The 144,179-nt window shown below is 39.3% G+C and overlaps 1 protein-coding gene across 6 annotated transcripts; it reads right to left on the bottom strand.

Annotated features, from left to right (window-relative positions):
* Positions 1-58,904: 58,904 nt before the first annotated feature.
* LRIG3 (leucine rich repeats and immunoglobulin like domains 3) lies at positions 58,905-109,783 on the bottom strand. 6 transcript variants are annotated; one of them, XM_036298173.1, is made up of 19 exons: positions 109,311-109,525; positions 103,268-103,339; positions 102,981-103,055; positions 80,057-80,188; positions 79,351-79,494; positions 78,178-78,321; positions 77,737-77,880; positions 77,173-77,316; positions 76,171-76,251; positions 74,974-75,045; positions 72,357-72,428; positions 71,678-71,841; positions 69,244-69,564; positions 67,844-68,125; positions 66,218-66,670; positions 65,287-65,445; positions 63,565-63,708; positions 63,185-63,460; positions 58,908-61,875 (listed from the first exon to the last, which is right to left on the bottom strand). In XM_036298173.1, the coding sequence occupies exons 1-19, from the start codon at positions 109,523-109,525 to the stop codon at positions 61,631-61,633; spliced, it is 3,339 nt and encodes a 1,112-aa protein (XP_036154066.1). In that variant the 3' UTR covers positions 58,908-61,630. The 6 variants fall into 6 exon arrangements, 5 of the variants coding, with proteins under 5 accessions (XP_036154070.1, XP_036154069.1, XP_036154066.1 ...); XM_036298176.1 differs by lacking the exon at positions 65,287-65,445 and having other exon boundaries at positions 58,906-61,875; positions 109,311-109,780; XM_036298175.1 differs by lacking the exon at positions 72,357-72,428 and having other exon boundaries at positions 109,311-109,779.
* Between the last annotated feature and the right edge of the window lie 34,396 nt (positions 109,784-144,179).

Here is a 144,179-nt window from a genome sequence, read left to right as displayed (position 1 = left end):
ATTAGCATATTGAAGAAAAGCCAATGTTTCTTAGAAATATAAATGATGAGGACTCTCAAGTCTTTGAACAGTTTCAGAAATTTTGAATAATTGATATGAAACATCCTACACAAGGAAGTACCTGGTTGACAAAGACTAGCAGCATGAATTTAGAGGAACATAGAGCCTATGGATTATGCAGGCAGGATAAAATATAATGTAGAATGCATTCCTTGAGTTGCATCTGGTTCAGAGCTTCAACAATGCTTAGGCTAATGCCAAAACCACCTGGTTGAGATTTTTTGTTGTGATAAAAAGATAGTTTATTGTGACTAACATTTATTAAATGCTCATTATGTGTCATCCAGAGTATCAAGAGCTTGGCAAGCACCATCTCTTATAATCCTCACAATAACCTTAAGTGATCAGTAGGGCTATTATCTTCATTTTATGAAGAATAAAATTAAGGCATAGAGAAATTAAATAGTTTGCCTACAATGCTAATAAGTTTGGAGCCAGCACTTGAACCCAAGTAGTTTAAGTTATAGATAGAGAAAAAGGTATTTATGTTTAGCTGCATGAAAAAATAACATAAAATTCTTACTCCTTCTGTTGTTTTTAATTAAATATTTTTAAAAGTAACACATCAAGAATATGAATTTATCACTACAGACATATAAACAAGGTGGAAACCCTAACTATCAGTTGCTATCAAGATAAACTTTCTCCCCCCGAGGAAGCTGTCCTTTAACACAGCACAGCCCTGCATGTGCTATTGTGCAGCACACTGAATGTGGACCTTGAACACTGGCTGAAGAAACTGAATGGGGAAAAGGAAACAATAAGGAATCCCTTCCTTATCACTGCAGAAGGCCAGAATATAAGGTGATTACATTATACAACACAAATATGAACAGAGGGAAAGTAGGATTTGTCTAGTAATTTAGTGAATTTGTAAACTGCAAACACTTGCACTGTATTAGTGTCACACCTCTTTAGCAAGCTTCATTTGATTTTTCTTCCCACCCTATTCCCTTTTGTGTGCCATAATTTTCTGAAAAACATTGGACTAAAATCGAGCAATAATGCAGAGACTTCAGAAACAAAAATACAATTTTCTCATATCAGAACAAAGCGTGTGATTTTACCTAGAAATTTAAAATACTAAAATACTCTCCAGATCTGGGGCGGGTATAGGGGTGGACTAGAAGGGGTCATTGGGGGGTAAAGGGGACATATGTAATACTTTCAACAATAAAGATCTAAAAAATAAAATAATAAAAATAAAATACTAAAATAAAAAAGCTATTATAGAACTTAAAAAAAACACAAGTAAAAGCTTTCTCTTTAAAAGTGAGATGTTAATGATAAAATATATTTTTGAAGAACTATTTTCAAGTACTAATACATGATCATTGGAATGTTTTCTAGGAAAATATTCACATAAGGGTCTCTTTGTCACTGACAAAACAAATAATAATTAACATCATTACTTGTCTATTTGAATTTTCTCCAAAGCTGTTGTACTGAACTTCTTAAGTAATCCACCATATTTATACTATCTTTCCTAAAATATCTAGCCAATTGCCTCTAATTTTTACCTTATTCTTCAAGACAAAGACTTGGTATTTTAGTTTCTTGAAAATATACACACTTATGGAAAGGCATTAGTTGGAAGATTTTGTTTTGTTGTTCACTACTTCTCTTAACTAGTGAATCTTAATTATTAAGGTCGACAAACTGGGTAGTTCATCAGAGGCATACCATCTGTATCTGTGTTTATATATAACAAGGAACTGGAAATTATCTCAGTAAAGAAATAATTCTAAAATGGTTTTAACATATGCATCTCTTACCATTTTCAGGAAGCCATGGCTTCGGAGTAATGGGAATATCAACAGAAAAAAGGACCAACCATTTTCAGGATAAAGCTTACCTTTCTATAGTGACAGGATCAAATCACTAAGTTATAGAAACTTCACTCCCTTACTCAAATTGACTTAAACAACTTAATTAAGTTTATCAATCTTGGGTTCTTCAGAGATATCACTGAATTCATGAAAAATAGCATGAAGTTAGGCATATGCAATACTTGCAAAGTTGTTACCTCATAGAGAGGTCTCTCAGTCTAAGACTGAGAAACCACACCTACTTGCTGTTCTTTACACACTATATCTTTGGACTTTGCTATGTGCACTATAATTATGTAATTACCAGACTAAAGGATTTATCCCTCTGATGGCTTCTTTCATCTTATGGGTTTAAGATCCCCATGCATGCTTCAATATTGCTACGTGTGCTATGATATTTGAGCTTCTCTCTGCTCTCATGGCCAAGACAGAGCCTTTGTGGATGTTTTTCTTAGTATCTACTGTAAAATTGAATGGTGGCATAGTATTCACTTATTTCTCAGTATATTCATTTGTATAGTGATTTTTTACCTATAATATTCAGCAACTCAAATTTTCTATTTGTTATTGCCAGTACATTGTTAATACTCTTTTTATTTATGACGAAAAAATACATTTGACTGATTGACAGTGGGACATTTTCCCCTCATTAGTGAGCTTTAACTTCTTATTAGAAGGCTTAATATCTTGGCTCTTTCAAAGTGCTTGGTAGTCATCATCCTAGTTTAGGCTTATTGGGGGTGAGGGCGTTAAATAAGGTATACTTCATTACAAACTTCAGCCCCAATGTCTATCTCTCTAAACTTCAAGAAAATTTCAACTAATATGTCCAATATTTAAACCCAACCTTATCTTTTGGCTTTTTTAAAACTTTGTTGTTCAAATCAATATTTGCTCAAGTCCATAGAAATTCCATTCAACTTATTTTTCTTGGCCAAATATGTCAGCAGTTTTTCATTTTGTTCTTCAATTGTTCCCCAACCTTGAAAGTCTTAGAGACAATGAGAGCTGCCAACACTAGTTATTGATACCCCAAGAGACTTAAAGTCCCTCACACAAATGAAAGTCCAGGTATTCAGCCACTCTTGACACCTTATTTACATATCAATATAGAAACTCCATATTTTACACTGAACAGCCAGGGGCTACATTTACAAATACAATACTCAAACAGCAAGATGATGTTTGAGGATTTGATCAGCTAACCAGTTCTTTAGTCCATAGCTTGTCATAGCCTGTCAAATAATCTCAAGGCAAATATTTATCCCAAATTGAGTATTTAGTCTTTTCATAGTGTCTATAGCCAGAATGTTTAAATTAAATTGACTCTAAAATCCTATGACAGTGCATTAATAAAGATAGATTAACTGATACAACACACAATCCCCGAATGTCAGTAACTCAGCACCATGCAAAGAAAAAGACCCAGGTTCTTATCCTCTTAAGATTTCTTTTTTTTTCTGGGTCCACAAACTCCTTTCTATTTAGCTGGAAGATAGAGAAAAAGCACAAGATTTATGCATGGGAGCATTTGAAAGTCCAGACCCGGGAGTGGGTTACATCACTTCTGCACACATTCTGGAATTGGTCTCCATGCATCTCCTAACTGCAAGGCAACTGAAATGGTCTGGCTGTGTCCCCAGGAAGAAAGGAAACCAATTTGGCAAATGTTGGGCACTGTCCGCCACAAATGATTCCATATAAGCGTGGCTGTTCCTTATATATTCTTTGTTCACACTATTGGAATGGTAGTGTAAATAATGATAGTGGAAATAACCAGTGTCAAATAAATCTATGAAAATTTCAGGTTGAAATACAAGGAAAAATCAACTTGCACTTCTAGTACAGAGGGATAGTAATGTTATGATCTGGGAACCACACTTTGAAAAGCCTTATTTAAAGGAACCATTAATCGGTTAGATTGGCATCACGGAATCTATTAGAGTAAAATACAAGTGTGGAACTTCAGGTTTGTGTCATTCAGTTTCAGTCTGTCCTTAAATATACCACCTCTTTTCAGCACTTATATCACAAGAACAGGGAAGTAAAAGGAAGTGAAAATGAAGCTCACTAGTCTACTATGTCTCTATTTTCTAGATCTAGTAGGTACAGAAGATGAATTTTTGCTGGCTAAATTAAAATGGGCAACTTATTTGTATTTTTTTTTTCTTCTCTGAACAGCTTAATTATGGTGACTGTAGGATAGGATTGTGCTGCTTCCCTCAAAACTTCTTACCTACAACAAATGTCATTTTCAGAATTGTCAAGGAAAAACCCCCACATTTTTAGTATTTTGTTTAATTCAGTGTTAAAGATCCAAATAAGTAGTTTGGACCAGCACTCACATTTAAGTTTCCACCTTAGTCCTTTGAGAATTGCCTATTTATAGTATTGAAGAGAACACACCGGAGTATGCACATCTAGTAGTAATACTGCATAAAGTGTTTTTGAAAGGATTACAATAAGTCTATCCAGTGGATCTCTCAGTGAAATGTAAATTTTTCTCTAAATATAAAAGGATTTCTTGCAAATACTCATCTTGCAATAAAAGTCAGAAAGCAAATAGATTCTTAGTTGGGCAGAAATAAAGATGCTTACCACCAAGATGGGAAAATGGGATTTAAAAGGATAGGGGAGAAAATGTGTCCAGGCCCACCCACTGTGAGAAGAGTTTCAGCTGGATCCAATAGCAGGAGTCTAAAACCAACATGACAAGAAACAGAAAAAGGAATGAAAACTTGGACTGCCTTCCTGCCCACACACATGCAACTGCAATGGAAAAAATCAGCAAACTAATTGGCATCTGATAGTTTGCATATTAAGAAAATCAGAAAATACTTTCTTGCTTATATTTGGTTTAAATACTGCTTTCTAAGCCCACAATACAGAATTATAAAGATATTAGTCAAAAGAATTTGGACTATTTATATTCATGCAGAAATGCTAGCAAGCATGGAAATAAATGAAAGGAGTAAATAAACATCAATGAGAAGGTTACTTTTTGCCATCTTAATAAAAATGATGTGTACTGAATTAGAAATTTAAAAATTACAATGCAAAAAAATATTTCTTAATCATTAAGACCTGTCATAGAATTTAAAAATCTACTTTAACAAAAAAGCACCAGATTTATTGACTTATCTGTAATAATAAATCTCATATATTTAAACACTGGTAACTGATGACTATAATGATTAATAATGTAATGGAATCTATTGTATTAAACTGTAAATATAGTCTGATTTGCTTTGAATTTCTTCCCCAAAATAGTATTGGATTTTTCACCTAGCAGAAGCTCAATACATAGTTGTTACAATCAATAATAATAATCCTAAGTCTAATAATGGTGACTGTGCCTCAGATCAATTCAAATGGCTCAAAAATGGTTTTTAAGCCAATTCATTATTTGGAGGCCTATGTGTACCAAGATATTATATCTAAAAGTTATTAAATGTATTTAAATTATATTGTCAAAACATGTCAAAAGTTCTGTTTTAAAAATAGTTTTAAATTTCAACATGTATTTGTCTTAGGAACAAAGAAGCAAATACAAATACAAACACCCATCAGAAAGGATATATGCACCCCTATGTTCATAGCAGCAAAATTTACAACAGCCAAGATTTGGAAACAGCCTAAGTGCCCACCAGCAGGTGAATGGATTAAAAAGCTGTGGTACATCTATACAATGGAATACTACACAGATGTAAAAAAGAAAGAACTCTTACCATTTGCAACAGCATGGATGGAACTGGAGAGCATTAAGCTAAGTGAGTAAGCCAGTCAGAGAAAGATAAGTATCACATGATCTCAGTCATATGTGGAATCTAATGAACAACATAAAAAAATAGACCCAGAGACATGGAGACAGATCAGACTGTCAAACCTCAGAGGGAATGCAGGGGATGGTAGAGGGGGGGAAAGCTTCGGGGGGAGGGAGGTTGGAGAGGGCAATGGGGGGGGGGAATAAGGGACATAGGTAATACTCTCAACAATTAAGATTTATTTTAAAAAATATTTGGTATGCTAATATAGTGTTTTATATTGAGCTCTCGAAGTAAAACTCTAAAACTAATTTGTTTTAGATAAAAACCTCTGGAAAAGAAAAAGAATGCCATCTCAAGAACTGATGGTGAATGGCAATGGAAATGGTCGAGTAAGGCTCTCCAGAAATCCCCTCTTCCATAAAAGCAATAAGTTACAGTGGCAAAAAAAAAATGGTTTAAATTAATGTTTTAAGAACTCTGGAAATTAACCAGAGACTTACAACAATTTGGGGGTCATTTAAGAAAAATGGTTAAATCTCAGTAAGGACAGGAAATTTTGTGGCATTCACCTTGTCCTAGTTCCACCCACCTTCCCCAGTTCTGTCAATCTGAAAACCCAACAACCCTGCAATTATGGTGAAAGCCAGCAGCCTAGCAGACACTAGAGAGGAAAAAAGTGTTGGAATTCCTCCAAGGCCTCCTTCCCAGATAACTGTCATTGTTTGGCCTTTCTGGCAGTTCTCTGGAAAATCCCTCTCACAAAGCTTGTCTTTATTTGCCTTGACTCAGAGTTCTTTCAGTGTGAACAGCCTTTTCTCCAGGGCATCTGTCAAAACTAATCAGTGACAGTTGTATAATGTCACAACTACTTGAAGTGGCGATAACAGTTAGTGCAAACAAGTGGAACAAAACACTTAAACAGTATACCTGGAGAATGAATGTCCAGAGAAGGTTTTGAAAAGTTCTGACTTTTCAAAGACTCCACGGAGCAATGGGTATGAGTTGAGCTCTGTGCAAGTCCAGGAAAAACCTGAGAATGCCCTAACATCACACCTCTGACTGACTTAGAGGCTCTGTGAAATCAGGAAGTGGAGACTAAGACAGAAATGTAAACTGTTTGCCTGAGCATATGAGGCATGTCTTCAAACACTCACTGAGTCCGTAATCAAAGGCTGAGAGACTTACTGGTTTTAGGGATTTAAAAAAATCTTGCCCTAGCCAGTTTGGCTCAGTAGATAGAGTGTTGGCCCTTGGATTGAAGGGTCTTGGGTTCATTTCCAGTCAAGGGCACGTAACTTGGTTGCAGGCTCAATCCCCAGGTCCATCCCCAGGTGGCATGTTTGGCAGGCAAGCAACAGATGTGTCTCTCTCCCATCAATGTTTCTCTCTCTGGCTCTTCCCCTCCCTTCCATTATCTCTAAAACTCAATGGGAAAACATCCTTGGGTGAGGATTAACAGTGACAAAAATAAAATCTCAGTTCAATCATTAGCTGACCACTAAGATAATTAAGCAATGACGCCAGTGACTACACACAACAAACAATGCAGACATTACAGAATTAGTTTAGGAAATGAATTAAACAAACAGGAAAAAAAACAACAATAGATGCTGGGAAGGAGAAAGAATTTGATTTCCAGAGTTGCCATGTTATATCATTAAAATACCCTGTTTCAAAAATAATTACAAGACATTTAAAGTAACAAGAAAGTATGGCTGTATACACAGGGAGGAAAAAGAAGTAAACAGAAATTGTATGTGGATAATCCTAATGCTGGATTTAGGATTAGGATAGACAAAAATGAATTTTTGTCTAGCCTAAAATAAACTATTTTAAATATATTCAAAGAACAATGTAAAAGAATAATATTGCATCAAATAGAAAATATAAGTATAGATATAGAAATGAGTTATAAAAACAAAAGAGAAATTCTGAGGTGCAATGTACAAAGACTAAAATAAAATATTCAGTAGAGAAGCTGAACAGAAGATTCAGTTGGCAGAAGAATCAGTGGACTTGAAAATATGTCAATGGAGATTATCTAACGCAGCGGTTCTCAACCTGTGGGTCACGACCCCACACACGTCCAAGCAGCTCACAGAGTCCCAAACAAGATGAACTTCAAAAGACTGACACCAAGATACATTATAATTAAATTGGCAAACACCAACAACAAAGTAAGAATCTTAAAGGCTGCCAGAGAGAGAGACAGAAAGTTACCTACAAAGGATCCCCCATCAGAATAGCGACTGATTTCTCAACAGAAACACATCAGACTAGAAGGCAATGGAATGAAATATACACAGTCATGAAAAGGAAGGATCTGAATCCAAGAATACTGTACCCAACAAGGCTATCAATCAAAATTGAAGGTGAAATCAGGAGCTTCACAGACAAAAAAGCACTAAGGGAGTTTATTACCACCAAACATGCAATGCAAGAAATGCTAAAGGGTCTGCTGTAAAAAGAAGAAATAGGAAGGGAAGAAGGAACACAGGCATAAAGAATAAAAAGGGTGACAAACGAGTACCTATCAATAATAACTTTAAATGTAAATGGATTAAATGCCCTAATAAAAAAAATATAGGGTAGCTGAGTGGATAAGAAACAAGACCCATATATCTGCTGTCTATCAGAAAACCCACCTCAGAACAAAGGACTCACACAGACTGATGGTGAAGGGATGGAAAAAGGTTTTTCAGGCGAATGGAAATGAAAAAAAAAGCTGGGGTAGCAATTCTTATATATGACAAATTAGACCTCAAAGTGAAGGCCATAACAAGAAATAAGGAAGGCCACTGCATAATACTAAAGGGGACAATTTAACAAGAAGATATAACTCTGGTAAACATATATGCACCTAATACAGAAGCACCCAAATACATAAAAACACTTCTGGAGGATATAAAGGGTGAGATTGACAGCAATACATAGCAGGGGACTTTAATACCCCACTAACACCAATGGACAAATCCTCCAAACAAAAAATCATCAAAGAAACATCAATCCTAAATGACTTACTAGATCACATGGAATTAAGTGACATCTTCAGAACCAAAGCCACAGAATATACATTCTTCTCAAGTGCACATGGGTCATTTTCAAAGATAGAACACATATTGGGATACAGGCAAAGTCTCTTCAAATTCAAGAAGATAGAAATCGTATCAAGCATCTTCTCAGATCACAATGGCATAAAACTAGAAATCAACGACAACAAAAACAATCAAAAAAATCGAACACCTAGAGGCTAAATTGCATGCTATTAAACAATGATTGGGTTACCAAAGAGATCAATGAAGAAATAAAAAGTACCATGGCAAAAAATTACAATGAAAACACAACAATCCAAAATCTATGGGACACAGTGAAAGCAGTCTTGAGAAGGAAGTTCATAGCTCTACAGGCCTACCTGAAAAAAAAACAAGAAAAAATGGTAATAAATTATCTAACCCTACAACTCAAAGAGTTAGAAAGAGAGAAACAAGAAAAGCCCAGCATAAGCAGAAGGAAGGAAATAGTAAAGATCAGAGCAAAGATAAACAACATAGAGACCAAAAAAAACCCCAAACAAACAAACAAAACAAAACAAAAAAAACACAATACAAAAGATCAACAAAACGAAGAGCTGGTTCTTTGAAAGGATAGACAAGATTGATGAACCTCTAGCCAGGCATACCAAGAAGCAAAGAGAGAGGACACAAACAAACAAAATCAAAAATGAAAGAGGTTAAGTAACAACTGATCCCACAGAAATACAAACAATTATGAAAAAAATACTATGAACAACTCTATTCCAACAAAATGGACAGCCTAGGTGAAGTGGACATATTCTTAGAAAAATACAACTCCCAAAACTCAACCAAGAAGACTCAAAAAACCTGAATAGGATGATAACTACTGAAAAAATTGAAGCAGTGATCAACAATCTTCCAGCAAACAAAAGCCCTGGTCTGGATGGCTTTACAAGGGAGTTCTACCAAGCATTCAAAGAAGATCTAATACCTATCCTCCTCAGACTATTCCAAAAAATTCAAGAGGAAGGAACATTTCCAAGCTCTTTCTACGAAGCCAACATTACCCTAATCCCTAAACCAGATAAAGACACCACAAAAAAATAGAACTACAGGCCAATATCCTTCATGAACATAGATGCGAAAATCCTCAACAAATCTAGCAAATCGGATTCAGCATTACATTAGAAAGATCATACACCATGACCAAGTAGGGTTTATTCTGGGGATGCAAGGATGGTAAAATGTCTGCAAATCAATAAATGTGATACATCACATAAACAAACTGAGAGACAAAAATCACATAATCATATCAATCAATGCAGAAAAAACATTTGACAAAATCCAACACCCTTTCTTGATAAAAATTCTCACCAAAGTGGGACTAGAGGGATCATACCTCAAGATAATAAAAGCCTTATATGACAACCCTACAGCCAACATCATACTCAATGGGCAAAAACTAAACTCATTTTCCCTAAGAACAGAAACAAGACAGGGATGCCCACTTTCACCACTCCTGTTCTATATAGTATTGGAAGTGCTAGCCATAGCGATCAGACAAGAAGAAGAAATAAAAGGCATCCAAATTGGAAAAGAAGAAGTAAAACTGTTCTAATAAATGAATTTGGCAATGCATCAGGATACAAAATTAACACCCAGAAATCTATGGCTTTTTTATACACCAATAATGAAATCACAGAAAGAGAAACAAACAAACAAAAAAATCCAATTTACCATTACACCACAAAAATTAAAATACCTAGGAATAAACTTAACTAAGGACGTACAAGATCTGTACTCAGAAAACAGCAGGACATTGAAAAAAGAGATAGAGGAAGACATAAACAAATGGAAGAACATATCATGTTCATGGATTGGTAGAATCAACATCATTAAAATGTCCATACTACCTAAAGCAATCTACAGATTCAATGCAATCCCCATTAAAATGCCAATGACATATTTCAACGATCTAGAACAAACTCTCCAAAAATTCATCTGGAATAAAAAAAGACCCCGAATAGCCACAGCAATCTGAGAAAGAAGAACAAAGTTGGAGGGATCACAACACCAGATATCAAGCAATATTACCAAGCCACGGTTCTCAAAACTTCCTTGTACTGGCACAAGAACAGACATATAGACCAATGGAACAGAACAGAGAACCCAGAAATCGACCCAAGCCATTTTGTTCAGTTAATATTTGACAAAGGAGGCAAGGCATACAATGGAGTCAAAACAGTCTCTTTAATAAATGGTGCTGGGAAATTTGGACAGATACATGCAAAAAAATGAAACTAGATCACCAACTTACACCATACACAAAAACAAACTCAAAATGGCTAAAGGACTTGAATGTAAGACAGAAAACCATAAAAATCCAACAAGACTCCATAGGCAGCAAAATAGCAGACATATGTTGTAACAATATCTTTATAGACACAGATCCTAGGGTAATGGAGACTAAGGAGAAAAAAAATAAATGGGACTACATCAAAATAAAAAGCTTCTGCACAGCAAAAGAAACCATCAACAAAACAACAAGAAAGCCACTGCGTGGGAGAACATATTTGCCAATGATATTTCCGATAAGAGTTTAATCTCCAAAATTTACAGAGAACTCATACAACTTAACAAAAGGAAGATAAATGATCCAATAAAAAATGGGCAAAGGATCTAAATAGACACTTTTCAAAAGAGGACATGCAGAAGGCCCAGAGACATATGAAAACATGCTCAGAGTCACTAGTATCTGAGAGATGCAAATCAAAACAACAATGAGGTACCATCACACACCTGTCAGAATGACTATTATCAACAAATCAACAAATGACAAGTCATGGCAAAGATGCAGAGAAAAAGGAACCCTTGTACACTGCTGGTGGGAATGCAGACTGGTGCAGCCACTGTGGAAGACAGTATGGAGCTTCTTCAAAAAGTTAAAAATGGAACTCCCATTTGACCCAGTAATCCCACTTCTAGGAATATATCCCAAGAAATCAGAAACACCAATCAGAAAGGATATATGCACCCCTATGTTCATAGAAGCACAATTTGCAATAGCTAAGATTTGGAAACAGCCTAAGTGCCCACCAACAGATGAGTGGATTAGAAAACTGTGGTACATTTACACAATGGAATACTATGCCGCTATAAAAAAGAAGGAACGTGTATCATTTGCAACAGCATGGATAGAACTGGAGAGCATTATGCTAAGCGTAATAAGTCAGTCAGAGAAAGATAAAAATCATATGATCTCACTCATATGTGGGATATAATGATCAATATAATTTAATGAACAAGAATAGATCCAGAGACAAATGGTAAGGGGAGGGGGTTAGAGAGCAACCAAAGGAATTGTATGTGTGCATATTAGCATAACCAATGAACACAGGCACTGGGGGGAGGGTCAATTGAGAAAAAAGAATAAATATGTAAATTTTAGACAATTAAAAAAAAAAGGAAAAAAGAGAAATATTGAATGGCATTCTTAGGCTAAAATGAAATGAATCCAGACAGTAACTCAAATTCAGTTAAGAGATATACAGAGATAAATAGAAAAAATAGTATAAATGTGTTTCTTTTTATTATACATTTTTCTTATCTGATTTAAAAGACAACTGTATTTATTTATTTATTTATTTATTTTTTAAATATATTTTATTGATTTTTCACAGAAAGGAAGGGAGAGAGATAGAGAGTCAGAAACATCGATGAGAGAGAAACATCGATCAGCCGCCTCCTGCACATCTCCCACTGGCGATGTGCCCGCAATCCAGATACATGCCCTTGACCGGAATCGAACCTGGGACCCTTCAGTCCGCAGTCCGACGCTCTATCCACTGAACCAAACTGGTTTTGGCAAAAGACAACTGTATTTAAATCTGTATTGATGGTCATAAAGTGTCTAAATATGTAATTTTACAACAATAATAGCACAAAGGAGAGAGGAAGGAATGGAATTATATAGAAATAAAGTTTGTGTAAACTGCTGAAATAAAATTGGTATAAATGTGAACTAGATGTTAATAGTGATCCTCAGGATAACAACTAAGAAAAACATTAAAAAACATATATAGTAAACAAAACTAGGAGGGAATTAAAATAGTACACTACAAGATATCTATTTAGCACAAAATAAATCAGTAATAGAAGAATCGAGAAGCAAAAATGACATAAGACATATAGAAAACAAATAGAAAAATACAATACGTAAATTCTTCCTTATCAATAATTACATTAAATGCAAATAGATTAAACATTCCATTCAAAAGGCGGAATTGTCTGACTACAATATACACAAAATTTATACATGAATTTTCACAGCAAAATTATTTTAATAGAGAAAACATTCCAAATTCCTCTCAAATGATGAGTACTTTTTAAATGTATATCACACAATGAAATATTAGTAAGCCAAAAAAATAGAATAAGCACTGAAATATTCTACAATATGAATGTACCTTGAAACATTATGCTAAATGAAAGAAGACGGACATAAAATAAATGTCACATGTATGATTCCATTTATATGAAATATCCAGGATAGGCAAATAAGACACATAGTAAAGGGTGTCCCAAAATTCACGCAAGAAGTAATTTTGATAGAAAACACAGGTTTATAATTAAAAATTGTAAATATTTTATTGATTCATAAAGTATACAGTATAGGGTTATGTATGGAATAGCATATTGGGTAAATGGCCTCCACGGCTTTGCTGGCACATACACACTCTTTTGTTGAAATTTTCCATGACCGTTTTGCATAAATGTGGCTGAATTTCAATGAGGCTCATTTTCATCTTGATGGCTTGGTGAATCGACAAAATTGTCGCATTTGGGGTTCAGAAAATCCATGAGTGATTGTTGATAAACAAATGCATCCACAACGTGTCACTGTTTGGTGCGGATTTTGGGCTGGAGGCATCATCGGACCATTCTTCTTCGAAAATGCGGCTGCTCAGGCAAAAACAGTTATGGTGCTCGCAATCGCGACATGAATCAAATCAACAAAAAATTTACAATTTTTAATTATAAACCTGTGTTTTCTATGAAAATTACTTCTTGCGTGTATTTTGGGACACCCTTTAGTTACTAAAGGCCAGAGGAAGGGAAAAATGGGGAGTGATGGTTAGCAGGTATGGGGTTCCTTTTGTGGGTGATGGAAATGTTCTGAAATTTCAAAATGGTGATGGCTGAACAACTTTGTAAGTCTACTAAAATCCACTAAGTTGTACACTTTAGAAGGCTGAATTTTATTCTGTATAAATTCTACCTCAATAAGAAAAGTATAAATGCTGGTTTGCATAAAACCTTATGTTGCCATAATTTAGTTGAGATATAGCTAATAAATTTTATTTTATATAATTTTCATAGAAGACATATTTCTTATGATTGGTTTTTTGCTTTTGATAAGAAAACATATTTAATGTAATCTTGACATTATATGTAATACAATCATTTCATTATGTGAGATAAGGAAACCTCTATAGACTATCTGAAACAGACAAAATTGAAATTATAAGAAATATAAAGCAAAATGTTTATAGATATGAGTGATGTTTGGGGATAGGATTCTCTATGTGTGTGTGTGTGTGTGTGTGTGTGTGTGTGTGTGTGTGTGTGTGTGTGTAAAAATTATGAATAAAGGATAGCTTTCTCATTAATTTGAAGGATGTGTGCAACCAGAGATTTATGAGCAGCACGGTAACTGGTGGATTAGTTCCAAAGTGGAAGATTCTTTGGTACTTTTTTTTAAAAAAAGATCTGTGATTAATCAGTTTCCCATCATGTACCACATTCATAGGGGTCCATGAGCTCATGAAAAAATAAATGGTAAAGAGAGTAACTGCTAAAATTTTATATTGAATTATTTAGTTGTATTAGGAAAGTATTTTTTCATTTTGCTTTAATGATTTCTCCTAGATAATACAATGATTAATATATTCACAGCAATTACTTCTATACTTTTTCCACCCACACAATACCCATTTTTTAAAATCAGATAACTTGAGTTAATAAAAGATTTTTTTAAATTAACCAGTCTTTATATGCAGCATCAAATATAAATAAAGAAATATGACTCATTTTATAGTTATTTTAGTTCTAAAAATGATACTGTCTAGTTAATGCAAAATGTCCATGTTGTCACAAAGATTTCTCAATAATTTATTATTGACTATTTTAATAATTTTTTTCTTATTAGGTATAATTATAGTTATGCTCCAGTCTTAATTAATTTATTCTTACTTATTCACGTTAAAATTTTGGTACTAAGCTGTTTGGGATTCTAATATTTATTGTGAAGAAATTTTTTTTTAGTTTTTGTATCTGTTGGAGAAGGTATTCAAGAGGAATTGACCCTCAAATTGGACTCAAGCAATTGGAGGCCTTTCACCACATTATCTGTCCTTGGAATGTACGTGTGCTCTGTCCACCATTCCCACAGAGGGAGCTGTTGAAAGGCACGGCCTTGAGAGAATAAGGTGTTGTTGAGACTATCTGGATGGTATACAGGACTAAACTCAGTTAAGACCTTTTATAAATTTTTAGATTCTGGTGAGCCAATTCAAAGATCTATTACTCTATAATTTCAAATGTTGCTGAGGGGGTCAAACAACAGAAAAGCAAAAACGCCCACTGGCTTCGTTGTAGGAGCCACATAGATGAAGTGGGAGAGGAGCACAGATTGGAATGAGATGAGGAGTGAGTGGCAGGTAAGTGCATCAGTGAATGCAGGCTACTTGTTCAAGGCTGTGTAAAGGAGGGGAAAATACAGCAACAATAAAAAGGGAAGTAGAGTCCAAAGATGGTGCTTTTATTTTAATATGAAAGTAGATTACATATGTTTAAATGCTTGTGGGAAGGGTGCGGTTGAACGAAATTAAAAGAACAAGAAAGGAAAACAGTGAATAGTGTGAGGCTCTAGAGAAACTGTGGGGGATGTGGGAGCTGTAAAAGATGGAGGGCTATTTCCAGAACTATAATAAGAGATGAGAGGTAAGAGTTCAGGAAGGTTTATAGATTTGCTGGCAGAAAAGTGAAGCCTTTTCCAGTCTGCTGGTTTTATTTTCTCTGTGAACTAGAAGAGGTTATGTATGTATGTGCTTGTATGTGAATGTGTGCATGGAATGACACTGAAGAGAATGCACAGGTAAAGCAGTTGTTCGTAAGTCTTCAAGTAAGCTGGGACAGGAGGCAATGAATAAAATTTTTCACTGACATAGCCTAATCCTTCACAGACAGACAATTCCAGGATAGACTATGAAGTTGGAATATGGACCATGCCATTCTCATGTCCAACCTTCTCTCCTTCCGTTCTTTTGTGCATTTCCAGATCCTTCAATCATAATGAACGGAATGTAATAAAGGGGGCCCACCCATGTGCTGGAGACTTGAGTGGTCGTGCCACTCAGGAGTGTTTGCATTTAAAAAGATGTCCACAGAGGCTTGTGCTCTTTGCCTAATCCAAGACAGTGAAGTGAGAATACAAACATATAGTTCTCAGGTCATCGCAGAGTTTGGGTAGATGTCTCTACCACTTGCAGGCTATGCAATTTATCTGAGCCTCAACTTTCTCAGGTGTAAATGTGAATAATAATACTTAATTTCAAAGGTTTGATAGAGACTTGACATGTTCTACATCAAGTTCCTGATACTCAGCTGCTCTTAAATGCTCAGGAAAAACAGTAGTAGCTACCACTGCCACCAGTGTCACTATGATCAATGCAGTTATTATTCAAGTTGTATTTCTAATCATCAAAGAAACTTTTTATTTGAAATAATGCTACATAAAATCATAACCTATTGGGAAAGGAATCAGTCTGTGTAGCTGTTAAATATTTCTGAGTGCCTGTGTGCCTCCCCAAACTCACAGTCAATTCAAGAGGGCAAGAATGCAAATAGTCACAGTACAGTGTCCCAAGCATGACACCAGGGGAAAAAAACAATGTTGAGGGGGCACAGAGGAGGGAAAAGTTAATGTGCAGGAGAATTGGAAGCGATGTCACAAAGATGGAAAGGTTAAGATGTGTTTTGAAGGATGAGTAAGAGTTTGCTAGATAGAAAGTAGATAATTACAGACACTGGAAACAACATGGTCAAAGGGCCACTGATCAAGAAAAAACAAAACAAAACACTTATTATGCAGTTTCAGGATTTCTGTGACTCCAACCTAGGAGTTTTTGCCTGAGAAATAGCTCCACAATGAGAGGAATTACATTATGTCAAAAGTAAGTGGCAAATGCCTATTACCTTGAAACAAAGTACAAGGATATGAAGAAACACATGCAAGTCCAATTTTGACTTAACGAGGTATTAACAGGCAAACAAGTTCCCCTCATTCTTATACTTTTATTATAGTAAAGAAGCTGATAGTCCAGTCCACATGGAGAACATAAAAGCCAAAGACAGTTGCCTCCCAATATTTCCTCTTCTCATACAGTAACAAAATCCCTAATTTTTAGTTGATTATATCATCACCTGAACACAGATTTTATTTCTCAGTCTTCTCTGCTGTGGATAATAATACTTAATTTTGAAGGTTTTATGGAGATTTGACATGTTATGTATGTATCACCTGAACACCATTTTATTTCTCAGTCTTCCTCTGCTATTCATTGTTGTAAAATGTCTAAGTTCTGGCCAATAACAAGTGCAGGAAAGTGGTGTGGCAACTTCTGGGATGTTTTCTTAAAAGGAAGGTGCATCCCTTCTTCTGATCCTTTCTTTTTCTTTTCCCTTTTTCTTTTTTATTTATTGCTGGGGCGGGGGGAGAGAGGAGAGAAAGAGTGGGAGACATAGGGAGAAAGAGAGAGAGAGAGAGAGAGAGAGAGAGAGAGAGAGAGAGAGAGAGAGAGAGAGTTATTTTTCCACTTAGTTATGCGTTCATTGGATTCATTGACTGATTCTGATATGTGCCCTGACCTGAGATTAAACCCACAACCTTGGCATATCATGACAATGCTTTCACCAACTGAGCTACCTAGAGATTCTGTGATTGGGGCTTGCTCTTGGAAGAAAAAAAATATAAGATGAAAGAGGCAAGTAAATAACTTGGCATGAGACATGCTTGCTGATCTGTGTCTTAGTTCCTAGATTTTCTTGCTTGTTTCTGAGATAGTTATAGGCCAAATTCCTATTTTGTCCAGGTGATTGAATTTTCTGCTTTTCACCCCGAAGTGTATCTGTAACCCTGCTCTGCGTGGCCAGACACCTGGGGCCTGACATGTTTGGACCCTTTGCTGTCCAACAGTGTCTTCTTTCCATTCTCCTTGGACGACCCTGCCACTTTTAGTCTTAACTGCAGAGTCCTGTCCTCTTTCTTTTGCTCTCTGGAAAAGCCAGGCTCTGGTTTGGAACTTTTGTTCTAATCCCATACTTAGCCTGGCTTTTGAATCTGAATAGATTTTTATTGCCTCTTGACCTTATTTGCAGACCCAAATTTTAGACACTTAGGACTGAGAACACTGAATTTGGTAGATCGTTTGATTCTATACTAAAAGTACAGTTATCTTTGGCACTGTTAGTTGCCACAATGCATCCATTGGTGGGATGCATTCAGTCATTTCTAAAGCAAATATTCATTAAGCACTAGCCATGTGCCAGGCAGTGTGCTGTGTGCTGAGGTAAGACCATGAGTAAGTTTGTTCCTGCCCTTACAGAATAGTTACAATAGTAAACAGTAGTTACAATAGTAAGCAGTATTTTCAATGGCAAATATGTGTTTGAGAATAAACAGAAGTTATCAAACTGTGAGGAGAGGATAGAATAAGGAAGTCATCAACTGTCTGCTGTGAGTGGAGCTGGAGCTGAGTTTCAAAAAGTATATGGTTCACCAGGTAGACAAGGGGAGGGAGGGTATTAGGACCAGAGAGCAGAATTCTCAAAGGCACAGAGCATAGCTGAGAGCTCAGGACAGGACAAAGAGAACAGTCAGAGCCCATATGGAAGAGGAGTTTAGGGTTACATCAGGAAATGCCTCATATGCCATGCAAAGGAGTTTGGACTTTGAAGGGATTTGGGCAAGCCAATAAAATGATGAGATTGGCCAGGTTTACCCACTCCTTTAGGCTTCTGCACATCAACCTGCCACCAGGCTAGCGAAGACAGAGAAGTGATTAATGAGCTCTGTGACCACCCAGAAAGCATTCCTGGCAGCTGCAGGCCCCAAGATGCATCTTGGAATCTGCTTCTCTGGCAACATTTAGGTCAGAAATAAGTGTATTTTTGAGAGTTCTGCTGCTGCCTTAGTCACATCTCTTTTTATCTGCCCTGTCACTGTAGTAGAGCTAGTCGCTTCTTCTTCCTACTGATTATTTTCAGAAGTAGAAGTAAAGATTAATTGATACAAAGAAGGTTTGTATTTCCTCAGTTTTGAGGTGGACTGAGATTTTGCACAAAAAAAAAAAAAAAAAAAAAAAGAATTCAAAAGCACACACAATCCCCCTTGGCAAAAATTGCAAGAAGGTACTATTCCCTGTGAACTAGCAATACTTTATTAAGATGGAAAATGACAATGTGTACTTGAGAATGGCATGCTGACGGGCCTTCAGATCCCTTCTGCCGAGGGCTCACTTTCTGATGATGCCAGCAAGGGACACCCCTAGGGAGGTCCTGGAATTACCCTCCCTGCCTGCAAACCTTAGGGTTGCTGGATAAAGCCAACCACAGTTGCTAAGTCCTACAGGTTTATTTCCATGAGTATTTAACCTCATGTGTCATTGTGCCTCTTCTGGCAGCACTGAAATACATAGTCCCAAGGGTTTATCAGGACAGTGGTTTTAATATAGAATCGTTTGGAACACATGGAAATAGCCAAGTCTGACTTTTGGAAATTGGAGAAATGGTATGGTTCTGAAACATCAGGTAACTGGACCATACTCTGCTCATTTGGCGATTTCTAATCTAGATTAAGGCAGCTGCTCCATGTTGCCATCTTTTCAAGTATGAGCACAGCATTTCCCTCACATTTTAGGCTCATTGAAATTCCCAATACCTCCCCTCAGGCCAAAGAAAAGAGTACACGCAAGAAAATAATGTGCCAGGTTCAAGGTACGCATTTTTGCTCGATGCAGCCATACCAAGAATTGAGTATCGAGACAAGGGTTAGCTCCCTGGATTTTAAAAAAATAAATGCAGAGGTAGTTACAAGAGGAAATGAAATGTTGGCCAGCAGAAGCAGCAGGGAAGATTTCACATTGGGTAGTAACTATTTCTGAGCCATTTTGGATGTCTTCTTGCACCAGTAATTGAAAATTAAATATGCCCATATAAAGGAGAGGCACCTGCTTTCAGCTTTATGTCCTATTATTTCTGCTTCTATCCTTTGATGTCTGATTTCCATGTGCTTGGAATAATTCATGAGAATTGCTTTAAAATTTCAGAGGAAAACATAATGGGTAAGAGCTGGCACTGTCCGCTATAAACCTGGCATCATAAAAAAGCGGTGATTTTTAGTCAGAAGTCTGAGCACAGGACCCCAATTCCATTTCTGTGTATCTTTGGACAATTCATGTGCTCTGTACAATGATATAGCAGGGTATTTGATAATCAGTAAGGACTCTGCTAAATTTAATGTTCTATGATTATTTATTATATTTTAGATCAGATGAACTTTTTTTTTTTAAGGCAGACATGAAGGGCACTGCCATTAATAGCTTTGGAGATATGTGGAATTACACATGAAAAAGTGGAGTTGCTCTTTCCCTACACCCTGGGCTGGAATAAGCAAGCATGCACTTAAAAATGAAACATTGGAACATAGTGAAGCTAGTATGCAGGACTAGAAAAGAAACTGAGCCACAGATTTGTGGGCATCGTAGGTTCTGATGCAATCTGTACCTTATGATTCCTGTGTATCTGGCGCTTGCAGAGGGAGATTATGACTCACAAGGGAGACCCTTTCCTCCACCCCACAGACCTCAATCTCACTAATACTCCAAGTCAGTGGGTACCCACTTTGTCTGCCTTGGAGAGCCAAGCCATTTGCAGGCTGGGAAGATAAAGGTTTCTAAAATGGGCTTGTGTAATGAGAGAAAAATATATCCACTATCTAAGGTGCCGGGACATGGGGTTTCAAGGAGGTCCAAGGATAGGTTGTTCTAAGTGAATTTCCTCTCATTTTATTTTTATTACATTGAAAATTACCCTTGAGGGCGGGGAAAAAAAAAAAAAGACACATATGTAATACCCTTTGTAATACTTTAAGCAATTAAAAAAAATAAATTAAAAAAAAAAAGAAAATTACCCTTGAGATGATTTCTTGTCAAATTAATAAGGTATAATTATTAAAGTATTTATTAAGGCAGCTGGACAGTGGCTGAGGTGCTATTGTAGACAGTTTAATGACAGATGCTTATTATTGTTGCCATGTTATGATGTCTAGAATAATTTTTCTTCAATAAATATTAGGAAAAATATATCTTACCATGACTACTATAAATATCTCATTACAGATTGCTCATATGAGGCACAGCTCAAGTTAGAAAATGTCTAAGAAAAAATGGTACAATGAAAAGTACAGATCATTTGGTTTTACACTCATTGCCAAACAGTGCTTTTTGAGGAGTAGTGCTCTCGCCAAAAGAAGCATAACTCCATTAAGCATGTTTCCAATGTATATTAATCAATGTGGGTTTCAGGAGAAAAATGCCCAACTTGAAAATGTTGGGATATTATACTTTTCTTTCCCATTTACAACCATCAGAAACTTAACAACTAGTTCAAGCACAAAAAGGAAATTACTACCAATATTAGATTATCTCACTAACTTAAAGGAAAAAAATTACCTGGGCCCCAGAAAACTAGAATAAGAGACATCAACTCTATTTGAGCTCTTTTTTTTTTCTTACTGTGCTCACTCTGTCCATTTAACTTCATTCTACTGTCTCTGCAGACCAGCTTCCATCAGCTTTCTGGTCTATGTTCTACGTGATGGAAAATATTGTCCCAAACATATTTTTCATAATATGAATAAGTTCAGCAACCTAGAAAAGATCTGATTTCTCTGTGTAGTACCAGTTCCCAAATTCCAAGACAGAGATCCAGTTGATCCAGCGTGGGGTAGGTGTGTATGCATAGACAATTGTGACCAGGATTAACATTGTAGGAACATAGCTATTTCTGAAGCCACTAGTGGATGAAAGGGATAATGTAAGCTTTTAGAAAGGGATAATGTACTGATATTACTGCATAGAAATGTGCTATACACCCTTGCCATGCATAGTATTCTTCCCTATTTACACCTCCAAAAATGTTCTGCTTAAAATTCTCTGTAACTTTCTCAGGTGAAAACCCAAACATAGGATTTTGGCTCCAAATCATACTTCCCCTGCATTCTGATATAATGACCTGCGTTATGATTCTCTGTGGCCAGGTGTTTTGAGTGCTGCTCAGTTCTATTCAGTCTCAAGCACTTATTTATACAGGTCCTCACAACATGTAACATATTCAATAAACAATGATGGGAAAGTAACAATAAAAGTTATATTTGGTAAAAAGAATGAAAACATTGCATTGTAAATTGGTCACTGATTCAGAGCATATCTGGATAGAAAGGGATATGAGGTAAATTATATGATGAGCAAATAAATATCTTGGCACTCAATTTAACGCTCTTCTTTGGAAGTGAATTCTTTAATTATTCCACCCAGTGATTGGGAGGGTTTCCTATAAGTGTTCTTCAGGAGTTACATTTGAGGTTGGCTAAATCGCCTCTGTGATTCACTTATTAGTGTCTGTATTGGGTCTTGCCTTTCAGAAACTGGATTTTTCTGGAAACACAGCTTGGTCAATTTCATTTGAGAGAATTCTATTTTCAAATAACCAATGAAAAAAATATTGTTTCATTGTACTCTTTGAATCTCTAGCCTGAACTGGGTCTTGTTTTAATGGATTCTGCTTTATAGCATCAGGCTTTAAGATTTATCCCAGCCTTTTTTCAGTTTAAGGATCTTTTTCATGCATGGAAAACAATGGTTTGGGACAATAAAGTTTATGCCTTATTCTCTAATGAGCCTCCTAAACCCAGGGTGTATTCTAGCTCTAGCCGAATGTCCTTTCAAAGAGAGGGATCCTCAATGTGTCAACTCCTGCAGTATTGGTGTTTTGGAAGGGCACCTTAAGTTTTCTGGGACCTCCCAGATAATTTCTTTCTGATTTCTATAATTCAACTTATTTGTTTTAATTATAGAATAGAATGCAACTGAGGATTTGGTTCCTGCAATTCAGGAAGGTAGAAGGGTATCTGACCCCAAGCTGGTCAAAGGCAGGGGTCACAAATACATACTATCAGCCTTGAACTGCTCTCAGTTGAGCCACTTTGAATTGCACATTATTTCTTCTGTGAAAAACCCTTGATGAAGCCTGAAACAAAGTAGCCAACATACTAAAATATTCTGACACTTACCACCAACCCCCCTAAAAGTCCTAAATACAAGCTATAAAAAAAAAGAAAGAAAATATGGGGTAGATAACCAACTGCTGTGCTACCATAGCTATATCAATTCTCCTCTTGGACCTAGATAAGGGATTCCCACTATCCTCACCTTACCTTTATTCAGCCAATGTCTGCACTTAACAATTCTTTCTTGGGTAAACAAGTGATGTACATCTACACAATGGAAAACTACTCAACAATTTTTTTAAAAGCACCTGAATAGCGATTTGACTCAATGCTGCAAAAGTATGAATGTGAAAATCATTATGTGAATAGAAGATAGAAGACATGGAAATGCATACTGCATGATTTCATTTATATTAATTACAAGTGGAGGCAAAACTCATCTATGGTCATGCCAGTCTGAAGGTGATAACCTCGGAGTGGGGGGTGGAGAACTTCCTGCAAGGACATAAGCAAAAATCCTGAGGTGGTAAAAGGGTTAAATGTCATGTTTTGGGTAGTTGTTACATAGATGCTTACAAACATGAAAGCTGATCAAACTAAACACTTAGGACCTGTGAATTTGTAAAAATGTAAATCATACCTCAATTTTTTTAAAAAAGCAACTGACTGTTTCATTAATGGTAACAGAAATCTTAAGTTAGCTTCAGAAAACAACAAAAAGAATTGATTATAGGAATTTGAGAGCATTTCAAGGAAGTTAAGAGGAATGTAGTTGAGCGTAATGAATGAATTGGAACAAGGAGTTGGAATGCTCTCAGACTCTCAGTCTCCCACTAAAGCTAACTTTTAAAAAAATTAAATTTATTGTGGTGACATTAGATAATAGGATCCTATAGGTTTCACATGCACATTTCTATGATACAAGGTCTGCATTTTACACTGTGTGCCCACCACCCAAAGTCAAATCATCTTCCATCACCATATATTAGGTCCCCTTCACCCTCCACCCTCACCACCCTGCTTCTTCATTTTCCTTTTTTCTCTCTACCTCCCTCTACTCCTCAGAACTAACTAGGAAAACAAAGACAGCAGCAGTTCCTAAGTGTTACCTGTTACAGGATCATTAAACCCTTCATCCATTCAGCAATTATATTTGGATATTGATGGACATGATATATCCAGTACTCTTACAGGCCTTGGGGTTATAGCAGTGAACTTGTCAGACAAAAGTGCATTCTAATTGAGGGGAAAGGATGTAAGAAATGGGCGAACGCACCATAATGATATAATTTCAGGTAATAATAAGGATACTAAAGAAAAGGAAAGGGTAGTGTAAGTCAAATGACTTGGGTTGGTTGCTGTTTTAGATACAGTTGTGAAGGAAGGCTGAAAATTGTGTGATGAAGAGGAGACTGTCATGGGAAAATTGGAGGACATTTATTTCAATTTTTAGGAGGAGCAAATGGCAAGTCTTTGAGACTAAAAAACACATACCATATTTTAGAAATAGAAGGATTAGTGAGACAATGAGGGGGAGAGTGATAAAAACTGAGGTCAAGAAGATAGGCAGAAGCTGTCCTAGAGAATCGTGCAGACACAGGTAAAGAATTCGCTTCTATTTTAAGAACAATGCAAAATCACTGCATGATTTTAATCAGGGGACAAATAGCTCCTGATTACATTTTTAAACATAAGATAATGGACTCTCATTAGGTAGTTCTGATATCTTTTTTCTTAAATTATTGGTTTTAAGTTCCTAATTATAGACCCAAATTCACCCAGAGAAAAGGTTAATTTTTTCCAGGCTGTGTCAGGTGTCCATCCCTTAGCTCAATGGCTGCGGCTAATGAATAGAATCATGTTACAGAATCATGGTAGTGCCTATGGAACTATATGTTTAGAAAAGGGAAATTTTTAGAAAAGGGTGATAGACACACTGTCCTGTAAGTGCTCACTCTGCATCCCAATGTGAAAACTGAAGTTCTCTGTGAGTGTTTTGTTGTACTGCCAAGGAGAGATGTGACACAAATTGGACAGGCTTCAAGGAATCCATGCTTTGGAAATAGGAGAAGGGGTTTGTGCCTTGGTTTGTGGTTTGTGCCTGTGTCTACATCATCCACTCCAGCCATGTGGCTACTTCACTTAATATCTTAAAGGAATTGGCAGATGTGCCATTTTCCTTCCGTCTGAATTGGATGGAATTACTGATGTCGCCAAATGCAGATAGCTCCCAGCTTTCTTCCTTCCCAGTTTACTGGAGGGCATGGGATCAGGTCTGTGTTGTTAACTGCGGCAGCCACCATAAATGGCATGCATAGGTGCTCGTTATGTTTTGTTGAATATGTAAATTATGATACCATCAAAAATTCATTGCTCAATTTTATTTTATGTCTGCTCTGGAAACTGCAAGGAAATTGATGTCTCTGGATTGTTACAAAGAAAAATATAGTGTCTTTGATTGGAAGGAAAACATTGGGACATTATGGTTTGAAATGTTTGGCAGCACATCTGGGTTTTTTGTTGGCTGAAGATAGAAGCTCTACACATCATCATGGGTCATTGAAGTAATTATCTTTCCTATTCCCTGCTATATCTCTACAGCCTAATAGAGATCCTGATACATAGCTGGTGCCTAAGAAGCATTTGCTAAATTGCTCATTACAAATACATCAAAATGTTCTGACATCAAAGATTTTTGCCAATTACCTTGAAATAATCCTCATCCACTGCTGTGATGTTGTCACCTTCATGGAAAATAGAATTTCTTCAAGAAGTTTATAAGAAGTTGGAAACAACATGAATTTCTTTTTTTTTTTACTATGTGCAAAAATCTATGACTTTCCAGAGGACAAGTCTCAAGGGCCTTAATTGAACCTGAGGAAAAAGTCTCACTTTTAGTGAGCATTAAGGAAAGACCAGGCTAAGTTTGACCAGGAGGGGCTCATTACAGACCTGGATTGTTCGGCGGATAATTTTAGCCATGCTAACTCCGTAGCTTTCTGTTTCAGTGCCCTGCAGTAACTAACACGCTGTTACTGCCATCTCCTTCAACCAAACTGTTCCAGTAGAAAATGAAGGCAGAGTGCTATGTGAGCTGCCTAATACCAGAATGAATGCTCCAGTAAAGTGTACGTGCCAAAGCAGCAAAATAAATCGCCAAATTTTCCGTGTATTAGTCTGACACATTTCAAGCAAGGTGATCGAGAGCTTCCAAAGGATTCTCAGTGAGCCTCTGACTCTAGAATGTTAAGAACCACGGTTACCCCAGCATTCAATATACAGATGGCACCACACAAAGTTAAAAAATACTCTGTTACAGCTTCTGTGGCTAATGTTTATTTTCCTGTCCTCTGAGGGTCTTTACATGAGGGTGAAGGAGGAAGAAAAATAGGCTTTGGGCCAGGTATCCTGCCAGAGCTTCACATACATTAGCGTGTGTGTGTGTGTGTGTGTGTGTGTGTGTGTGTGTGTGTACTCAGTGCCTGTCATGGCCCAGTTTTGAGGTCCTGGCTAGAGGTTGGTCAGTTCCCCTTCTTGAGCAGCTGATTAAGTCCACACCTCAACCACTCCCCTTAAGCTCTCATACTCCAGGCCACTGTGCATCAGCCCTAATCACCCAGGGGCCAGATATCACACAGCAAAGAGACAGACAGACCCTAGGAGCTGGCACCTGAAAAATCATTCAAATTGGCCAGTCTACAGAAAGGCGATGGAACCTAACTGTCCCCCCACCTGGCTTCCCATAAAAGAGCTGCCCTGTACCGGGGACAACCCCCTCCCCCCCCGCCTCCGCCCCGCCACACACACACACACACACACACACACCATTTCCTGGAGCTCTGAGGAACCAGGAGTGGCACTTCCCACCTAGCCAATGTCATCAAGCTGTGCCCCACCATCAAGGGCCTTTAAGTCTTTTTTAAAAAATTTCTTTATTGATTAAGTTATTACATATGTGTCCTTATCCCCACATTACCCCCTATCCCCTCCACTCATGCCCTCATCCCCCTGTTGTCTGTGTCCATTGGTTAGGCCTATATGCATATAAGCCTTACCCCCACCCTCCCCTATCTTCCCTCTGAGGTTTGACGGTCTGATCAATGCTTCTCTGTCTCTGAATCTGTTTTTGTTTATCAGTTTATGTTGTTCATTATATTCCATAAATGAGTGAGTCTTAAACAACACCTTCAGGATAACCCTGTAAAATCAAGTTATGGTTTCTGTTTTGCATATGAGGAAAGGGCCTCAGAGAAGTTAGTGAAATGGCCTAAATTTAGCAATCTGTTATTGGTAGAGCAGGTACCACAATCCATATCCATCTGTTACAACTCTGAATCTAGCCTGGAGAATGAGTTTTAAATTTACAAATTCAAGTAACCCCTAAAGAGTCTCAGTGGCTCTCAACCTTCTGGCCCTTTAAATACAATTCCTCATGTTGTGACCAAACTATAAAATTATTTTCATTGCTACTTCATAACTGTAATTTTGCTACTGTTATGAATCGTAATGTAAATATCTGATATGCAGGATGGTCTTAGGCGACCCCTGTGAAAGGGTCGTTCAAACGCCAAAGGGTTCGCGACCCACAGGTTGAGAACCGCTGGTCTATCTATTCAATGATGGTCCCAGATTCCTTAGATTTTTAACCACAAACAACAGAGATAGAGAGAAAAAGACTGCAGAATAGTTGGTTAAGAAAAAGTGACTAAAATATGTAAATATCAATAATCACAAGTAATAATGAATCTTTGTTAGCAATGAAATAAGCTTACTTCCATCATTTTAATATTTATCATTAAATAACTTTTAATTTATCTTTATGAAATCAAAAACAAAGAAATAAAAAATATGAAAAAGGTTTAACTAAAAGCAATCATCCCAGCCAGGCAGAGGTGGGCTGGAGCCAGCACTTAAGGGCTTACAACCTATTGTTAAATATTTAGGAAGTTTGCAAGCCAGTTACACAGTTGGAGACTTGTCACTGGCCATGGTGAAAGTACTTACACCATGAAATTTGGCAAACATTACAAACCAGGGCTTTCTTTCTAAAGAAATATATACTAGTAAGCATACCACTGCCACCATGTACATATTGGCAGAAAAAGGAAAAATTGGCACCTGACAAATGGAGTTGGCTAAATAAATAAACATTTTAATTAGAGTACTTCCTACAAAAGAGATATTACAGCCTTAAAATGACAGTGAAGAGAAAGATTAATAGGGGGGAATGTACAAAATATATATTCCGAATTTTAAACTGCAGTTTGAAAAGTAGAAGTATTATATAACCTTTTCTTATAGAATCCCTTTTTGTCAAAAAAAATAAGATGCAGGAAAAAAGACTGGAAGGATAGATAAGTAAATCTTAAAAGTAGTTATATTTAACGGACGGAATAATGAGTGATTTTTGTTGTTTCTCTAGAGTATTTTTTCTAAATATTCTTCATTTGACTTGAATTACTTTTGCAAAACACCTGAAATTCCCTCTAAAAGTAGAAAGGTCTTGATAGCTATGAACTTGGTCCCACTGTTGAGCATGGAGACCCCCCAGAGCAGTCAAACACATCCAGCCACGCAGGTGAAGGGAAGGGTGTTGCCATGGAGTAGACTCAGAGCAGACTTGAACCCAGAACACCCAAGTCCGAGTCTCAGCATGGCTCCTTATTAGTTGGGGAACATTAGACAAGACTTAAACTTCCCCGCGGAGCCAGCAGGGCCATACTTGCCCTGACCAACCTGCAGGTCGCCGTGAGGACGAAGTAACGTAAAGAATGAGAAACTGTGAGCACAAACCAAAGAGGTCTAATTTGGAGGCACTTTAAAGGGTCCCTTGTGTGATTTTAGACTCATTCATCTCTTAGCTGCGTGTCTTCCAAGTTCCAGCGCTCCAATTAGAAAACCTCCCCTTTTGTCCCATCACCTTCATTGCTTAATTACCTATCACCATAATGAGCTCTCTTCTGCTGTCCTGCATTCCTCATTTTGTTGTGCTACTCACCACCTCCTGTAATTTTACATTTTTGAAGTGTTCTGTTAAAAACTTACCTTTAAAATTTTATTTTAAAACATCATATCCACATGGTGGTAAATCTGAATTGTGAGAAATGGACTTCCACTATGTGTTACAAAGTAGGAAGGAGGGATTAATTATTTAATTTAACACCAACGAATTACTATGTAAGGTGAGCATAAATGTACCGGCCTAAGGACGGAGAGCAATGGGCACGGACAGCGAGACTTTGGGAAATCACTGACCTTTTGTGCTTTAACTCCATTGCCTGCAAAATGGAAAACTTTAATCTTAACAGGAAAAACATATTATGCAAGAGAAGTGCTTCAAGAGAAAACACTCTGGCCAGCATGCGATTTACCATAAGGCGCATTCATGTATTGCCGTGATTGTAATTCACACTTTAAGTTGTAATGAATTTCTCATTTAATGTCTAAGTTTCTCACGATAGACAGTAAGCTTTCTGAGATGGAGCCTGGAGCACTCTCTGGCACGTAATTCAGTTTGTGGCACCTAGTAGCCACTCAATAAATACTTAGCAACTCAGAATGGGTTTATAGAAATATAGAAGTTGGACTACCCAAAGGAGAGTATTTTTGTTTATGCCACTAAGGTTAGTTATGTCTTTCATGGCATGGAGGATATACCATCTACTTCCTTTCAAAGAGGGAAGAGATGAGGTTTGACCTGGAACAGGAGGAATTAATGGACACAAGACAGGCCAGATCAATATGCCAAGTCGGCATTGATTGGTTTTCAAATAGAAGCAGCCGTATCCAGCCGGGAGAGAAATGAGCGCTTCATCTGTGGTAGCCTGTACCTCCAGAATCCCTCGCCACTGCCTTCCTTCCACATCACATCCCTGACTGCTCTGCCTCACTCTGCCACCACCAGCCATCCCTCCAGACTCTGAAAGGTCATAACGAAAAATCTTTGTTCTACGGCCTTCCTCCTGCTTCTCTATCCTTGCCCCTCCCAAGTAATTTTACTGGAAACCATTTTATCTGAAAGTATTTTTCCATTTCAACTTAGGAGATTTGGTTTCTTACCTAAGGTGTTTGCTTAGCAAGAACAGTCTGCGTGCACGTATGTTAATGACTAAATCACTTTCTTATGAAGTTATGTCCATCTGTCGCATAAGAAGAATAGTACTCTTTAGAGAGCGCTAAAAAACTAGGGGGAGGGGAGGGAACCGGAGCAGCGATTTAAAAGAGGTAAATGCTGCCAGTGAGTCTAAGTGATAAAAGCAATTAATTAAGCTTTAAGTGTAGAGTAGGGAATATATGGCGTGGCATAAATTGCAGCCACAATTCATGTTTCTTTTGTTCCTAGAACTTAACACACAAAACCCCATGGCCCTCCCCAGACAGTAAATTCAGTTCTATTTATGCTGCTTGTTCCCTTGTGAATGTAGATGTTTCTCCAAGTGACTCAGTTGCATGGATATTATTAAAGTTAGGTCACAAAGAGCTGAGGGAAACTGCAGCCATGAGTAGAAGGAATGAAATGCAAAGATGTGGAGGAATAGGATTTGGGCAATTAGGAGTGCAGACAGGAGATTATATAGTTAAAGCTATTCTGTCTTTCTTTTCTAAAGCTCCTTAAAGTTTATCAGCAAAAACTATCTCTCTGCCTGCACTTTCACATAGCAATTATAACAATTTCTTAATCTCAGGAGGATGCCAGTATCTTCTAAGGCAATAAAACCTGTTCTAGAATGATGTTATGGGCTTGCAAAATACTTTTTTTAAGCCTCCCTAACAATGCCATCTCAAGAATTTCCCACTTTAGAGATGATACCATATCGCATATATTTGACATATTTAAGGAGAGCAGGGATTTAAAGTACAATTTATTTCTGGTGAAGACAAGGTAGAGAGTGTGTCACATGTTGATTGAAAGGCAGTCTTGAAAATAGGTTTGTTTCAGTACTTTTTGTTGTTATTAGAAACCATAAAGCTCCGGAAAAAAAAAAGATATACAATCTTAAATCTGAGTAGGGCCAAATAAATCTGATGGCTTTCTCTAAGAGCTAGTGAGGCGATGGCCTAGAAGCCTGTTTTGTGTGACATGGCGAGATAGATCATACCAATTTAATTGGTATAAAGATTGAAATGGTTGTACAAAATTATCCCTCTGGGGTGATTTTACTGTCAGGATATTATAGATTTCCACCCAGCTGGATAAAGCTTCTTAAAAAGGGCAATTTCTATCCTGAACACAAAGTCCAAAAAGAGTTAAGAAAGAATGAATGCATGCAAACTTAGAGTTGAAAATTTTAAAAATGCATCTATATCTACAGAGAATAAAGTGGCCCTTGCTAATTGGATACAAATTCTGTAACCTCTCCAGTATGGATCCCATCTCAATCAACTACTAAAATGCATAGTCATATAAAAATAAAACAGAAAAGAGATCTTAAAGGCATTGCATTCCCTGAGGTTGTTTGATGAATCTCTGAAGGTAAGCCAGATCCATTTCCTTTGCATAAGATCAGCAGAATCTACAGAAGAAATGTGAAAGATTAATGACATTATAATTCAACAGTATAAGGATTGCCAACCATATTTCATTCATTATCCACTAAATTAGCAAGACAAGGGACTGCCAACGGGCAGCAAGACAATGCGGAGGGAGACAAAAGCTGGGCAGAGTTACCTGCTCACTAATCATGCTACAAAGAAACCTGTCACTGGACAGCTCAACACAAACATCGGAGTGAGACATTTTGCCAGAGAATCCTAAAATAACTTACAACACAAAACATTTTTATGAAGTACTATTTCCCATACAACTGCAGACATTCTTTCCTTAATCATGCACAGGACAGCCATGGCAGCCTGGTCCACCTGGGATTGTGCCTTCTTTATTGGGAACCAATCAATTTGCAAGCCCTTATTTTATTTCACCGCCACAGCAGCACTCTGAGCTATGAGTTGTTGCCCTGATGTGAAAGATGAAGACATGAAGTCTTAGAGAAGTTAAATGGCTCCCTGGCTGGTGGGCAGGGGCTAGAACCCGAGTCTTCTCAAGGCCGCTCAGAGCTCCTGTAAAAGGCCCTCTAGCTTATCCAAGGTGAAGAACTTTAAAAAAAAAATCCAATTTGTCACCTTTGTGATGATGCATTGGTTAATGCAAAAAATGGACTTACTAGGAAAACGAATTTTTTTAAAAAGTAGACATAACATACAGACTCAAATATTTTAGGATTAGGTTCAAAAGATATAACGATACTATGTCAAATTGCTATACAAATAAATGCTTAACTTTAATGACCATCGCAGACTAGTAACAAATGGTTCCTGCACCAACATCAGTCCACACTTTGGATGAATAACATTATGATGAAGTGCTGGTTCAATTTGATGTTGCCAAATCACTGAAAATATATGGAAAGCTCCTACCAGTTTCAAAATGAACAGAAAGATGAACTGAGCCCAATCTCAATTAGTCACTCAGCATTCACCAGGATTCTCCTCCAAGGAACATTTCCAGGTGTCAACTACTTGGTGTAAAACAAGGACTTGAGCTCATCCTTGTTCTCCAGACAACTGCTCTGCATATCTTTGTGAGGCTACAGTTCCTCATGTGCTGGGGTGAAATGGACCCTGAAAAGGGCAGGGACAAGGAGGGCAGACAGAGTTGCCTTGTTCTCCATGGGTCTTGCTTACCTGTATTCTCAGCAGGTAATGGCTCAGAACTCTAAGACTGTACTGCAGACCCTGACTCAAAGCTGTGCTTGCATGGAAGACATTTCATCTTTACTTAGCTTCTGTAGTAGAGATCAATAAAAACATATTTTTATTAATTTTATTTTGGCTGATGTGAGAGAATTAAAAAAATGACACACACAACAAAAACAAACATGTCTTTCAACTTTACTTCCTTCTCTTGTCACCATCCTGTTTTGTTCCTCTTTCCAATGTCAAACTTTTAAAAATAATTACTTACACTATTGATCACCTTCTATTACTCTTAAACTCATCAAATTCTCTTTTTTGAATTGCCATCATTTTTCTGAAACTGTGGTAGCTAAAAATTATCAATGACCTCTTTACTACTAAATGCATGGATACATCTTAGACATCTCTTATTTAATATTTCTGAAGTATTTGGTATTGTTGACCAGTAGCACATTTAGAGAAATTATATGGAATAGAAAGAACTCAAATAATAAGCAAAAAACTTGACCCATCTCTGCTGAGCCTTTCTCTTTTCAGTTTTTCTTATAGTTACCTCCAAACCTATTTCACAAACACTTGTGAAGTGTTCATAAATGTTAAAACACTGTTTTAAACACTTTAAAAATATTGACTTTAGTCTTTGTGATATTATGAAGTAGGTTCTACTATGGTCATTTAGGGTGGAAGAAATTGAGGTTTCTATTAAAGCCTTTTTTCTTCTTCTTCAATCTAGACTGCAATTACATGGACCTGCCAATCTTGGATGTTCCCTTCATTGCTCTTTTGTATACTGGATCTAGTGTCATCCTCTTTCTTGATTTTCTATCTCCTTTAACCCTTAAAAAAAAAAAAAAAGCACGTGGGAAATAAGTTTTATGACTCTTGACCTATCTGAAAATCTCTTTATTCTGCCTATATACTGGAATGATAAAATGGCTAGAAATATAATATTGAATTGAAAAGAATAAATTCCCTTAGAAATTTGAAAGGGCTTGTTATTATCTCCTAAAAATTATTGTTGCTGATAATAATTCTGATACTTGTCTGTTTCTTATTCCATTGTAGGAGATAAGCATTTTTTACTCTGGAATCTTTTAATTACCTTGGCATTTTAAAATTTTGTGTGAAAGGTTTAGTGTAGGCAGAATTCTAAGATGCCTCCCAAGATTTCCCACCACCCTGACCTACATGTCCTATACAATCCCAGGGGCTGGATATGATGGGTTTTACTCATTAGCTACATCATGTTTATGGCATAGTTGACCTTAAGGTATGATGATTACCAAGGACTTGAATTAATTACATGAGCTCTTTAAAAATAGGGAGGTTGTTTTTGTTTGTTTGTTTGTTTGTTTGTTTTTCCTGGTCACAGGAAGTGCAAAAATGATTCAATATGACATTGCTAGCTTAAAGTTAGTAAGAAGGCAGGTGGTCTCTATATAGTGGGAGTGGCCCCAGCTGACAGCTAGCAAGGAAATGATGATGGACTTCCATCCTACAACTACAAAGAACTGAAATCTTCAAACAAAAATGAGCTTGGAAGAATATGGATATTTTTTCATGAAAGCTTCCAGATGAAAACTCAACCTGGCCAACATCTTGATTCCAAGCTTTGAGATACTTTGAGTAGAGAAGCAAGTCAGACTACATTTTATTTAAGTTTATGAAAAAATGTTGGTCCTTCTTTTTCACAACACAGTTCTTCTCACATGTATGGTAAATCTTTTAAAATTGTAAATTACATGAAGACAGACACTCACTCTGTTTTCACTCCACTATCTATTAAAACCCTCAATTTGTTGAGATGAATGGAGGATGAATGAATGAATGAATGAATGAATGAATGAAGAGATAGAACTTTGTGTACATGGGAAGAACTTTGATGAAAAAGTTCTGTTTTATGGTGAACAGTCTAGCTTCTCTTGGAGATGAATCCTCCAATATTTTGCCTAGTCATTATGTGCTTAGCCATTATGAACACAGCGGTGATTAAAGGGAATTTTGAAAAGTCAAGCTTCTGTGTATGTCTTTATTCTGTTCCCTTCTTCTCGCTGCTCCTGGTCTTCGTTATACCCACCACCTAACCGTATCTAACTGCAAAGCCTCTCCAACACACAGGCACCCTCCTTGCCTATAGCCCTTTTTTTACTTCACATGTTGAGGTAATTCTAGCTTTCTCTACTCTGCTTCATTAGTAAACACCTTTTTATCTGCTTTCCAGAAATTTGTTCATGTCTTTGTCTGTTGAAGAGTCTCTCCATTCTCTTCATTGTTGAGAATTTATAATATTTTTATTCCATTATTTTAACTTTAATATAATATCAAGATGGGAGAGGAAGAGAGGGATAAACATTTATGCTCAGTTCACAATCTTGAACCAGAGACCCACACGGTATCTCTCACTACTCTTTATTTCTGTGACACCACATAGCTCTTACTGGAGTTTGAGGAGAAAAAAAAAAATCAACCAAATTAAGTTGATATATGTCAAGCTGTCATTAATGATATGATTCTTAATTTCAAAAATGGTGTTTTATTGTTAATTCAAATGAATCTAATTGCTGGAATGATAGACCGAGTAAAAGAAAATCTTTTGAATCTTTTGAGCAGCAACTCTTTCCTTAAAAGAACTCTCAAGTATACTTTCTTACAGAAATCTTGGGCAAGAACAATGGCCAAATGAGTGTTGGGATTCTCCAGTGCCTTCCTTCAGTGAAAAAAAGGCAGAAAAACAAGGCTGAGCAGGAAGCTCAGAACTCACAGAAGATCTCTAAATTCTTGGGCATGACCCTGGAGCAAAGGAACAAAAGAGAAATATTTGTACCCAAACAGATTTCTCAGGTGTTCCAGACACTGTCAGAAGTAAATCCCAACTGCTCTAAGGCAGGGTTCAACAATCTATGTTCCTTTGCAAATCTGTACTGTTTTTATAGTTTTCTTAAAGCACGGTCATGACCACTTGTTTATGTGTTGTACTAGCATATACCACTTTTGCACTGCAGCAGCAAAGGTGAGTACTATGAGAATTGTGCTGTCCTATTTACATCTCCACCCTTTAAGAAAGAGAGGGCATTTCCTGGAATCAAATGCTCCTCAGAATTTCAGCATCATGTCTGTCTCTTTTTTATATAGGTCTTTTTGTCTGCTGGAAGCTTCTAGGACATTAGTGCCATGGAGGAAAACTCTTGCTTTAGAAGTTAAAGAAGCATGGATGTCTGGACTCTTTAACATGTCTCTAAGCTGCTTTATTTATTGGGTATTAAATAAAAAAGATATGGCATTTAAATGCAAACATCAAATGTATCAGCTTTTCTAGTTTCTATAAAATTTTAACGCAGTTACAGATTTCAATTCATATTATGTATATGTGGGTCTTAAATATTTTTTTTCTCCAGGTAATGGTATAAAATTTTGGTTTCTAAAAGCATAAGTGACTATTTTTTTATTTTGTCTTACTAATAAATACATACTGAGTGAAGCGTTTTATGCACTATCCCAAAGTAGTACCTTAAATTGAATTTAGTAAATCCAGTACCTCAAACTCCTTCGATTCACCACCTAATCTACATAAATCAAGGCTCCTCAGAGAACTAATTGAAGCTATTTTCTCATTTGTAGTTGAATCAAGTAGTTTTGCTGTGCAACTCCAATTCATAATAAAATTCTTGCCAGCAAATCCTCTCCTAGTATGTATGTAACTGTGATAGTCCCAAAAGCACTTTTAATTTTGTTATGGCCAAATGCTACAGGGTGTAGAAATCATAAAACAAAGGTGAAATTCTCCAAACGCACAGACAGTTTGGGATCTTGTTATTTATATTGCTGTATTTTGTCTGTTTAATCTTTTATAAAGTTTCATTTTGCTTCAAGAGGAAAAATAGACTCTGACACACTTTTAAGAGGGTGTTTTAAAGCACATGGTAAATGCTGGTTAAAGAAATATGTTATGTTTTTACATGAAAATATTCTCTCTTTTTTTCATCATTCCACTTAAATTCTAAATTTTTCTATTTCTCACTCTAATTATGGCAGTAAAAGAACAGCAGTTTTAGTATAACAATCTTAATCTCTACTAGGGATTAAACACATAAATTCATTTATACTTAGTCTCAATATAGTTATATCATATTATATTAATACCATTATCTTTCCGAAAAAGAAACTGAGGTTTTTAGAGTAAGAAAGGTGTCCAAGGCTATAAGCTCTTAAGTGATAGTCATCCTATAAAGTCTGTTCTGCCTGGCCAGGGAGACACCCTGCAATATTCACAAGACATTCAAAATCATCAAAAAGAAAGAAATCAATGATGATAATTTAAATTAGTAAGAATTGTTTTAATGAGCAATACTTTTTTCATGATCATGTCTGTAAAATGTCTGCGTCAGTCAGTGTTAGGAAGGAGAATTTAGTTACTAATTAATAGTTTCCACTCAATCCTCTTATTCTATTCCTATATAATAAAAGCCTAGGTGGTGCCACGCCCTCATGCGATGTCATCACAAGATGGCTGCCACAAGATGGCCACCCTAACGTCATCACAAGATGGCCACCCTCACATCATCACAAGATGACCACCACAAGATGGCCGGCAGGGGAGAGCAGTTGTGGGTGATCAGGCCAGCAGGGGAGGCCAGTTGGGGACAACCAGGCCTGTAGAGGAGGGCAGTTGAGTGAGACCAGGTCAGCAGGGGAGGGCAGCTGGGACTGACCAGGCTGGAAGGGGAGGGCAGCTGGGGGGCAATCAGGCCAGCAGGGGAGGGCAGTTGGGGGCAATCGGGCTGGCAGGGGAGCAGTTAGGGGGTGATCAGGCTGGCAGGCAGAAGCAATTAGGGGAAATCAGGCAGGCAGGAAGGTGAGTGGTTAGGAGTCAGCAGTCCCATATTGTGAGAGGGATGTCCGAATGCCGGTTTAGACCCGATCCCACAGGAGTCTAAATCGGCAGTTGGACATCCCCCAAGGGGTCCCAAATTGGAGAGGGTGCAGGTCAGGCTGAGGGATAACCCCCCTTGTGCACAAATTTTGTGCACTGGGCCTCTAGTTAAAAATAATAACAATGGTGAAATAACAACATCTATTATTTGGAACATCAAAGGAGACAAAGCCTTTTCACCTCCAAGTAACTCAACTTCTCTAAGACCAATAGGAACCCATAGAACTCAATAGCAAATAGCAAAAAAATACAACCAAATAATGATTTTAAAATGGGCAGAAGACCTGAATGGACACTTTTTCAAAAAAGACATATAAATGATATGTCAACAGATACATGAAAAGATGTTCAACATTACTAATCATTAGGGAAATGCACATCAAAGCCACAATGAGATATCACCTCACACCTATTAGAATGACTATCATCAAAAAGACAAAAGATAAGTGTTGGTGAAGAAGTGGAGAAAGAGAACCCTTGTGAACTATTGGTGGGAATGTAAATTAGTGCAGCCACAATTGAAAACAGTATGGTTGTTCCTCAAAAAATTAATAATACAACTACCATATGATTCAATGATCCAACAATTCCATTTCTGTGTACATATCTGAAGGAATTGAAATTACTATCTCAAAGAAATTTCTACACCCCCCCTTCCATGTTCATTGTGGTATTACTTACAACTAGAGGCCCGGTGCACAAAAATTTGTGCACTCGGGGGGGGGGGGGGGGGGGGGGCCTCAGCCCGGCCTGCACCCATTCACAGTCCAGGACCCCTTGGGGGATGTCCACCTGTCAACTTAGGCCTACTCCCCGGGGGATCAGGCCTAAGCTTGCAGTCAGACATCCTTCTGGCAGCTAGGGAGCTCTCGGGGGATGTCCAACTAAAGGCTTAGGCCCCCAAGGGATCGGGTTTAAACCATTAGTTGGACATTCTTAGTGCTGCCACGGAGGTGGGAGAGGCTCCTGCCACCACCATTGCGCTGGCCAGCCATAAGCCAGCTTCTGGCTGAGTGGCACTCCCCATATGGAAGTGCACTGGCCACCAGGGGACAGCTCCTGCATTGAGCGTCTGTCCCCTGGTGGCCAGTGCTCATCAAAGCAACTGGTTATTCTGCCGTTCAGTCAATGTGCATATTAGCCCTTTATTATTATTATCTAGGATGTCCCTATTTCCCCCCTTTTGCCCCCTCTACCAAGCTCTTGTCCCCCACTTCTCTCTGGCCAACACCATACTGTTGTCTGTGTCCATGGGTTGTGCATATATTTTCTTTGGCTAATCCCTTCTTTAAATTCACTTCTTTAAATTTTTATTTTCAGATAAGTGCTTATAAATGCACTATTATATATTTTCTAATATATCATTTAGAATTAAGATATTTTTTAATTGAACCCTTGTAAATTTTAGCACAATTTAATAAATTATGCTAGAAGCAATTAGGAGATGTTTCATGTAATGCAGATACATTTCAATTAATATTTCATTAATTTTTAATTTTTTAATATTTTAATTTGAAATAATCTCATACATGTAAAAAAAACTATAAAATACTACAGCATATTATATGTACCCTTCACCCAATTTCTTAGGTGTTAATAATTAAACATAACCATTATACAACTAACAAAATTTGGAATATATTTTTCTTATAATCTCTTTAATGTTACTTAATCCACTTACTTTGTTTTTGTTAATCTTCACCCAAGGATATTTTTCCATTGAATTTTAGAGAGAGTGAAGGGAAAGGGAGAGACACATTGATTGGTTGCCTCCTGCACATGCTCTAATAGGGACTGGGGATCAAGCCAGCAACTGAGGTACATGCCCTTGACTGGAATCTAACCTGGGACCCTTCAGTCCAAGGGCTAATGCTCTATCCACTGAGCAAAACAGACTGCAGCTTAATTCATTTACTTTTAATCTATATGTGTCTTTATATTTAAAGTGGGTTTTGTTTTTGATTCACCCTCATAATCTGTCTTTTAATTGGTGCATTTATGCCACTCTCTTTCAGAGTGCTTACTGATAGAGTTACTGCCATATCTGGCAGCTTCTGGGGCTTCTGGGGTGGGTCTGCCTTGCTGCCTGGGACCCGCCGATCGGGTCCCGGGTGGCAAGGCAGGGCTGGGCCTGCCCTGGATGGTGGCGTGCTGGTGGCTCGCACTGTCCCGCCCTGCCTGCAGTATGCAAATTAGCCACCATCTTTGTTGGTGGTTAATTTGCATATCATGCTGATTAGCCAATGGGAGGCATAGCGAAGGTACGGTCAATTACCATGTTTGTCTATTCTTAGATAGGATAGCCAAAACATGGAAACAGCCTAAATGTCCGTCAACGATGACTGAATAAATAAAAAGTAGTACTCATCTACAGCAGAATGTTATTCTGCCTTAATAAAGAACAAAGTGCAAAGTAAGTCAAATAAATGAAATAGTAAAGGCAGAATGGAATTCAGTAAAATAGAAAAAATAGAGAAAATTAATAAAATCTGAATTTTTTTTGAGAAGCTCAATAAGATTTAAAAACTACTAGATGAAATCATCATAACAAAAGTGAGAAGACAAAAATTAACAATGGTAGGAAAGCTGATATCACTGTAGGTTCTATGTTATTTAAGAAATAATAAGGGAATATCATTTTAAAAAACCTTATGGTAATAAGTTCAACAACTTAGATGAAATGGACAAATTTTTTGAAAAATATCATTTGACTAATTCAACATTCATTCCTGATTTTTTAAAAAAATCTCTGAAAATAAAGAATGAGAAGAAACTTCTTTAATCTGATAAAAGACACCTATGAAAAACCTATAGCAAACATTATATTTAATGATGTAAGACTGAATTATTCCTCCCTAAGATCAGAGCAATGTAAGGTTGTCTTCTCTCAACAGTACTACTCAATGTATACTGGAGGTCGCAATAGTGTAATCCTATATAATGAAAGGCTAATATGCAAATTGTCCCCTCAGGAGTTCAACCGCTCACTATGACGTACGCTGACCACCAGGGGGTGGCGGGGAATGAAGGAAGGCCCTGATCGCTGGCCAGGCCTAGAGACCCTACCCGTGCACAAATTTCGTGCACTGGGCCTCTAGTAAGGCAATAAAAAGAAATCAAAGGCATCTTTCTCATCTTGGAAAGGAAGAAGTAAATTGTCTTATTTGCAGATGTCATTATTGCCTATATAGGAAATTCTTTGTAATCCGGACAAATCTCCTATAACTAATAAGTTAGTTTAGCAAAGTTGTATGATGAACGATCAATATACAAAGTCCATTATATTTCTCTTTGCTAACAATGAGCAATCATAAATTGAATATTTAAAACCTAAGACCATTTTCAATGTAATAAAAAATATAAAATACCTATGGGATACATTGATTAAAAATTATGCAAACCCTATACTCTAAAACATACAGAAACATTCCTGGGAGAACTTAATGAAAACCAAAAATATAGGCAGATATACCATAGATTTGGATTGAAAGACTCCATATTGTTAATATGTTAATTATCCCTAAACTGAGCTACAGAGTCAATGCAATCCCAATCAAAGTTCCTGCCATCTTTTATTTTGTAGCCATTCACAAGCTATTTCTAAAATTTATAAGGATATATAAAGCACAAAGAATGGTCAAATCAACTTCGAAAGGGAAGAATATAGTTGAAGGATTTATTAGTTTCCTGTGGCTGCCTTAACAAATTACAATAAACTGGGTGACTTAAAACAACAGAAATCATTCTCTTGTAGTTCCAGAGGCCAGAAGTCTGTAATCAGGTGTCAGCAGGACTTCCTCTAGAATAGCGGTTCTCAACCTGTGGGTTGCGACCCCTTTGGGGGTCGAATGACCCTTTCACAAGGGTCGCCTAAGACCATCGGAAAACACGTATATAATTACATATTGTTTTTGTGATTAATCACTATGCTTTAATTATGTTCAATTTGTAACAATGAAAATACATCCTGCATATCAAATAGTTACATTACGATTCATAACAGTAGCAAAATTACAGTTATGAAGTAGCAACGAAAATAATTTTATGGTTGGGGGTCACCACCACATGAGGAACTGTATTAAAGGGTCGCGGCATTAGGAAGGTTGAGAACCACTGCTCTAGAAGCTCTAGGGGAAAAACCAATTTTTGACTCTTGTACCTTCTAATTGTCAGCATTCCTTAATATGTAGTCTTGTGGCTACATCACTCCAATCCCTATCTCTATGATCACAATACTTCCCTATGTCTGGCTTCACCTCTGTGAGTCATTTATATAGACACACTTAAGGACTTAGGGCCCACTCGCATAATCTAGCATAATCTCCTTATCTCAAAATCTTTAACATAATTGCATCTTCAATGACTCTCTTTTTCCCAAATAAAGTAACACTTTAGGTTCCCCCTGGATATATCTTTTGAGGGGCCACCATTTAGCCCACTGCATAGCATTTATAAGATCTGACTTCACTACTTCTGACAAAGCTGCAGTAATCAAGACAGTGTAGTATTAAAATTAATGGCGAGATGAATGGAACACAATAGAGAATACAGAAACAGATCCACATCTATAGGATCAATTGACTTTCAATGGCAAAGGCAATTTAGTGAAGCAAAGATAATCTTTTTAACAAATGGTGCTGGAACTAACGCATAGTCATAAGAAAAACAAATAAATAGAATAATTTATTCATGTGCCATATTATCACATATATTTGAATTTTTGTGTCCTGTACAAAACTAAAAATTACTCACAGACCAAAATATAAAACCTAAAAATTTTAAACTTATAGAAAAGAACATAGGAGAAAATCTTTATGACCTTGGGTTATATAAATATTTCTTAAATATAATGGAAAAAGCATAATCATACAAGAAAAAATTTTGATTAAATTTTATTAAAGTTAAAAATGTCTGCTCTTTACTTAATAGACACAGCATTAATACATTAAAAAGTTAAGCCATATGCTGCAAGAAAATACCATATTTACAAATCATATATCTGACAAAGGATATAAACAGACAGTTCACCAAAGAAAATATGTGAACAGCAAATAGTCATGTGAAAAGGTTCTCAACATCAGTATTTGAGATATGAAATGTCACTACACACTTATCAGAATGTCTAAAATTATTAAGACTGGCTCTATGAAGTACTGGTGAGGTTGTGGAGCAACTGAAACTCTCATACATTGCTGTTCAGAATGTAAAATGTACCACAAAACTCAAAACTTTCACTTTTTTTCTTTAAAATTACAGAGGTATAATTTTATCCAAAGAAGTCATATTTCACCAGGTCCCCTTATTAGAATTACTCCTTCATAATTCATAGTTTTCCTTAGTAATTTAAAAAACATGCCTTAGTTGTATTCTTACGTAGCTCTTTTTTCCATCTTTAATGATGTGCTGTTTAAGTGAGCATGGATCAAAATACGGTTGCTGACAAATGTGTGAACTGCAAATAAACTTCACAAACCAAATGCTGCTGGTAACAGATGTCCATTGCTACCAAGGGCTGGCAAGTACCACTTTGCATTGGAGATGCTATTGTTTATGGCTCATATTGCTGACACAGGCAGGAATCAATGCGGGAGGTAACGCGGGAAATGCCAATGGGCATCTCTGGAACAATAGGTGTCACTCTTCCTCTTGGATCTGGACACTATTTGCTTTGGCAGAGCTAAGGAGTTTAGTTTTTCCATTCCCTGTTTGTAGATATTGTCTTCATAAATCAAGTCTTTCATTAGCATAGATAGAAAATAGTGTCTCCCTTGTCTCTTACAGACCATAATCACCCACTTTACGAATTGCTGATTGAAAAGATCATGACCATTAACATTTGTTGAGCAGCCCCTGGGTACAAGGGATGTAACAAAAAGAAGAAAAAGGAGAAATGAATGATAAAGTGAAGGGCAGGTTCCAGAGAAAGTTTTAAAGTTGCCTATCAAGATTCTTAGACATGCGACTTGTGCTAGAAAGGTAATTTAATAAAGTAAATTTTATTTAGTATTAACTGAAGCACTGAGATAGTTTTAAAAGATGATTTTTAAAAGGCCCAGGCAGTATGCTCCCTCAAAGAATTAATGGTCCAGCTATACAGACAGAATAGAAACATGTAACAAGTAACTGACAATACCATTCAGCAAATTCGGTTCAAATGAGTAATGAAGAGTGTAATAGCTATGGATGTGGACAGCTGTATAAGGAATAATATATGATTTCTCAGAAGAAATACATTTTAAGAACAGGCAACATTTGATGCCTGGAGGAGAGAGAGGGAGGCTGTGCAGAATCAGTGTTAGGCCCCTACAACTTCTGTTCATGAGGCTTGGTGAAGAGGATGTAGAAGTTGTGGCAGACTAATTAGAGGCAACCCCCGGAAGATGGTTTGGGGCATGACTGTGGAGAACCTTGAGTAATAATAAATACATTTTTTCTCTAGTAGATGTTACAAGCCAAAACCACAAGGTGACAAAAATATTTATCTTCCTTTTTGTACTTGGGAGGGTTTGTTTTCCTACAGTTTTTAATAACTTCCCCCAAACACTGACTTTTATTCCAACCAAATCACACACATTGGGTAACTGTGATAGGCACTGGGCTAGGTAACAAAACTGTGTCCAAGAGCTCACTCTGGGAAAAGAGAGACCTAGAACATCAATCCCTCTAATCTAGGACAGCATATACTTATCTTTGTACGAGAGGTTTCAGGTGAGATGGGTTCTGATAAGGAAGAATTTGCATCTGGCTGAAGGCATCAGCAGGCATGTGGGTTGGATGGCTCTTCCAAAGAATCCTTGCACAACCAGGAAAGATATGTCAAAACCCAAGACGTGGTGCAATTTTAGGCTCTCTGACCAAAAATTGGGAAGATATTTAAGGTGAAACTATCTCCAGGATATTTTTCATCTTTCTTATCAAGTGACTTGCCACCCTACCTGAGACTCATTGGAGAATGAGGGATCTTCACCTCTGCTCACCATAAACAGTGTGTTGCAGAAATGGGAACAAACCTACGGGCCTCTGAATCACGCACGTGGGTAAGACCCTGGGGGCTCCGCTCACTGGGGTGGAGAGTCTGCATAGACATCTCTCAGGGCTGGTAATGACATTCTGGCATCAGTATCTATGTCTGGGGGAAATGTCTACATCTGCTGTCATATTTAGAAGAAAGATATTTCACTGACTCTTCAAAGAAAATATTTATTATTGAAGAGAAGGAATAGGGAGGACTGACTATCAAAAGAGTCTTTGCGGCAAAAGACTCTTTCTCCCCTTCAAAGGATTAAAATATTGACTTGGTTTAGAAATAGCACAATAAGACAAATGTGAATTTACAAAATAATATATCCTTTATTCAAGTTAATTTAAGTAAGGAAATTGTTTCCTATCATGAATGTTTTAAAATGGTGATCCAATGCTTATCCTATATCATGGCAGCTGAAAAACATCTGCATGGTGATTTTTGATTAATTAAACGTTGTTTCATTACAATTTGTTTTGCTGCATAATAACCTTAGCTCTAGGTTACGCAAATATTATGCTTTTTCTTTGTTTTACAAAAGAAAGAGGACCAAAGTAATTGCTTGGCTAGAATTATATACATACTAAGTCCCAAACACATGTTCTTTCCATATCACAACACTATAGAACCCGTAAAATGGTATTTTGAAATATGCCCTTCCAAAATTAAGGGAGGTTAAAAAGATCTAGACCTAAGATCTGAGTAGATTAAAGAAAATTTAGTATATGATAAAGAAAGCATTGTGTTATCAATAGAAAAGAAATGGATGATTTTATAAATGGTCTTGGAACATTGTTAAATCATTTGAAAAAAAGTTTAGGTCCCTTCCTCACATCAACATAAATGGCAGCAAAAGGTGAGCCCAAAAAAGAGAAAGAACTTGAAGAAAATATAGGTGGCTACTTCTATACTTCTGGGTACCTGTCCTTTGACCTAATAGTTCCTCTTCTAGATATTTGTTCTGAGCAAATAAGTAACATTTATAAACATGTTATTTGTATTAGGGAAAAATTAAATAATTTAAATGTCTAACAATATGAAAATAGTTAAATTATTGAGGTATAATTGACATAATATTATATTAGTTTTATGTGTACAATATAGTGATTCAATATTTGTACATATTGTGAAATTATTACCATAATAAGCCTAGTTTATTCTTTAAAAGTATGTATATGTAGGACATATGCATTATAAATATACATACATATTATATTTAACGCTATATGTATTTGTATATATGTTGTTTTACCTGGAAAATAAGGTATAAAAATGTGATCAGATTACAGTGATAACACAGGTTTACATGGAAAAGAGAGATAACAGGTGGTTTGAATTTTCTTTAGTTTCCTAACTATTATCTCTAAAGCTTTAGTGCAGTGGTTCTCAACTTTGGCTGCACATTAGAATGACCTGGGAATCTTTTTAAAATCCTGATTTCTGGACCTCATCCTCCGGAAATTCTGTTTCTTTGTTACACTAATGTTGTGGCCCCACCCCATAACAAAGAAACAGAATTTCCGGAGGATGAGGCCCAGAAATCAGGATTTTAAAAAGATTCCCAGGTCATTCTAATGTGCAGCCAAGGTTGAGAACCACTGCTTTAGTGTCATTATTTTTATAATAAGAACAGTAATTGTTGTTTCCTTTAAAGGACAAAGAAGAAGTGGGAGCTGGAGAAACATTGCATAGGCATTTAGGGGAACTTGGTTTTAAATAGCCACATGATTCAAATTCTCACATGGTAAATGGGGCCTTTATCTCTAGGAGTGCATCCCATCTAAGTGATGACTGCCACGGAAATATTGCTAATGTGTTTGTAACTAACAAGATTGAATGTTTCTTAAAACCAAGGCAGAAACTGTGAATGTCCTAAACTATCAAAAGCCAAGTTATTGACTATCCCATTGACATCATTTAAATTTAGCAAATCAGTCATCTAAATGCATCTAAATTAGTAACTCATGTGGATAATAGAAAAATTGCATTCAGTTTTCTGACATATTTATTGAGCATCTGATTCTGCACCAGTGCTCTGCTGGGCCTTGTGAATGCTGTAGAAAAAAATAGACTCTGACTCAGCTAGCAAACTGTCACCCAAGTGTGAGAGAGACATTTAACAAACACTTAACTGCAGAGTCAGAGATTGTGATGAGGGAAGGGCGGATATTCACTGAGTATCTCCTGTGTGCAAGGTGCTACCACACACACTGAGGATATAGTCATGAACCTACTGATCTGCACCTTTATAGGGTTTACATCCTAGTGAAAGGAGAGAGAAAATACAATAAATAAACTATAAGGTAGGTTAGATGGTGGGAACTAGTAAGAAAATCATAACACAGGGAGGGGAATGTTAAGCAATTGAAATTAGTGGATAAAGGGAGTCTGCCAGAGGGAAAAAACAAAACAAAAACAACAATATTTGACTGAAGACCTGATGGAGAAAAAGGAGTGGGAGTCATGTGAAATTTAGGTTATGGTCATTTCAGAAGAGGGAGAGGAAGAGCGAGGAGAGTTCATCAGAAGCAGAGGGCCCAGCAAGGGGAAAAGTTCTGAGGTGAGAACATGGGGGATGCTTTCCAGGAGCTATAGGCTGTCCATGTGGTTGGAGGTAGTGAGCGGGAAGAGAATATAGTAGACCATGGTGTCAGATATGTAAGGGTAATTTGGAGCCTGTATGGCCTTCCAGACAAATGTCTTTGTCTTTTACTCTGAATTCACTGCACTGTTTTGAGCATAGCCGGGGCATGATCTGTATGTTATAACAGGATCACCCTGGTAGTGTTCCTGAGAATAGATTGAAGGATACAAAAGCCGGGATACCAATTATGAGTACACTGCGTTAATTAAGGTGAGGATGAAGGTAGCTTCAAACAGATTGGTAGCAATTGATAAGGTGGAAGTTGCTGGATTCTGAATATATTTTTAAAGCAATCAACAGAATTTGCTCATGGATTGGAAATAAGGTATCACAGAAAGATAGAATTTAAAAGTGACTATTAGTATTTTTGTTACACATGAGCAAGGGAAGAATGAAGATGCCGTTAAGTAAAATGGGAAAGACTATGGGAGGAGCAGCTTTTGAGAGGGGAGGTCCAGAGCTCAGTGCTTGACATGTAAAGTCCAAGATTCCTAACAGAAATCTAAATGGAGATGTCAATGAGGCAGAGGAATAGAAGAAGTTCAGGGAAGAGAATGGGCTGGGGATATAGACATGAGAATCATCAGCATTTAGATGGTATGTAAAGTCACGGGATAAGACAATATTCATCAAGACTGGGTATAGATAGAGATGAGAAGAGGTTCAAGGACTCCACAGTTAAGAGACTGGAGTATGATGTGGAACCACCAAAGGAAAATGAGAAGACACAGTTTGGGGATAGAAGGAAAATATCCTGGGGGCAGGATTGATCACTGTCAAAAGCTGTTGGTATGTAGGGCAGAGATATGATTGAGGAGTAACCACCAGACTAGGAAACATATAAGTCTTAGGTGACCACCACAAAAACAATTTAGCAAAAAGGTGAGTACAGAAGCCTGAAGTGTGTGTGTGGGGGGGGAGGGGCTCATGAAAGGATAGAAGGTGAGGAACTAGATACAACTGTTCCAAGAGTTTTGTGGTTTGAAAAATAAAATAAGAATAAAAAACAAGGAAAAAATCAGAGTAGAGGAAGAAAGAAATGGCGTCCAGATGGCATCCAGGTTTTAATTCTTAATATGGGAGAAATAACACTGATCTGTGTCCTTATTTTTTTTTAGAAGAAATCCAGAATAGAGATGAAAATGGATAATGTAAGAGAGAGGATATTACTGGATCAGTGGCCTTGAATCAGCAAGGGAGGATCTAGTACACAACTAAAAATGTCTTACTGTGATTGCCTAGATCAACAAGGTCTTATGTGTTAACGCAGTTCAATATGTTTAAAGTTTTATATGTTATTGGGAGGGTGCAATTATAAGGAAGCAGAAATGAGGATAGAGGGAGTGTGGTGGGAAGGGATGAGAAGCAAAAGGGGAATATTAACGATCTGACCATCATTTTGTGACCAACTGATTGTCCAGTCTGGTAGGACGTCTTCAGAGATGCCATATCTGAGAAATGGGTAAGCTATCAAACAGCCCAGAACTTGTTCCAGCAGCTCACACCTCTCCTCTGTCACAGTTGCCTCCCTTCAGGAAGACCCGGGGTGGGAGGCAAGAGGGATGTATGCACAGCAGAGGAGGAAAAGAACAAGAGAGATGGCAAGTTCTGCGGGCATGGATTTAGATAGGTGGGTAGTGGTGGACTTTGAGAAGGTTCTCTTTTGTTTGCTTCTATTTTCTCAATGAAATTAGCTGAGTGAGAACAGGTGATGAGGAGGTTTGGGATACTTGTAGACAGAGGAGGTTAAAGTGATTATCTGGGAGAACAGGAGGCATAAAAGGACCACGGAGCCTGGGAGCACCCGCTTTGTCTAGGCCCGTGGTCGGCAAACTGTGGCTCGAGAGCCACATGCGGCTCTTTGGCTCCTTAAGTGTGGCTCTTCCTAAGCCTTAGGAGTACTCTAATTAGGTTAATAACAATGTACCTACCTATATAGTTTAAGTTTAAAAAATTTGGCTCTCAAAAGAAATTTCAATTGTTGCACTGTTGATATTCGGCTCTGTTGACTAATGAGTTTCTATATGAGTTTCTAGATTCTAGATGAGTCTCAACTGGGCTGACTGGGCACTTCAAGTCTCTGCCACATAACTGTTCCATGCCAGTAGGCTACCTCAGGAATGTCCTCATGGAGATGACAGAAACACAAGAGGGAGCAAGGCCTCTCGAGTTGTAGACTTAGAAGCTCCATACTTGCACTTCTGCTTCATTCTATTACCCAAAGCCAGGCACATGGTCAAGTCCAGAGACAGAGGCAGAGGACACTTCAAAGTTAAATGCCCAAAGGGGTGGATGCAGAGAGGGTAAAAGATCATTCAACCCGTCAGCAAGACCTATCAATTCTACCTTAGAAATACTTTCCACACCTGTCTAATACTTCTTCTATCTAATTGCTACCACCACTTCAGTTCACCATGATCTCTCTTACCTATCTATCACCATCTGACTGCTCTGTCCAAATCTTTCTTGTCCATTCCTTCTCAGACCATTCTCAATGCAGCAATGAGAATAAATTTAAAAAGAAAACCTCCTCTGACCACTCATTTAATTAAGTCTGCCAAATGGTTTCCTATTGTTCTCAGGATAAAGGTGAAAATACTGACTAAGGCCTGAATTGTTTTCAATTTTTAATTGAGGGATTATTTTAAAGCAAATAGGTGAACCTGGTGAAAGGGAGAAAGAGAGTGAGGAGGGAGTTTGGGAAAGAGAGGCTTTGTAATGACTTCCACGTGAGGAGAGCCTGGGACCCCTTTCTCCAACCTCATCTCCTTCCATCCTTTCTTTCACTGTATGGTTGGAACACATCATAATTCCCAAACTTGTACACTATTTCAAGCCTCTGGGGTCTTTCTTTGGACTGCTCTGTGTCCAAGTAGAGTTCTTTACCCCTCCTTTTGGTACGGATTCAAAACCCTCTGCCTTTCTCCTTTCCTTCTGCTAGGGAAAAAGAAGAGAGGAGAAGAGCCCAGATTGGTTTGGCTCAGTGGATAGAGCGTTGGCCTGCAGACTGAAGGGTCCCAGGTTGAGAGAGAGAGAGAGAAGATGAGAAAGAGGATGAGGGAGAGGATGAGGACAAGAGATTTATTGTTTGGAAAAAGAAACAGTATGTGTTAACACCTTGAGTCTAGGAAAAGTATAGCACAGTTGAATGTAAATATTACTGAGTGTAGTCCATGATGAGCAGAGGGTAAGAAAAGATTTTGTAGAAATAGGTAGTTGGAAGATTTGCTCTTCAGGTCTTATATTTCATGGGACTATATAAATAATATCTATAATAGAAAGATTAAAATACATTACATTAACAAAAATATATTAAAATAGATAATTATTCTTAACTGCTTAATTAGTTTTGATTAAGTAGGGGCTTGGTCTTTTCTGACAACATTCATCATAAAATTACTTGATGAATTAAGGTCATTGAAGTGCAAGTCAAGAGTTAAGACATTTATAAATATTGTGAAATTCAGCAACACTGGGAATTACTGACATTCCCAATGAAAGTCACAATTAGTCCCAGGAACAGAGAAGTAAGCATAGCTACGATTCACAAATATGAAAAGTATTCATTTCACAGATAATAGATGTTATCTTCAGCTCCTCTGTAATATCTCCATAGCTATTACATCAGAGAGGAATTTAATGATATACTTATGATACTTAGAATCTTTAGTAGAATTATCCTAAGAGCCTACTCAGAATTACACAGACACACATCTGTGCACATACATAGATATTCTTAACTTGGCAGAGAAGCTAGATAAAATGTGAAATGGAAGACATAAAAATAAAACCAATTACTATCTTGGCAACAAGGGTTCTTTCATGGTACTTAGCCATCTCTCTGAAAATAAAAGTATGCATTAACAGCAATTCAGACAGTAATATGTTTCCATACTTATATCTCTATGAACCCAATAAATAATCCAGATATACTTGGACATAATGACATCTAAAACTATAGAGAATTAAGAATAAAATTGACAGAGTAACGAGACTCCGTTTTTTAAAAAGCCAGACTTGGGGTGCTTTCAAATTTTAGGTTTTCAACTAAACTTGCTAATATGGCCCCACTTATCTTGTATATCCTGCAATAATGCATCTTTGAGAGCAACCCTTTGATTTTATTCATTCTTCACTGTAGCACTGGTATGTCTACCATGTCCTTGAAGTTAATGCGAAAAGTTACGAAGAATACTAAAAGAAGAAGTAGCTACCCTTGGAGAGATTCCCAGAGAAAACCTACGAGAACCATAGTTCTCCCGTCATCCCCCACTCAATAAGGTAATTGGCTTAAGTCCATCAGGCTTCTCCAAGAGGAGGAGGGGTTTGCTAGAACCACATTAATCACAAGTGCTTCCACCATTAGCCATTAAACTACAGTGGAAAAGTTAAGTCACCGCACGCATGACATGCTGTGGTCCAGGGAGGAGGAGAAGTGGTGTGCCTCCTTTAATTACTCCCATGGAACTGAGCACATGTCTAGCCATGGTCTTTTCTTTTACTATTTCCCAAATAATGAGCACTCTAATTGCTTCAGCTGGAGCAGCCCTTGCTCATTTTAATACCTGGCTGCCAGTGTTCTTTTCCTTTCTTCCCTCTGTTCTCTCCACACACATTCTCCCCTTCCTCCCCCTTTTTTGGTCTGAATTTGATGAAGGTCTGGTTTTTACTCCCTGAAAGTTTAAGTGGTTGAGTTAAATCACAACTTTCTTTGGTCAATCACCTAGGGAGCTTTTTAGGAATTGGGGAAACATTTTATTTATGACTCAACTTTCCACCTGTGCTGACATGGCATGGAATTTACAGCTATATTGAAAGCGTTATAACCATCACCTCAGAAATTCCACATTCTCTTGAGCTGCATTATTATGGGACATCTGTCAGGCTGCCAATTGCTCTGTCAGCCTCTAATTGATTTATATTAGCATCTGTAGGAATGAAGTGGAGTGAGGGTAGGGTGAGCCTGGGACCACTTTAGACTACCCAGTTCCTGAGTTTCCTGTGGACATGAGAGATTTCCAAACAGAACTGAACACAAGGCACCAGGGTTGTCTTTTTGCTTTATTGTTATGCAGCATCTTTAAAATCACTAGTACGTATGTTAACAAAGCCAGTAAAAACTTTGATTACTTTGTGAAAAGTTGAGTGAGCTTCCCTCTCTCTGCTATGCTGTTACTTAACTGTAAAGAACACCTGGCCCTAAAAGGTCGGATTCATTTTCCTCTGGGGAGGGGGGTGAATAAAGAAACCAAGAAACACCTTCAAAATGTTTTCCTCTGACAGCCTTCATTTACAAAATAGAGCAGTTAGCTTTAATAGCTCTCTTTTACACTTAGATTCCACTCCTCCTGGATTAGAAACATAAATCTAAATTACTCATTTAGAAACACCTGGTCTGAGGTTAGGTCTGCGTTGAGGAAACCTGAAGAAATCAGCAAAAGGGGATCGTGGTGAGAATGCCCAAGACATCCATTCACTACAACATTGGTTCTGGGATGCATTCATGGTTTATCCAAGAGCTCCCAAACAATGGCGCTCCCAGAGTGTCCTGGCCAACCTGATTTTAGCTGTTGGCATCTTTGGTGGACACCCCAGCCCCTGCCATTCCCTAATGTATTGTATCTGGCCCAATTCACACACACAGGGAATGTGCCTGGCCTCTGTTGGTCTATGAGTTTGCAACAGAATAATCATGCTCTGAGCACTTTTTATATGTCAAGCATTGTTCCAGTTGCTTTGTTCCTATTGTCTAGAAGCTTCTGTAAGAGGTGTAGGACAGGGGACAGGGCATGATAGGAGATAGGCATGTGTGAGTGTGGAAACAGAACTATATGATGAAAGAAAGGAGTGCCATTGGTTTATTTGGGCCTCTGGCTATGGGGCAACCATAGCTGAGAGGACCTCTAGGGAAGGGGTGGCTTCTTTCTACTGCCCCCAGAGAGCTGGCTAGTCAATAGAGGTTCTAGTGGCAATGCCAGGCCTGGGGCACAGTGTGCCTGGGACACAGAGCTCCGGGCCACAGCAGACCTGGAATACAGTGTTCCTTGATCTCCATACCCACCTCTAATCCATCAGCAAATCCTGTTGACTCCAAAGTCAAAATATATAATTATAATCCTCACTACCTTCACAGCTGAAATTGGCATTGAAGCCTGAAAAAAGAGTTTCCAGAAAGGCAAGAGAAAAATAAAGAGCGAAAAAGAGATTGAAAATATACTACTAATTGCCTAAATATTTATTCATTCATTGAACAATCACAAACTGAGCACTTTTTATATGCCAAGCATTGTTCCAATTGCAGGAAATAAAAGAATAAACAAAATTAATAAAAGTTGCAGGAGATAAAGTATAAACAATAAATGAGGACGACAGACAATAAGCAAAATGAATGAGCTGAATATATGGTATGTTACAGTGTGAAAAATGCTAAAAAGAAAAATAAAGCAAAAAAATGTGCTTAATGGTATCAGGGGTGGGGGCTGCAATTTTTTATGGGGTGGCCACAGAAAATTCAATCATTTGAGCTGTGTCCTGAAAAACAGGGAAGGACCCAGCAATGTTGGCATCCAAGGGCAGAGCACTTCACACAGAGTGGAAGTTAAAGCAGGAGCATATGGTTTGGGGGAGGAACTCGGTGAGAGATGAGTAGATGTTACAGGAGAGGTCACACTGGGGTCAGATCTTAGGGCCTTAGAGGCCATTGCAAGAACATGGGCCTTTTCTCAGTGGAGCAGGCCTGGGTACTGAGGGGTTTTTATTCAAGGAAAGACTTTCATGTTAACAAGTTCATCTAGTGCAGCCGTGGGCAAACTATGGCCTGCGGGCCGGATCCGGCCCATTTGAAATGAATAAAACTAAAAAAAAAAAAAAAGACCGTACCCTTTTATGTAATGTTGTTTACTTTAAATTTATATTAGTTCACACAAACACTCCATCCATGCTTTTGTTCCGGCCCTCCGGTCCAGTTTAAGAACCCATTGTGGCCCTCGAGTCAAAAAGTTTGCCCACCCCTGGTAGGAGCTTCTTGGGGGAAGGATCTTTGTTTTAATAGTATAGTGTAGCCTAAGCATGTAGGACGGCACCTAGCATAGCAGCCACTCAATCAATGTTTGCTGAACTAAAAATGAGAAAATATGCACAATGACAACCAACAGTATGTTGCTATCAAATTTCAACTCCAAGCTGTACATATGTCAATATAAAACCATAGAGGTGCATAGGGGCTAGGGGTACTGTATTATCCTGTTAAAAAGTTGGGAGGGGGTGGGCTGGAGAAGGGGCATGCATGGTTCAAGGAGTGGGCTGGAATCAGTGTGGAAAGTTTTACTTGTTATAACGGGGGCTTAAAGTTTAGCTCTTGAGGGTTTTTAAACAGGAAGGTGACCAACTTAGATCCATTTTAGAAAAACAATTCTAGCAGCTGTGAAACAAGGAGTTGGGTGAGAGAGATACAAGGGGCAAGAAGACACTGCTGCAAGGGACAGATACTGATCTGAACTTGGCTGTGGTCATGGGATAAGAAGAAAGGCATGAACAGCCCTGAGATAATTCAGATGCAAAATCAGCAGGAACGGTGATAACTGCTAAGTAAACAAAGGGAGTACCAGAACTGGACCAGACAATCAGCTTGCTCTAGGACATGCTGAGTGAAGTGTATTCAACAGTTCTAGGCAGCTCAGGTAGGATTAGACACCAAATTAGTTCCTGTAACAGGGGCCCTACTAAAGTACAGCACTTAACTCATTGTAAGTATTTATTTACATACCTGTTTCTCCCCTGATAATAAAGCCAAAATCAACCATGAGACTGAACAAAGATATGTGAAAAAGAGGAAATAATTGTAGAAATCTGAGAATAAAATTGTAATAGTCTTGAGTTGCTCTGCCTTATTCTTTAAAATGTATTTTCAAAAACTCTTTAATTAAAAAATGTAAATCTAATAAAAATCTACATGTGAATATTGATTACAATTTCTTTTAAAAATAAGTTTTATTGATTTTAGAGAGAGGAAGGGAGAGGGAGAGATAGGAAAGTCAATGAGAAGCATTGATCTGCTACCTCCTACAAGCGCCCCCCGGCCCCGCCCCTCGCCTCCCCCCCCCCCCCAACCCCCCGGGATCAAGCCTGCAACCCAGGCATGTGCCCTGACCGGGAATCGAACCAGTGACCTCTTGGTGCTTGGGATGTCACTTAACCAACTGAGCCACACCGGCTGGGTTGGTTATAATTTGTGTTCATGGATATAAATCGTCCATGAATGGTTTATGGGAGGATATGGAATTCAGGATAAAGAATTCAGATCCTTGACAGGAAATAGAGTAAAAATGGGAAATGAACTTAGTATTTTTGCAATAGTAACAATGTATTTGATAAATTGTACACATTTCAACCTATAATATAAATTTTCTACCTCAAGTGAAAGCAAACATCTGTATTAGAAAATATCCCACCACAATCAAACTTCTCAAAAAAAAAAAAAAATGGCCCAAAATATTGGAATAATTCAGTAAATGTATGTGGCCAGACCTCCTCTCTGTTAAAATACGAACTAAAGTACCTCTGAGCCATTTTAGGTCAAACTTGAAAACTCTCAAGATGTTTCAGTACACTCTTATTATACATTAAAGTGCCTCATGGGAAAGGTAAGTTCTGGTAACTGGATGCTTCTGGAATACTGAAATTATTCAATGTGTGAAGAAATTGTACCCCTCTTTAAAGACTCTAACAGTTTTTTGGCGGGATATTGTGTTATTCAATGTGTTAATAAAATGCTGTTTTAAAAAAAGTGTTTCTAGAGGGAGAACCAAGATGGCGGCATAGGTTAACGCCGGAGTTTGCTGCTTTGAACAACTACTTCAAAAGTGAAACTAAAAGACGGAACGGACATCACCCAGAACCACAGGAACACTGGCTGAGTGGAAGTCCTACAACTAGGAGGAAAGAGAAACGCATACGGACACTCAGAGGAGGCGCAGTGCTGAAGTCAAATTCTGAGGTGCAGAGTGCGCAAGCGGGCTGGCGGCGGAGGGTGCGGTTGGCGTTTTCAATCGGGAGGGAGTCGCAGACTCTGAGCTCCAGATCCGGGCGAGTCTCTAGGGACCCAGACTCAAACGGGAGAAGCGGGACTGTCTGGCTTTGGTCAGAGCGAGTGCAGCTTTCTCTCTGAGCTTTGCAGCGGGTGCTGGGACTCAGAGAGGCAGAGCCCCTGGGGACAGGACTGAGAGCCGCCATAACTGCTCTCTCCGGCCCACCCTGTTGATCCTGTGCGACCCGCCCTGCCCAAGCCCTGCACAGAGGCTTTTGCTGGATAGCCTCAGGCAAAGGCTAGATTAGCACCTCCCTAGAGGACAGAAGTTCTCTCACTGCTGACACAGCTGATTCTCATAGCCACCTGGCCTGGAGGTCAAACCCTCCCTGGAATTAGCTACAACAATCAAGATTTAACTATAAGACTGCGAACAAAGACCACTAGGGGGTGCACCAAGGAAGCATAACAAAATGCGGAGACAAAGAAACAGGACAAAATTGTCAATGGAAGATATAGAGTTCAGAACCACACTTTTAACGTCTCTCAAGAACTGTTTAGAAGCCGCCGATAAACTTAATGAGATCTACAAGAAAACTAATGAGACCCTCGATCTTATATTGGGGAACCAACTAGAAATTAAGCATACACGGACTGAAATAACGAATATTATACAGACTCCCGACAGCAGACCAGAGGAGCGCAAGAATCAAGTCAATGATTTGAAATGCGAGGAAGCAAAAAACACCCAACTGGAAAAGCAAAATGAAAAAAGAATCCAAAAATGCGAGGATAGTGTAAGGAGCCTCTGGGACAGCTTCAAGCGTACCAACATCAGAATTATAGGGGTGCCAGAAGATGAGAGACAGCAAGATATTGAAAACCTATTTGAAGAAATAATGACAGAAAACTTCCCCCACCTGGTGAAAGAAATGGACTTACAGGTCCAAGAAGCGCGGAGAACCCCAAACAAAAGGAATCCAAAGAGGACCACACCAAGACACATCATCATTAAAATGCCAAGAGCAAAAGATAAAGAGAGAATCTTAAAAACAGCAAGAGAAAGAAACTCAGTTACCTACAAGGGAATACCCATGCGACTGTCAGCTGATTTCTCAACAGAAACTTTGCAGGCCAGAAGGGAGTGGCAAGAAATATTCAAAGTGATGAATACCAAGAACCTACAACCAAGATTACTTTATCCAGCAAAGCTATCATTCAGAATTGAAGGTCAGATAAAGAGCTTCACAGATAAGGAAAAGCTAAAGGAGTTCATCACCACCAAACCAGGATTATATGAAATGCTGAAAGGTATCCTTTAAGAAGAGGAAGAGGAAGAAAAAGGTAAAGATACAAATTATGAACAACAAATATGCATCTATCAACAAGTGAATCTAAGAATCAAGTGAATAAATAATCTGATGAACAGAATGAACTGTTGATTATAATAGAATCAGGGACATAGAAAGGGAATGGACTGACTATTCCTGGGGGGGAAAGGGGTGTGGGAGATGCGGGAAGAGACTGGACAAAAATCGTGCACCTATGGATGAGGACAGTGGGTGGGGAGTGAGGGCGGAGGGTGGGGCGGGAACTGGGAGGAGGGGAGTTATGGGGGGAAAAAAAAGAGGAACAAATGTAATAATCTGAACAATAAAGATTTAATTTTTAAAAAAAAAAGTGTTTCTAAATTATACTAAGAACAGCTCTGACAAGGAGTTAATATCCAACGTATGCAAAGAACTCATACAACTAACAAAAAATCCAGGAAAAAAATATGGAAAGAAGACCTGAACAGACACCTCTCCCAAGAAGACATACAAATGGCCAACAGATATATGAAAAGATGCTCAAATTCACTACCAGGGAAATGCAATCACACCTGTCAGAATGGCTGTTATCAACGAGACAAGTAATAACAAGTGTTGGAGAGGCTGTAGAGAAAAAGGAACCCTCCTCATTCACTGCTGGTGGGGGTGTAAACTGGTACAGTCACTATGGAAAATAGCATGGAGGTTCCTCAAAATATTAAGAATGGAGTTACCATATGACCCAGCAATCCCTCTTCTGGGTATCTTCCTGAGAAATTTGAAAACATATGCACACCTGCTCATTGCAGTATTATTCATGGTGGCCAAGACATGGAAACAACCAAAGTGTCCTTCAATAGATGATTGGATAATGACAATATAGTACATATATACCATGGAATACCACAGCCATAAAAGATGAAATACTGCTATTTGTGACAAGATGGATGGACCTTGAGACTATCATGCTAAGTGAAAATAAGTCAGTCAGAGAAAGCTAAGAACTATGATTCCACTCATATGTTGGATATAAAACTGAAACTCATAGACACAGACAACAGTATGGTGATTACCGGGTAAAGGGGGCCAAATTCATGGAGATGGAAGATGATTTGGGTGGTGGGCACACAATGCAATATATACATTATGTATCATAGAAATGTACACTTGAAACCTATATGATCCTATTAACCAATGTCACCCCAATAAATTTAATTAAAAATAAAATTTAAAACATTTATTTAAAAAAATAAATTATCTTATTACACAAGTCCAATTACTGCTGATCCAAGAGTGGGAGGGACAGGGCAGGCATTTTGCAATGACATTTGGTTCTCATTCTCTTAGAAAAATACTAGCATAGCACATCTCCTGCAAAATTGATTGTGAATTACTTCCTATCACATTAAATCAAAAGGACTAAAACCCGTCACATGTGTACAAAGATCAAAGCACTTTCCAGTCAAGTTTTAAACCATAGTCCCATTGGTTTTATTCTGAAAATAACTGTTAGTTTCTTTCTGTAGGAACACTGTGACAATAAATTGTAAGAGTTCTACAGATATTTAATCTTTAGAAAATGTTGTCTGCCATAATTAGGGAATATTTTCCCCAATATCTTCAAAAAACAGTTAAAATTATACACAATAACTATCTTATCATTAGTGTCAACAGTGAACAAAAAAATACAAGTTGTGTGAAATCTGTTAGGATAGGTTGTACATGAATTGATCCTGTATCAGAAAGCATAGAATAATTCAACATTTTAAACATTCCTCCTTATAAATAAGGCAAGTAATTTGATATTTATTTACATTAGTTTTTTTCTTAAGTCTGTTATTTTAGGATTTCTTAATACCTAATGGACTCATTCTGTTAATTGAATATGTAGTCTCAAAATTATACATTTTTTTCCTGCAAATGTCCAAGAGAAGTTAAGCTCCTCCTATTTCTCTAGCAGCTAAGATTATATGCAATCCATAATTTCAGCATATGAGCAGAGTAAAAGGGAAAATCATACTGATGCAGAATGAATCTAAGTTTTGAATTTCAGGCATTAATGACTTGAATGACCCTCTGTGCTTCAGTCTGGAAAAGTTAAATGCTTTAAATAAGTTCATAATTATTGAAGAGGTCCCTAGTGATGCTTGCATCACATCTGGCAATAATGAAGACAAATTAACAGTAAGATTTGAAAATTTGGCAATATGATAAAGGCAAGGCATCTGAGATCACTTCTTTGCACTTTAGTCACTGTGGTCCAAGGGAGAATCAACTTCCTGCCTTGGACTCGGTGTCTAAACTAAAGAAGGAAAATCTTACTGCGATCTGGGTTCCAGGCTCCTGGCTCACAAACAACAAAGTTCTGAACTCACTGAGCAGGAAAACTTTACCCAACATCTCTTCAGAGGAGAATCTGCTTTCTCTAAGAGCTGTTTTCAATTTACTTCAAAGAACTGACAATGACATACAGTCTCACTTCCAACTGGTTCAATTTTAAAGCTGAATGTGCTATATTAACTCCTTCCATACCAAATTTAATTTTTCTTGGGCAAGAGAAGACTGTTTTAACTACAGATGTGAAGAATTTGCTGGAAAAAGAAATCTAACTTCATCATCTGCATTGTTTTTTTTTTTCAGAGAGGTAGGGAGAGGGTGAGATAGAAACATCAGTGATGAGAGAGAATCATTGATTGGCTGGCTGCCTCCTGCATGCTCCCTACTGGGGATTGAGCCTGCAACCGGGCATGTGGCCTTGACCAGAATCGAACCTGGGACCTTTTAGTCTACAGGCTGATGCTCTGTCCATTGAGCCAAACCAGTTAGGGCATTATCTGTGTTATTAAACTTAAGTTTGTTTTATTCTATTGCTTCAAGCTATGTCACTTAACTACTGTTTAAAACAAATATTTAAATTATGTTATGTGTTTAACAGATCTGATACTCAGTTTTTAACAAGTAGAGAGCTATGATGATCAAATTACAAAAATATTTTAATTATTAAAGAATGTTGCTGGATAGCTTAGAATAGCTTTTTCTGTAAGAAAATCAGTAAGAACAGCAGAGAATTCTACCAGCATCCTACTATAACCTGGAACAGTGGATGAAAATCCACGTCTACTTTAGCTGTTTTAACTACAGAAATGTGCAAAAAACCACCCTCGTTATAATTAAAGGGATGGTGAATGTGAAACTATTTGGAAAAGCACAAGGCATTAGACCACATAAGGCATTATTATAATTAAGGACTCATGGCTCCGGCAGTGACTTAAGCAATGATGGTTGTACTATATTACACCAGAGTATAACAAATCTTTTGTTTGAAGAGTTAGAAGCAAATTAACGTACCTTGAATCTTTGCAGCTCCTTCTCACTTACTATATGCTTTCACATACACTAATCTGATTTGAGTCTATATTACAACCCTGGGAGGTAAGCAAAATGGTTGAATTTGCTCATATTTTTATGTGCTGCATATAATTTTCATCAATTTGAGACATGATAATATGAAATAATTAAGCCTACAGTGTTGAAAGCAATAAAAATGCTATTATATAGATGACACTTGGGATCAAAATGATACATTTTATTAAATGTAATGTGCAAAGTAAAATGAAGTGACCTCTATTCAAAAAAAAAGTACAAGACAGGTATTATTTAAATTGCTTTAGTACTTATTTTCAATAAAAAGAAATTCGGCATTATAAAAATACATAAAATAGTCATGGATTTATACCCTTAATTTACACAAGATTTTTTTGTTGTTGCATAAAACAAAGTTATAAAATACTTTAAAAAGAAATTCTTATATGAAAGTTACTCCCAGTATAAAATTTTTATAAATTTTGGTAATTTTGGTCCATCTGTATAAATAAGACATTTTATCCTTTTAAAATTCATAACTCCATTTAAAAACATAGGATTCTCTCTCTTTTAAATAAAAGTCCACTTGAGGTAGTAGTATATTAGAGCTCTTTGGTCCCATTCAGTCTATGTGTCCAAGTCATAAGACTGAAAATTTGGAGTCCTGTGGTTTTCTAAGGTCTGTTTATAGGTACATGTGTGATTTTCTTGCTGAAAATCTGTCCTTTCTTTCCCATCTTCTTCTGACTCAGAGTCCAAGTCTGGGGAAGAATGAGCTTTCAAGTGAAAAGCTCTTGGCTGACAATCCGACGTCTGTCCAAAGCTTGAAAAGACATCAAGGTGAGGTCTCCTCAGAGGCTTTCCAAATGTTCCTAAAAGAAAGAAAGGAAGAAACCCCTTGAGCATGTGGCACCTTTTGCTAACATGAAGTCATCAGAAAGCACTTCAAATGGAGCACCTTGCCCCATGAACATGAATAAACATTTTCTACAAGTCCACATTATGGTATTTGGGGGCATGTGTATCTGTGTTATGGAGACAGAACTTACAGAACTCCTTGTGGTTTAAAGAGATCCCACTTGGGGTGCGTGCCCGAGATCCCCAGGCAGGCCCTGTGAAGTGTTAGATGACAGGATACCTACATCCTTTATATATATGTATATCTCCTCTCAATGTGTCCATTTCTTATCACTTCTATGACTTATAGTAATATTTATCATTGAGCAATGAAGTTCCCCAATATAAGTTCAAAACCCTGCTTTAGGACTTAAGAGCCCACAGTAGTCTCCATGAAGGCAAGTTTAGACAGTAACATACAAGTAAACTGTGCCTGAATAAAGTATCTTTTAAAATAATCCTTATGTCATATTCTTTCCTTTTTAGTAGCACAATATTATTCAATTGACTCAAATTCTTGCCTGAGTTTTATAAAAGATATTATTTTCATTTTTCCCCCAAAAGGAATATAAATAATTATACTGTGACAAAATATAAAACGTCTTAATAGCTGGGTAAAATATTTTAAAATTCTATTTCTTAACAAACGAGACAAGCTGTGGTTTCTCTTCCCCTATCTCCACTCAGTGAAAAGATGACCTAAGTTCTTCCTTCGCGCTGGTTCCAGGCACCAGACGAAAGAAGTCTGCACACGAATCTTGGTGCCAGCTGGCGTCGACCACCACCACTAAGGGCTGTAAGGCTCTGCTGGTCTCCTCTGCCAAAGGTAGTCTAGCCTGGCTGGTGAGCAGTTCGTTGTTGCCAGGTAGGACGCCGTCTACCCTTCGGCTGCAGGTTTAGTTATAAACCACCAGACATCCAAACCACAATCATGCAGTGCACACAACTCCACCCCAGAGGCTGTTGTAGCCCAAAACCACTTTTTCCACATGGCTGACCAACTGAGCTCCTAAGTCATTCCTGAAGCGCCCGTGTTCTAGAGGATGCCACACACGGTGCTACCCAGAGGGCTCCTGAGGCTTCGTTAGGGACTAACTACATAATCAAGTAAAATCCCCCATGCCTGACTCTGCTTTTAGAAACGTGTAAACTAACAAACAGAATGTCATAACAGAATCATTAAAAATCAAAGACATTTCTCACTCGCTCAGCATCTGAAGTCCCACACGCAACGTGGACTAGGAGTCCCATGTCAAGGTATCTCTCACAACTGAATGAACTTACCCATGAACGAATGACTTGAGGTAATTGATGCTGGCTCTGAACTTGGACTAAAATCTAAAGAGGACTTGTTTGGACACACATTTTTCGGGCCAGGTCCTTCATGCGGAGAGTAAGTAGAGTTGATTAACTTCCTCACGTGGGAGGGCCAGCCCGTGTCACTGCCCCTCTGTTCGCAGGATTCTTCGGGAGGATGAGGACATGGGTAGCACTCCTTTTTCTTTATGTAACTGGCCTCACAGTGGTCCATTAACGCAGCTCGCGGGTCCGGGCTGCAGCCTTTTCCATGTTGAGACAGAAGGGGAGAGAGTATCAGAAGGAGAGGGAGGGAGTGCGTGTAGAAACCTTGCAGGAAACAGAGCTCGGGTAGGAAGACCACATACCTGCGTGATAGGCTTCAAAGGGGTCCGGCCCATACACATTCCCCTTCACATACACAGGGCCTGGGGGTCCCAGAAAGGGACACAGGAATGGATCTGTGGCAGCTTCTACGTCGGTTTCACTGCTGTTGTCAATATGACATGTCCCTTTAAAATAGATATCTTAGTCACTGAACCCATTGTATTCAAGTACCACTCAGTACTCTCTCTACTTTGGGCATTTTCCACATTTACAGACTTTGGATACAGCATCATATAAAGGAAAAAATTGCAGAAATTTAGGGTTTTTAAAAAAATGCATCGAAACCTACGGATTGGGTAAACTCGTGACATCTCACTAACAGAGACTTGATGAACCATTGTACCAGGTGTGCTAACCTGTTTGCTGGCCCCACCTGTTGGCAGGGGAAACTGGTCTGTGTATGACTACTGCAGCAAAGCGCTGGGACCTGAACCACAGGATGCCAACAGCACTGTCCCTTCCGCCACAGCCAGTGATCAGGACCACACACTGGCACTTAACCAACGGCCTCTCAGTGCCTGAGCAAAGATGGGCTCAGCCAAAACCAAATCCTATCGTATCTGAGCTAAACAACTCAGAAACAAGATGCCAGTTAGCCGTGGACACAGCCAGTGAAAGGCAAGAGATGTGGTGAGGGTTGGAGGTGCCATGACGAGCCATGTGCCTGGAAGCGGGAACTGGACAGTCAGAGGGTGGCTCAGAGAGCAGCAAACGTGCGGCCTGTGACTCGGTAATGATGGTGACCCCTACAGGGCCCCGAGAGCAGATCAACCTCCAGCCCCAGCACCCAGGCGACGGGGCACTGCTACGTTCCGGTTCTGTCCCTTTAGCCTTTCATGCAGACCCTCCATGAATGTCCTTTCGGTAAACACTGCTACATGTGAACGAAAGTGGGCCTCTGATCTTTGCAACCAAATGAGTGCAATAGGAACATCCAGTTTTATCTCTATGCTATTACTGCCTTACCAAGCCCTCTGTCATTGTTAGTTGAATTTTTGCTCACCACTGACTAAACTGTAAAACTGAAAACAAATATTCTTCTTTCCCAAGTGTGGCATCCCCCACAGAGCAGACACTCAATAAACGCTTGCAGGAAAAGGTGCCAAAATGTTTGAAAATAATGTCAATAGCTTCCACTTGCTGAGCCCTTAAGATGTGCCAAGTAGTTTTCCATTACCATTTCATTTAATTTTCACAACAACCGAACAGGAAGTACTGTAACTGTCCAAGGAGACACAGAGTGTCAGAAGTGGCTCTTGAACTGAGGCTGTGATCTTACTTCTGCTGCCTCCATTTTTTTTCTTTTCTTAAAACCATACAGTTCTTAAAGCAAAGAGTCAGAATTAGAGTTCTCTAATAAAAGTGTTTTTAAATCATTTGACTTTTAAGACCGTGCACGAAGCCAGCCAATGCCATGTAATAAGGAGAACATTCAGGGCACCAAAGCATATTTACAATGTAAAGAAAATACGCTGCATGGAGGAATTAAATTTTACTTAACCCACTTGTCTCCTTTCATTGTCAGGAACAAGGCTTTTTTCGTAAGAAAATGTATCTAATTTTAGCTTTATTACTGACCTTAGGCCATGTCCTCAGATCCGCTTCTGGTGAAAATTAATATTATATGTGAATCTTCCATCAGGTTATTTCAAAACGACCCTCTCTGAGAGCCCAGAGCAAAGATGTTCACCTCAAACACTTACCATTGCTGTCGTGTTGTGGTAAGAAAAATCCGCCCCCTGAGGAAGTGACGAACTGGTGGTGGCTTCCGCTTTCCGAGGAGACGTACCCATCCTGTCTGTCAGCTAGCGTTCCCTGAGATGACAAATAACTAGGGATATCTGCCGGCAAGTTGGTCTCATCTACAATCAAACAGCAGCACTCTCTTAGCCAAGAAGGATCGCAAGTGCCCCGCGGACTTCCCCTATGAACAGCATGCACTGCTTTGGTTTCTGTGCATTCAAATCACCGAGTCCTGCAAAACCAGCTGGTTGTGCAGCGCACAGGCGGGCAAGTCAGGGCTGCTCTGGGAAGCCTGCGCTGATCTCCTACTTTATCGCCTGTGGGATGCCCCTCCCAGATTTCAAAAGCAACAAGTGTTTAAAAAGAAAGGCTTAAGGATTTTCATGTGGTAGTACCTAAGCTCTGGAATCAAGCTTGATTTCTGTGATAGTCCTGACTTACTACCCATAGGAGTTTGCGCATTGGCCTCTGCCTAATAACCAGTGTCCTCCCAGATTCCTGCATACACATGACAAAACTAAAACCTACAGCAGAGTATAAACCTCCTAGCTCAGGGGCTGGTCCTGGTTCTCCATCAGCATCTTACGAAGGAGTTAGGCTACTGAACTCTTATGATGTCCACCGGATCGCACAGCCAACAGGATATTCGGATGAGGTTTTCACAAAAAGTATTAATCTTTAAACGTGGGCTATATTTTGGGCCAGGGTGCTATTTTTAGCTAACCATATTTCTGCAGCTTGAAACAAATGAGTCACCCTTCTGACATGGCCTCAGACTCCAAGACACACATTCTGGAAGAGAATTACCCCGGGATCCCACACACACACACACACACACACACACACATACACACGACTGCTACACCCCATGCCAAGCTTCTGTTTACACACCTGTGTTGGTAATGCTGCAATCTTCATTCCTCCGCCTTGTGTGGTATATGATGACCACCCACACAAGCGACGTGCCCACCACACAGCAAACCACGGCTATGATCACGATGCCCACAGTGGCCCACCCGTCATCGTCTAAGGATGAGGCAGTCATCTGCGGGGAGTCGCAGGTCGGAGTAGGGATCACACTGAGGCGCACGTGGCCTCTCTCAGTGCCCAGCGTGTTAGACATCTCACAGGTGTATTTCCCAGCATCGCTGACATCTGAGTCCACAATGATCAGCAGCTGATTGCCCGCTGCGAAAAAGTGCCTCTCTGTGACCACCAACGGGCTGTCGTCCTTGGTCCAGTTCAGCCTGGGAGGAGGGCTCCCTCCCGCGATGCACTGCAGGACGGCTGTTTCTCCCTTGGTTACTGTTCGGTCCAACAGGGGCCGCAGAAATGATGGTGTTTCTGAAATGACAAGTTATGTCTTTAATCTTTTCAATGAAATCAGGTTTTGCATAAGACCTAGCACTTGAATTTATTCAAAGTGAAAGGTGAAATTTTATTCTCCCATAAACTAATACCTATGTTTCTCTTAAAGCCTAAACATATACAACTCATGAGATTTCATTTCATTGTCCAGGTGTCATTTACTCGTAACACCAGGTAAGGATAACATTTACTATTTTTTAACCTCAATCTCCCTCCCTCCTGACAAGGTTGAGGAACGGTGGAAGAGGGGCAAAGCGTATTTTTCACAAACAGAAAATGTATAAAAATATTTTCGAGCACAAGAGTGTGTTGATGCATACAAATAAATCAGAACATTTAATTTTTTAAAGAGAAACTTTCTTGTGCCAGGTGTCCAGGCCTATATTAAAATTCTGGAAATGATTTACTTTTATTATGGGGTGTTAAGAGGTTACTTTAACTCCTTTAGAGATACACATGACTAACATGTTCACATTTTTCAAAAAGTGTTTGTTTAGGAAAAAGATAAAAAACAAACTCTGATTTCCAGAGTGGTAGGGTAAGCTGAGAAAAGACACTAGGACTCAGTGATGGCGAACCTATGACACGCGTGTCAGAGGTGACATGTGAACTCATTTTTTTGGTTGATTTTTCTTTGTTAAATGGCATTTAAATATATAAAATAAATATCAAAAATATAAGTCTTTGTTTTACTATGTTGCAAATATCAAAAAATTTCTATATGTGACACGGCACCAGAGTTAAGTTAGGGTTTTTCAAAATGCTGACACGCCGAGCTCAAAAGGTTCGCCATCACTGCACTAGGTCCTTCCCAATTTGCTCATGTATTTATGTCAGATATTCTTTGTAGTGTTGGGAACCAGTGGAGACGGCATGATGGGGAGAGCAGGGGCGGGTGAACCCTGCAATACAGGGAAAGTATCTCCAGCTCCTGGAAACAGAGAGAGCAGATTTGTCTCACTGGCTGTGGCCTGGAAGGTGTGAAGCACTCTTGACTTCAAAGGGTCTGAGAAGCCATTTGTTGTTCCCAGGAAAGGGCAGTGTCCTCGGGCCATCTCTCACCCTCACAGCTCTGACACTGAGGGTCTCTGGGTGAGCCCACACCTTTATGATTAATTTATATCACAGAATCTGAAAATACCCACTTACCTAGGACAGTCAGAGTCGCATTGGCAGAAATGCTTCCTGCGCTGTTCTGGGCTGTGCAGCTGTACACCCCGATGTCCTCTATCTTCACATCCACGATAAAGAACACGTCATCCTCAGGCATAACGTGCATACGCCTCTCCCTCGCAGCAGGGAAGTCTGTGCCCCCGTCCTTCTGCCAGGCTATCTGCGGGGCCGGGTGCCCCAGGGCGGCGCACTCCAAGCGCGCCATGGCCCCCGCGCGGATGGTAAGGTCCATGGGTGTCTTGGTGAAAGAAGGGAGCACTGAAATCAGAAACACAATGTGGGCGTTAGCACTGTGGCGTTTCACAGGCTCGTTTTCAGGCCTTTTGTTTTTGATGCTCACAAATGTCCCTGACAAAGGTAAGGCAGGGTTATTTCTAATTACAAGACAAGGAATCTAAAGCTGAGATGGAATGATTAAGTGACTCCCTCAAGGTTACAGAGGTACAGAAATGATGGGGTCAGGATAAAACACAGGTCGCAGGATCTTCAGCCTGAAGGTCTTTTGGCTATTTTCCAGTTTCCTCAATAATTATCTCTGAGATCTTGGGCAAATCGATTTATCTCTTTGTACCTTGACCACTCCATATTTTTTTTTCCTAAGTCCCTCCTGACTCTAATACTCCATGACTTTAAATGTGTTTGGTCCTACAATTTAAGCTCAAAATTGTTCCATGTCAGGCCTCAGCAATCATTTGTGGAATGCAGTAATAAGTCATATATAAAATCTTTCACCGGGGAAGATACAAACGATTAAATGATAAAGTGGCAAGGATCCCATTGTAAACTGTATACCTGCCACACAAAGCCAACCATGATACACTTCTTCTACTAAGAGCAGCTAACACTCACTGCTTTTACAGAGTACTTACTGTATTCTAGGCAGTCTGCTAAGTGCTTTACACCAATTATTTTACTTAATGACTATCATACCTACATAAGGTAGGTACTATTATCCCTAACTGACGGATGTAGGAATGGAGGCACAGAGAGGTTAAGTGACTTGCTCAGAGTCACACAGCTGTAAGCAGAACTGGCAGAATTCAAATCCAGATCTTGGCATTAAAGGCGGTGCGCTTTAACACTATGCTTAGGGTGTCCCATATCAAAGTAGCGTACTGTGAACTCCAAAGAGCACAAGTTGTCTGGTTCATCTCTGGGTTACCCATCATGCTCCATATGGGTCGACATAAACAATGCTTCCTTAGATACAAATAACCAAGAATCTTAACTTTGTGGGATGAGAGGTAGGAGCAGAAAGAGTTAGGTGGAGAACTCTGAGAACCGAGGACAGGATAAGGACTAAGAGAAAGAACCAACCAGGTGCTTTGTTTCTACAAGGTGCCTTTAAATGCCAAAGGAAACGTCGGATCACATACTGTTTACTGTAAGCTTGGCTTTGACGGAGTAGGATGAGCCAAAGTGATTGGAGATGACACACTGGTATTTCCCTTCGCTGGTAAATTCCACGTTGCGCAGCCGAAGAATGGTGGTGTACTCCATCACCTCCCCGCCTTGGGCCCGGAGGTGTGCATAGTTTTCCATTTCAGCATCAGGCAGTAGTTCGTTGTCCTTTTTCCAAGCGAAAGTCATTGGGGAATCACTGCTGCTGGCGGCCGAGCAGATAAAGCTCAAATTGGAACCTTTTATTGCCGATTGTGTTTCTGGCTGCACCGTGATCTGGGGTTTAGGGAAATCATCTGTTCAGTAATGGAGAGGAGGAAAGAAAACCATGTTAAGGCTTGAGAGTCCACATGCTACTCAGATTTGAACACCAAAAACTCAAAACAAACAGGGGCTTAGGTTTTACCCTTTGTGTGTGTTTCCCAGATGGAGTAGCCGCCCCAGTGTTGAAACGAGAGCCCGGGAGTGTTTATAAAGGAATTCGTTCTTCAAGTAGAGACAGAGATCTATTTATCAATCATTAACTGAGAGGAGCCTGCTGTTTGGGAATACAGTGTATCCCAGACCCCTTGAGCTTTTTAAATGTAAATACAATAAAAAAAAAAATCAGTTAAGAAATGTCCAGGCTTATGGGCCACTTTTAAAGGCTACTATCAGGAAAACTGCAATTCTTCCCATGTTCTCCACATATAAGGAGCAGCAAAATGAAAAAAAAAAAAAAATCAATCAATAATGATAATCAATATCACTAAAGATAGCAATGAATACCCCACTTACCGAAAACAGAACCCGTATTAAACACAGTACTTTGTATGTGGAGCAGAAAAAATAAGCCTGTAGTGAAAGAGAAAGCACCTCCCCCGCTCACTGGGAGCCCTGGCTTCCAGGGGACAATCCATCAAGCCGCTGTGCTACATGTCAGGGCTACATTATAATTACAGCTAAGCAACTCTGTCATTCCACACAGTTATTTTTAGTTCTCTGTTACTTTTTGGAAAAGTTACCTTTTTGAACTTCAGTTTCTCAGAGATGCTCTAAACCCAGAAGGAAACATCTTGGATCTACCAAAATGTACTGTGTGGGTTTGTGTGTGTGAGAGAGAGATGGGGGGAGGGAGGTGCTCTGATAACTCCATTGCTGCTAATTTCCAATGCCATGCCTGCACGTTGTACTCAAGACAGTTTCTTCTTCTGTGTGATTATTCTAAAATCCTCATCTGGAAAATCAATGCTCATTCCCCACTATGGAGGTTAATAAAACGTTACAGCCACTGTATATACGGGTGGGCAAACGTAGGCTTACAGTTGTGAGTGTGCAGAACACTTTATTCTTGCATTGTTTATTAATTATTGTATTATTGCCCATACGAACTGTAAACCTACTTTTGACCGCCACTGTATGCCTCAGAGTAATAAAGAGTTCATATCTGGGAACTTGAGAACTATGAGAATAGCTCATGTCCTTATAGAATAAGGCCAAAAGCTTATTTAGATCCAAAAGCTACATCATTTTATTTCCAGAAATTGTTGGCACTGTTTAATGCTGCAACCTAAATATATATATACACATGCATACATATATACATATATATATATGCAGTTTTAAATAAAAATTTTAAAGGTCAATGTAAAATTAGGTTCTGTAATATCTTAAAACACGTGCTAAAATTTCGGCAAATTGTGACTTCACGTTCTATACACGCATTTGTACAAAGGTCTCCGTGGCAGTGAATAGTAAACTGTGTCGTGTAGTAGGCAGCAAACTGCACCGGGGAGATGAAAGCGTGGGTTTTTTTTATCCAGATCTACTAACTAGTAGGTGACATTTGGGTAAGCACATTTCTAATGCTGAAATGCTTAGATGCTAAAACAATAGACCTTAAATTTATTTATAATAAATTTCCTATTGCTTGTAATGCTTTACCCACCAGTAGTAAAAAAATTTAGCAGCCTATAATTCACTGGCTAATGATTTGCTCTTTCTACTCCACATAAATGGCATCTGCCCCAGGTTTAGTGAAGTCTCTTCACTGAGCTGACGGGAGCCTGTCAACAACCCCCCGGAGTTGGGACCGCAGATCCCAGAGTTCCCGTTTCATACGTATAGAAACCGAGGTTCAGGGAATTTAAGTCACGTAGACGGGCTGGCGCTATACCCTCCCAGTCTCTGGAGCACCAATGTCGTTCTCTTTCCATCAAACCACCCTAATGCCCAAACGAAGATGACGAAAACTCTCCTTCCCATCTGTAAAATTAAAATAATAGGCCAACTACAGATCCATTTTCACCTATCTCAGCAGAAATAAGTGCTTTATTAAAAGAGCATAAATTTATTCAAAACCATTATTTGGACAAATGGGAGACATAAAAAGAAGAATGACTAAAAGGCAGGGGCAACAGTTAGACTCACCACACACAAAGCCATCTGGGCTAACAGCAAAAATGCTTCTTCCCTTCAGCAGCTGAGGATGGGCACAACTGGCATTTACAAAGCTCTGAAAGTTGTTCTCCGCCACCCACTGAGGGAGCCATTTCAGCTGGCAATCACACAAAAGGCTTGATGTATTTAAATGCCTGAGGAGAGTAATTACATTCAATTTGTTTTGTATGAAATGCAGATTTGTACAAGTAAACCAAACTCAAGTAAATATTAGCAACACGATGCATGTGGAAAGCAAATACACATATCCTATGTAATAGTATCCTTTAGTCCATCTTAAAATGCAAGCAATGTGACCAGCACAGTTTTTTGTTGATGTGTTTCCTGACCTAGTGAGACAGAAGTGCTGATAGATCAAAACACCTTCCTGCTGAACACTTGTGACTATGGTTAGGCCCTGTACTGTACGACGGCTCACAGAGTTAAAATGCAAATTCATCACAGAAAGAACAAGAAACTTCTCTTTGTAACAAAAGGAATGGATTTTTCCTTCATTGCTTTTCGCCTTTTCTTTTGTTTTCTGGTATAAAAGTTAAGGAATATTAAGGAAGTGCTAGACACATTTTACAGGGACATAATCTAGGATGATATACCCCACGGTGGTTTCCACTCTATGTTTAACTGAAAACTCTTAGAAAGGAAAACTTACAATTGTTGAAGTTTCTTCATTTGTGAAAATGCATTGCCTTGTAATGACATGATTGCATTGTCACTCAGGTCTCTGAAAACAATCAAACACACAGATTAGAGCCAAGGATGGTCACCGCATGCCCTCAGGCAGAGGCTGGGCCCACTGGCCACTGCATTCACCAAACACTCTCTGTGTTGAAATGCACAAATGGGTCGACTCCAAAGACCCACCAGGAAGTGTAGGCTGAAGAACAAGGATCTTTGTATGAGAGGCCAGTTCTGTTATGGTGACAAAGATTCTCTTTACATTACCACTTACAGGTTACTTGACTCATAAGGGCCCGAACTGTCCTGCTGTATAATTTTATTGAAGTTCTCATTATTCAAGTTAACCATTTTCAATACACAAATAAAATTGCTCGTAATTATGCTTTTTAAAAAACCAGCATATATAGAATAGTCCCTATGATGCGCACTGTGCTAAGTGGCTTACGCATATTACATTTATTCCTCACAGCAACCCAAAAGATGGCATTGCTACCTTGGTCAGCAGGAGGAAAAGGGCAATACGATTTGAACCCAATTATTTTCAATTTCCAAACCTATGCTTAATTGCTAGCCTAATTCTGCCACCCACAACTCGCTACTGTAAAGATGGTTTAAGTGTTTAGACAAGATGTACTTGCTAAAACAAACAAACACTTGAAGCAGAACATTTATACAATGAGCAAATATTCTGGGCGGATTTTATTTTTAACTGGTACTTACAAGCAGTTTGAATTAAAGTGCTCTCCACAATGATTACTACTCTGTTTTTCTTTACAAGGGTCAGAGTATACAAACAGGATTTTGAATGAGACAAGTGGCCACAGAAGACAGAATGAAGGTACCAAACACAGGCAGAGAAAAAAGGCTTGGAGAGTCAAGGAGGTTTAGCAAATTGAAGCAGAGGTTAATACTCCACTAATTCCACTTTCCCAGAAATGGAATGGGTCGGATGACAAACCCTTTTGGCTGGTTTCCCTTTGAAAATAACTTGTTTCAGTAAGCCCGGCAATACTGGTCTGGCCTTCCAAATTCTGCTTTGCACAATCATTCCACCACAGCCTGAGCTGCTACCCTGTCAGTATGGCTAGCCACCCAAATCTCCCACAAGCTAACAGGTAAACCAGGCCATGACAGCAAGATGGCCCAGAGAAAACAGCGCAGCCTCCACTCTCAACACGGGAGAAACAAGAGCACCAACCAAATGTATATTTTAAATTAAAACTTCTTTTGTCTAAGTTAACAGATATTAAAACTTCTGGCTATAAGCATGCCTTAGCAGTGAGAGTGGGCATATCTAGATTACTCTGTACTTTTACTGTCCAAGTATAAAACATATACTCATGGTTATAAGCAGCTGGTTGGTTCAGTGCTCATGCAAGTTTTGACTCCTATCATGGTTGGCTAGCCATGCTCCTTAAGCTGAAAACAGGTTAGCCCCTAAATGCCATGTCAAAATTATGTGCTGGGTGATAATGAGAATGGCCGGTGGCAGAGGCTCTGAAGGCAAGAGCTTGTATGATGCAGGGACACTGTGAAGGCAGAGGCAGCCCTGGTTTGAGTCCTGAATCTATCCGCTGCCAACTACTGGGTTAGTGGCAAGAGAACAAGAAAAAGGACAATAAAGGGGGGGAAAGAGGTTGTACGTTTTATAATTAAACAACAGCAGTTGTACATTTTATACTTAAACAACAAACTAACAAAAACTCTCAAAGTAATGTTAATACCCTCCAAATGTCACTCTCAAGAACTGTGGGGATTGTTTTTTCTAATATCCAAGTCACCTTCCTAACTGTACAATGGAATAAACCCTCAGAATCTCCACTTCTTGGTTTAAAAATAAAGATAATAATAACTATTGAATAGTCTTCTCATAGGATTAATGAGACAATATGCCTGGCATCATGCCCAACATGTTGTGGGTGCATAATAAATGGTAGTTTCAAAATTATGTTTTATTTTTATTTTATTTTTTCCATCACCTGTATCATTTACCTCCTCTTCCAATTCCTCCTCCTTCCCTCTCCCCCAATCACCACACTGCTGTCCATGCCCATGAGTTCTCTTTTTCTTTCTTTTTTGCTCAATCCCTCCACCCTGGCTCATCCTCCCCTCTCCTCCCCCCTCCTGAACTGTATTGCCTGCTCTCCATCTATGAGTCTGTCTCTGTTTTGCTTGGTAGTTCAGTTTGCTCATTAAATTCCACATATGAGTGAATCATATGGTACTTGTCTTTCTCTGACTGGCTTATTTCACTTGATCTGGAGAATAGTATACTAAGTAAAATGGTAGTTTAAAATATATATACCACTTGAGAAAAATAACTAAACAAAACCCAACATAATCTGCAGTAATGCCCCTAAATGGCAAGGAAAATATATAGCTGTATACTTCTAGACAGATACAGATAGATGGATAGACAGATAGATAAGCAGGTAGAAGGGCAGACAGAGGTAAACAGATGGGTAAATGTACTTTATGCTATGAAGAGGTTGTCAACAAGATTACATTTTAGTTTGTCTTATCTTTCCTGACACATAAGTAAATGCCCATCTTAGTCTACCAAGGATAACTAAAGTCCCGCTACTCACAGATGTTCCAACGCATCCAAACCAGTGAAGGCTTTTTTGGTAATAGATCGAATCCGGTTTCCCTGGAGGATTCTGGGGGCAAAAAAAAACAAAACAACAAAATTTACATTGGAATAGTTAATAAAAACCATCTGGGAGTAGAATTCTCATGAGAAGAACTGCTTTTGCAATCACTTGTGAGTACTTTATTTCCTTGAATTGAACAATATATTCTGTAAAAATGTATCTGTGCCATGTACTTCAGTAATATAGTTCAGCATGGTTTTCACAGCATTCAACAGAGAACCCAGCAAAAGTAGGTATTCAATAAATGACTGATGGTTACACTAAAGCAGTGATTTTCAAAGTCTCTAGGAATGGCGAGGCATTCCTACGGGTGGAAACTTTATTCCAAGGACACTGTCTCAGCCCTTTAACAAATAAAGCAGATAACAGTGGAGACTTTCTCTTTAGCCTCCCCACAGACATTCAGGGCTATATGAAACTCAATTTGAAAACCACCGGCTTACAGTACAGAATTTGGCCACCTGCAAGGCCATTTTATGGCTACAGATAAGCATGTTTTGATCCTGGACTGCTTGGAACCTACTTCCCTATTCTCAGTAGATACTGGGCCACTTCATTTAAACATTCATGTGAGTAGATTGCAACAATGAAAATTTTAAACTGTTGAAACTTTTACACAATGATAATCTTTAGAGTCTAAGCCAGGGGTGGGCAAACTTTTTGACTCGAGGGCCACAATGGGTTCTTAAACTGGACTGGAGGGCCGGAACAAAAGCATGGATGGAGTGTTTGTGTGAACTAATATAAATTCAAAGTAAACATCATTACATAAAAGGGTACGGTCTTTTTTTTTTTTTTTAGTTTTATTCATTTCAAACGGGCCGATCCGGCCCGCGGGCCGTAGTTTGCCCACGGCTGGTCTAAGCACTCTCAACAATTTAAAATTCTTATCTAGATATTAAAATAAGTCACACACACCAAAGTGCTGAATAAAAACCCTTAGACCCAAGGAAGAAAGCAAACTCATACACATCTTGTATAACAGCCCTCATTCAGGGAAATGACAAAGGGTAGCAACCACATTAAGCACCTATTTCTACACTTTTTAAGCTTGTGGAACTGACTGAATGAAGACACAATGTTTACTTTAGGTCAAAGAGGGAGTCAAATCATGAGGCAAATCATACTCACAGCCGCCGCAGTTTGTCAAGCCCGGAGAAAGCACCATTCATGTCCTCAATAGTCCAGGAAATTTCATTGTTCTTCAGATCCCTAATATAAAAGAGGGATATTGTGAAACTGGTACTAGGTGCTTAAGAGAATACGCAAGCATTCTCTTTAGGGACACACTCAGAAATCTAAGATCACCACCCAGCTGGCATGTAGTTTGTAATAAATTCCTCATTAATTCCCCACATCATCTCCACCCCTTTCCAAACAATAGAAAATTCGCTCTCTCCCCCAACATAACTCCTACACCCTGTCCTCTTTTTACCACAGCATTTTAAGTTGTCTTTTTTTTTTGCCCAAAATCAGGACATTTGACTCGAGCTCTATTAATTCCTCTATCAAGATGACTAAATTCTGAAAGACTTGAATAGTCTGAAAAATACATTAAGCTTTAAAACCACTGTTCCAACCACATAAGCAGGCGTTCGCCAAAGCATACAGTACGTCTTTCAATTATGTAACGCTTCAAATAGTGAACAGAGCAAAAGCCTCTGACAGTGCAAAAATCAAAAGCCCACTGCCCAACATTAAAATTAACATTTGCTGAGAGTTTTCAAAGGTCAGTTAATCAACTTCCGCTTCTTTCTCTTGGACAGAGATCAAGTCTGGATATAACTGGTATGAGATCTTTGTGCTCTGGGTAATTTTTAATCTGCATTTTCTAAAGAAAAATTAGTGGATTTGAAATTGTTTCCCTCTTGAGCAGTCACCAACTTCCTGGAGATCCTGAGAAGGCTAAGTATAATCACCAAAACAAGCTGATCACTGTCCTTTTTAATCCCTTTAAGAAACACACATGGGTGAAATGGACCGATTTTAATCAAACTGATCTGGGAAAGATTAAGACACTACTTCTAAGGCCGCACACATTTCCTTCACAACAAAGGAAATCTGCTGGGAGGATAGTGGGCACATTTAGGAACCAATTAGGTTCCTGTACAGAGAGCAAAATGTGTAACTTACAAAGTCTTTAAACTGGAAAGCCCCCGGAAGGCACAATCAGCAATGTAGCTGACTTTGTTGTTCCCGATGTGCAGTGTATTTAGCAAGCTTAGGCCCAGGAAGCTTGAATCATCTAACCTCGACAAGTGATTGAACGTTAGGTCCCTGGAAAGGAAAAAGGAACACACACAAAAAAACACCTATCATAGCTTTTACTTTCTAATTCAACACAATGAATTGTTTAAAGAAACAAAACAGGTAATATTAATGTAACCACATTAATCCTTATTCTAAAACTCTGCCTCCTTAATAATCCCCAGGTAAACATTATTCCTAATCCCAGTAATTTAAGAGAAACACCTCTCTTTGAAAATAGCCACCATGCACTGCTTCAGCTCATGTGCCACAGACCTGAAGCATCCGAGTGGTCTCCAACTTATCGCAACAAAAAATGAGACCAGGTTGCATGTGAAAAATGCTGTCACCTGGGATACTGTTATGAAAATTTCACAGATCGGTGGTAAGAAGCTCATGCTCTGGCATGATCCCTGCTCTCAAACTTGGGGAGAATAAAAGGCAACTCACAGCTCACTGAGTTTTTGGCAGAACTCCCAGGCATCAGGGCTGATCCTGTTGATGGCATTCTGGCTGAGATGAAGTTCCTGTAGCATCAGCAAGCCATAAAGCCAGCCTTTGGTGATCTCTGTTAGGTTGTTATGGTCCAGCTGCCTACAATGACAACACGAATCAAAAGCAGGATCAAGAGTTCATTATCTAGTCTCTTCCAAGGGGACCTATGATGATAGCCTATTACATATTCCTATTGTCACTAGTTAGCTTCTGTTAAAGACCTCAGCAAAAAACAAACACACCATGTGCTTATAAATTCTCACTTTACTTGAGACAAAACTAAATTATAAATGACTGCAAATGATGAGACCTTAACATGATAGGATTTCAAATAAAAGCTGCTGAATGTTCAGTGATCACACGACCTGGATAGGAATTATGATAAACCACACTTACAAGATTTCCATGTTGCTCAGCCCCCAAAAAGCTCCATCCATAAGTCTTGTTACTCCGTTTCTTTGCATTTTCAGAGACTTCAAAGCTCCCAGCCCTTGGAACGTGAGCCCATCTACATTTTTTATCTTGTTTCGGTTCAGTTCACTGCATTGGATATTACAGTTAAATTGTTAGCTTACAGGACAAATTCTGGAGGTAGTAATAACATGTCACATTACTACAATGTAGTTACACCAGCCAGTGTTAAATTACATATTGTCTTAAATTTCTAAATATTTTTATCCAGAAAAATGTTGATTTATTAACAGTAAGTGAATTTCCTTCTGAAATGTGTGATGTATTTTTGAAATGATAAAATACTGAAACTAGACTACACTTTTACTTCAAAACTGTTGTCCACTCAGTATAAAAGTAAACAAACTAATATATTTTTTTAATTACCTAGAATAATGAATGTTACATTCAGACATTAGGCCTTTTCAGGAACAGGGACAAATTTATCCTGTCCAATCTGCTTACAACAGTTGGTTACTCTCGTGACCCTTCACGTTTACTGCTTTCTCTTTAAGGCCGTCGTTCTCAACCTTGGTTGCACACTGGAATCACCTGGAGAGTTTTAAAAATTACTGAGGCCTGGATCTTACCCCCAGAGGTTCTAATATAATTGGTGCAGGGTGTGGCCTGGTCACTGGGATTTTTTAAAGCTCCCCAAGTGTCTGTAATGTGCAGCCAAGGTTGAAAACCACTATTTTGTAGAAGCCTGTTCGCAGATCATTCCACCATTATTAACGAGACAGTTCTTTACAGCCACTTAAGCTATCAGAGCCTCCTGGAGTTGTCGGCATTATTCTCATAAACCACAGCTGTTGAGAGTCCCCATGATTTCTCCAGTGCCACAATGACGCCTTTGTACAGAGGCTGCTCAATGATTACACTGTTCACTCTTTTGGTAACAATCCGACATGCCTTGTCAGGCAGGAGCTTGTACGAGGTGACTTCAGGCTGTTGTGATCCGGGGATTCCAGAACTCTGGCTCTCGAAGGGAAGACAGCAACATCCCTGCTTCTAAACTCCTTCTGCCACATTGTGGCTTGTAGGGGACAGATACCAAGGGTGTAGAGGAGGTGAGGAAACATTACCTGAGTCTTAGGTCCTAAGAGATGTTTTACTTACAGGTGTTGCAGCTGGGGCAGTTTGAACATCTTGGGTGGTATAGCTGAGATCCGGTTCCTGTTCAGCTTCAACGCCAGGAGCGTGTTGGCCAAATTATCAAAACACCCAGGTTCCATCGATGTGATCCGGTTGCTGCTGATGTACCTGTTGAAAGTCTGAAGATGAGCTTCTCTTTCTGGTTTCTTTGGGAAGACAGAGCGCATGCATCGTCTGTGTTATAAAGAATCTCCACAGAACCTGACCACCAGCTGTAACAATGGACACTAAATAATCGCTCTGTAGGTCCTTGTGGACCAGTGCTGACTATGATTCACACACTTTGGTGGGGAAAGAGTAACTGGAAAATCTGAAAGTTATAAAAATTTGTTAGAGATGTTTACTCACTCTTTGGAAACTAATTTCTTTTTTATGAATGTATTAATAAAACAATAATTGAACAATGGTTTAAATCTGATTTCTTTTTAAAGAAGCAGTCTGTACCCCGTTAAGTTTTCTAACAGCCAAGGGATGTCTAATTTTTTGTAAGAGTAAAATGAAGGTTATGGTTGTTCAGATTTAAAGCAAATTATAAGTCAATAAGGAAGTTATATTTTTGATATATCAGCAGTAAAATAAGCAGTTTGTTACATCTTAAAGTTGATTTTCTTGTTATAATGTGATAGTTTCACCAAAACTAAATACTTCTGCTAAAGAAATCTTGACTTACAGATATTTGAGTTGTAGAGGTGGAAATGCAGTTTTAAGCTCTGAAATATTATTGCTGCTGAGGTCCAAAGTTTCCAGGGACTGAAAGTGTTTCAGCTGTTCAGGTAATATTTCAGCAATCCTGTTTCCAGCTCTGGAATGAAGGAAAGCAAAGATAATAGGAGGGATGGTACGACAATCAGAAAGGTGAATAATATTCTCTATTCCTCACTTGCTTTCCAGAAAAAATGGAAAACTGCTCTAAACAGTACTTTTTAAAAGTTAAACAGCATCTCTCTACTTTAATTTTGAATTAAATAGTACGCTGTAACATTAGAATATAATATGAAGAACATCCCTATAAAAATATGGGCATGTTACCTAAATGCTATGCACTTCGGAGCAAAGATGGCTGCACTCTAACAGGAGGCTGAGTGCCCTTACTCCCAGCCACGGACTGGATTTACAGCTAAAATACCGCGCAGTCGGCTGGGAAAAACAAGAAAAGCATAGCTGATTGGACGTATTTTGACCGAGGAACACTGAAGACAAACAACGTAGAGAGTGCACCTACACAACAGCTCACACGGTGTGGTAGGGCTGAGCCTCATAGCCTGAAAGGAGAGTCCTCCCATGAATGGGGCAACGGCAATCTAGACCCAATCACAACAGAAGAGTCCAAATAACCCACAAAAGGGACACGCCTCGAGCATATAGCTCAGAAGTACAAGGAAGACACACCGCTAGGCCCCACAGGACATTCACTACAAAAGCCCACCCCACAAGACGGGGAGTCAGAGCAAACATATCTAATACATAAATGCTATGCACTTACACTGCTTTTTCTTTGTTATTTGGTTAATATCCATTCTTCCTTTTCCTTTTTATTGAACAGTATGTGAGTGCCAGCACCGAGCTGGCAGTCCAGGCACTAATCTGCTAGCTCCCTCTTCCTTCTTCTTGATTCCTCATCTACCTGTAATTCTTCGCTTGGAAAGTACCCACACTTCAATACTCATCAGACCGGCGCTTTTCAAAAGCCATCCTAGAAAGATCTTTTTCTTTAAGAAATAACAAGTTTCAATACATTTCCACCGTCTTCCAAACCAGTGGATGTGTTTCAGGGCTCAGAATTTGATACAGTACTACACAGGAGCATCTCAGTTTACGTAATCACTGGTAGTAATTACACTTAAAATTTTTGACATGGCCCTGGCCAGTTTGGCTCAGTGGATAGAGCGTCGGCCTGCAGACTGAAGGGTCCCGGGTTTGGTTCCGGTCAAGGGGATGTGCCTTGGCTGCGGGCACATCCCCGGTGGGGGTGTATGCAGGGGGCAGCTGATCGATGTTTCTCATCGATGTTTCTGACTCTCTGTTCCTCTCCCTTTCTCTCTGTGAAAAATCAATAAAATATATTTACAAGAAAAAAAATTTTTGACATTAAGTCCTAGATACCAAACCAGGACGTCCAACATGGTAGCTACATGCGGCTCTTTAAATTTAAGTAAAATCCAATGTTAAAATTCAATTCCTTAGTCATCGTAGCCACATCTCAAGTCCTCAGTAGCCACAGGTGTCCAGGGGCTGTCAAACGGGACAGTACGCACACAGAACATCTCTATCACTGTGGAAAGTTCTATTGGCGAGCACTGTACTAGACTACAAATTAAAAAAAAAAAAAAAAGAGGCCAAGGCAAAGCTCTAAAGAGGCCATCAATACAACAGATTCCAAGGCGAAAGTCAGCGTTAAATGGCCATGTTGCTAGAAAAGAGGAATTAAACTGAGGTGAGGGTCATCTTGATTGCTATATCAGATCTTTGTCTTTCCAGTCATTTGGCAGAGGAAATAGCACGTGAAGGTAGAAAGGTTGGGAAGGTAACAGTCTACCTACAAACAAAAGGTCTTCTCTTCACAACCCACCCAAGAACAAGAAAACACTCTGAAGGCAGAACTCTGTATGCAAGACAAGTCACATGCTGGCATTTCTAAACCTAGTCTGCAGTTAACCTCTGCTTAGTGAGAAAACTTAGAAGATGTATCTCATATATGTATGTTTCTTACCAACAGATATAGTTCTATGGTGTTGAGTTTATTAAGCTTTTTTGCATTAGTATAAGTCACAGTCCTCTCACCATCTCAGAAAGCTCCTGAGGTAGGTTCAACTTGATGTATTTTCCACCAAGTCCTGTGTTGTGTCTTCCGTAGCCCTTACCCTGCGGCCTTGTCTGTCATGCTGTGCACTACCCCCTCCATGCAGGGAGATATGTCTCTACACCTCTATCTTGGAATGTGCATGGAATCTAATCATGTTGAAGATATATTATTAGATTCCAAGCTCTACGCTAAGCATTTTTCAATATATATATTTGCCACTTAACCACAACAATATTTCTCTGGTATAGATATTACAGTTAAAATTAGGAAATTAAAGCTTTTAATCTAATAGCGCAAGCACTCCCAACGCACCTCACAGAGTAAACCCTTATTGGTCCCAAGGCCATCTCTGAAGGCTTGTTTCATGGCATACAGTTTCAAAGGTATTTTGACAATTAAGGCCTCATGGGGAGATGCACTAAAGAAATGCCTACTACTTCCCACCCTTGTAAAAATGCTGTCCTTCTGGTTTCAAGCTAATGTGGGAATCCACCCTGGCTCACTGAGGCACCATCATGCCACAGTAAGGAAGCCCTGGAAATGCCTCAGCTGTGTTTGCACACAAGGTAGATCAGAGTGGGGCCAGGGTTCTGCATGTGCCTGGCACCCATCACAGAAGAACTTCCTGAATGCGTGCAAACTTCAGGTGTGGCTTTCCTCACAAAAGAGAATAAGGTTGTTACGTTTTCTATGTAGACAACTAATGAAACTTCTCAAAGCCGTGCTGAAATCCTCCCTATGCCACTTTCAAGGGCTGTGGGGGAAATCTTTTTTTTTTGATCCAAGTCATCTGAGAATCTAACCCCATTGTAAAGTAATTCTATACAAGGTAACAAGGTGATGCATATGGTAAGAGCTAAACTTTTGTGATAACAGTAAGGTGAAAAACACACATACAAGGCACAAATATCAAGGCCTCAGATTCCCATAACGTCTTACAGACTTTGTTTAGAGTTAAGTCAGCCATGACCTCTGATTCTGACCATTTCCCACATCTGGATTCACCAGTGTATAAGCTCCTTGATCTAGTTGTGAGGTACAGGGCAATACAAGTGAGACAATTAGTCAATTTCTAGGTCCCGGAGATGGATTCAGTCCAAGAGACAAGCCACAGGGCCTTAGGGTTAGTGTGTGTGGGTTAAACAAAACCACGCTTTAGGGGACAAAAATGTTCGCTTAAATACATAAGCCAACTGTTTGCATTACCAGGATGTCCTCCCACAATCAGTGGAGTAACCCTGAAGTGCCCAAGTCACCTCCCCCCCTCTCCACCTCCCTCCCGTCCCCAGCCAGTACCTCCCATTAAACTCTACATCTGGTTTTGGCCCCCAGGCTGTCTGGGGCTAGTACAGCTACACTTATATTTAACAACAACAAAAAGAAAATGCTCAGCTTTAGTTTTCTGCAATAAACGGAGCAAATTGGTTTTTGGTGGGAGAGGGCGGGGGACCCACAGGTGTCTATCCCCTTGGTCAAATAAGGCTACGAGTTAGATAACAGGCCTTACAATCCTTGGTTTATATATTCGTTTGTTTATAAGGTAATTATGAACAAGGTATTAAAACTGCCAATTACTTGAGTGACGAATAAAATTTTCCTTGCAGTGAAAGTATGCTCCAGCCAAAGCCAGCCATTTCCTGAGCTGCACACCTCCTAAACTGCAGTGTGAAAGTGCTCAGTTACAGACGGGCGGCACAGTGCCGTCTTTGTCAGCCCCACTCCCCGGCACAAAAATCCCTCACAACTGCCAGGATAATAGTCCCTGTATCACAGAATCCGGCCTCTGTCCTCATGGAGCTGAACTGAATCCAAATACCAGTTTCACATTAGCTCTCAGACTTAACTGGCCAATAACTACCTGATATGCACCAGTTTTGTTTTTGTTTTTAAAGCCATGCTTTATATCATGAAAGGGTTTTTTTAAAAGGAGACAGCTACATTTAAAACGCTAGATTAAAAACTCTTTTTAATCACCTAAAACCCTCCGTCTAAACACGTCTGATACTAAGAGTGGGCCACAATTAGCCACTTCTAGAAGACAAAGATTTAATTCAAATTCAGCGTTCATTTTTTCTCCAAATATGGATACCTACCAAAATTGATGGGCACATTAAAAGCACTGCTGTTAATGTTTTTGGCGGGAAGTATGAATTGCTTTAACAAAACAACAACAACAACAAAAGCCAAACTGTGTGAATATCTTTTTCCATTACTTAAGTTAATGTGGAAATGCCATCTTTGCATTGTTCAAAAACCACACTATGGTACTATAAGCATTGGAAGGTGTTTCAAACATGGTGTTTCAATCCATCTTAAAGACTACGAATATTTTGGTCTTCTCTGCTTGTTGACAGTACAAGGTGTTCCACAGTTAATCACTGCCGGGGTCAAGTATAATCAGTCCCTTGTGGACAGACACAGACCTGGGGTCCTGGTCGGCTGGAATGCACAGGGTTCCCTCAGGCTTCTCAGAGCCACAGCAAACACAGTCCCAGGTATTTCAGCTGTGGCTTCTCAGGCCCAGCAATAAAGGCTTCATTTTTTACTAACTTCACCTTTCAGCCTACTTTGCCAAAGGCCTTTAAATATAGAGGCAAACATGACTGACCATTTTGTATGATGACATTTGTTCTGAGAGTGTTCAAGATCTAATAATGAAGGAGGGAGATATGGTCCCTGACCTCGCAGAGCTGAAATTGCCGTGGGGTCAGGAGAAAAGGCAGGCAAACGGGAGTGGTCACGGAAGTGACAAGTGCTATGATAAGGAAGTAGTGAAGTGGAAGAGGGAAGGGCAGCCTCCTAGCAAGTGGTGGGAGGGGTGCAGGAGGTCAGCAGCACTTCCCACAGCCAGGAGCCCCCTAGTGTTCCAAGCAGAAGCAAGCGAGAGTGAGGCAAGGTCCCTTTGAGGAAGTGAAAGAAAAAAGACAGCCTTGATGGCTGAAGTATAGTGTTCATGGGTAGAGACTGCAGACAGAGGAAGTTCAAGCGTGAGGTGCTGGCAGGAGATAACAGTAGGCCAGATGGGCATGCTGTCAGGCATGTGGGCATGTGGCTTCTATCTGAGGATCAAGTAGGAAGAGGAGGACGGAGGCTTTCAAATGGTGGGGCGACAATCACAAGTGCATTTTAGAAAGGTTGCTCTGGCAGCACTGGGTAGAAGGACTGGGTGGGAGGCAGGCAGCACCAGGTGCCGGAGCAGCACCAGGAGGTGCAGAGGACACATGACGGCACGTTGGGATGACGGTGACTGTGTGCCTAGATGTCCCCTTTGGGTTTCCCAGGGCCCAGGCTGTGCTTTTCTTCTGCCCTGACATACAAGCTTGGGTTTCCAGCTCTGTCGTCTCTGGCACTACTGGAATTCTCATTCCCTCCACCTGTGCTACCACAGTGCTCCGAATCGCTGATACGGGAGGCCTTCTAATGCACAGAGCACAGACGATGGTCCTCTCTTGCTCAGGTGTGAGATGCTGACTAGAAGAGCCAGTATTGACATTTTAGTGTGCCTATCAGTGATGGCGAACCTATGACACGCGTGTCAGAGGTGACACGTGAACTCGTTTTTTTGGTTGATTTTTCTTTGTTAAATGGCATTTAAATATATAAAATAAATATTAAAAATATAAGTCTTTGTTTTACTATGGCTGCAAAGATCAAAAAATTTCTTTATGTGACACGGCCCCAGAGTTAAGTTAGGGTTTTTCAAAATGCTGACACGCCGAGCTCAAAAGGTTCGCCATCACTGCTATGGTCACTAGGGAAATAGAGAAATGTATTCTTCTCATATATAAGAAATGCGCTTATTTGTTCTGATACTGTGAGCACCTCTACTAAATGTAAATCCGGACTGAGTTAATAACAGTAAAATATAACTCATGAGGTTAGTGACATAACCACTCAGTATGATGATGACCGGCTTTACTTTTTGACTCACTGTGACCTCCAGAAAGCATAAGAGTCTCAGAAGAACCTCATGTACTCATAGGTGGATATAGATGCTGTTAGTTTATTTCCAGAGTTTGAAAGGAGAGTCACAGAGTGAAATATTCTTTGTTAGCGAGGAACCAGAATATCAGGTTTTTTCACACTGGAATTCCTGAACCAATTAAACTGTAACTTCTTGGTGAATAAGAAGTGTCTGTCAATCGTTCCAACTGTCTCCAACAGGAAGCTTAAGGCTTTGCAGCTGGGAGGTGTAAAGATGTGCAATCTTGGCTATTTAGAGAAGGTATGTGCGTGTGGCACTTTCCTTACAGAGAGGGTGTGCTCAGTGAAATTTAATTTGAAACTATGTTTTTATATGTTGCAATGCCCTCTTTTCTTAGAATGCATTTCTCTAACCCCATCCCTTAAGTCCAATTCAGTTATTGCAACTGACAAATTGCTGAATCCGTGGTCATTCCATACAACCACAGAGCAAGTATATTAACTGTATCGACTGGGAGAGTCGGCCTGGCCCCAAGGAAATTCTGATTTCTATACATAACTTGCAAGCAACCAGTTTAACATCATTTATAAAGGAATTACAAGTTGTTAAAGAAAACACTACATTTTGCAAACACTTTAAAGGGCACTGATACTTCCAACAATAACTCCCCCTCTCTTACCCCCCCCCCCCGCCCCACAAAATGAAAGCTTCCTTGAAAACTATCTTGGCTAGAATACTAACACCCCATAATATTAGGTTTCTTTAAACAGAGAGACTTGCCAAGCAAAGAACCTCTTCCATGCAGATAAAAATAAACTCTCTCTGCTCATCTTTTTTCTAAAAAAGTAATTAAGTTTCATTAAAAGAACACGTTTAGACTGGTCCACTGGTACTGTGGCATCAAAGAATAAAGCCAAATGAGGCAGCTTCAGCAAGGAGAAAGATTCTGGATTAAGAATTAATGATACTAAGCAGCAAATGAGCCACTGTGAGGGGCAAAGAGTCAGTTCTCTCAGCTAAAAGCCAGGTCAATATAAAATATAATTATCTTTTGGACCATGAACATCATAATGATGGCCACAATGTCTTAATAAAATAATCAGGGCCCTATTAATAAGGCAATTATAACACATGTTAAAAATGAAAAAAGAAATGAGTCAAAAAGCCATTCACACCAGATACAAAACAACTCTTTTTGATCCCCAAGTGTAAATTCAATTTAGTCCTTTATATAAACAAATTTAAGAGCAAGTTTTTCCATTTAGGATGCTAAAGAAGATACTTACTGAACAATTATTGTAATCTGAAACGATTTAATTACATGCAATAAAAATTAACTCTAGTGACGTTTAAAATTTCCCCCGTCTTTTGAGGCAGAGATGCTCCCTAGCCATTTCCACGTGCCAGACCACTGTTACGGTTCAGCTGGGAGTCTGAGTCTTCCCGTTAGCTTGTGATTTACTTGTGAGTGGAGAGAACTTCTGATTCATTTCTGGTTCCACCACGTCGGGACTAAATGAATGGGTTCAAGACCCTGAAGAGACTGGCCATGATTAGTCCAGAAACTCTAGTCTAGATCAAAGTTCAGAGTAGCCCCTAAGGATTTATTTACCTTGAGGTTCTAGATGCACATGTACGTCCGAAAATGTTACGGCCACTATAGCCATCACCCAGCAAAAGGAAACAAACCTCTGATCCTATACACTAACCAACCTGTTAAATTGTAGGAGCTCCTTTTTTATTATTGTTTTTTTTTTTTTAATTAAAAATCTTTTTTAAAAAAAATATATTTTATTGATTTTTTACAGAGAGGAAGGGAGAGAGATAGAGAGTTAGAAACATCGATGAGAGAGAAACATCGATCAGCTGCCTCCTGCACATCTCCCACAGGGGATGTGCCCGCAACCCAGGCACATGCCCTTGATCGGAATCGAACTGGGGACCTCTCAGTCCGCAGGCCGACGCTCTATCCACTGAGCCAAACCAGTTCCGGCCTATTATCGTTTTTTTTTAAGTAGGGTCTCTTTGAAGCAACAATTCAGACCACAGTTCCCCAGCAAGGGGATGCTGATTCTGTTCTGATTCACTACACTTTGATTTTCTCACCTGTCAACAAGAGGAAAAGAATGATCTCTTCCAGCTCGAAGAAGCCGAGATTCTGGGTGTGGATGACAAACACTGGAAGTGACAAGGTTTGCTGCAGAGGCGTCACACAATCATGCCGAAGCTGCAGCCTTTTAGAGAACCCGGGCTCACTGTGGGGGCTCCACATCTTTACTCTGTCGGAGTCCCACCGCCTGGCTGCTCAGCCTTCCTTGGTTTACTCCCTCATTTCCCTGGGGTAGAGCACAGCCTCCATCAGCTTTCCAAGAAACCATGCGTAGGTGTGTGTGTGTGTGTGCGTGTGTGCGTGTGTGCGTAGGTGTGTAGGTGTGTGTGTGCATGTGTGCGTGTGTGCGTGTGTGCGTAGGTGTGTAGGTGTGTAGGTGTGTGTGTGTGTGTGCGTGTGTGCGTAGGTGTGTAGGTGTGTGTGTGCATGTGTGCGTGTGTGCGTGTGTGCGTAGGTGTGTAGGTGTGTAGGTGTGTGTGTGTGTGTAGGTGTGTGCGCGTGTGCGCGCGCGCGTTTCATGTGTGGAATATCTTCACAGGATTGACAGTTTGGGTGTGTACAGAGTTTATATTAGACACCCTTTCCCCTTAGGATTTGAAGACAATGTTTTGCTCTATTATCGCCCTTACTACATAGCTGTGAGTCTGAGGAGCCAGAGGCGGTTCTGATTCTCTATCCCAGTGTTTCTCCAACTTCAGCAGGCATCGGAATTATGGGACAGGGACTTCTTGAAGCAAGACTGGTGAGCCCACCTGCAGGGTTTCTCTTTAGGTCTGGGTGGAGCCTGGGGATCTGCATTTTTCCAGGTTCCCACAGGATGATGATATTGCTAGGAGCACCCTTGGGGGAACCACTGGCGATCCTTATAGCTGATCTGCTCCCCCGCCCCGCCCCCCTCAGGGCTTCTCTTTACCTCTGGTATTCTGCAAATGCACAATAATGTCCCTTAACGTAGGTTTTGTTTATTTCTTGTTTGCTGGTGCACTTTCAACCTACAAATGTGTTTCTCAGTTCTGGGGAATTTTTTGGTATCTTTGATAATTCTCCCCCTCCTATGTACACAGACCTCCCTTGTGGCATACCAATTAGATAGGTATTAGACTTCCCAGTGGATCTCCCCATTTCATTTTTATCTCCCCTCTTCCATCCTTTTGTCTTTTGGTTCTTCTTTTTGAGAATTTTTCAACTTTTTTCCAACCCTTCTATTACCTTTTAATAGTGTCTGTTATTGTATTTTTAATGGCCGAATTCCTCCTTATTTTCATTATTATTATTATTATTATTATTATTATTATTATTTACCATTCTTTTTTGTTTTCGGCCACAGTCTAGAGCGCCAGTTCCAAGGCCAGAGACAAACAAGGCACAGTTCCTGTAGTCGCGGCCTGATGGGAAAGGCAGCCACGAGCCACCGACAAAGGCGAGTCCACATGGTGTGGGACGTGCACTAACAGGTTTGCACCTGCCCACCAGCGCTGCCCCACCCTTCTTCCCAGTCCGGTCCCCTCGCCACCTTTCAGATCTCATAGGACCCCTGCACCTCCCCGCTTGCCCGCCCCATTGCTCTCCCTTCCTCTCAGGACCCTGAACCCTTCTCCTATTTACCATTCTTTTATCTCCAGAGATATCAGATTGTTTTGAAGTTCCCTTCTCCTTCCATCAGGTATCCTTCTCCCGTTCCTTTCGGACTCTGACTTCATTGTTAGAAACTTCCTCAAAAGTCTGGGGATCACTGGCTACCCGTTCGTATTTAATAAAAAGCAGCACTGAAAAGCTTATTAAGGGCTGTGAGAATGGACCTGTTGACTGTGAGTCTCAGTCATCTCCACATCTTATTGCTCAAATCCTGCAATTTCAAGTCTAGGGCCTGGGAGGGCGAACAGGAAAATAAGCTGAAGGGAGGGGGTGTCAGTACTCTCAGTACTCAGATTTTACTTCATTTCACTGGTTGCAGAATCGGCTGCCCTCAGCCCCCACCCCTTGCCCAGCTGGGCCTGTGTCCCAAATTACTGAGATATTCTGTTTCAGATCTCCAGAGAGTAAATTTCCAATCTTCTGTCTATACCAGGGGAGGGGCAGTCACTGGGCTTTGAATTTTAGAGGAGGAACCCGGAGGTCTTACTGCTTCTTGTAAAAGAGGCTTAACCAATCCCCCATTTCTAGTCTTACTCTGCACCCCACCTTTACAGGTCTTGAGTTCCTGAACTATTCTGAGGTTCTGCAGCCAAAAGTAAAAAATAAAAAAAATAAATGTTTGCTTCTTTTGGGATCCACTCCAGCTTCTCTCTGAAGTCAGGTACAGTTTTCCTGTTTGCTTGCAAAATTTTTGTGGTGTCTTTCATTTGAACGGTCTCCTATTCTCTCTTTGTTCCCATCAATGTGCACCCCTTTAATTTCATTTTAAGGGAATTTAGGAAGTTGCAGAGTTAAATGAATGCATTCAGTCCACCATCTGTATTAAAAGCGGTACAGAGTGAACAGTCAAGGGTAGGTGCCGCAGAATAATAGTATAATTCATCTAATAGATGACTGGTGATCCCAAACCTCTCAACGTGCTAAAATGATGGTCTAGAAGCAACCAGAGGAATTAAGCTGGGATAAGGCAGTGTTTTGGATTTTTAATCCATCATTTTAAAAGGCCAATCTGAAAGCAATTTAATGAAAGTGACAATAGGCTTGGGGATGCCAGCTGATGACAACTCCATCTGAGACAATGCTACAACACGGTCCATCAGATGCCAATAAAATCTTAAGTTTCATTAATTTCCAGTATTTGGGGCAAGAGTGATGATGGTCCAACCATATTCGGTATTAAGACCACAGCTCTAATATTTGTTCTGGGCACAATATTTTACACTGCCATGCTAGACGAGGTGTATGTGGGGAAGACTTTAAAAATCTAGACCTACACTGGCCAGTACAACAGCCACTGCCTGTGTAAATTATTTAAGTTAAATTGAAAATTCAGCAACATTAGCCACATTTCCAGTGCTCAGCACCCATGTGGCCTGGCTGCCCAGTGGCAGCACAGACACGGCATACTCCCCTAATGGCAGAGAGCTACTGCAGAGCCCTGGCTGAGCCCCCAGCTCATACAGGAAATCGGAATTGGACTCTGAGCTGGGGAAAAGAAGCCTTTATGAAAACCGTATATTGTGAGCCTGGTTTTATAATGCAGAAATAGAAGGAAGTTGTTCTCTCCGGCACACAGAACTAGGACAATAGGTACGGGAGCCACAGAAGGGCAGAGCACAACAAATAAAAAGTCCTAGCAATTAGACCTATTCACAGTGGAAGGGCTGCTCCCCAAGAAGTGAGCTTTTGTCCCTGGATGTGCTCAAGGGGAGGTTGGGTAACCTCTCTTTCAGAGGTTTCTCCATGGAGAGAAACGTCTCTTCCAATTCTAAGTTACTAAGATTGAGTACAAACACTCAACACTAACAAAAAATGAGTTATGACCAGTTATATAATATAGCAAACTGTTTCTAATTCCTCTCTCCTTATTTTTGGATACATAAATGGGGATGGTGGTGAGGAATTGAAAGCAAAAAAAGACAGGAGAAGGAGGATAAAAGAAAGAGGGATTTACACAACAAACTGACTACTTTCCTGACATCTTTAAAGAATAATGCCCTCAGTTCCTGGGCCAATACCTTGTGCAGGATTCCATGGCAATCAGTGACCAAGTTCAAAAAGCATCTTACTTTTTTTTTTCTAAAAAATTATGCTTATTCTGATTCTATTCCATGTTTGTTTCGTTATGAAAACATTTACAGCTGCTCATGCACTGTGAAACTGACAGTCCAAGAACGTATACTACGGTTACTCTATGCTGCGTGGTACTTGCAGCATAAATACTACCTTCCTATTTCAATCTGTCATCTCCCTCACTCTACAGACGACGACTGTGTCTATTGGCTAAAGCTTAGTGAGAGAGAGGGAGACAGCCAGGCAGGTGATTTTAAGTACTAGAAAGGAGGTGCTTAGATTTATAATTGCCTTTCCTTTCATGTTTTGAATTTAGTACTTAAGCAACTTCCAGCCAAAGAAAGAAGTCTTACTGGTTAGAGCCCCATTTCATTGTTTTGGTCTCTCTACCCAACTAGAGCTCCCAGCCTCTGGTCTAAGGAAGATGAGAGATAGCAGAGATACTAACATAAGGAAGAGAAGGAGGAAAAGCAACGAGGCTAGGATACAAACACATGTTGAATCTTGCCACCCCAATCATGAAAAGCAACTAGCTATAGCTTTATTGTTTTGTCTGTCTTGGCAGCGCAAGCCTCATTCAGCTTAGAGAAGACTCTGGCAGAAGCTGTACTTGATACTTCAAAGCAGCAACCAAAAGGGCTAGCTAGCATCAAGTTGGGGGAAGGGATGAGGAAATGGTGTAGGTTCCGGATAAGTATTACCAGACAGGAGTACTTGTAGTATGCTATACTGGAGGGTCAAGTCAAGGGCCTGGGGGTCAATTTTCCAGGCTCCAAGAACCATCACTGAATGAAGAAAGTTGCTTAATGGGTCACTATGTCAAATCTAATAATGTTGCTACCTTGGGAAAACACAGTTGCGTTAATGACATTTTTAAGTGTGTAGGAACAAAAAGATGAATGGAATAGTTTCTTCTACAGTTAACTAGGTATATTAATTTGGACCGAGCTACCCATTTGGTCATTCGCCTAACAAACACGTACTCAAGTGTGTACCATCTGCCAGGTTCTGCACTGATGCCAGGGAGAAAACAAGTTTGAAAACAGACATGATCTCAGCTTTTATGAAGTTTCATTCCAGGGGGTGGGGGGGGAATAGATAATAAAGTATCACAAACATGCAACTGAAAAATGTGACAGCATATATTATAAAGGAGATAGGAAAATATATAAGGGGAAACCTAAGCCTGGCTTAGAAGTTGGGGGAGGGGGAGTTTTCTAGGCAGAGGGAAAAGCATGTGCAACAGGACCTGAGGCAGGAACAGGCTGGCACATGCCCGGGGGGAATGAGTCCAGAGGAGGCTCAACGGGAAAAGAAGATTCGGATCATCCAGAGCACTGTACACCTTCAGGAAGATTCTGCTCCTGACCTGAGAGCAATGGGAAACTCCTGAAGGGTTAAAGAGCCCTGGTCACAGATTTGTTCCAAAAACAATCATTCTAAATTGAGAATTCGAAAACCTCGCAAACTTGTATTCTGGGGCGTAGTTTCAAGTAAACGTGAAAATAAACTTAGAGTCACAAACACACCTCTGTGTACAGTAAACTCTTTTATGTGCAAATCACATATAAACATTTTTAAAGTCCAATAAAAGAACACAACTTATCATATGAACATGTGCAAGTGTTTACTTTGTCAGACTTGAATTTCATGAGCTTATTTCCATAGCAGCACAATAATGTCTGGCTTGTGCTGGTGAAGTCTGCAGCCCCCTAATGCAATGTCCCTTACACAGGAAGTCACTGGACCACTCATCCACGTGGGTAGAACATGTATTTTGGGGTGAATTTTTTAGCCAAGTGATCAAATTCCATGGACTCATCTGTACCCAGATGTGGGTAAAGACGGGATATGGGTTATGTCCACTTAATCAGAACAGCACTCCCCGATTCCCCAGAAACTTAAGCTCTAATTTTGACTAAAGCTGGTCCCCAATTGCCTTAATTAAAATGACAAAATGGTAACCACTTTTCAAATATCGACTCACATAAATTTTGGTTTAAAAACAACTAATAACACTTTGAGCTGTTCTGCAGAGATATAAAATTACTCAGTTACATCAGCATTTGAAAACGTGCTTATTAATGCTTGCCTTCCTTATATGCAGCTTTATCTCTGAGTTGTGAACTACTAAAATATCAATATTTTAAAAGTTATAAATTGAGTTTGATTATTTCAATAAAGTCTGTGCCATGCAACCCATCAATAATCTTTTAAATCATTATCTCCCAAACTGATTTTTTTAAAATATATTTTATTGATTTTTTACAGAGAGGAAGGGAGAGGGATAGAGCTAGAAACATCGATGAGAGAGAAACATCGATCAGCCGCCTCCTGCACACCTCCCACTGGGAATGTGCCCGCAACCAAGGTACATGCCCTTGACCGGAATCGAACCTGGGACCCCTCAATCCACAGGCCGACGCTCTATCCACTGAGCCAAACCGGTTTGGCTGATTTTTTTTTTTCTTAGTCTGATTTTTGGAAGGAAAAGGGAAATGCATGCTTATGGATGAAATTGCCATTGAATATAGTACTGGGTTCGGTATCTAAGTAACAGAACACTGTTGATCAGATTTCTAACCAATAGTTCACATGGACCCTTTTCAGAAGTCCATATGCAAATGAGACCCCCACCCCCACCCCCCCATGGCCAATTTCCCTTTGTGGGAAAGAGATGTGGCCCTAACATACAGCAGGGCTCAGAGTTCCAAGGATGGATGGAGAACAGGTATTCAGTAAGGCATACCTGTTCAAGAGCAAAGCCACGTTATCTATCTGTCTTCAGGGCACTTGATTCAGAAAATGAACATCATTTAATAACTACTTGAGAAAAAAGGAGAGAAGCAGATTCAGTGCTTAACTGAAGTGTAATCATTTCATTCCCCTGCTATAAAAAGTCTGCAATAACTCCCCAAACCTGTAAAACACCTGAGCCAATCCGCACCAACTTACCCAAGTCTCCGTCCTCCCCTGGACCTCACACTCCCTCCCAGCCCACACTTACTGAAGCCACAGCTCTGCACTGGGGCAGCCCGAGCGTCTCCCTCTCCCAGGGCGGCCCTGTCCTAGAGGTATCTCTTTATCGTCTCTCTTCCCGTTATCATGGTTCAAAGTAGAGGCCAAGTCCGATTTTTCTTTGTTCCCAAGCACTTAGCACCTATTAGGCCTTGTTGTTGGGCAACAGGAACAGCTCGAAATCTACCTTATAGCACACAAGCCCTTCCTTGTTCAGTTATTCACTGTAACTGAAGGCTCACCCAATTTTTAAAACGATCTGAAGAACACAAAAGTTTCCCGAAAATTCACCCCAAATGCAAAGTTCTTTCTCCTCCCTTCTCTGTTGGTGCCAGGATAATGTTTCTAAATCCTCTCTTCTTCCTGTGACCCTCCGGTTCCAGAACCCACTTTGGCTCACTGCCTCTCATCTTTGCTGCTCCGCCAAGCCCACTGCAGCTGTAACAGCAGCAGCTGGTGCTGCTCACTCTGTTCAGAGCCCTTTCCTGTACATCATGCCACTTGATCCTTCCCCGGAACCAGATGAGAGATGGAGAAACATCTTACACTGTTTTTACAGATAAACAAAGAAGAGTTAATTAACTCTGCTCGAAGCCAGACAGGTCATTAGTATGAGACAAGACGAAAACCTGTGTGCCCCACTCTCAGCTCAGGTCTCTCTACTATTGCACAGGGGCCCGTGGTCGCTCTCGCCCACTCATACTTACTGAGCCTCTCCTATGTGCCAGAGGCTGGACGGGGCTTCCGAGGGGACTGAAAGCTCAGTAGGACATGAGTCCTAGCCTGGAATGACTCATGTGTGACAACTGCCAGTGGAGAACTACACATTTTGTACTTGTGGGAGTTTCAAAACCGAAGAATAAAAGTCACACCCTTCTCAGAATTCTACAATGCCACACAAATAAATTCCCAATACTCCCTACTCCCCGCCACCCAGGATTGTTCTTTATAAATCACTTCAGATCTTGGAGCAACGTTTGACTCTCATGCTTCCCTGAGTCCCCAAAGCATCCCCAACACAGGAGGACGTAGCGTGATGGAACCCCATCACACATGGCACTAGGTTCTAAAACCAGTGGAGCAGGGGAAAACCAGCTATCATGAATATATCCCTAAAGATCCCTTAACAGACTAGCAAAAATTTTTTAGGCAGACATATTCTTTCTTTCTGTCTCAATGAGTCCCACATAGGGCCAGTTTTGTAATTTGGATTTTTAGTTCAGGACCTGATGATGCAGTTCCCATGTGTGATGGGCAAAGGGGCTACGGAAAAATCTGTATCTCTGAAGACCTAAGTCATGCCCAATGGGTCAAGATATCCACTTAGAACAGAGGTGGAGAACCTTTTTTCTGCCAAGGGCCATTTGGATGTTTATAACATCATTCGTGGGCCATACAAAATTATCAACTTAAAAATTAGCCTGCTGTATTTGGTCAAACATTTAATGAACTCATCCCTAATGCCTTGGCAGGGCCAGGCCAAATGATTTCCTGGGCTTTATACGGCCCATGGGCCAGATGTCCCCCGCCCCTGCCTTGGAACAATGAGAAATGGGAAAGGGGGTTTTTATTTCCCAAACACTTTCATTTCGCACACACTCCAGGGCATGTGCTCACTGGCTACAGTGGTGAGCTAAATCCTTCTGCTACTTAAATTACTTCTCTTTTTCTTTAATGATTATTGCTATTATTATAATCTTTTTTTTTTTTTTACCAAGCACACATAATTGAACATAAATTAAGTGGAACACAGGTATGCTTTGTCTCCACTGTAAATTTTTAGTCACTGGTACAGACCAAGTTTATAGGAGATCTGTTTGAATTATGCTAACTGCATGCGGCTGCTCCATAAATATTCCTTAATTCATACACTAATTAAGCACCGACTACATGCCATCCATCTACATTAAGTGCTGGGAAAAATAAGAGTGAGCCACAGAGGCCTCAAAGTATAGGAGGGGAGAAAATTACAAACAATCAAGATAGACAAGGCAAGAGGGCAGAGGAAATGAGGAGATGGCCCCACCCCCAGGTGCCCCGCAGGACGCCCTTCCCCACCTTCAGGCCAGTTCAACTGTCACCTGCCAAGTGCGTCACTCCATGAGTCCCCACTTGAAACTGTCAACCCCCCTCCCACCACACACTCTCCCACCTCCTTTCTGCTTGATTTTACTCCCTGGCACTTACCACCTTCTGGCCACATTCCTTATTTATTTTACTTCTTGTCTTTCTCTTTCCATGAGAGGGTCAGCTCCTGAGGGCAGAGATTTTTAGCTATTTTGTTCACTGTTGAATCTCAATCCTAAAACAAGTACCTAGCACATAGTAGGATTTGGTAAATATTCAAAAATGAGTCTTCCCGGACCACACTAACGGGCAACTGCCGGAGCTCTCAATCCCTTTGTCCTCTTTCCTTTTGCTTCTTAGTCTTTACGAAGAAACTCAAGTTTTCTTTTAAAGTTTGTTTACTTGTTTATTTTTTCTCAACCCTCACGAGAATGGAAGCATCCTAATAAGAGGGACTCTGTCTGCTTTGTTCGCTGCTGTGTCCCCAGCACTAGAACAGGGCCTGGCACTGTTTGTTTCTTCCACAAATTTTAGTGGAATGAATGGTCATGATCATGGCTTATATTCACTGAGTATATGCCAGTGGGTTTTACCCTCCTCTCTCTCCAAATCCTCACAACCCTAGGAGGTGGGCATTATCATTTTCATTTCATAAATGGGGAAACACAGATAGACGGTAACTTGTCCACGGCCACAAACCAAGCAAAGGGAAGAGCCAGCAATTAATTCTGAGCCTCTGGCTTGCGCCTCGCATTTAATCACTGTTCTATGGGCACGGCCGGAGCTGCACTGTAGAAGAACAGTGCCGTTCTCCCTCCTGGCCAACCTCGGTAGTTCCCTCCTCATCTGCCCCGTTGTAGCCACCCTCCCGCCTCCTCCAAGCCACTCTCCACACTAAAGCCAGAGTGACACTTCAAAAAGCGAATCTCATCACCTCAACTTGCTTGCAATTCTCCAATGCCTTTCCATTGCTAGAGCACCCATTTTAGGGTCCCACCCAGGAAGGTGATCCTTTTTTATAACAACTTCTTGGGAAGGATGACAAATGTCATCTCTGGAAAAGTAAGTATTATGAAGAAAACAATGAACTTGGGAGAAATGCTCTACCTTTGAGATAAGAAATAATGAGAAAATGCTTATTTGATTATTATAAACTGAACTCTATCAGTAATTCCAAAAATATTTATGCAATTTCTGCTTAGAATCAGCCAGGCAGATGTGTCAAAATGGATATTCTTGGGCCCCACCCAAACCCATTAATTTAGAATCTCTAAGGATTCGGTCAGGAAATCTATGTTTTTAACAGGGACTCTAGGTACCTCTTGGACATTCACTCACCTAAACCTTTTCATCTCTAAGATAATAGGCAAGTATCTGCATGTTGAGCAATACCATATAAACCATCAATGTCAAGACTAAGGCTCAACTAGCTTTATTCAATGACCAATAGCTCCTCCCTTATTCAACAATAACACACACACACACACACACACACACACACACACACACACACGTTATTGTTGAATTGTGCCTCACAGCAGCTCCTGTGTTGAGCCTCTGCCCTCTGGTGGTGTCAGTGTGCGTCATAGCGACCAGTATGCTGTGTCCTTCCGACTGTCTAACTGGTCGCTATGACGACACTGACCACCAGGGGGCAGACGCTCAGCACAGGAGCTGCCTTGAGGCACAATGGCCAGTTACAAAAAAACAGCACCATGGACCTGGTGCCCACAAACCAACACTCGGCTTCCCCCAAGTGGGACACAGGCCCGCCACCACCCCAGAGTGACAGGCCACCAAATCACAGCCAATGCTGCCAAGACCCCAGAGCCCAGCCCAGCCCAGAAATGGTGGCTGTGGGAGCTGGGTAATGACATCACACAGCAACGCCTGGCTTCCTCTCCCTAGTAACTAGCCTCCTTGGATTTTCTTCAGCCCAGGAACACAACTTGCTTTATAGCCAAGTGCAAACATTTTACACTTTATCCAAATGTCTGTGAAGCATTTTCCCGTGCCTCATCTCATTTGATCCTCACAGAAGTCCTGGAGTAGGAAGATAGGAAACTCGGTGGAATCCTATTTTCATTAGCTGGAAAACGGAGATTTAGAAAGTTTAGAAACGTGACCTGACTGAAAAGAAGAAGTGGTGGACCTTGAAAATGACTTCAGGTTTTCGCACTGCGCAGAATATAGTCAAACACTGCTGCAGTTAAATATTTTACCCTTTGTTCTCCCTGCGTGATCTACAATAATTATCTGCTTCATGCTAATATTTACTGCTGTGTTGCTGACAATTACCTGAAAGAGAAGTTGGGGTGCTTCACTGGGCTGGAAAAAGTTTAGCTAAATCAGAAAAAGCAGGTCTAATTAAGCAAATGTATTCTATATATATGGCTAAGTTGACTCGCGCATTGCGCCATACACAGAAAGCTCTCGCTGGCACCAATCGCGCGCTTGTGTTTCCATCTGTCATTGTCGATCGTGAATTAGGTCGACACTTCTCTATTATAGAGAAAGGGCAAATAGCAATACTGAAGTATTTCTTCTAATTAATTTCCTTTCAATGTGCACAAAACCATGCACTGGGCCACTAGTGTTATATAAACCACAGATTCAAATAAGACCCAACCCAAGTCACAAGTTTCAAGTGCCCATTGCTTGAGCAGCTCACACACATCATAGGAAGCCAAACCTATCACATCCGTGAGCACAACTCACTTATGCCAGGTCAACAGTCTTACTACAAAATATGTTCATTCCAAATATCTCTTTTCCTAAAACATACCATCCTGCCATGGGTGGGAAATAACTGAGAAAAATAAACAAAAAACACAAATCATGTTTTGCTCTTGACTTCTGCCAGTTGACTTCTGAGCTAGTACTGTGTGGGATTCAAAGACAAGCAAGTCTGTTCAGGCCTTTTATATTCTGAAAAATCCCTAGAAATGTTAGAATGAGGTTTCTTAATGAGCAGATTCAATGCTCACCCAATGGCCAACCTAAGACAAATGCCAAGTTTCCCTGACATCAGAACTGGTCCTTAAATAAACTCATCCCTGGACACTTGGGGTGCCATATGACCCAATATTAGCTTCTGGCTCCTGGAGAAGAAAAGCATTTTACCAGATCCGGTCTTCTCTACTCTTCTCTGCGTCAGCCCCTTGAGCTGGGAGGGGTCTCCACTGCACAGAGCAGCAGGAGTACAGAGCACTGACACCGAATCTCATGCTCAAGACTCCAACTAATTTTTCCCTTTCTTTGATATGTTTAAAATTACTGAACTTGTGTAAATTACCTGGAAAAATGATTTCCTACACATATTGCTAAAAAAAAAAATCTTGACAGAATAGAAGTCAAATAATCCTGAGAACTACTTTAAAAGATGTGGGGTTTAACTGTGGTGCTACAGCAAGTTTCTAATCTGACTCATGTTATGTGGTTCAACAATTTTTTTTTTATTTCAGAAATGGGTAAGTATTGACTTTCAGCTCTGATTACTTTCAAGTGCTTCTATATTAAAAAAGCGCGCACACACACACACACACACACACACACACACAAGCTCTACCCTACACAAGACAAGGCAGAAAGTAATAGTGCTTTAGAAACAATGATTGTGTACTGCAATAGCCAAAGAAGTCTACAAGAAAAAACAAAACATTTATAGAAAAAAACAGGCAGAGAAGTGAAATTTTCAAGATATTTCATAGGTATAAAAACAATTTTTCAGCATCCATATTGAATTAGTAGCCCACCACATAAATTACTTTTCAGATTCTATATGATCTAGGTAATAAAAAGGATCTATCACTATATAGATCAGTGGTTCTCAACCTTCTGGCTCTTTAAATACAGTCCCTCATGTTGTAACCCAACCATAAAATTATTTTCATTGCTACTTCATAACTGTAATGTTGCTACTGTTATGAATCATAATGTAAATATCTGATATGCAGGATGGTCTTAGTCGACCCCTGTGAAAGGGTCGTTCGACTGCCAAAGGGGTCGCAACCCACAGGTTGAGAACAGCTGATACAGATGAATAAAGCAATCCCTGGTAAGATATACTGCAACAACTTGAGGGGAAAGAGAGATTATTCAAGTTCTAAAAAGACTGGAACTCAGTACTCACTAAAGTGGAACACAAACAAAATATGAAGATGACTTCAAATTCAGAAGGTTTCTAAATTTCCATATTTTATTTCAGTTTTCTCATTACAAATTATAGCTACAAAGTGCAAAATCACTAGGTTATTTATTCCCAATAGAACTTTCTAATTCCCTTACCAGTTCTTATGCTTTTAACTCTGCAGCAAGCCAAAGAGAAGACTTTTTTCCCCGCCCACCCCCCCACCCCAAATTCTGAAACTCCACTGTGAATGCTCTCAGCCATGAAGCATGCACTGACCCCCCTCAGGGCTCTCTTGAACATGCTGACAGAATCTGCCAATACACAGGGACAAGGACAGAAGGGTGACGTGGCATTCCCTGAGATTTAAAAAGGCCCCTGTGGTCAAATGAGAATAGCTAAAGATGTTAAAGACACCAAAGCCAGTGCTACATTTAGACTCCAAAATTTTAAGCAATTGTGAAAGACAGAATGCAGGTATTAATGCTAGCATAAAAATATTTCTTAAATTCAGTGTTTATTTGTCAAATATCAACTGCTTTTTCTTTCATTCCTTTCTGTTTCTGATCTTTGGAAAAAACCACATCAGTATCAAATGTCACTTAGTTCTTATTCAAACAGAGGGAAGCAGACACAGCGGCTGCACCAGTGACTTAGCTGACCTGGGCCCTAAGTAAAAACAAACCTCTATAAATCACCAGATGTAAGCAATTGGGTAGTGATCACTTTAATTAATTGAACAGCTTTCCTGAAATTTACTGTATAATTTCGACCCTCCCAACACCTTTCCCAGAAGCATCTAACAATGGTGTTATTTTCTTCGGTTGTTTAAAGGAGAAAAACATTTTTAACTTCAGTGGATTAAATATATTTTTAAATTATTCAAGATTAAGATGGTAAACTACTTAATTTTAAAAATTAAATCATTCACATTCTAAATGCTGCCTTTAAATGCCCAAGTGAAAATTATTCCAAAATATCTTCAATGCATGAATATGTTATCTACCTTAAATGTACAGAAATGCTAACACCATTTTAATTTTATTTGAAAACTTGTATTTGCAAAATAATGTGCAATGGTATTTCTAACTTCAATCACATTCATTTATCTGGATAAAAGTTCCTATTTTGATTTGATGTTTCTGAACCTTGATTTCCACCACAGGCACCACACTTAAAAGAGGATACTCCAGTGCCTTATTAAAAACTCCCATTTCTCCTCACAAAACAACTCCAATCATTCTCCACCAGCAGCTAAGTAATAATACCTAACCCACAGATCCCATGCCAACCATTAAGCAATACCAGAGGTAAAGTCTCAGTCAACAGAATATAATCAAATACATGTCTCTATGGGGTGCAGGCAGCTTCCCTGAATTTTGGAGGCCTGAGTTCAGCAATGAGTGAAGTGTAAAGTGTGTTGTTACAATAATACTTCCAATTTAGCAGAGAGAGACTGGGGCTGAAAAACAAGTCAACAGTTTTAAACACCTCATCACCCACTGAAGGGAGTATTCTTATTTTGCTTCTAAGGCAGTGGTTCTCAACCTTCTGGCCCTTTAAATACAGTTCCTCATGCTGTGACCCAACCATAAAATTATTTTCGTTGCTACTACATAACCGTAATGTTGGTACTGTTATGAATCGTCATGTAAATATCTGATATGCAGGGTGGTCTTAGGCGACCCCTGTGAAAGGATCATTCGACCGCCAAAGGGGTCGCGACCCACAGGTTGAGAACCGGTGTTCTAAGGTCTTTACTCCAGCTCATATCCAACTGCTACCCCATAGTCCCTGCAGACATACATATGAAATCCTGCTAACATTCACTTACAAGGAGAGAAGTGTAATATTTGCTGAGACAGGTCCTAGATTTGGAATGGTCTCCAATTCATTGTTGTTCAGTTTCCTATAAATGCCCCCAAAAAAAGAAAAAAGAAAGAAAGCTGATTAGGTCATCTGTAATTCATAGAGACGAAACTCTGTAAAATTATTTAAAATTATTGTTAACTCAAGTTGGCAGTTTTAAATAATTTATTGCTATCCAAATGTTTTCACAGTCAAGTAATGTGATGGGTAGTATTTTATTCAAACGTCAAATAGGAGATAACTACGACTCACACTTCTCGAAGGCTTTGAAGGTGGCTCGTGGAACTTGCCTTGATGACAGACAATCTGTTGTGACTTAAGTCCCTATGAGAAAACAAAAATAAAATGGTAAGTCGTTTAAAAAATCACTAATAGCACTTAATGATGTACAAGACAGAATGGACCTGTGAAATATCTCTATCAACACTGGTGATGACATAAGACATAATTGGCCCATCCTGACCATAAACTAGATGGTAACCAAAATGCCAAACTCCAAAAACACAAACTCTGAGGACAGAATTAGTTTAGGAGGCTGGCAGATTCCAATGCTTTAAGCCCACAAGTGTTTTAGGAGATGTTTTTTGGCACAGGGTGAACAGACCTTTTGTGAGCTGGCTGTTTTGCTTCACCTTCCCCATCCCCTACCATCTCCTCACTTCCACCGTGATATGATGAAGTCATGGCTTAAGAAAAGTGGCTAATAAGGCAGGTTGCTGAAACTAAAACCTCTAAAGAAATATTTTTATTTTATTATCAGAAATTTAAACACCAAGTGTCTTATTATAGTCAAACAAAGTAGAAATTGCTTTTCACACATTTATTTCTCTGGGCTAAGGCAACAAGTTATTTAAGGTATCATTTTGTGGTGTGTGTGTGTGTGTGTGTGTGTGTGTGTGTTTGCATGCGTGTACACTCGAGTGCTGAGGGTAGAAAACAACCTAAACCCTATGCTCTCCTGAATTCCCCAAATCTCAGTATCTGGTAATATACTGTGTAATTTAAACCACATTAGCCACCTAACAAAGTTAAGCAGAATGTACAGAAGGCTGTGGTCACATTTCTTTTCAATCATTAAAATAACTCTGCTTTTTTACGCAAAGATTCAGTCTAACTTGACCTAACAATTTCCATTGGACATTATTCTTTTTTAAAAGAAGCAACACAAAACTTCTACTTACACAATACTCTAGGCTAGGAAGTCATCACAGCATTTAAGATTCAAGCTGTGATTTTTTAAACCTGCCAAATATTTGGTTATCTTCCCTATATTTGCCAACATATTGAATACGTGCCCTCAAAATGGTGCGATGAAAATAAAATGGCTGAACAGCCATTGAAAACCAGGCTAACAATAATATGGTTTAAAGCTCTCCCGCTGAAAAAGGTTAACCAACCCTTACTAAATTAATTCTTTCGGTGTTTAAAGAGAAGGATTTTTAAATAACCAAAGTTTCAAATAACCAAATTTGATTGGAGAAAAAGCATGAACCATTTGTTATATGCTCAAGTATGCACCCCCCCCCCAAAAAAAAAGAAAAAGGCAGAGAAACACAGTGTTACTCAGTGCCCATCCATTAGTTAACAATTAGAAATCAGAGAGCCTTTCCAGCCTTTGAATTTTTTGTTTTGAGAATAAACCTGGATTTCTCCATTTCACACACACACACAAATCTGCAAAGGTTTTTTTTATTTGAAACATGTTTGCCTAAAGACCTACCAGACAGTAACAGACATGAGCAGATTTGTTCTGGTAGAGTTATAACATGAAAAAAAAAATCTGGCACAGTCTTTCAACTATAAAAATCCTGCAATTACAACCACTGCTGTGCATGCTCACCACGCTGGAGCCAGACACTTTCCCTCAGCCCCAGCTCAGGTCCATCTGGAGTTCATCAAGGAAACCGTGAGCCCAGCAGCTCACGTTAGGATTCAAACAAAACCTGTGTGCTTTTAGCACCACAGACAGTCACAGATTTCCCACAGGGTTCAGAAAACAACCAAGGAAAAGAGTCCTTCACCTGGGAGGTAGCCTGAATCAACAGAAAGTCTCACTTGGACCCACTTAACTAAACATTGAACCGGCATACAACTGCCTCCCCTATTGTTTCAAGGTGTTTTTTTTAAAGGAGGAACCAATCTGGCATTTACATTTAACACAGGTGATTTTCCTTTTAATTAGAAAAACTAAAACCATACTCTTCACTTCAGTTTAAGGATTATTCCACAAGGCAATCCTGTGAGGAAAGAGATGGAGTGCCTAGCATTTTTCCCAACCAGTAATGGGATGAGAGCTCCAACAAAAGGCCTTTAAATGGAGAAACTGCCTCCAGAGAACAGTTGCACATGCGGGGGGGACCGCTCACTTCTGATGCAGAAGCAAGAGCTGGTAACCTTAACTATTTCAGTTATTGCAACACTTCCACTCCTGAATTCTGTGTACTACTATTAAAACCACATTCTATGTGGGAGAAAAAAAGACACCCCTTAAGTGACTTTTACTGCTAAATACTTAAAGCCATGAAACTTTTAATGCACCTAAATTTAGACTTAATTCAGTTTATGTTTCAGAAATGCTTATTTTCCAGATAAAGGATGTCACATTTTCCTAAATCTTCCTTATATTGTTTTTATAGCTAGACCATTACAAACAAATTCCAGTTGTACAATGTCCATGTTTTGTTAAAACCCGTAAGAACATTCAGTAAGGAAGGCAGATTCATTTTAGACCCCCATTAGTGAGCATCTTCACCAAGAAACTTTTTTTTTTAAGAAAAAGAAACCATTTCTATTATATTTAGGGACATATCTTTTTTAAATGTTTAACAATTTTTTGAATTTTTTTAAAATTTATATTTCAATTATCATTTACATTCAAGATTATTTTTTGTTGGTTTCAGGTGTACAGCTACACATAGTGGTTAGACAACCATATACTTTACAAAGTGTTACCAAGAAACCTTAAAAAAATACACAAAAAAACTTTTGGTAGTGAGGTTAATAAAAGGAAAAGGTGGTCAGGCAGGGAGGTGTTAACTATTTACCCAGAACTCAGCTGGCCAAATACTTGAAAATCAAACTCTACTTGGTAGAGACAATCTTCCTGAATATTAGCAAGCCCATAGATATATACGAAAATAATTAATTTACAACAACTGGTTTCAGCTATCATTTTCTTCCTTTCAGCATTTGGAAATCTGACTTCCAAGTCAAATTTTAAAATGCAAATCCAGCACAGCTTCTTAATCAATCCCACTGGGGCCCGCAGAGCTGCTAATTCAGCAGAAATCTGGAAGGCTGAAAAACAAAAAGCCAGGCTGTAGCTGTTTTAAGACACTGATCCAGAGTGACTCATAAATCAGCCTGCTATGTTCAAGTTTTAGTCTGGAAAATACAGAAAAACAGCTGCGAAAACCATAAGGACTATTACCCCCACCCCAGCCCTAATTCTGATACCAACCAAAGGATTTATAACAGGCGGACACTAAGGAAATCCCACCAGCAGAAAGAAGTCCCTTTCGGGACTCTTTTCCCCTGAGCCCTACTAACTCAAACATCTCTACGTGTACAATAAATAATTTTTAAATTCCAGCGAAATTTTAATAATACTTGAAGCTCTCAATGGCAATTGAGCAACTTTCCCCTTTGGCTAAGGAACACGTTTCTAACAAGTGCTCTTCTTTAGGTTCAGGACTCTGTAAGCACAACTCTAGATGTAAACTCAAGAATGCCTTTTAAGGCAGTTAGTTGTAAGCAACCTTCAAATAGTTACTGTCTTAAGGGCCACTTCCACTAAAATATTAGAAGTTATTTTTTGAAAGAACTAACGGCAGCATTATTATGTTACAGCTCGAACTATTCAACTTTTCACACATGAGGTTCCTATGGCAATAAATTACAACAGAGTAACGTGAAAAAATAAATAATTATAACAAATAGACTGATTTTTTTAAAACTTGCTAATTTGACAAAAAAAAAAAAAAAAAAAAAAGGAGGACACTAAACTTTTTCTGAAGAGTGCTCCCATAAGCTAGTCCTGAGGCCAACTTTCATTACTTTAATTATCTAAGGAAAGGAAGTTAAGATACAGAAGAACAATATGCATTTTTCTACTTATGTCTAAACTCTGAAACAATCTACTTAAAAGCCTTTCTCATTATGTAAAATTTAAGAAGCAGGTTTCTTATGCCTCCTGTTACAAACACCAAGTAACAGAGAAGTTAAAGCTCCATTTCTTGGGTTTTTCTTCTCCTTTCAAAGGTGGAGAGAGGAGACCTGCAGAGCTTTAAGCACAAACAAAAGGAACATTTACAATAAAGAATTTAGACCACATGGTTCGGTGACAACTACAAAGTTGGTTAAAAGTCACAAAAGTACAAGAATGACAGAGCTGTCCAATGAGTGATCGCAGCGGGGCTTCTGACAACAGACCTCGCGCTTATTTATACAAGTGGAACTTATTTTCACATACATTTAAGGAATGTGGACTTGTATTGAGACAATTTACTGCTGGCGGAAATGTAATTAAAGATCGTGCTAACCAAATAAACTGTAATTTGTTTTTAGTGTGCCACCAAATTATCTGCAAAACAAAATCCTAATTAGGTCAGCTACTTTTAAGATAATGTTTAAATAGGTACCAAGCCCCTTTTGGTTTAACTCAACTTCTAATCGAGAGCAATACAGTTATCTTTTAAAAGACAACCAAACTCACAAAAATTTAATATTGCAGGGTATGAGGCCTCTTGATATTGAGAAACTACTGAATATAAATTAGATTTGTGAAATATCCAAGCCTTTCCAAACACAGCCCAGGAAGCACTACTATATTCATTTTCTTTTTCTCATCCCTCTGTTATTCATAGGTGTTCACCTCCAGTCAGTTCCATATGTTGTCAATAGAGCCATTCACATTTCATGAATAAGGCAGCATGACCTCCACAAGAGGCAATTGAGCAGAATTAGCCACAACTAATTGAAAGTCTTCCTGCTTTGGGTTAAAGCCTTTATCTCCATCTTCAATTGTAATAAAAACTGCTAAATAAGACATCCTGTGATAAGAGATTAAATATCAATCTAAAACTCTCCAGTTCTACTTTTTTATTAAACCAAGGTTTGCTAACAGACAAAGAATATTATTTTGATGGCCAACAATTCTACAATTCAAAAATAAATATTCTGGTTGGCACAATGATTTAAAAACAATTTCCTTCTACCATTATGATGATGATGATGATGATGACATTAGGATAGTCTACTAGAATTGTTTAGGAACTTAGAATTTCCATTGCAATTCTGCTAGGCCCAAATCTATTAAGTGTAGACTGTACTTTTACTTCTTTTAAACAGTAACTTTTTTATTTTTAAAGCACAAGTTTTGACTGTTTACATGTTACAGGAGTCCTCCCATTTCAACAAAACTAAGGTTGGGAGAGAATAAAGACATGACATTTGGAAAGAATCAGCCTTTCCAACTAAACTACATTTTTTTCCTTGTTCTTGCACGCAGTTGGCAGTGATTTCAGGTTTTCAGACTTCACAGCTAGCATCCAAAAACTTGCATAATAGCACTCAGCACTCTCTCCTAAACCGTCTGGGCGTGCTGAGCAGCTACAGAAATCACGCCCTTGGTTCTCAAAACCAGCTCCTTCCCTTCCAGATCTACTGATCGGCCTTGCCAGCTTCCCACCGGAACGAAGATGCTACGATCTGGTCTAGGAGGGGGGTTTATGGGGCACCGGAGAACGAACAACAAAAGAATGCCCATCTACCACAGCTTGGACAGTGCCCCAACTCTAGAGAGAGGACTTCCTACATGAAAGGAGCGCGTTCAATACTGGTGGGGTACAGGGAGAGGGCCTGACACAGTTAGAAACTATAGCTGAACCCCAGGATCTTACACTCACACAGGGGGAACTGAGAACTCCGATAGTCCGCAGGTGGCCACCTCTCCCGGCCAGGCAGGGGCGCGCACTGGAACCCCCTGGGGAAGCTCCAGGCGCAGGAAGTTGACTCTTCCCCCAGAGTTGTCAGTGGCTCCCTCCCCTCGCCCAAGTGAGGCTAGACCGGTGCGCGTAGGACACCCCCCCCCCCCTTCCCCACTCTCTCCCCACCCAGCGCAGCCCGCAAGGCGCAGGGGAAGGGAGACCAGCGAGTCCCCGGTGGCTCCTTTCCATCCGCACCCAGCGCCCTCGAGGCCTGGGCCAAGCGCAGCTGCCCGGGAGAACGCTGCTGCGCGCCAAGTGCCCAGGCCCGTGGCTGGCTTCCCTCCCCCGCCTTCGGGAAGAATACTTACAGCCGAGCGACCCAGGGCGGGAGCGGCTCGGGAAGGTGCGCCAGCCGCAGGCGGCTGCAGTCCAGCAGGTCTCCGAGGCAGCGGCAGGGAGCGGGGCACCGGCGCTCGGCGGCGACCCCCCGGCTGATGCCCGCGGCCGGGCCCGCGCGTCCCAACAGCGCGCACAGCAGCAGCCCCAGCGCCGCCGCGGGCGCCCGGAGCTTCGGCGCGCCCATCGCGGTCCCGCGGCCTCTCGCCCGGCCCTGCGCTCCGCAGCCGGCGCGCGCTCGGAGCCCCGCACCAACTTCCAGCCGAGGGTGATGCCCGCGCCCTCCCCTCGCGCTCCCAGGTGAGCGCCTTTCCTTCACTCTCCGCGCCGAAGCCTCTTCCTGCACCGGAGCAGCGTGAGGGAAACCGAAAAGAAGGGCGCCCTGCGGCAGAGGGGCCGGACGAGCAGCGTCGGCGCGCCGGAGCCCCTTTCACCCGCAGAAGAAACTTTTCGGCCGCCTCCCCGCGGCGGAGCGCCCAGTCCCGGCTCGGCGGACTCGGGGGCGGGGCGAGCGGCGGCCGGCGCGCGCCCATTGGCCGGCCAGGCCCCTGGCCACGTGACAATAACAGGGCTCCAAGCCCTGGGCGGGAGCGCAGGAGAAAGTGGAGCTGAGGTTGTAGGAAATTCGGGGTTACATTTTCCAGCCTCTCGGGCCAGAAGTTCCACTACATCCTGGGAAGCATATATCCAATGGCGTTGGAGAGTAAAAGGTAGTGAGCAAACAAAGTATATAATGTTAGGGCAGCTCGCGGAGTTGGAGGTATTGCAGGGAACATCAGGGGAGTCAAGTTAGCTCTGTCACCAGAAAACTCTTCAATTCCAAGTGTTAAAAAGGTATAAATTCCCCTACTATCCACAGATAAACAATGGTTTCAATGAAAGCGCAATTTTCTTTAACAGTAATGCTGGTCGGGTTTTTCCATATATTGGCTCCCAAAAAATAAAAAAAAAAAACAATAAAATGTAAAAGTTGTGGTATTGGAAATGGTATATTGAGTTACAAATAGCCAGCTGGATAGACCTGGGAGGAAATTATGGGAAATGGCCTTCTAATAAACCGCGATGGCAATCATAGATTGCATGCAATAGGTGGAAATAATAAAAGTAGTCACAGTAATATTTCAGAGCAAAATGAAAACTAAGTGGGAAGAATTAATCTATGTACCATGGTCCACCTGGGCTTTGAGTGATGACAAATCCCGATTGAGAATGCTACCAGGCCAGAAGTACTTGCCTGCCTCCTCAGTCGGGTGGATTCAGCACACAGGACTTGCCAGGGAAGTCTGTGCCTTGACTTACTCTTGCAGGTGACGGGGGCCACCTCAGAGATCATCTGGGAACGCCCTCCTCTGTAGGATGAAATAGAGCCAGAGAAGGTAACTAACCTGCTTGTGGCAAAAACTGGAAGCTGATTTTAAACTTCCACTTCTGCAATCAGCGTCGCTTGGGTGTTTTCTGCCAAAGCATTCCTCGGGGCCACTTAAACTTTTCATTATTGAGAAGTGGAGATAGTTTGTAGAGTTGAGACCTTAACTCCAACTCTAACGCCCATTGATTTCCACTATAGCAAATGACCCGTATAAGCACCTCCATTCATGAGGGAGAGCAGTGACTCGCTTGGAAGTTGAGGCAACCTACTTCACATACATATCCCATCCTCTTCTTTCCAGCTGCCATTAGCATCAACTCCACCATCTTTTTTGATGATTTAGAAAATATAATGACAGCACCTTGGTTTTCAAGTGAACATTTTGCCTACTTGGGAGTGGTCCAGACACGCCACAGTCAATTTACGGATTTCCCATCTCTGTCTCATATGGAGAAAATTGGGCTTGGTGCATTGGAGTTTTTAAATATATATTTTATCGATTTTTTACAGAGAGGAAGGGAGAGGGATAGAAAGTTAGAAACATCGATGAGAGAGAAACATCGATCAGCTGCCTCCTGCACACCTCCCACTGGGTTGTACCTGCAACCAAGGTACATGCCCTTGATCAGAATCGAATCTGGGACCTTTCAGATCAGAATCGAATCTGGGACCTGCAGGCCAATGCTGGTCAGGGCAGGAGTTTTTAAAAAGGAAAAAAAATATGCCATTATATACGTGCCATTATGTATAAGCGTGGTGGCATGACTATGGTGGCTTGCTGATTGACACATCACCCACCTGACAGAGATAGTCAGAAATAGACAGTTTACCACTTTGGGGAGGCTTGCCTCATTTCCATTCCTCAATCTATACTCTTCTTATATTACTTCACCTTTTGTGAGTTCTATTTACACCCACATGCTGATATTTACCATATCCATATTCGAGCCCAGATATTTCTCCGAAACTCTAGATTCATATATTCAACCATCTGTAGGTCATCTCAAATTGATGTCCATATGTAACATGTCTGGAATTAAATTTCACAGCCCCTGGGCCTACTGCTTCTCCTCCTGATTTTACTATCTCAGGGAAAGACACCTCCCTCCGGCCAGATGGAGATCCAGACGCCTGATTCACTCTTAACACTTCTTCATTCTCAGCACCACCTGTACATTGAATTAATTAGCAAGTCCTGATGACGCTAGCAACTAAATATATCTCTTCTCTATCTCCATAGACATTGTGTACACTCAGACCACCATCAGCTCTTGCTTGTATTACTGCCATAGCCTCTTTCCTGGCTGACATTCCAGGCCTTTCTCAACAGTGCAGTCAAATGATGTCCCAAAAGCTCAAATCTGAGCCTTGACTCAATTACCTGGTTCCTTTCACAAGCTACCATTGTCCTCAGTGTGTGTGTTTGGCCTCTACTGATCTCTCAAACTCTTTTATTTAATTCTCTCCCTTTTATTCTAGGAACAACTTGCAACTCTCTTTCCATGACATGCTCTTTGCCTTTGGTCTTTCTTCACATGCTGGTCCCTCTGTGCAGATCACTCTCTGCCCTTCTTCTGCCTGGTTGACTTGTCCTGCTATTAAGCATCCCTCTTTGGGAGGAGGCTCCCCTGATATAATAGGTATTTCTCCAATGCACCCCAGCACATACTGGAACAATATTCACTGGAATGTCAGTGGCCATTTTCACTTGACTACTTCCTAGGTAATGCTTAGAATTGCCACATCACCATGTATCCTGTATGTCCATTAAGGGTTTCACCTGATATATGACAAGTTATTTAAATTTTCCTGCTCTGGCTGGTTTGGCTCAATGGATAGAGTGTTAGCCCATGGACTGGAGGGTCTTAGGTTTGATTCTGGTCAAGAGGTGGGAGGCAACCAGTTAAGGTGGATTTGTCTCTCTCACATTGATGTTTCTTTATCTTTCCCCCTCTTTTCCATTCTCTCTAAAGATCAATGGATACCATCAACAAATCAACAAGTGATAAGTGCTGGTGAGGATGCGGAGAAAAGGGAACCCTAGTACACTGCTGGTCAGAATGCAGACTGGAGCAGTCACTATGGAAAACAGTATGGGGTTTCTTCAAAAAATTAAATATGGAACTGCCCATATTTAATTTAACCCAGTGATCCCACTTCTAGGAATATATCCTAAGAAACCCAAAACACCAATCAGAAAGAATATATGGCCCGCTATGTTCATAGCAGCACAATTTACAATAGGTAAGATCTGGAAATAGCCCAAGTGCCCATCAGTAGATAAGTGGATAAAAAATTGGTGGTACATTTATACCATGGAATACTATGTAGCACTAAAAAAGAAGATTCTCTGACCCTTTGAGACAGCATGGAGGGTCTTGGAGAGTATCATGCTAAGTGAAATAAGTCAGTCAGAGAAAGACAAGTATCACATGATCTCACTCATATGTGGAATCCAATGAATAAAATAAACTGATCAACGGATTAGATCCAGAGACATGGTGGCATGGAACAGAGTGCAGAATCTCAGAGGGGAGGTGGGGGAAGGCCAGAGGGGGTCGATGTGGGGAGGGGGGGGGAAGGAAGGGGAACATATGTAATACTTTCAACAATAAAGATTTGAATAAATAAATAAATATCAATGGAAAAACATCTTTGGGGATAGAATTGATGTTTATTGATGAGCAAGCCTATGCTTTTTACCTTAGACTTGGAAATTTAAATAAAAATTGCTAGCCATCCAGAATAAATAATAAATAAATAAATAAATAAATAAATAAATAAATAAATAAATAAATATTCAGTACCTCAGTTTCTCCTTTTGTAAGTTGGGAATGCAATAAAAACTTTATCTGATTCCCATTTATCAGTTCAGTGGATTAGCTGTCACTGTTTGTTCTCTCTGTATGATTTATTGACTAATGCCTAGGACCAGCTGAAATCTGGAGGCTCCCAAGCCCTTCCCTAGTACACTATTTACATGTTTGCTCCTACCTGTTGCCCCATACTAGTTCCAGACTTGTTTATATCTACCATTACACAATTAAATGATTGTGTAAACCAAATAAATACAAGTGCAACCAGAAAGTGACTTTGTTTCTATGATAATGAATTTGAAGGTTGGGAAAGATTCTTTAAAGGTAATCACTAAAACACAATGCTGTGAAATTAGATATGGGCAAGACAGTTGTAAACACTGGGGAGAGATTGTAAATCTAGAAGATTGCTTTGCAAGCATCTTTAAATGCTTGTTTTACTTTAAAGTAATCAGGATTGGGAATCAATCAGCTGAGGATGTTTTGTGGGTGTGGTTCATGCTCACTGAAAACTTTACTTGGTCATTGAGAGAGCTAACTAGGATGACATGGAAAGGGTGTATGTAGCACACATTACATATGGCTGTTCTCCATCTCAGGATGTCCGCAGCCATGCAGTTAGTAGAAATAGAAACTTGTTCCATGTGGGAACTTTAAATCAATCTAATATTTTTACAGACATCTCAACTCCTTGTGAACCACTGGACAGAACTCCCCCACTAGGTATCTGCCTAAGCAGGTGAGGACTGAAGGTCCTTGAGTTCCTTCACAGACCTGTGCAGTTTCTTTCGAAGTGTCTTGACAATATGAATGAAGGCAGGGTCCCAGGAAAGATGGTCTGTAATTGAGGGGAAAAGAAACATGAAATTCTATTTAATATCACCAAATTTATCAGTTATGACCCCAAAACAGCCTTAATGAGTCTTAGAATTCTCTGATAGTTTGTCTAGACCAGTGATGGCGAACCTATGACATGCGTGTCAGAAGTGACACGCAAACTCATTTTTTGGGTTGATTTTTCTTTGTTAAATGGCATTTAAATATATAAAATAAATATCAAAAATATAAGTCTTTGTTTTACTATGGTTGCAAATATCAAAAAATTTCTATATGTGACACGGCACCAGAGTTAAGTTAGGGTTTTTCAAAATGCTGACACGCGGAGCTCAAAAGGTTCACCATCACTGCTCTAGACACACACACACACACACACACACACACACACACACACACACACAGTAGTAGCAAGTGTTGATTCTCAGTTCTTGTGGCTAATGTCTCATAAACAAGGATTTTGTGTAAGATAGTCAAATTCACTTTGGCTGGAAGTCTTTTCACACTTGAATTAAAATGAGATAAATTGATGGTTTTCTCTACTTCTTTAGAGGTTTACACTGGGTAACCAGGTAGTTGAAAATTGACCCTCCATTGGTAATCAGACCTAAATCAGACCCATATAGCTTCTCATTTATAATTTTGTCTCATTTATAATTTTGTGAGTGGCGAGTCCCATCCATTTTCAAAACAGCCTCCTGCCATCCATTTTATGGTGAGTATAACCCAGCCCCAGTGCTCTTTTCAGTTTTCCTGTTTCTTTTTTTTTTTTTCTCCCTCTGGCAAGTGTGAGACTTTCTTATCTTGAGTGCTGGCAAGGGCAATGACTCACCGATAAAAAGTAATAGAGGTGCTAAGCTGTCAGTTTTAACATCCAAGGACAAGAATGAAAGCTAAACACTCAGTACTTGCTTTATCATTACAATGAATGACACAGTTTGTGTAAGTGTGAACTGTGAAAAGGGAAAGAGATAAGGCCAAGCAGGAAGAAAAGCACAAAAATCCCCAGATAATGATGCCAAAAGCAAATGTTGCTGTACTCTGTAACCTAACCATATCTTTCCCCATTCATTAAGGCATTTTAGAAGAAATGGATAACCCCCTTTTTCACACACACACACACACACACATACACACACACACACAATGCAATGCTTCACTCAGGGAGCAGGAGAATAGAATCTTACTTTACAAAGGCACTGCTAGGAACATGTCTGAACCCTTTAGAAAATATTTAGTAAGAGGAAAATAGCCACCCCTCTGTTTTTTTCCCAAGTTGGCCAACTATACGATATTACTTGAATTGGAAGCAATGTTGTCTGAACATTCACTTAATTACAAATTAAATATATGCCGCCTTATATTTTACTCATTTCTCACGTGATCCTCTAGGAAGTATACGTTCTCTGAGGAAAACTCATATTGTGGACAAAACTGGATAAACCTGGGAATCACGTCAGTGTAACCTGGGATTACTGGGAGCTGGGAGCTCTGAAGTGGGGCGAAAAACGCTGGCTGAGGGTCAGCTCAGGGCGGGTCTGTGACTTCCACAGATTCTCTTCAGCGGTGAGTGTCTTCCGGTAACAGATCCTTTTAGTGGTCTCCAGTTTTTTAACCCTTTAAGGACCTTAGGACACTTTTTTCTCTTCTTCCAGTCCCTGTTCCATTTTTTCTCTCTCTAGCCAGCAACAATACTAAGGCACCTCTAGGGATCTTCAACACATAAAAACAGCCCCATCCTGTGAGAAAGCCAAGTGCTTGAGGAGTTGTTATAGAGGAGGCAAGGTGGTCAAGAGTCTGACACTGAGGCCACAAGCGCTGTGACTTGGGTTTCCTGAACAACTCGATACTTCATTTTCCTTATCTGTAAAATGGGGTGAAGAGTGATATGTTGCCGCACGGTAGTATTGTATAACTATAAAGCCCCACATAGATATTAGTCCTCGTGACTTAACGCTCAAGTTGCTGTTCTCTCTTCATTATTCAGGGAATTAGAGTGAGTGAAATGTAGAAACGTTCTGCTGCTGGGATTACTGACCAGTGGAATGTTGGAATTTAGTAATCCCTCTGCTACTAGTCCTGAGGAAAACAATTAATTTTAAAATGAAAAGAAAAACCTACAACTTTTTATAACTTTAATACAAGACCCTTAATTTATGTGTTGTGACAGCATACTATACGTATCCTGAGATTTTTAATAGCAATTGTATTATGCCATCTCCAACAATTACTACATAACTCATTTTGTTATAATTTATGCCATGAGGTCAAGAAAGAATCATCAGGCCTATTTATTAAAAAGACTCAAATATCCCTCCTGGGAACTTTCCTGTAGAATATGTGTCTCCTACTACTTGATGAACAGTTGGCTTATGCACCATTCTAAGAGTTAATTTGCATGTCCAGACCATGAAAATGCTCAGAGATGAGTTTATGATTGCTTTTATTTATAGTTTTATTCTCTTGTACCTTTGATATTTATCCAGGCCTGACTATCAAATTATTTTAAGTGACTTTGTCAAGAATATTCTCAAAATCAGGTTCCCTGCATTAAAAACCTCTGCTTCTATTCCTAAACATAAGTGTCACTATCATCCATATTCTTCTGTATAAGTATTTTCAATAGAAAATGAAGAAGAATTTCAGTTCTGTGGGGTCAGGTTCAATGTGCCATTGTGCTTCTGTCACGGTGAAGGCGGTACAAATGTTTTCCTGCTAAATGTTAAGTTTTTAGCCCCAATCTTTACACATGTCCTATTATGTTTATACCTTCACACTGAAAGATTGCCATGGAAATGCTGACATCGAGCTCCAAGGGGCTTTCAAGGGCACCGTGCTCATCTGCTTGCCTGGGGCACAACCTTGTCTGCAGCAGGCAGCCTCCTGCACTCCTACCGCGGTTATTTCCGACTTAAACAACTTCTTCAGTCAGAGCATTTGTCTTTGCAGCCCAGGTAAATTCCTCCTGCTCTCTTGAGGCCCTTTGAGCTTTTCTGTTTTGTTTATTTATTTATTTTTTTTTTTCTGGACAAAATGGAAGCTATTACCGAAACATTCCTTAGCTTTCCTCTTTGCAAATTAAATAACTGCAACTCTTTTTAACACTTTCTCACAGGCAGTACACTTCCTCTATTTTACACCCTTAGGAGGATCAGGAATAACTCTTTTCTGTTTACTCGCCTTGTATAGATGAGTATGGTCAAGTGGAAGTAAGAGACTCCTGCAACTCCACAAATGATGATATTCAGCATTTGTCAAGCTCTTACTATTTTCTAAATGTGTCGTATTTGTGTATTAATGTGTATTAATCTAAATGTATATTAATCTATTTCTTACAACCACACTTACAACCCATGTTACCAGGTAAGAAAACTGCGGTAGGGAGATGCTAAGGAATTTGCCTATGGTGGAGTTGGGATTCAAACCCAGTCAATCAGGCTCCAACATGTATCCTCTTAACCATTATGCTGCACTGCTTTCCACTAGTCAGAAGAAGCAAGGGTTTCCACAGCCTTCCTTAAGGAAAGGGGTTTCCAGTCAGTAGATTGGGATCAGTAAGGAAAGCATGGAACTTGCCTGCTAATTCATGATGGGCATTGACTATAGGCACTTCCCTCTCCTCTCCTTTCCTTTCCTTTCCTTTCCTTTCCTTTCCTTTCCTTTCCTTTCCTTTCCTTTCCTTTCCTTTCCTTTCCTTTCTTTCCTCCTTCTTCCCTCCTCTCTTTATTGATCCAAGTTTAAGAAAAAAGATGAATCAGTCACATTAGGGGTAGATATCCATGCCTAGGTATCAGACTGGTGCCTGAAATATAACATTGAGATTAGCTGTATGCATTCAGGCATGACTGTCTCCCTAAAGTTCTGCAATCTCAATACATCCCCACTGCAGGAGCGCTGCATAAGGCATCAGAGGCACTTTAGGGTCAGTGTTCTATAAAACTGCACGTAGCTTGCAGGAGAATCTAAGTGGTTGGCAATCAGAAGAATTAAAAGATGCAAAAGGGGAAGACAGAGTTTGCATTTTTTACAATTTTGTCTAGGACTGCACCTAATTAGGGAGACCATGATGAGATACATGTGATCCAAGAAGCCCAGAGAATGAAATATTAATACTGGAGATTATATTTCAGCTGTTGAGATACTTTACATGTGGTAGGAGAATTTTCTTTTAGCTTTGGTTTGTTAGCTAATGCTAATTTTTATGCTTTTGGAACTCCTGTACAGTTAAACAAGAAAACATGTAAAGTGTTCCAAATTGGCTACTTTTAAATTCTAGTTTCCCAGTCAGCGTTTTAAAAGGCTACCCTTCAAGTCCATTGCTGCAGGAACATCCCAAAGACTACCCCTGCTTGGAGACTCTGCCCGAGTCCTCTCAGTGATGCGTGAGTTAGTGTCTTTCTCATTTTTAAAGACCCAACTCAAGTTAAAAGATAGTGACATTCATTATCTTAATCTATATTTATTAAACCATTCATTGTCATGAGAAAAAATTTCCATTATGAGTTATACAATAGACATCATAAAAACTGAATGGGATTCTGATAAAAATGTATAAATGTATACTTTCTAATATTATAGGAGAAAGTACCATAGACACAAGCTCCCCTGTATTAAAAGTTGTAGATTCGTTTTTTTAATTTTTATCATCTAATATTAAGAGCTCTTATCTATGATTTTTAGTCTAAACACAAGATAATTCATATAAAACTATGGATTTTTTCAGATATTTTTTAAACATGCTATTGAAATGGAGCTTATTTGAACAGCTTGTCCTAGAATGGCAAAGGATTTAATGTAGTGGTGAAAATTTTAAAGCTAAGACATATCTTAAAAAAGCGAGAATTTGGAAAAAATATTTTACCTAATGAAAGTATGCCATAGGAAGTTAATGGAAACATGAATAATTATCTATAATAATAAAAGTATAATATGCTAATTAGATCAGATGTCCTTCGGGATGAAGCCGGGACTGCAAGGGAAGCCCGGGTTCCCAGGGCTTGCCAGCGGCTGGAGGGAAGCCAGTGCCAGTGTCTGGGGGAAGGCCTACTCTTGCACGAATTTTGTGCATTGGGCCTCTAGTATTAAACATTTTTGGTTCTGTCTCCAAAGGATTCTGTATCATTAGAAGCTGAGTATTTTCCTGAGATTTGTGATTATTCAATGAAATTGATATGTTTGTAAGGGAACAATAAAATGTACTATTTTTCCCCTTATAATTTTGATGTTTAGTTATAGTGTTAATGAGAGTACATGCTAAATGGCTCAAGGTGAGGATAGAATTCTCCATCTTGTTTGTGATTATCCTTGATTTTTATAAGCCAAGATGAGAATATTGGAAACAAAATTACACATAATTTGCACATACTGATTGCAGTCACAAAAGTTCTTTATAGAAGTTTTTCCCCAGGCAAAAAAAAAAAAAAAAAAAAATTTAAATTAGCTTTCATGAAATTGCTCAAAAGTAGCATGCTTGCCTCCATTAAAAATAACTAAAATATCCTAAGACAATCCATATTTGGTAACTATAGTTACCTTAGGATACGATTTAGCCCTAACCGGTTTGGCTCAGTGGATGGAACGTCGGCCTGTGGACTGAAGGGTCCCAGGTTCAATTCCGGTCAAGGGCATATACCTTGGTTGCAGGCACATCCCCAGTGTGCAAGAGGCAGCTGATTGATGTTTCTCTCTCATCGATGTTTCTAACTCTCTATCCCTCTTCCTTCCTCTCTGTAAAAAAATCAATAAAATATATTTTTAAAAAATAAAAAACAATTTAAAAAAAGATATGATTTATATGGGGCTAGGTCTGAAATTAAGAGTGATCCATTTTTAAAAACTGATTTTTAAAAGTTGTTATATTTGTTTATTTATTTTTAAACTTTTATTGAATTTATTGGGGTGACATTGGTTAATAAAATTATATAGGTTCCAGGTGTACAATTCTATAATATATCATCTGTATATTGTATTGTGTGTTTACCACACCAATTCAAGTCTTCTTCCATCACCATTTATCCTCCTTTTTACTTTTCTACCTTCCCCCGCCCCCTTTCCCTGTGATAATCACCACAATGTTGTCTAAGTCTATGAGTGGTTGTTTTTTTGCTTAATCCCCTCATCCCTCCAACCCCCCACCCTCCCTTCTAAGAGTTTTCAGTCTGTTTTCTGTATCTATGAGTCTGCTTTTATTTAATTTGTTTATTTTGTTCATTAGATTCGCACATAAGTAAAATCGTATGGTACTTGTCTTTCTCAGACTGGCTTATTTCACTTAGCATAGTACTCTCCAGGTCTATCCATGCTGTCACAAAAGGTAACATGTCCTTCTTCTTCTTCTTCTTCTTTTTAAATTAAATCTTTATTTTTCAGATTATTACAGTTGTTCCTCTTTTTTCTCCCCATAGCTCCCCTCCACTTGGTTCCCACCCCACCCCATGCACTTACTTCCCCCATTGTCCTCATCCATAGGTATTCGATTTTTGTCCAGTCTTTTCCTGCACCCCTCAAGCCCCTTTATCCCTGAGAATTGTCAGTCCACTCCCTTTCTATGCCCCTGATTCTATTATATTCACCAGTTTATTCTGTTCATCAGATTTTTTATTCACTTGATTTTTAGATTCACTAGTTGATAGATATGTATTTGTTGTTCATAATTTAATTTTTACCTTTTTCTTCTTCTTCCTCTTCTTAAAGAATACCCTTCAGCATTTCATATAATACTGGTTTGGTGGTGATGAACTCCTTTAGCTTTTCCTTATCTGTGAAGCTGTTTATCTGACCTTCAATTCTAAATGATAGCTTTGCTGGGTAGAGTAATCTTGGCTGTAGGTTCTTGCTATTTATCACTTTGAATAATTTCTTGCCACTCCCTTCTGGCCTGCATAGTTTCTGTTGAGAAATCAGCTGACAGTCGTATGGGTACTCCCTTGTAGGTAACTAACTGTTTTTCTCTTGCTGATTTTAAGATTCTCTATTTGTCTTTTGCCCTTGGCATTCTAATTATGATGTGTTTTGGTGTGGTCCTCTTTGGATTCCTTTTGTTTGGGGTTCTCTGTGCTTCCTGGACTTGTAAGTCTATTTCTTTGACGAGGTAGGGGAAGTTTTCTATCATTATTTCTTCAAATAGGTTTTCAATATCTTGCTCTCTCTCTTCTTCTGGCACCCCCATAATTCGGACGTTGGTACGCTTGAAGTTGTCCCAGAGGCTCCTTACACTATCTTCATATTTTTGGATTCTTTTTCTTTTTGCTTTTCTGGTTGGGTGTTTTTTGCTTCTTAGTATTTCAAATCTTGGACTTGATTCTTGGGATCCTCTAGTATGGAGGTACGTTCTCTCTTCCTGCAATGAGTGCCGAAAGAGAGAATGCGGGGGTTCATGAAATCTTGAGTAGAATGCAATGAGGATTAAGGAAAAATGAAAAAAAAAAACCAACAAAAAAACAACAAAAAAAACACAAGACTGAGACAGAAATAGAGGGAAAGCTGGGCCTTGGTGTGGTGTCTGCCCTCTTATAGATGAACAGAGCCCAGAGCCAGGGCAGCAACTTTTATTTATAGCCAAATATCAGGAAGCTTTACTAAGGGTCAATAAAAGGGGATTGTGTGCATTCTTGTAGCTTCTTCGTAAATCGTCGCCTCTGGGTGGGCCGAATCACATTCATTCCTGATGCTTGACTAGATTTACATAATAAAAACCCATTCCCTGGCACCTGGGCTTTGAAAAGTGGAGCTGAGGCATTCTCACCTCTTGGTTAGATATGCCCCCAAGATAAGGCTGTGCCTACATCATGGGTTCAGTCAACATGAACTTAAAAGAAAGCCCATGGCGCCTTCCCTGGCAGGGAGCCCTCCACACTCTAGTTTGCTGTTGGATCTCTGTATAATCTTTATTTCAGTCAGTGTATGCTTAATTTCTAATTGGTCCTTTTTCATATCTTTGAGGGTCTCACTAAATTTCTCAAAGGTTTCTAGAAGATTCTTGAGTAACCTTATAACCGTGGTTTTGAACTCTATATCCAGTAGTTTGCTTTCCTCCATTTCTTTCATTTGCGACATGTTTCTTTGTCCCCGTATTTTAGCTCCTTCCCTGTGTTGATAGAGTGGCTTTGTGTGCTAGGTGTCCTATAGGGCCCAGTGGCTCAGCCTCCCTAGTTACCTGAGGTGGACACTCTTGCTGCATCCCTTTGTGGACTGTGTGCACGGTCTTGTTGTAGTTAGGCCTTGATTGCTGTTGGTATGACTGGGAGCAATTGACTTCCAGACCAGTTGGCTGCAAGGACCAGTTGTGTCTACAATGGGAGAACTTCTGTGCTGGAGACACCCTGTGGGGCAGGATTTGCTTCAGTGGGGCTTTGGTGCTCACTGAGTCTGCCCCCTGAGTGTGTCTCTTATGGATGTGAAGAGTTGTAATCTGGTATGGTCTCACTCTGACCACTGGGTACACTGGCTCTTGGATCTCCAGGAGATGCAAAGTCAGCCACTGCCTGAGGCCACCCAGCAGGAGCTACAGAGATCTGCAGATTCCTCCTCTTTGTTTGGGGTTTGGAGGTGCTCAGGTGAGTCCCAGCTGTGAAGCAATGCAGGCTGCTGTCCAGCCTTAGGCCCTCTTTTGGAAGCTCTGGGACTCTCTGATCCAGCTGCAGTTTTTTAGGTTTTAGATTGCAAAAGGCCAGGCCATTCATATGCAAAAGCCTCTGTGCACAGCTTGGGTCGGGTTGTAAATTGGGTGGGGCATGGTCACAGAGAATCACCAGGGTGGAGCAAACAGCAATGGCTGCCCATCAGTCCTGCCCTGGAGAGACCCCTGGGTCTCTGTATCCTGCAGCTTGGTGCAGGAACAATGATCACTATGAGCACTTCTGAAAGAAAACTACCCTTGTGTTCTGGACTATGACAGACAGTCCAGTTTCTCTCCATATGAGTCTGGGTTCCCAGAGTCTCACCCGGAACTGGAGTTCAGAGCAGTCAGGGTTTGTATCTCCCTCCTGATTGAAAAAGACCACAGGGTACCCAGTTGCCAGCCCATTTCGCGCGCCTCTGTACCTCTGTTCTTCCGCACCTCCGCACCTCCTACCAGTCTCAATGCACTTTTCTCTTTCCTTCTAGTTGTCGAACTTCCACTCAGCCAGCCTTCCCGTGGTTCTGAATGATATCCATTTTGTCTTTTAGCTGTAGTTTTGATGTGGTTGTGTGAGGCAGCAAGTTCATGTGTTTACCTATGCTGCCATCTTGGTTCCTCCTCAACATGTCCTTTTTTATGGCGAAGTAGTATTCCATTGTGTAAATATGCCACTCATCTACTGATGAGCACTTGGGCTGCTTTTAACTCATGGCTATTGTAAATAATGCTGCAATGAACATAGGGTTACATTAGTGTTTTGGGTTTCTTTAGATACATTCCCAGAAGTGGAATCATTGGGTCATGAGGCAGTTCCATTTTTTATTTTAGGAGGAAACTCCACACTGGGGTGACAGGGAGTCCAGATGTTGGGGCTCTCATGTTATGCCAGGCTGAATCTTTAAGGATGGGAGTGCACTACCCAAGAAAGATGGTGGTTGTGGTGTGGGATAGTGTTTCAACACAGGGGTCCATGCAGCTGTCCTCTCAGCTCTCTCCCTGGAGGCATAAACCCCAGTCTTTCCTCATAGGACCCCTGTGAACTTTCCCCTCCCTCTGCTGAAACCCAGGGTGAGTGAGCGCAAAGATGATTTTGTGCATTGGCCCTTTAGGAGCGTGCCTGTGTCTCTAGGAGACTCCCATCTCTCCCTGCAGGCAGAATTCCCACTGATTTTCACAGCCAGATGCTATGTGTGTTCCTCTTCCTGGCTCAGGGGAGCCTAGAGTGGGATTGAGACCCCATGGTCCTCAGAGGGAACCTTTGCAGATGAGATATCCCTCTAGAATTTTAGCCACCCAGCTGGCCAGGAGTGGGGCCAGCCCTTTTTGTATTTTCAGCCTTCCTACCAGTCTTGATGTGTCTTCTTCTGTAAATTCTTGGTTATAAGATTTCTATTTAACTAGTCTTTAGTTGGTTATTCAGTTTGATTGTTCTATAATTTAGTTGTAATTCCAGTTTGGTCCTGGGAGGAGGTAAGTGCCACATATACCCACTCTGCTGCCATCATATATCCACCCAAAACTCTGATTTTTTAAAACAATAAATGGAAGTTTAGGTCATAGAATCTTTAAAATATCTCTCATCTTTCATGATCATTAGTTCTCAAACTTTATACTTATTATGATTCCTCTGTCTACCATTTAGAAAGCACAGGATAAAATGAAACAACTTGATAGAGTTTCTCCCACAGTGATCTGTATTAATGTAGTATCAAACATGAGAGAGACAATACACATAAAGACTACTGATCAGAAATCCTACAGGTGGGTTCTGGGGATCTGCATTTTTAAAACACCCTCCAGAGTTTGAGAATCTGCAAGTTGCTACTCTGAAATTGTGGGGACTAATGCTCCTCTTACCTTTTTGCATAGTTTCTTTCCATGGCTGATGAAAGTCTTACCACGAATGCATGAAACGCCTATCTCATCCCATTCTGTTTTGCCAAATATAGACAAACCATTTGGAGTATGGAAAACGACACTATGATTCTATCTTGAGTAATCATGGGTGCCTGGAACCAGTATGGAAATTTAGAAAATTGAGGGATGCTTTCTCATATATGGACATGGACAAGAAGAATACATTCTGTGTGCAAAGCCAAGAGATATTTACATGGTATTTAACAATAAAGAATATACTTCCGTACAGACAAATTTGTACAATCAGCTAGTGCTGAATACCAGATATCTGAGCAGGCCTTAGTATTCAGTTGTCATTTTATGCTAAAGGCACACAAAGAGGCACTTAAAAGTTTTGGAAAATCCAGAGATCAGGGATTCTTGAGTACATTTCTAATACAATACTTTTCAGTGGTGTGTGTGTGTGAGTGTGAGTGTGTGTGTGTGTGTGTGTGTGTGTGTGTGTCTTTGTGTTGGCTTCTTCTCCATGATGATGTGAGTTCTTTGGTATTCTCAGATCATTAAGACCATTGTGGGAACCATTAATGATCTGAGAATACCAACCCAGCTAGTGGCACCACCTTTTATCCAATCACTTACTCCAGCTCCTAGGACTTATCCTCCCTCTTCCCTTTCCCTCCCAGTTCACAACTGGCTCTCATATCACAAAATCCTATCAGCTCTGCTTTCAAAGTATAAGGTGATTCTCACCATTCTCCCTCCTCTTCCATAAGCCTATTCCAGCTTCTTTCACCTGGATTAATAGAAAAGCCTTGCACCCAATCTCTGATGATAGTATTGAATCCCTATAATCAGTTAGTTCTCCACCAAATAGCCTAAATCTTCATTTTAAAACATAGACAAGAATCCTCTATTCTCCTCTAAATCTTCCTGCAGTCTATTTCACACCTGGAATAAAATTGATACCCTGCTCTAAGATTCCTCCCAAAACCTGCTTTGTTCCCCAACCGTGTCTCCCACTGCTCTGCTCTGGCCTGGTACCACTCTTCTGGCAATACCACACTTGCTCCCCTTCCTTTGATTTCTGGAACATACCAATGTTATTCTCACCTGAGGACAATTTTAACTGCTTGTTCTTTAGGCACTGTGCTTCTTTGATCACTTCCTCGCTCATTCTCACCTTATTAGGGTGTCTTCTCAAATGTCACCTCCCAGAGAAACTTTTTGCACCACAGTTCCAAAATGATCCCCTCCCATCCCTCCCCCAGCAATCTTTAGTGCTTTTCCTACTTATTTTTCTACTTTGTATTATTACGACCTGAATATATATATATTGTTTATGTCCTCTCTCAGAAGGTATGGCCCTAGGCAGAGTGGAAAGTTGGTTCTGTTTATCACTCAAACTCCATGCCTGTTGTCTGGTATGGCATAGATATCAGTGAAACTTCATTGAATGTCTGTATCCCCAAAGCTGTCACATAATCAGAGGTTGGTATACCTGGGCTGAATGTCTAAATGAATGACTATTAGAAGCTTTGTGTTTCTAGTTGGAAATATTCCCCTTGAGCAGGGTGTGCCCCTTGCAGAATGCACTCTTACCTAACCCTCCCCACTGCCTCCTGGATTATACTCTCCCATTGGAACAGATTTATTCCTCCTGTTTGGATGAAAGACATCAAGGAGAAGGCTAGCAATCTGGGGCTTATTTTATCCTATAAAATAATTAATTTTTCCCAAAGGAAGACTATAGGATGACGTTCAGTACTCATGAAGCAAGTCAGTATCAGAGATTTAATCATAAGTTTTTTCTACTTGTTTCTGTCTTACTCTATACCAGTGAGAACCTAAATACCCTGTAATAATCCACCTCTTATTGGTGTTCTTCCCATTACAATTTCAGATTCCTCATCCGATTTGCAGAGGACACCGTTTAGGTTGTAGGCACCAACTGCCTCACTGTCACATTTCTAAACAGAAAGCCTTTCTTGATGGAACAAACACTTTAGAACTTGTATAACTGAGGGCTGCGGAGTCTCAGGCAGTCCAGTGATCTTGCAGAAATACCACTTAAAACCTTATGAAGTATCCGAAATATATCATCTGCTGTCATAGGGGAAGTATGGCTTCTGATAATATTAAACACAACATTGGAAAATGGCATTAATGATGAATGCATATAAAATCATAAAATTGTTTTATGTTACATTCTTCTCCCCCCTCCACTTGGAATCAGCTTAAGGATAATTTCATATTGGTAGACAACTGTTTCCCACATGTGAATTATAGTTAAAATATACCAATGATGTCATTGATGTGAAATTAAAAGTGCCGTGATTTTTAGTGATGGCTATTTCACCGCAGCTGTGAACAATATGTTTCATAAAGACTGGTATAATTCTCCCAGGAGCCATGTTAAAACCTCACTCTTGCAACTCTTTAGCAACATAATAATGATTAAAAATGGATGCAAAAGTCATTTACCCACAAGGTCACTATTTTATGTATTTCCTAGTTAATAAATTAAAAAAGGCTCTGATCTTATTATACACATGATATATTAGGCTAAGGTCCAGCACATACTTTATTATTAAGCAAGTCTGCAAATTAAAATAAGAGGGTGATCAAATACAATAGGGTGATTTTCTTGTTTGAAATAAAAATATAAAAACATGGTGCCTTTGAACTTTAAATATTTGAAGAAAAATAGCGAGGGTCAAAGGTAGAACTAGATTTGATTTTCTTTAAGAGCTTTAAGATTGCCTACTCTTATTTTGGTTGGATTAAAGCAAATCGTTAGCATTACTGTAACCCGGGTCAGAGCCGTCCTGGGGGGGATGGCTGAGTGCCCAGCAGACCCACTCTGCGGGGAACTGCCATGGTGGCCCTCTCCACAGGTGTCCTCCATGGAGCGAGTTTCTCTCCCTGTGGGGTCTCCATGATTCACCATTGAACTTGCACTGGAGAGAGAGATTTTCAAAAACTGTGAAAAGAAAAACAATACCCAGCAACTAAAAATAATCAGCTGTGTTTAGCATAGAGGAAGTGAAGTCATGTCTTATGTTCCAAGTCCTTCACCTGTATGCCCAAGGTCTGCTGTGATGTGACGGAGCAGATGGCAGCCTTTTCCCAAGGAATCTATCTGTCTGGGTCCTGCTTGGCCACATTTTGCAGAAGGACTATTTATGTGCGTCATTGCAAAAGTAAAGCCTCCTGGGTTGGAGTTGTGTGGGGAAGGACGGTTATCCAGGATGGCTGAAGGCTCAAGAGTGAATGTGGATAAAGCCGTTGCCATTCATGTGAGGGCTCCTGTATTTATGAGTCCTGAGACTCATGCAAAAATTATTTCTAAATGATGTATCATGACTACCTCCTGAATCTTGCCAAGTGCCTATCACTGAGCACATTTTACACACTCAAAAGAGGTATGTTTGTATGTGTGTTGAAATACTTAAAAAGAGAAGAAAGAAATTGAAAATGGGAAAATGAGAATGATGTAGAGAATCAGTCTAAAAAGAGGTTTAGGGCCATTTTCGGAGAACTACACAGATCCCTAAACTGGAAGAATTAGGCTGTTGAACACAGGACAGACACGTCAAATGTGAGTGTTCAGGTTTAAGATGGTGAACTCTGTAAGGTAAGGAGATCTGATGCCTTTCTAAAAGCTCCTCACAGTGTGGGAACAAGATTAGCCTGACAATTTACAGAAACTGCTCTCGATGGCAACAAACCCCTTCATGGCCGCGTTTCCGCGCATGGTGCGTCCCCCTCAGTAACACCTGCCTCACAGCCCAGTGCATTCTTTCCTTGTTTCCCCTTCTCCTGCTTCGCCAGTGTGTACGTAAACCTCAGGAGCACCACGGATTGGCCTCTAGGCCTGGAAGAGTTAGCATAGTTTCCAAAGACACTTAATTTGCAATCAGGAAGTAGTTCAGACATCAAGCTATTTTGGCTTAATTAAGAGAACAGACCTTCAACAGCTACAAGTGGAAAGTTCTTGGGGATGGGACAACCTTTATAGCTCCAGACTTGGCAACCTTCAAAAGAAATGTTGTTAGTCCTTAATTTTAAAACTAAGGCTATATTTATGCAACATTTATACAACTGGTTAATTCAGCGAAACTATTGCCCCAATTTAATTTGACGACACATAGATAAGACCTTTGATTAGCGAATTCACCTTCCAATCACTTGTCAAGATGTTGCAAGTGGACTGATTTCTTTCACACAACTGAGATTGATGATATTGTTAAAGTGCTAAGGTTCAATGACTTTAGATGTGAATTATGACTTAAAACAACTTCTTACCGTTAATAATGGTGGGGAAGGAATTGCTTTCAAATGTAGTATGACTTCTTTGGCTTTAATTTCAGTGACACCTTTATTAAGAACAAGTATATGCTGAATACTCAAAAGCACCTTTAACCATTCTTCTATCTTATGCTCAAAAAACTGCAGCCTCTTGATTTTGCATTTATGATGTTAGCCACTTTTCTCCAATCTATCCCTCTGAGTTAAGAAAATCTCCTTAAACATTTTTTCATAGTATGATTTTTCTCCTCAAAAATTTTCAACCCTATATAAGTGTACAAATCTCATTATACCCAATCTATTGAACATATGAACAATAATAAAAATCAGGATTGAAATACAAGAAGGTAATGAATACAGAGGGCTTGACTACATTTTAAAAATTCTTATTCCTTTTGTGTACTTTCCTATTTTCTGCAATAGGAAAGGCAGAGTTTATCTTGCCTATGTAAGTGTTTTAAAATTTCATTTTATTTTTAAATTTTCAATAATGGCAATTTTCTTGATTTAAAAAAAGCTAAAGGAAAGGCTGAAGAGTGTAAAATAATGTTACTGATCAAAATTAATGATAAAAAATTAAACTCTTCAGTTAAAAATCAAATATCAGATTGAATTTTTAAACAAATACAAAAAAGCTATATTCAGATCAAAGGACATAAACTTAAAATGTTTAGATAAAGATTTATAATCAAAGGACAGAAAAAGTTTGTTTACCAGTAGCTGGTAAACAAAACAAAGTTGGTGTAGTTATTATAAGAAAAAGTAAACTAAATGTTGAGAGGCATTCCTAGAGATGAAGATTGCAAGTCACCCCTACAATATAATAGTTCTAATTTTATATGCATCCATGATACAGTCTCAAATTGTAGTAGAACATCTTATAAAATATCTCTCAGTAACTGATAGATGATTAAGACAAAAACATGGGCAAGGATATAGAAGACTTCAATAGTATTGTTAATAAGTATGATTTGTTTAATATTCAGAGAACATTACACTCCACAATTGGAAAATATTCTTTTCAAGTAAACAGGGAACATTATGAAAATTGACTGCATTCTAGAGCATAAAGATATCTTCCACAAATGTCAAAAGATTGATATCAGATAGCTCATATTTCTTTTTTTAAAATATGTTTTTATTGATTTCAATGAGAGGAAGGGAGAGGAAGAGAGGGATAGAAACATCAATGATGAGAATCATTGATTGGCTGCCTCCTGCACGCCCCCTACTGGGGATCGAGCCAGCAACCTGGGCATGTGCCCTTGACAGGAATCAAACCCAGGATGCTTCAGTCCACAGTCTGACGCTCTATCCATTGAGCAAAAATCCAGCTGGACTAGGCTTACATGCATTTAGATTGAGTTCTGAGCTTCTCTTTCCTGTGTGAAACTTAATTTTAAAAAATAGAGTAGGTAAAAGGAGGTAAAGTGAGAGCCCTTGCAAAGGAAGGAAGCCTGCTACCATATGGAGTGAATAATTTAAATCCACTGCCTATACAATTCAAATTGCGCTGATAACAGTTGAATTTCCTGCTTTACTTTTATTGGGTATATTTAACCTCTAATGGCTCAAAACGATTTCTTTCCCATTTAATAGTAAGAATAATAAAGTCATGTCTTAACTACATGATTATGGATTATTTTAGGATTTTTAAAATATGCATTGCTTTGGGAGAAAAACATACAAACTTCAAGGTGAAACTTGAAATATTGCCTTTAAATTATTAATTACATTTTATGGAGATACTATTTCAATCTCTCTTGACTTCTGAATTGAAATTTTTAATGCTTGGAGCTATACATAGGTACTATGAGAAATTAACTTCAGAAATATCTTAAAAGAAAATAAAGACAAAAAAATGGAAACCTTGCTTCTTTATGAGTACCTGAAAAATCTCTCTAGTAATTTTCTCAAATTTTCACCTAATCAAGCAGGTGATCTGTTGATTGTCATTTTTGCAATATTTTAGTAGTAAGTTACTAATTACCAAACTAAGATGTACTAGTATATAGTGCCTTATTTGCTCATGGTTTTGGCATATTTTACGTGAGAGGAAAAGTTAGATTTTCCTAAAGATGTAGCTAGACTTTGTAATTTTGGAAAGTGGGCTGAGGAAGAGGTAGGTTGGTCACTTCTAATTATAATTTGTTTTATATACTTGCTCTTCTTGTGTCAGTCTAAGTAAATAATGACAAAAAGAAAAGATCAAATAAATACACATGGAATATCAGAGATAGTCTTGCCAAAGAACCTATTCACTATAAAAATTTAACAGCAGCATTTCACAGCTTTCTTTAAAAATAGAAAATATGTGGTGACAAAAGCAAGGTTTATGTATACTACAAGCCCAGATAACATTCAATCATAGTAATTTAAATTTTTTTCATGTTCCTAAAATTCAGTCAAATAACTTCTTATAACTTTTTAAACAAAATAAATTATCTGAATGAATGTTTTGCTTTTTGAGATTGTGTAAAGAGGAGCCAGTCTCCATGTCAGTTTGGAAGGATATGCATCATCATAAAAGTGAATCAAGTGGTTACAGTGCCTGCAGCTCTCTCTGATGGGGGATACCGAGCTGGTAAGCTGTGGACTGAATTGGAATTCCTGTTCACTCAGACTGTTTACTGTCTCTCAATGATGAAGGATGGAGGGATAGAACAGGCAGGAAAACCCAAGAGTGTGTTAGTAAATGAAGTGAAAAATGAAAGGTAGGCTCAGTCTTATTAAGTCCACAGCAATAAGAACATAAGTAACAGAGTCCATTCTCAATCCACAAGATTGAGAAATGATTTTGATGGCCAATGCTTTTTAGTGCTTTGACTAGTGCTAGACATTTGATTAAGAACATCATGAAACTTGTTTCTTGATCCTCCTGACAACACTAAATGTAATAATTATTGTCACCATGGTATGAAGAGGAAACTGAGGCCAAGGGAAGCTAAACAAATCCATTGAAGTCATAAGCTAAGTAACTAAATGGGCTAGGTTTTGAACTTAGGTCTTTGATTCCAGAGCCCATATTTTAAATCCCTCACTGTGATTCGAGGGGGGCGGGGAGGCGGGGGGGGGGGGGAGCAGGGGAGCGGGGGAGGAAGACTAAATGCCTCTCAGTGTCAGAGGTTCTTCTGTTCAGGATTAAGTGTTCATTTGACATTAACATTCTTGATTAGTTTGATTTGAGGATCTAGTAACAATACCTATGGCCTCTGGGTGATCAATGGTAAATACAAAAGATCTGATAAAAAAATGTTGCCTGGTGCAATTTATATAAGCTGAAGAAAACATACTTTCAAAGTTCCATCTGTTTACTAGACATTTCCTTATGAAATGTTATATTTCTAACTGCTTATGAAGGTTCAAAAAAAATCAGGATAAAGATGCCCCAAAAGAATTTATTTTAGGGAAGCTGTGAAATAAATGTGCACTAGGAATATGCACTAGGTTAATTATTATAGTCTTTTAGGATAATAACATAAGGTCTATGTAGCATTATGAAGAAAAGTGATGAAAAGACTAATAAGCATATGCATGATATAAGTTACATATACACTATAATTATGGCTATATTTAAAAAGCACTCTTAAAAAAACCCAAAATCCACCAAATGCTGACAAATGGCATGTCAAATTGGTGAGATTTTTTCTTTCTCTAATTATGAGTTTTATATAATGTAGTTAAATTACTTTCATAATAGAAAAGAATAAGAAAATCAAAACAGCAATGTATTTGAAAGAGACATAGATGTGGCTGATGATGAAGAAATAGGGGATAAAGGTCATTCCTAGTTTTTCTAAAGAATCAAATGTATTCTCCGAGGTAAAAGTGGGAGAAGGTTTGGGAGAAAGATAATTGATTTCAGTTTAGACATTGTTGAGTGTTGCAGTTAACTCAAATATGGAATGCAGGAGTAGTAGGAGGAGACTTTTGGAGACAAAAATATAATAATTTTATGCTGATGTTTGATGCACAAGTTGAGAAGAGCAACTCTGAGAACATGTGAAATTATCTAGGAAAAGATTCCAGAGAGAAAAACAGAGCCAAGGACAGAACCTTGAGAAACTTAGGTGGGAGGAATGGATTTGGGTGAATAAGACTGGGGGCATAGAATCCATTTCAGAGACTAGTACTACAGTTCTCCTGTGAGTTATTGAGGAAATTGTGAATGGAGTTAAACCCTGAAAGAAAAACTATTTAGGTGTAAGTCTGAGTTTGAGCACTGGCTGGTGTGGCTCAGTTGGTTGGGCATCTTCCAGTGCACGTAAGAGGTTACTGGTTCCATTTCCAGTAAGAACACATGCCTGGGTTGCAGGCTCAATCCCCAGAGGATTAACATATTTATCAAAACTTCATGCATCTAGTTTTTTGAGTCACAAATATCTATGACACATCCAGTGAGAAATGGGAAGTCAGCAGGTAGATCTAATTGGAGCTCATGAGTGAGATCAGGGCCAGTGAAACCTCCTACACAGCCAAAGAAACCATCAATAAAATGAAAAGGGAACATACTAAATGGGAGAACATATTCACCAATGATACATATGATAAGGGGTTGATTTCCAAAATATATAAGAACTTATACAACTCAACACCAGAAAGATAAACAATCCCATAAAAAATGGGCAAAGGGTATGACTAGACACTTCCTCAAAGAGGACATACAGATGGCCAATAGACATATGAAAAAATTCTCAACGTCACTAATCATCAGAGAGATGCAAATTAAAACTACAATGAGGTATGACCTCACACCTGTCAGATGGTTACCATCAATAAATCAACAAACAAGTGTTGGCAAGAATGTGGAGAAAAGGGAACCTTGGTGCATGCAGACTGGTGCAGCCATTGTTGAAAAGAGTATGGAGTTTCCTCAAAAAATTTAAAATGGAACTGCTTTTTGACCCAGTGATCCAACTTCTGGGAATATATCCTAAGAATCCCTAAACACCAATCAAAAAGAATATATCCACCCCTATGTTCATAGCAGAATTATTTACAATAGCTAATATCTGGAAATAGCCCAGGCGCCCAGCAGTAAATGAGTGGATAAAAAAGCTATAGTACCTATACACGATGGAATACTACATGGCTGTAAAAAAGAAGGAACTCTTACCTTTTCGATGGTATGGATGGAACTGGAGATTATTATGCTAAGCAAAATAAACCAGTTGGAGAAAGACAAATACCATATGATCTCACTTACATGTGGAATCTATAAAAAAAAAAAAAATAAACTGATGAACCAAACAGATCCAGAGGCATGGATACATAAAACAGACGGACAGATCTCAGATGGGAGGGGGTTGGAGGACTGGATAAAACAAGGTGAAGAGATTAGCCAAAGAACATATGTGCATAGCCCACAGACACAGACAACAGTGTGGTGAAGGTCTCTGGCAGTGGGGCGGGGACTGGGTGGAGTTGGGCAAAGGTGGGGGAGGAAAAGGGGACATCTGTAATAGTGTCAATAATAAAAAAAATATTAAAAAGAACAATATGGAGATAATGGTGAAAAGCATGGCAATGGGTGCAATATCCCAGAAGGAGCAGGTCAAATAATATCAAATAGTGCAGAGAGGGACAGGAAAAGGACTGAGAGGTTGCCACTGATTTGGCTGTGGGGAGAGTCATTGATACTTTGGTCAGTTTATAGGATCAAAAGTCCAATTGTAGTGGGTTGAGTAGTGAATGGGGATGGGGGAGTGGTGACAGAAAAGACAAACCACTCTTTTAAGAATGTTGGTGTTAAGTCTTAATTAATTAACTAATTAATTACATTTTGGGAGTAACATACATTAATAACATTATATACATTTCAGGTGGACAGCTTTGCAATACAACATCTGTATTATAAAGATCCATTGTGTGCTCACCACCCAAAGTCTAGTCTCTTTCCATCACCACCTATGACTCCCTTTACCCTCTTGGTCCTCTACCCCTCCACTCAAGCCATCCCCATTCTGTTGTCTGTTTCTTTGAGTTTGTTCCTTTTTCTGGTTTTATACCCAACATATGAGTGAAATCATACATAGGATATAAAACAGAAGGTTGAATCTTTTGACTGGAGAAAAAGATGCATGACATTTTTAGGATGTAGAAAATGAGACAGATAAGAAAAAATAGTTGAAAATGCTTCAGTGTGGATGTATTGGATAAGGTAGGTCCTACAGAAGGTGTTCGGGGTGAAGTGGGAATGGCGTTGGGAAGAATAGGGATGCCTACTACGCTGAGGACACAACCCTGAAGTGCTTTGCAAACATATTAAAGCAATAGTTATCTCCCCCTCTCTCTCTACGCCAACCTAAATCTCTGTTACAACTAGGCTGGCATTGTTCCAGAAAAATAATTAGCCATCTTCAAATTAATAAGTTCCTATCACTGTTTACCCTTGAGCTAGATATTAGAGTTACCCAAGTAAGGAGCAGCTCCATTACTAATCAACTCCTGAAATTTGGATTGTCTGCCCTTTTGACTTTGAAATCACAGTCTATTTCCTCCCAATCATTTGGCAGTGGAGACTCTTATTTTTGAGATGCCACTAGGCCTCTAAAGCAAATATTCCATGGAGCTTTTAAGTCAGATCACCCCAAAATGCCCTTCAAATTTGGTAAAAATCCATATAGTTTGTTTTTTAGGTCATGAGGTAGCAATAGAGAAAAGGTTGACTTTATTTACATATATTTTAAGCACATATTACATATTTTGCATATATTACCCCAGACCTTCAGTTTTGGAATTAAGAAAAAAGAGAAGTAACTTGTTCAGGGACTTAGAACTTAGATCAATAACACCACGGGAGGCTTCTCGCCTGGAGTACACGCTTCCTCCTGTGGCCTGCAGTTCGTGCTTCACATTAAACAGGTGGGTGGTTTTTCTTGTTTTGTTTTTTTCCACTTCTTTTCTTTAAAAGTGTATTCATACTTTATTGTATTTGGCCTCAAACAGTAGGATCATCCTTTATTACTGTGGATGATCTAATTTGGCTCTGTTTGAAAGTTTTGTTAACTACATATGTGATAGGATCTGGCTGCCAAATAAATGAAATACTATTTCCGCTTGCCTCAACTGTGATCTTATAAAGCAGCTATAATTGGTTTATTTTGCAATTATCCCCTTTGTCAAGAGAATTGGTTCGAAGGACTTCAGCTTTGCCATTTGCATGGTACATTGTACCGTGTCCTGAGTAATACATAAGCAATAAAAAATAAAAACAAACAAACTTATATTAGAACTGGTTGTTATTTGTCCCAGAATCCAGTTAGCTCTATAGATTTAAATATAAAACATATGAGAAGATGCTTTTGAAATGGAGCCTTTAAGGTTTTCTTAGAAGAGGAGGTTCTGTGTGTGTCAGTTGAATTAAACATGACGTGGGATTCCCAGAGTGGAAATTTGAGCTCTTCGGAGAGTGTTGGGAGGTTGGACTGAAGGGACAAATAAATCAGAGACTTGGAAAGCTTATAGGTCTTATCAAATCTAACTTAGACTCTTGAGGGTGGCAGCATGTATAACAAATTAAGATGTGTCACTATTGGTACCTAAATCCCATGATAGTTTTTCAGCTCTTTTCTGTGGTCACAATTCTTATTTGGTTTGGGTGGATGCCATGCTGTTTTGGAATCGGAGGTTCCTTTCTATTTCATGGATCTTTGTCTTTCATTTGAATAATATTTTTTTGATGACAGAGATGGAGTACAACTAAACAAAACAAGCCAATACACATTGCTGACTATGTTATATTTAAGGCTATTCCTTCAAAGACAAGACATAAATAAAGCGTATCAATTAGGAGTGGGTTGGTCTTACTTTGACAATTATGTGGGCAGGAACAGGCTCAAATTATAGCTCAGCAGTTGGGGAAACCCTTCTTATTCTAAGAAGCTGAAGTCAGTAACGTAGAAATAACACGAGCCTGTTAGAAGTTCAGTGAGTAGCATGTGTTCCTTATTTGCAGCGGGTATCCCTATGGTGCATACACTTTGGCATGTCAAGGTTTGAAAATTGTCAGAGAAATTTTTTTTAATGTTTGCATCATGTGGTTTTATTTTTCTTTGATTTTAAAAGCCTACATGCATCTTGTCCTAAATTCATAAAAAACAGATAGAAACTAAGTCTCATATTAAACCTGCTATGTAGAAGTAACTACTGCAAACATTTGGGTCATCTTTTCTCCTAGATTTAAACAAATGTTAAGAATAACAACAATAATAATATACTAAAAATAGTAATATAACAGCAGCTAATGTTTACTGAGAATTATGAACCAATAAGTTCATAATTTATTTATTGAAATTATCAAATGGGGACATTTATGTAAGCACATAAGAATAGTGCTTTACATACATTCTGTGTGCTTTATATAAATTTCTACTGTATGTGTTTATATACATTTCCTAATTTGATACTCACAAAAATATTATGGGGTAGGAAATATTACTATTCCCATGTTACAGGAGACTAAAACACAGAGAGGTTAAGTAACTTGTCCAAGAGCACACAGAGTGAAGTGGTGGAGCATTTACATACAAATTCAAGCAGTCTGGCCCCAGAGTCTGAACTTTGTTAGTACACTTTGCTGCCTCATATTCATGCTCATTTATATTTAATTTAAACCATACTTTAGAAATAATGTACCATTCTGCTTTTTTATGAACTTATTATCATAAGAATTTCCCATGCTAATAATTCTTCATAAACCTAATTTAAATAGTCACCTAATGTATCATTATATGACTGTATCCTATTATATGTAATTATTCCCATTAAGTGAGGCATTTAGATTGTTTGTAGATTTTTGATATTGTAAATAATGTTATGATGAAGTTCTTTTTACATAAATCTTAGCATTTCTAATTATTGGGATAAATTTCTAGAAGTAGAATGATTGCTTTCTATGAGGACATTTTAATGTAACAGTTTTCTAAATTATAATGAGTACAAGTCAATTTTGGGGGGAAAAGCCACATCTAGAAATAAACTCTAAAAGTTAATTAACGAGAGTGCCTACATTGTAGAAGCTTTTGTGATGTGATGAGAGAAGCAGGGGTTAAGCAATGGGGAAACCATTCTCTAACTCAAGCCTGACCTTTGCTCATTAATAAGCCTCTGCCTTATCTTTGTATGAAACCCCTGGAGCTAATCCACACATAGATTGCTCATTGATTTTGAATAAACTGTGTTCTCCCAGCAGCTTTTTAGGGAGACACAGCAAGGAGAGAAATTAGGCCAAAGATTGCAATCTTTGCTTAAAAGGTACAACACATAATGTTTGTAATCACAATTCTTACAGACCTCTGTGTAAAACAAATATAAAAAAACAAAATAGAACTCTGTTTTAAAGTAGTATGTAGTATGAATATGGAAGTTTTAAGGAACGTTAGGGAATAAAGACAGGATGAGCCCTCTGCAAATGCCTTTATTCTTTGAAGCCAGAACCAGTGAGCTGAGTAGATCTGAATGGTGGTGGTGTGACTCAGCTGAAATGTGGCTTGCTCCCTTTGGTAACCCGCTGATGTTCACTGTTCTTTTATTTAGTGCTTCACTTCTGTTTTTCCTTCTGGCCTTACCAATCTCATCCGAAACCCCAATCTTATTTACTCACCATTCTACTCTCTTCTGGCTGCCAATAGATTTTCTTCTATTTTCTATCTATCCTTCCCTGGACTCCAAATTAGAAAACCATTTATTTGGCTTTATCTGTATTTTCATATACATACATACATTTACATATACACATTTATATATGCATATTTGTATTCCTGTGTATATGTATACACATATGATATCATAAATATATATAGTCCTCATTAACCAGTAAGTTTGGCCCCTAGATAAAAATGTAAATTATCAGTCAATGTCCCCTCTTTATTTCTTGTCTTTACCCGGTGTTTTCTTACTATCCTTTGTCCCAGGCGGGTTTTCCCACCTGGGCCCAAATTTGTCAAGACTATTTTATGAAAAATGACAGCTAAGTAATTGAATGAGCAAACTCAAGTAAATGAAAGGGCATTTTCCTGGCTCTAGTAAACTGAAAAATGAAAGCAAGAGGATTAAATACAAAGTGATTACACTGAGAACACATAAATATGTAATAGCATTTAGGATCAGCCAGGAGATTAAGTTCTTGCCGTTATAGCTTTCCTTAAACAACATACAAATGCCCCTTTTCCAATGCTCCCTCAGGGAAGGTAGAACTATGTATAATGTTACCTATTATAAAGGATCTATTGGTTCTTTATTCAGAGACTTAGATTTAAATTCTTGACTTTCAAGGAACACTGCACAAAGAACTCCCCCTTGGTGAGTCTCTAAATACTAAAGAGCAGTGGCTCTCCCAAATTGGCTGCATATTTGAATCACCTGGGGACACTTATAAAAAAGCAATGGGACCTGGGAATTTATATTTTTCTAAAGTTCTCCAGTTAATTTTGATGCTCAGCCAGGATTGGGGACTGCTGTTAAAGTGGCTGCTTGGATATTAGCGAGGTCGGTTTCTGTGCCTTCTGTTGGGTATTCTCTGGGTGGCTAACGGTTATTGGGCATGTGCGCGTGCCAATCACCATGACCTTTGATAGGCAAGGACATTTGTCTAGATTTGTGAGTGGCAGAAACTGGGTTCAAAACAAGACTGAGCACTCATTCTTATGCAGGCTCTCAACAAAATGTTGATTAAGGTCCTGAAAAAGTAAGGGACAGACTAAAGTTAAAAATTCACTCCCTCGCATCTTAGTCAGTTTCTTCACAATAAAGTGGAAATAATATCCTTGTAGGGTATTTTCCTGAACTTTATTATAAAATAATTTTATACTTAGAGAAGATTTGCGAAGTAAGTACAGAGACTTTCTATATACCCTTCACCAACCTTCCTCTAATGTTAACATCTTATGTAATGTAATAGCTGATGCAAGCATTTTATATAACCATGGTATGTTCATCAAAGTAAGAAATTAATGTTTGAGGTTCCCCAATTTTTCCACTAAAATATTTCTTGTTCCAGTGTCCAGTCTTGAGTACCACATTGCTTTTAGTCATCATGTCTCCTCCAGTCTGTGACAGTTCTTGGCCTTTTCTTGTCTTTCATCACTTTAACATGTTTAAAAACCAGTAGGCAGGTATTTTGTAGAATGCCCTTCATTTTGGGCGTATTTGATGTTTTCTTATGATTAGACTGATGCTCTGAATTTTGGGGAAGCATTCCACAGAGGAGATATACCTTTCTTGCTGCATTGCAATGGGGCCTTTGTAAGATTTTTGATGTGTATCCCTCTCAGTACAGGTATTTAAAGCAAAATCCAGGTGACTATTTGCAATGCTGAAGGACTTCCTGCATTAAGGATATTAAGACCCCTTCCAACTCTAAAAGTCTAAAACTAATAAGTGAACATTACAGATAAAAAGTCACACATACAAGGTGAATACAAGATTTGGGTAGAGTTCATAGACTAGGGAGAATCATCTTTCTAAGAATGTGATAACTCCGTTATATTTTGGGTTTTCCCCAATGTGGAGTCTTTGTTATAGGCCCTGAGATGCATCTGTGAGTGAGCATTTGCTATGGGTAATTGAAGCCACTGGGTTGCTCTTGTGGTTTTCCTCTATGCTACTAAAAATTAAATGGATGTGTCGTTGAGTGGGAAGCAATCTAATCTGAAAGAAAGCAGTGACCTGACTCTATGACGCTGTGGTTTGGATATGTTAAGTAATTTCTTTTTGCCTTAATTTCTCTAACTGTGAATCATAATTCTTTCTGAAATATATTGACTTATATTGGACTCAGAACATATCTTCACATCTGGTAAAAATGGGATGTAATATGGTTAACTTACAAGAGTGAATTCTATATGTCTACATATGCATTGTAAAGGTGCTTCATTACAATCAATAATTTTTAGAATGAAAACACCAAACAAAGTAGTTTATTTGAAATGTGCTAAAGTTGCTCTGGAGAAACAGAGGCACAACTGTATCCCTGCAAATGCTATGCTGGAATGTTGTCGGCTTATCTTAGAAAGGCTATGGTGTCATGCAAAATCCCCTTCGAAATCAGAACACCTGGTTTAGTACCAAGGCTGTAGCCACCTACCCAAAGAAATCATTTAATCTCACCATTTGGCCTCTTCATCTGTTACATTAGAGAATCAGACATGATTTTCAAGATTCCAGTTCTTAAATTCTGTAGTTCTTTGATTTTCTTTTGAGGCTTTGTCTTTGCTGTTCATAAAGTCACTGATTCTGATATTGTATGTAAATATATTATACTAATACTTCTTTGAAAATTCAGGAAATGCTTGGCTATACATTTTTTCCATCTTGAAAGAGCATCTCGCAAATATCCCGCAGTGTTTAAGAATTGGTTTGGAAAATTGATACATTTTTGTTCTTATTTTTCTTAACTAGATAAAAGGACTGTTTTAAACCCAAGGGAGAGAAAACTTTAGTTATGAGATCTGAATTTTTTTTTAAACAGAAAATAACCTCATAAATGAATATATGGACAATTTAATGAATACATTTTCTCTCTGCCAAAGTTGTTCCAAATTATTTTATTGGCATGAAAATTGTAAAGTGTTTGGAAAACAATTTCATTGTGATAAGTATAATTGACACATTTCCTGTACTGTAGTTGCAGACCTGTTCATAAACAACATTACAAGAAAAATAAAGTGACATAGTGTCTGGGAAAGAATTCTCTAATAGAAACTATCTCAAGTCCATGGTTTTTGATTTTGCAAGGGCACAATACCTTCCGGGAGGCCCTCTCGATAGATTTGTCCTGATCATAAAAGGGATGTTATTTGGCTCTACCCAAAAGCAGTGTCATTTTACTGTGGTCTCGTCTGTTCTGTTATCCTTGCTGACCAAAGAGGGAGAAGCAAATTACTCAATCAAACTGCAAACTGTACTACAAACTTCTTAGCTTCTTTCTTTTGGAAGTTTTCCCTGCTCTAACTAACGCTTAAAGGTACAGGGGAAGATAGCTTTTGAAGATCTTTAATGACACCTTCAGTAAATCCCCCATTATGGCGAGAGGCACACAGAGTTTTGTGATGGGCCAGATGTGTCATGAATAAGTACACATGTCACTTCACATTAAATTCTAGCCTGGGATCAATCCCCAATTTGAAAGCTAATTGTTTTTAAAAATAATGAGGAATCAAGCTCTTCATTAATGATTTTCTAAAATGGTTTATAATAAGCCATGTTGAAATAAACATGTGGACTGCTTTGGTGATCACTTTCAGAAGTCAGAAAAGTTATATTCTACATAGAAAATAGCAAAACCAAACACGACAAAATCTTTAAAGTTTGTCAGCACACCGTGAGTATGAATACTATGCTTTATACTTAGTTGTGTGGTAAACATTCAACAGCTGGCTCTCTGGAGAAAGCTGATTTTTGTAGTGTTTACCTCTGTCCATGGTGTAAATAATCCCACCAGGGGCCAGTTTTAAACTACCAAGGTTACTGTATGTGGAGTTGGGAAGAGATGTGCATATCAGCTTTTAGAAGCCAGTATGAGCAAACAGTAGCACACCATCAATTATACCCATTCTATGAATGAAGACCAGGTGGCAATCCAGGGCCAAAGGAAAATGCCTGCTTCCCAGGTTCAGTCAGGCAAGTCCAGCAATTTCACTGACGTTCCCCTCATATTCCATATTCAGAATATTGTTAAGAATAACCTTTTGTACAAAAATAGATTAAGATCAAGAGGTAATTCCTGTTCGATAAGGCTTTTTACTACTGTATTCCAATTGGATCCTTAAGAATTGTCTATTTCCTTCCAAAATGACGAATGTAAGGGATCTCCCTGCCTGAAATTAGAGGGTGCTCTTAGACTGTTGAGCCCCACCAAGCAGGAGAAATGAGATGAAGAGTGAATGTCTTCTTGCTCAACTCCTGAATGAAGACAGCTTTGCAGATCTTAGCCAGTTCAGCTTCTTATAACTTTGAAGAAAAGCAATTTGAGAGCTAGGACTTTGCTCCCATGGGCGGTGCAGTGTGACCTGGGTGCATTTTAGGGAATGTTGTGCATAATCAAACCCACTTTCTTAAGTTCGGGTCCTAATGACCCTTATTTCTATGTGTGTAGTAACTAAAGAGCAGCTAAGACTACTATCCTGGCATTTGGCAGGAAAGACTCTGAAGATAAACTTGATGAATGGCAACTTAATGGTCTTATTTATGGGAGTATTCATCTGAGTGTTTTATGGTGTTTGCTATAATCAAAACACATAAGCTTCACACCTCTTTTGAATGCTGGTATTCCTTAAATGTCTGCTTAAAATACCTCTTCCTCAGCCTGAGGACTCCCCCCACCCCCCTCATTTGTGGAGTATTCATTTAATGTTAATTCACAAATCTTTTGAACACTTTCTTTTTTCTCTCCCATTTCTTACTTTCTTTTCATCTCTCCTTTCTTTACTCTTTACTCCTCACACTCCCCTAATGAGAAGAAAAAATCCAGAAAATGAATTACAATTGAAATACAAATACAGGAAATTACAGGGTTAAGCTTCATGTGGCAATGAGTATGTTCACTTGGCAATGAGTATGTTGCATTTGATATTTTTCTGATGTACTGACTACATAGGAGAAGGTAACCACATGTCCTCCATTAAGCATGAGTGTCTTAGATTTCAGTTTGGATTTTTTTTTCTTCTTGACAATATTCTGCTCAAAAATTCCTACCAGGGCCACTCTGCTGAGTGGCTTATTTTGATAATAGAAATGCTAAAAACCTTCCAGACCAACGTTATCTAATGGAGCCCTTGAAAGTGGGCATTTGATCTGAGATAAGCTACAATAGTGCTCTAGAAGCAGCAGCTGAGAACTCATTCCCTAGGAGGATCTCTTCCTATAATGAATAGCTTACCACTTATTGCCATCCAGCAGAGAACACAATTCAAAGCAGAGAGCCAGGCATTTTTTCTCTAGAGGGAGGGGGCGGGGGGAAGTAAAGAAAGGTGTTTGCTTGAGCAGCATCAGGGCAAACCAAGGCAACTGAAGGCAGCAGAAGAGGGAGGCTAGATGT

Source organism: Myotis myotis, unplaced genomic scaffold (genome assembly GCF_014108235.1).
Source record: "Myotis myotis isolate mMyoMyo1 unplaced genomic scaffold, mMyoMyo1.p scaffold_m19_p_3, whole genome shotgun sequence".
Classification (NCBI taxonomy): Eukaryota; Metazoa; Chordata; class Mammalia; order Chiroptera; family Vespertilionidae; genus Myotis; species Myotis myotis.
Note: the sequence above shows the minus strand (reverse complement) of the source record. Positions and strands in the feature narration are given on the sequence as shown.

Bases quoted from the DNA above. Each gene is read 5' to 3' on its own strand.
- LRIG3 (XM_036298173.1), bottom strand. From the start codon at position 109,525: ATGGGCGCGCCGAAGCTCCGGGCGCCCGCGGCGGCGCTGGGGCTGCTG. The intron at 77,881-78,177 runs GTAAGTGTGGTT...TTGTCATTGTAG, and splicing joins CTGAGCAACATGGAAATCTT to GCAGCTGGACCATAACAACC. The intron at 61,876-63,184 runs GTAAGTTCATTC...TCTTTCTTTTAG, and splicing joins CTCAAGTCATTCGTTCATGG to GAACATTTGGAAAGCCTCTG.